This window comes from Arvicanthis niloticus, chromosome 15 (assembly GCF_011762505.2).
Source record: "Arvicanthis niloticus isolate mArvNil1 chromosome 15, mArvNil1.pat.X, whole genome shotgun sequence".
Classification (NCBI taxonomy): Eukaryota; Metazoa; Chordata; class Mammalia; order Rodentia; family Muridae; genus Arvicanthis; species Arvicanthis niloticus.
This window is the reverse complement of record NC_047672.1, coordinates 48,075,113-48,219,291: the sequence shown is the minus strand read 5'-3', so window position 1 is coordinate 48,219,291 and position 144,179 is coordinate 48,075,113. Positions and strand designations below refer to the sequence as shown.

The window sequence follows — 144,179 nt, the reverse complement described above, 5'->3', positions numbered from 1 at the left end:
CACACAGATCTTTAAAAATCTGAAGTTAATTCTGTTCTGCCTGGATAAGTTTGAGGGCTTGCGTTGTTGTGTTTGAGAGAAGGATTTCTTTTTTTTTTTTTTCAGTTTATATAAGAAAAACTTAATTTTTTTATATTTTATTTTATATTTTATTTGCATTTCAGATGCCATCCCCTTTCCCCATTTCCCCTCCCTAGAAAACCCCTGTCCCATGCCCCCCCTTTCCTTTTTGCTTTTATACAATTTTTTAAAAATGTTAATCAAAGGATTTATAAGTTTGGTAATGCCCAATCAGAAGTGTAACCCAATACCCAACCTAGATATAAAAACTATCTTTGACTGGTGGAGACATGTGAACATCTGCCTCCATGCCCCCTCTCTCTCTTTCTCTCTCTTATCACCTAGCTTCTCCTCTCCTTCATGAGAGAAGGAATTCTTAAAGTCAAATTTTTTGAATATTATTTGTTACAAATATAAAGATAATTAAAAATATCTTTCAAAATATTAAAGTAGTGACTATTGGGTAAGTTTATATCGAGTTTAAAAATAAACCTGAACATAGATGTGCACACTCATTATTCCACACTCAGGAGACCAAGTCCAGAGGAGCACTGAAACTCAGGGGTTTGAGACCTGACTGAGCAATGTAGTACGGACCCCCTGTCCGATATATCAGAAGATATGTGCTTTTACAACCCTGAGACTATGGATTTTATTTTTTATAGGACTCAGCCCTATGTTAAATGCTGTTAATTTATTTGTCTTTTCTTGGCCTATTGATACTCTACACAGTAATTGTCTCCGGGTTACTATTGCTGTGATGAAACATCCTGGCCAAGGCCACGCTTATAAAAGAAAGCATTTAACTGGAGGCTGTGCTTACAAGTTCCTTGTCATCATGGTACAGAGCACTGAGGCATACAGGCAGGCATGGTGCTAGAGAATTTGGATGAGGGCTTTACATCCTGATCTGCAGGCAGTAGACAGAGAGGGTCACAGGGCCTGCTGTAGGCCTTTAAAACCTCAATGCCTCCACCCCTGATTTGGAAAACATTCAAATGTAGCATCTGCAATGTGATCCAAAGACAGCAAGGCACAACATTACAGAGAAGTTACTCAAAGCCTGCGACATGAGTAGTATCAATCCACTCATCTTAGTGTCTGAAGAAACTCAGATGAAAGATCGTATTGTATTTGTGTCCTGTATATTGATACTATTTGAGTTCTGAAGAAAATGTTAGTAGTTATACTAAACATAAAACTGGGAAAAGTATCTTGTGCTACTTAAACCAGGAAAAGTTTCTTCAGCTTATCTGCAAAGCCACACTTGCACTAATTTTTTTTTTTTTTTTAATAGTGGCACTTTGTCAGTTCATTACTGTTGCTTTTTTGGTTTTAATTTTAACTTGCTAACAATGAAAATGACCTGTTGCTTTAGATGCAGACTAGCTAGGTTTGCACTTACGTCTGCTCCCACCACTACAGTATTGATTAACAGCGAAGGTATTTTGTAAGAAGTACCAGAATCTTCCCCTATATCAGTGATACTTAGAACTGCAAGAATTTCAGCTTCCAGAATTTCAGGTGCCAGAGTTTTGAACCAATGAACTTTGAGCATCGGCTAAACTACAAGGCAAACTATCAGATGATAGTAATATAAAAAGTATATACATTCTGTTAAAGCAAGATTAAAATGTAACTGGGAGCTTAAAAAAAAAAACAAAAAAAACAAAAAAAACAAGTCCTAACAAATATTTGTCCTACAAATAGTCTTCAGGCTGGAGAGGAACTTGGTGGCTCTGAATTCAAGCCCTCATACCACAAAAGTTGTGGAGAACTCTAACTTAAATTGAAATTATTAAAAAAAAAAAATCTCTTCTGGTAATGACTGCAAATAAAATATTAAAACCACAGCCAATAATAAGTAGCCAACTAGAATGATTATGTAACTGGGGACCTTCCAATTAGATAGAGGTTTTTTTTTGTCTTGCTTATTATTTTTGCAGAGCTAAACATTAAACCTGTCGCTTTCTGTATGCTAGATAAGCATTCTACTGAGTTCCATCTTCAGTCCTAAATATTTTTCTTTCTCATTTTTCTAGTAGATAACTCTGACCTTTTGCCATTGGGCCTATATTCTCACTCATACTACACAATTCATGAAAGAATTCTTAGTCAAACTCTAATGTTACTTGAACTTTCTCTAAAAACAACAATCAACCTTGAGGGCAGTGGAGAGGGAGAGGGAGAGAGGCTGGAGCAATTTAGTACACAAAAATAAAGTGGCCCACTATTTTTAATCTTGGGGAGAGGGGAGGATGGAGTGGTGGGAGGAAGGTGGGGTTGTGAGGATGGTATTTCACCTCTTCTATTCACCCTTATTCAGTTTAGTTTTGTGATGAGCAGAGCCTAAGTATAAACAATGTTTTAAAGACATAGAAGGCAAAGAAGGTGTTCTTCAAGCAGCCAGCCTTCTGTGGGATTAGTGTGCCAGCCTCCTGTTGTCCATGTGCTCTCTACAGTGGCCAGGCATCTCCGAGCATTCTCATTGATCTGTCTTCATAAGTTAAACAGATACACTCTGTGAAAGCTATAGTTGACAATATTGAGTAGCTTCGTACATTAAGGAATGGTGAAAATAGTTTTTTTTTTTTTTATTAATCCTTCTAAATTTGATATAAGCTATATAGTGTATTTTCCATCTTTTATTAGAATAGATTATACTATTTTCTTATTTCTTCCTTCTGTCAACTGTGGGTCTTAGATCTGCCACAGGGAGCCACTGACAGGGAGCCCAGAAAGACTGCCTCTCTGCTATTGAACTACTTAAAATGGTCTATGCATCACCAATTCTTTTAAGTTCTAGAAAACACTCAACGTCTTGTACTTTCCAATTGAAGATATGCTTAAGGCATTTTTTTTCTCCACAGTAAGCATTTTTATTTAGTTTATCTAGAAGTATAGACAAAAGTACTGGCAGCAGGCTGCTTCTCTGCTTTCTACACTGCCTGTTTAAAGTTTTAGACCACTCACTCTAATAGGATTCCAGTTGAGCTGCAGAGTCATTTAGCTAGGTCAGTTGGCTGTATCCAGAATTAATTGGAACTCAGACTAGTGCAAATAACAGATGCATTCAACTGTAATTATTTTGCAAGGCTAAGTTACTTTGTGGCTTAAGGGTTGTTATATGAAGGCAGCCTAGAACCAAGCATAACTGTTCTTACTGTGAGAAATACTTTTCATTTCAGGAAATAGGTAATATAATTATGTGATTATTTGGGTTATAGTTTTAGCCCAAATTAAAGACCGAATTTCCAAGAGCAAACTGATTAAGATCCATTTATTTCAAGTAGGATAGGATGTTAGAGGTGGAACTGAGGCCTCCCTGTGTGTCATTCAAGTCTCTTCCCACTAAGCTGCACCCCAGCTCTCCATTTTGAAGCAGGGACTGGCCACAGAACACAGGTTTCAGATTCGTTGACTGGTTCTTGCTTGCTCAGACCACTTTCTTAAAACTCAGGTCCATCTGCCTAAGAATGGTCCCACCCACATTGGGCTGGACTATCCCCACATCATTCAACAATAAAGAAAGTGCCTCACAGATATAACCGTATTCCAGTTTGATAGAAACAATTTCCCCGGTGACATTCCTTCTACCTGTGTGACTCTACCTGTTGTGAAACAAAGACTAATGAGCACACCATAGAAAAACACTTCTGAGAATCTTTCTATTCTAGGAATGCTTGCCTGAGAATAGAAGGTTTAACCTAAACGTCGGTGGGTGGCACCATTCCATTGACTGGCATCGGGGGGGTGAATACAAGGAACAAAAAAACTATACACTAGAATTTATTTTTCTCTGTGTCCTGCCTGTGGACATAATGTGACCAATCACGTCATACTCCTGTTACCATGCCTCCTCTGTCAGAGGGGACTGACATCAAACTATGACCCAAAAGAGTCTCTTCTCCATTAAGCTGCTTTTGACCAGATAATTCATCACAGCAGCAAGGAAAATAACTAATGCACAGACCAAGAGAACCTCAATGTAATCATCCTGGGACAACACATGAGTTATACCAAACCTAATTCTACTATAGAGAAGGCAAAATGATGTGGCAGATGGAGAAATGGACCAGTAAGCTGTGTTCGTGGACACTACGTGTAGTGATGAACACCAGTAACCCAACACTCAAGAAATTGCACCTAATCAAAAAGTGCATATTCTTTTCAAACACATTCCTGTCTGAACTTTATACTATTATGCTACTGTAACATCTACATTATGCTACTGTAACATATAATGCTAGTGTAACTATGCTACAGTAACCAATACAAACCTGTGTAACTTATGATGCTACAGTACTATTGCATGGTGACTTCTGCTCACTTGAATGCAGCACTGTTGGGGCCTAGGCTGCCCTACTTTGGGAGGCCTAAAATGTTGAGGCCTTCTCTACTCCACGCTTGGCGGCCACTGTATCCCGGCCCAAGCTACCGCTCTGGTACACAAGTCGGGGGTTCAACAAGAGAGAGAGTGAGGATGGACTCGAAGAATGGAGACCAGACAGTGTGATTCAATCCCGTTTATTCTTCAGTCTCTCTTCCTAGTCCAAGTCCCAAGTCTAGCTGTAATCTCGAAAGAGTATCCCTAAAGAGTATATCTCTCTGCGGTCTGCCTCTGCCTTTTATATGTCTCACTTCTAAGCCATGCCTCTACGTTCTCTAAGTTACACCTTTAATCATGCCCTTAGGTCTTGTCTCTAAATCTGATCTTTAGGTCACACTCTTAAGTCACACACCTTTAATCTCACACACCCTTAATCTCACACACCCAAGGAAAGTCCTGGGTATCTAAAGCAAGATGTTATCAGAGTGTGCTCAGCTGTTGTAGGCTATTGTAATCCAAGTCTCATGTCAGGGTATATGGCTCAAGATGGCTGCAAAGCTGATAGCTGCTTTCTGCTAAAAGTCGGCCCCCAACACAGCGCAACTAAAAATTATTATAACAATAGATTACTCAATAATAAAATGACGATGGAGATCATTTATACTAGAACACCCCTGAAACCGCTACATTCTAAACACTCATGTAGCTGTTAGAGTTGTGTTTCGGTATAAAGTGTCCCCAAGACCCATGTGACCTCAGTTGTGGCGTTGTTTTGAGAGGTCATTGCCTAACTGGAGGAAGTTGGTTTTGAAGTTTGGGGGTTTTGTTTGTTTGCTTGTGTCCCTGGCCCCTTTTTGCTTGCCATGAAGTGGGCAGCTCTCTTTCATCACAGGGCCCAGCCTCTGTGATACTCTTCCCAAGCTCATGGGGCCAAAAGACCATGGATTGAAAGCCTGGAAGCCATGGCACAAGTAATTCACTCCTCCCTCGACTTTCTTTCCTTGGGCATCTGGTCATAGAGACATGAAAATAACTAACACTATTCTTTAAAATTCCAATAAGTGACCAGGAAAAATATAAGCAGTTCTACTTTTTTTTTTTTTTTTTTAAAAAGGATTCTCTTCATTATCAAACTCTTACAACATTTAATGAAAACATAAATCTCATTTTGATTCAAAACTGCTCCTAATGTATCTCAGTTTAGGCCTTATTTCTTCAATCCGAAATGATCAAAGTGTAGGACCGGTGTTCACCCACTCATATTCTTGATCTCCAGTTTTGGGTTGGGAGGTGTGAGGACTCAAGACAGAGTAATTCATGGAAAAGGAACAAATGACTTCCTTGTTTTGCTTTGCTTTGCTTTGCTTTGCTTTGCTTTGCTTTGCTTTGCTTTGCTTTGCTTTGCTTTGCTTTGCTTTGCATGTAGGTAACTATGTGTTTAATTCCCTTTAAGTTGGTAGAGATTAGCCATCCATTCCACTTTGGCAGGGACATATCCACCAGTTCCCCCTTGGAAACAGGGATGAGGACCCATGAACTTTTCGAAGTAGTTCTATTCCAGAGTCTGTATCTTAGAGTCTTTTTACCCTACTAGGAATCTCACCTTGGAAAAAGTACAATGGAAGCCATAACCCTGTGGCCTGGAGGAAATTTGTGGATACAAAAATACCTAAGTATATATACCTATTAAGAACAGTGGATATCTTAAGAAAGGTGGTTATATATCATTCAAATTTTACTTTATTGCCCTTCATAGTTCATATTTTTATGTGGGTATATATATTCTTCAAAGTAATAAGTTCAAATAATACAAATCTGAAATGTTTCAGAGAAAGATATTTGAATGTGTTTGGGAAAGTGTATAAGCTCAATCTAGCATATATAAGACTCTAGAATCTATATTTAACACTTCTACATACACTTCGACACACACATATAAAATGTTAATTCCTGTGTGTGTGTGTATGTGTGTGTATGTGTGTGTGTAATCATTTAGTTCCATCCAGTGTAAGCAACATAGTCACTAAAGCTTACTTTTATCATTGCTCATAATTACAATCAAAACCGATCCAAATTGGCTATATTGGCAGATTTTATTTTTTATGGAAACATTTACTAAGTCATTTAAGCAGGTTTTACAACCAATATTATTCAAAGCAATGTACTACATAGAAATGTAGTGCATAAAACATTTCAGTCATAAAATCAATTTTCTTGTTGAAGATGCTGTAATGTTTGTCCTCCATTTAGGAAGTGATTTCTCAGAGAATATGAGCATGACATGCACTGGCCCGACAACTGAAGATTATGGAAAACCAATTTGATTTTGCATGAAGTATGCTTGTGGAAATTAATATGTCATTTATGAATTACATACGAGCAAGATAATATAGGTGCATTATGCTGGCACTGTAAAGGTGATTAAGTATTTGGAGTGATGTGAGCTCAAAGAACTAAGTAGTTGAAGACTAGTAAATAAGCTGCCCTTTGTAGGAAATGCACTTTCAGCACACCAGTCACCTACTCACTGGGACTGTTCTAGGATTCTAAGGGTGCAGCTCCTCACAGAGGCAATGAGGGTGAAGATTCAAACCCTTAGCAGAGAGTGTGCATTGCAGAGGATAATCCAGGGTCTGAGAGTCCTTTAAGCTTTGCATCTCACCTTTAAACAAGCATTAGAATTCCCTGCAGTCTTTACAAAACTCAGACCCTCAATACATCTCTAATGGACCTGAGATTCCACATGGTCACAAAGTTCACTGAAAATGAGAAGGTTGACTGAGTCAGGAAGAAATGCCTGGTTGCACAAAACACTTGCTCCATTAACTAAAATTAAAACTAATTAACATACATTGTCTTCTAGCTGTATCCAGTGGTTCTCCCCAATTACATATACAGGCCCCAGGTAATTGGAGAAAAGGTTTTAACTATAAATTTGGTTTCTCAATAGAAAATGACAGAAGGAGAGAGATACAAAAGTCAAGAAGAGACTATGATCATTACACTCAAGATGTGTTAAGAAAGGGATGATGGTAGTGATGAAGACCATGCATAAATAAGAAATGTGGGGCCAGAAAATCCCCATGGGTAGTGTTCAAATTTTGTGCTGGGGAGATTAGATAACTGACACTATATGGGGTGTCGTGCCAGAGACTGATAATGACAAGGTCTAGTGTGTGAGCCTGGGACTGAATGGGAATTAAGGTGGAAAAGAAACAGTATTGAAAAGAGACAACTTAAAGCAACATGGAAGTCTATACCTTATATTGAATATTTATGTTTTCAGGAGAGAATAGACTAGATGAGTGTGTGTGTGTGTGTGTGTGTATGTATGTATGTATGTATGTATGTATGTATGTATGTATGCTTTCACAGTGATAAGAACTACAGCCAAGGCCTTCCGAACTTCCCTCCCAGCCTCATGGTCTATTATTCAATAAATCACAGCAAATATATCAATAATTCTCATTTCAAGCACCAAGAACTTTCAATGACTAAATCATTTTGCCTCATCTCTGTCATTCTGAGATGGGAAGAAATGGCATTTCTACTAAAAGTTTCCTAAGAGCCGAGCAGGCACTATTTCTGCCACACTACCTGAAGCAGATGAAGCCTGGTGTCTCACTAAAGACAATCCTAGGAAAAATGCGTTAATTTTAACAACCTGAATTGTGACTCTCTGATGCAGGATGTTAAAAACCGAACACTTTCTGCAAGAGTCGCTCCAGACTCCAGGGGAAACTTGGTCTGCCTGACTAATAATAAACCATAATGGTAATAGCAAGTGCAGCTCACAGGGGCACTAAGCTTTAATGACTCAATATTTGTGGAACCTTGTGAGCACCTCTGAAGTTATGTAAGCATAAATGAATAAGTAGAGACGTCGTATACCTTTGTTATTTCTGCCTTAAATCTTTCTGACAATTTCCTTTACTACCGTGTAAGATGGGTATTATATGAAAAGCTTTGGGAGAAATAAAATACGAAATAATATATAGTAGTAGTTCCAGGAGAAATAATTATACTATCATATTAGGGAAAGAGAATAAGGTCATTAATTGCCCCTCTAAGAAGTAATTTCTATGCTGTTAAAAAAATGAAATTTATTTTTATATAAATGTCTGTAAGACCTTGAAAACCCACTTGCTCTATTTTTCTTATGAAGGAGACAGAAGGGATCCTTGGCTGTTGTTTGTGTTGAAGAAATTTTGTTTTCACTGTTTAATTGATCGCTTGATATAAATTTTTTGTATTGTCCTTATCTGCCTTCCACGATGCCTCTATGTCCATCCTCCATCACCAAAACTGTCCATGTGATACCATAGTACTTTTAATCAACTAGTGTGAAATATATCCACAGCCCTATATATAGAAAACATCGGCATGTTTTCTAAAATATACTATGGAATCTTTTCAGCAAGCATTATGGAACACTTAGATTTTCACCTTACAAAGACTTTCACATAGCTGGAAAAACCATTCTTCCACATGAAAAGTCTAAAGGAAGTACTTTCTCATTTTCTGCAGCTAATACCATTTACCTCTGGATAAAAGAAGCGTCTAGGAGTGAAAAGGGAATGGCCTAACAATTGGGTCATCGCATTGTGACGAGAAGAATTCTATTCATATTAACTGCATACAAAGTTTAGAGACATTTTTACTTCCTGAAAGAAGGCAGTTGTACAATACTGTCATCCAAACATCATAACTATTACCAAATTCATCAGAGCTGCTAACACTACATGAGAGATTGTTGGGGGCAGACTTTTAGCAGAAAGTGGCTATCAGCTTTGCAGCCATCTTGAGCCATATACCCTGACATGAGATTTAAATTACAATAGCCTACAACAGCTGAGAACACTCAGATAATCTTGGTTTAGATACCTTGAGATTAAAGGTGTGTGACTTAATAGTATACTTAGAAGTATAGAGATCAGAGTTAGAGACAAGACCTAAGGGCATGATTAAAGGTGTAACTTAGAGGCGTGGCTTAGAAGTGAGACATATAAAAGGCAGAGACAGAACAGATCAGAATTGAGACGATAGAAGACAGAACCAGAGATCAGAGAATATAGACGGAGATCAGAGACTATAGAGGGATCATCAGAGACGAATCTCAGACATTAGGTAGAATCTGCCATCACCCTTGCTCTTGCTGAACCCCCGACCTGAAGACCGGAGCGGCAGCTTGGGCCGGGATACAGTGGCCACCCAAACGTGGGTCGGCCCGGGCCTCAACATTTTGCTCAGGCCGAGACATTTTTTGGCCACCCCAACGTGGGACTAGTGCGGTCCCCAACAAGAGATACTCATCATTGTGCCTGTAGACTGTTCCTCTTAGAAGAAAGGGCTGGATTCCAATCACTGCCTGTTACTTTCTCCTAAGTTCTGCCCCAACAGCACATAGTGTTATGATCTAGAGGGATGCTAGAATTTACAGAGGGTTGAGAGTTAGCTAAAGTAGGGGGACTTTTATCTATATAGCTATGGGAGAGACATTGTCCATGGTGGGGTGAGAATTTTTTTGGTGATGTGTTTAGGTCTGCAAATGCATTCATGCTTTGCATGCATAATAAGCCTAATAAACTTTTTGCTCACCAAGTTGGACTGGGATGGAATTGTTCTTGAGTCTGCCCATTGGTACCTTATCAGCAGTGAATAGGTACTTGTTTGTATCTCTCCAGGAAAATGTCACACAAAAGAGGACACAGGAGGACATTTTCAATCCAAAGGCCTGTACAGCCCTCCACACATGTGTTCTGCTTTCTGAACCATGCCATCAGTGCTTAGGACTAAAAAAAAAATACCTATTCCACAATCCCCAAACCCATTTCCTTCCCCCACCCCTTGGGGCCCTTTCCTGGAGTTTCTTGACTGGCTTACATGCAGGCGTGGTCTTCATACATAAATCTTCATACATACATCAAGAAAGCTGTTAGCTTAGGTGGCCACTGATCTTCGCATTGAGGATGTCCTACAGGTAAGAGACCAAAGTTCATCTAGGGTTCTTCTGTGATGGGAAAGAAGACAGATGAATATATGATGATTGTAGAGATTAGATGTGTGGTCCAGCTTTGGCCAGTGCCAGATTCAGTTGCAGAGCAAAGAACCTAGCAAATCAGAACTAGAACCTGATTCCTAGATTCATGCTCCTCCGTGATTTTGAAGTCCAATCCAAGAATGTGTTTTAAAGTGGAATTTCCGAGTGAGTAAAGTATTCCACATGTGGACAAGGTCAGTATAGACACACCATAAAGCCATGGGAAAAAGTTTTTCCTCACCTCTACCTATAGCCTTGTCCCACAGTATTTTTGGACAACCAATAAAATTAACTTTTGAATTGTACTATTTGTTACTGATCCTATGTTTTTATAAAACTGTGTTTGTTCATATGAAGATAAAAGACAAATTCTTTTATTTAATGGTTTGTTGGGTTGAGACAGGTTCTCACACAACCCAAGGCTGCTAATCCTAATCCTAATCCTAATCCTAATCCTCCTGCCTCCATTTCCCAAGTGTTAAGATTATAGATCTACACAACCCAGCATGGTAGCTATTTCACATTCTGTCTTACTGTGGTATTGCTTGTTTGTTTGTGTAGTAGTGAGGATTGAAGCAAGTCTCCCACATGATACTTTACCACCCAGCTGTATCTCAGCCTTCCTTTTTCTTTTTATTTTGAGACAAGGTCTCACTATGTTGTCACACTGGCTTTGAACTCACTATGAAATAAAAGCAGACCTTGACCTTGTAATCTGCTCATTCCACCACCAACCCCCTCCCACCCCAGTAGCTGTGATGCAAGTCTGCACCACCAGACTCAGTACATTAGTTTATATTCTGAAGGGCTGGGCCTGATTGTGTAGCCAGTACTCATAATTTTTCTTAGTGCAAGGCTTAGCAGCAGATGAGAGGAAATGATTAAGTGTGTTAATAATATCCCACACTACACTATAAAAGAAGAAAGAGGGAGAGGCATGTTATGCAACCTTTGAAGTGTCTCTAAACTCTTACTTTAAAGTATCAAAGTGTGTCTTACTTGCTGCTGTGAGCAAAGCACTAATCTATATATAAAATGAAAAGTGATTAAAATTACAATGAGCCTGCATAGATGATTGCTTATTATGTAGATGTTTATGATACAATACATTGAAAGATCCTTGTGGAACTATGTTTTAGGCAATAGAACTTTACGAAGAACCCTTCATTTTATATGTATAAGGAAGGTGAGAATCAGCACTCCAAATCTTCTGAGTGAGTCTACATTCGTGTTTATCCTTACTGGCTTTGGTCTTTTTCAATTTAGTCATTTTTATAGCAAAAGCAGAATTTGATTTGCATGTCACAAAAGTATACTGTGTAAAGAACTATATGTATAATATAATGCAATAATATAATATAGTTAACATATATATGTGTGTATATGTGTGCTGTTTTGTTGTTCTTTCATGAGAAATATTATTTAAATCACTGATTTATAAGTGAATTTTCTCTTATTTAATAGTAGAGTTTCTTTATACATTATGATATAAATCTGGTTTGAGTATGTATATACTGTAAATACTTCCCGTGTTTTGCTTACCTATCCTTTGCTAAACAATTTAATGAATAAGAATTCTTAATTTAATAATTTCAACATGTCTGTGGTTGCTGCATGCATATATTTTCTTGTTTTCTAACAAAAGGTTGGTCTTCTCACGATTATAACTCTAATCTTTAAATAATTTTTTATAGACTATGAAGGACCCAGGTTTTTATTTTTCGATACTATGTGTGATGCAAGTGACCTGATACTACTACCAAAAAAAGCTGTACTGCCTCCAATAAAGTGCAAGCCACCATGGGTGTCCTGCTTTGTTTTTTTCATTTGTTCACTTGACAGGTCTTATAGAGAGAGTTTATGTAATAAACCCTTGACATTAGAATCCCATTCATCTGGTAATAACATAAAACCCAGCCTCTGAAGTTTAACAAATAAAATTAAACCTTCATCCTTCACATTTCCAGAGGGATAAAGTTAAAGTGTGCTTCGGGGATGCCATGATAAAGCCTACCAACTGTCCTCCTTCTCTTTGTGTCACCTAAGCACTTGTTGTGCCTTCTTAGGCTTGCCAACTCATGACCGGAAGGTCATTGCTCACATCCATGTTGCAGGCAAGATGAAAACTAATGGACCATACAGTGGTATCTCCTTCACGAAGAAGGAAAAGTGTTCCAGAAAACCTTGTTGTTCACAAGACAACTCTAATACCCTGTGCTTGGAGAGACTGCTATGGGAACAAAGCCATGGCTTTGTGTGAAGGCAAAAAGAATGGAAATTGGGTAGAAACTAACAGTGCATGCTTAAAAGTGTATTAGCATAGATTAGATAGACACTACTTTCAGCACAAAATAACATCAGTTACTTATCAAAAGTTCCACTATGAAATAGCAATGGATTACAGCAAAATTCGTGATGTATCTATATAATTGCATAACGTAGAAAATAAAAAAATCTATGGGCTACAATAATATAAACAGCATAGCACGTACTAATAACAATGATGTGACTAACTCACCATGTTATGCTATATAGGTCAAAGTTAAACTGTCCTAATAACAGATAACCCAAAACCAGCTATCAAATGGGTAGTGAAAACACTCTGCACAGATACAGAATTTTGAGATCCTGAATAAAACAGAAGTTTTTAACTACATCTGAAATGTAAAGGAACGTAATTGTTATCATTATTTTTCAATCTCCATTATCACCCTGGAATATGATTTTTTAATTAGAAAGTGTGTTCTGGGTAATGTACAATTAACAAGACACACTGCCGCATATACAAAATCGACTTTTCTTTAATACCATGATTTCCATGGAAAGCTGCTGGGCAGTAAGACTTTAAGAGAAAATTGAGGTTAAGCCATTCGTCAGAGAACATCTATTTCTAATTTCAGAGGTTATTAAAATCATTTGAGAAGTTCTCTTTGCCACACTCTCTCATTCCACTTCATAGCTCTCTTATTGAGCTCCATGGGGCTTGGGAACACACGCCAAGCCAGTCCCTGTGCAGGGACATTTTAGTCTGTTGGCTTATTGCATAATCATCAAGAAGACTGGTAATTTTCATATTTCTGATTAAACCTTCCACTAACTTATTTAAAAAGTTGCGGGGCACATTAAAGATGTGTGATAGAGTAAATTAATTCTAAGTTGAAACCTCATTTCAGCCACTAGTATATATTTTATTTCAATTCAGTTAATTCATTAATTTAAAAAAATTCATTAGACTTCTCACTCTAAAGGTGATTTTTTTAAATGCTGTTCTCTTTCCAAGGCTGGTATCAAACTTCCTTCTTGAGCCCCTAATTGCTCTGAGTACAGGTATTAACTATTCTTCAATAAGAGGTAACACACACGGGCTTGTGGGATCATTCCATAAGAAAAAGGCCCAAACTAGAGAGACAGAAGAAGGTATCCTTAATATATTCATTCATTCATTCATCCATCCATTCATTCATTCATTCATTCATATTTACAATGCTTACTCATGTCTTTTTGTTTGTTGCCTCAGTTGCCTCAGTTCAATTGTAGTTTTCTTTTTGTAGGTCTTCAAGTTAGAGCTAGTAAGAGTTCACTCTCTTTTTTTTTGAAATTAATTTTTTTATTGAACATTTTATTTACATTTCAGTTGTTATCCCTTTTCCCCATTCCCTCCACCCCCAGGAACTCCCTATCCAGTCCCCTCTCCCAATGCTTCTATGAGGGTGTGTCCCACCCATCCACCCACTTCCCCCTCCCTGCCCTCGAATTCCCCTGGGGCATCCAACCTTTACTGAACCAAGGATCTCCTTTCACACCTATGCCTGACAAGGCCACTCTCCCCTTCTTATAGAGCTGGAGCCATGGGTCCCTTCCTATGTGCTCCCAGGCTGGTGATTTATACCCTGAGAGCTCTGGCTGGTAGAATTCACTCTTATTTTGGGATGAGCAGTGTGAATTACTTCTTGATGGTTTCTCTCTAAAGCTTTTGTAGCAATGCAAAGGCAGTAATTGTCCTCAGCTTCACAGCCAAACTTTAGTATACACTTGCTCCTTTACCAGGACCCTGCATCATAGTTTCTCTACAAGGATGTTTGGTTTTTCTTATCTTCTCTGATGAAACCTGAAGTTCTTCATTTACAGAAAGAACACTCTCTGACCAGTTTTCTTAAATCACCTTACACACACACACACACACACACACACACACACACACAACACACACACAACACACTCATTACTATTACTACTATTATTATTACATGAGTTGATCCATTTTGTGTGTCTGTATCTGCATACATGTACATGTATGTGCATGTGTATATGGATCAAAGGACAGCTTTCTGGAGTTGGTTCTCCCCTTTCATCATGTGGACCTTATGGATCAAATTCAGGTCTTCAAGTTCCGCACAAGCTCCTTTAATGGATGAGCCATCTCACTGGCCCCTTTTCGCTATTTTAACACCTTTCTGTTGACAGCATCTTTAGTAATAGGTAACTCTTTCATACTATAGTCTGTATTTTGTCATTTAGAAAACACAAAAAAAACTGGCCTAGCAAATTCACATAAAGCCTTGAAACTTCATTATTTTTTAATGACTTATAAAGACATTTCTTACTCTAATTTAAACATGTCTTGATGCCTAAATAAAAATAAAGTAAGCATTTCTCATGCAGTGAATTTTCATATCACTTTATTAGCGTGATAAATAATGTTAAATTTTGTAGCCAACAGCCTGTTAGCTTTTGTGCTTGCCCATAAAACTTTAGCTGTAATGAAAACATGTAAAGATTACTTTGGAAGATAATCAAGTCTATTAAAATTATTTAAGACTTTTTAAAATACAAAGCAATCAATATTTTATCAAGCTAAACAGCAATTCAGTTATGACATAGACTGCTAAACTTCAAAAACTTTTTAAACAATGGATCAAAAAGCCCTTATCAGTTAGCCAAACATCAAAAATGCTGTTTTAACAGTTTTATCTACCTAGTAAGATCTAAACTGCTATAGAAAGATTCATTAATTTTTATGTATGTGTAATGTGTGTGTACTTGTGTTCTTATGTGTATGCAAGCGCATGTGCCACAGCCTAAGTGTGAAGGTCAGAGAACACCTCACAATGAGGAAGTCTGGACTTCCTCTTTGTTTGAGACAGGTTCTCTTTTGCTCACTGTTGTATCTACCAGGTTATCTGGCCTGCAAGTTTCTGATAATTTTTCTTTTTGTGCTTTCCTTCTCCTGGTAGGGAGGGATGTGGCAGAATTACAAATGCATTTCAGCTACCAAATCTAGCTTGTTGTATGGGATCTGGGAATCCCAGGATCAAAGGTTAGGTTGTCAGGTTTAGCCACTGAGTTATATCCTCAGCCCCAGTTAATTAATGAAGAACAGAAATCTATGATTTCATGGTTCTGGAGGATAAGAAGTTCATAAAGGGAACAGGTTAAATGACTGGAGAGGATGTTCTCTGAATTTCCAAAAAGTTACTTTGAAAGTTGTTTTCATCTAGACGGACAAAGAAAATAGTCACCATCTCTGTCAAATTAGCCTTTTAACAGATAAGACTCCACTCAAGAGGACTGGTCACTCCTGAATTCATAGCTCACTCCCTCAAAGCCCCTCAATGTTAATACTTTTACATTGAGTACTAAGACTCAACATTACTTTTAGAAAGAAAAGAAACATTCAAATCACCGAGAGGCAGAATTTTAAAGATAAGCAGTGTACATTCTAGATCATGTAATGTCCAGCCACTTGGCTACACAAACGATTCTGTCTGCTAAAGCTTGAGGGCATCTCTTCAAAAGCTTTCATATTTGTGGCTATGTTTTAAATTCCTGTTAACAAATTTAACCAAAAAGAAGGAGTTCATTTCCATATTGGCTAGTGTAAGCACAGCAAAAGGATAGGCAAGAATCATAACAGTGAAATAAAACAAAGCAAATAAACAACAGCAACAATAACAAAGGAACACTGGTTTCTCTTCAGGGAAGTTGGATTCTCAGCAACTACATGGTGACTTACAACTGTCTAAAACTCCAGTATCAGGAAATCTGAAGTCCTATTCTGGTCTCTCCAGGCATAAGGAATGCATGTGGTACATAGACATACACGTGGGCAAAATGCTGTCACATAAAATATAAAATAAAAAGAAATTTATGCCTTAATACTGGAGATTTATATGATTGAAATGCAAAAGTGTTTAATTTCTCATAATAATCAGTGTTAAAGCTGCACACCATTGATCTATATTATTTAAAAATACACATTACAAAATATCAAGATCATAGATTAGTGTTACAGGACTTTTAGAATTGGATCAGCCTTTTAAAAATTATATCAGCCTTAAGTGAAAATTAATTAATTGCTTTAGGCTACTCATCCTACTGCTGAAATCTTTAGTATTTGTTTTGAAAATAAATAATGTGGTATTTCCATAGCTATGTAACTGTGACATTCAGCTCTTCTGTACACTTAAATGAAGATGAATAGTAGTTATCAAATTAATTGAAGGAATTTTATTAATTTTTCCTTCCTTCAGAAAAAAAGAGGAACTAATTAAGTGTTAATTATCCAACAAATTTCCCCCATGACTACTCAAGCTCTATCTTGCTGGGAAACTCACACATTCCAGAGTTATTTTCCACTGGGTCTAAGGGCACATCTAAATGTGTTAATTCCCTGGTACTTTTAGTCTACTATATACAGAAGACAGGACTTCCGCTGCCAGGAGAAATCATTAGGAGAAAAAAAAAACCTAAAATTTAAAGCAGATGGATCACACTTTTTAAAACAATGCTGAACCCGTAGTTAATGTCAAAGTAAATGGAAAAATTGGAACATTTCCTCTGTAATTTGGCATAAGACAAGGGTGTTCACTAATCTCTTGTTTGATATTGTGCCAAAATTCTTAGCCATAATAGTAACATATGAAAAACATATTAAAAGGACAAATATAGGAAATGAAGAAGTGAAACTACTCCTTTTCGAAGATTAAAGAGTTTTATACTTAAGAGAACATGTAAACTTTCTACTTGACTCAATGAATACTTTCAGCAATGATGTAGGACCCAAAGTCAACACACAAAATCAATAGTATTCATTTATACCAATAACAAAGATGGGATCTGTCAGCTTCTGCTCCTACTATCATGCCTTTGCTCTGCAATCATCAATCATAAACCCAAATAAACTCTTTTCTGTAACTTGCCTTGGTCATAGTGTTTTATCAATAGGAAAGTCTAATACAGCAGAACACAGACACAGACACAGACACAGACACACACACACACACACATGCATATACACATGCATATATACATACATATACACATACACTTGCATATGCATATAATAATCTTTATCATCAGGAAAATTAAATTTTAAACTACTTTGAGGGTTCATGTTGTACATTCAGAATGGCTAAGATCAAAAAACTAAAAGTCAATGAATGTTAATAAGGATATATACAAAGATGAACCTTCAACTACTCCTGCTAAGAGGATAGCCACTATGAAAATCATTATGGAAGCCCCTAAAAAACCTTAAAACTATAACTCATATAGCCTATTGTTTGCTGTAAATCTCCAACCCAAATAAGACTGGTCAAAGAAAACACAACTCAATAATTATGAATATAAGCTGCACGCCTAGATTGGGCAGATTCACTACTACACTACTCTATTCCCCAGCTATGAGATCCTTTATAACTTGTGGTTTTTCCAGGCCACATGCTTCTTCTCCATTGTCCTTCCACCTCCTGCTTCTCCTTCATCTTCTCCTCCATTGTCTTCCTCTTCCATTGTCCTCTCTCTATCTCTCTCTGTCTTCCCACCAACCTTTATCTTTCCACCTCCCCTTCTCTGTCCAATCACTGGCTGTAGCCTTTATTTTACAAATTAAGGTGGGCAGAAGATTCAATAGAAGTCACCTGTTTATGAATTCACTCCTCATCTGCAGCCCCTCCCAGGAAAGGGGAATTAGCATCAAAATACAAGGCTGGGGCTATTCACAACAGCCTATTATAACATTCCTGGATATATGCCTAAAAGACTCCATATCCTACCACAGTAGTGTTTCTTGTTAGGTTATTCTTAATAGCAAGAAGATGAAATCACCTAGATGCACAAGAACAGAAAAAGTAGATATGAAATTTTTCTCATATCTACAATGGAATTTTATGCAGCTCTTCAGAAAAAAAAGTATGATAGTTGTAAAAAAGAAAATGAATGAAACTGGAAAATATTGTATTAGATAGGATGATCTACTCTCAGAAAGACAAAAATTGCTTGTTCTCTCTCATGTAGACCCTAACTTTTTTGTTTGCATGTATGTAATACACAGTGGGGTATAGACTATGAAACTAGACAGGAGATCATTTAGAGGGAAGAAGAGGAGTTGAGAATGGAAGAAACAAGGTCACACAAAAAGTCCATGTGACATGATGTTGTAAAGGGAACTACTGGGACTAGGAAGTCAAGAGGGAGAGCGTGAAGTTAGGGAGAAAGATGAAAAAGAGAAACAATGAAAAATTTTTGTTTGAAAAATATAATAAAAATAATACACAAAACAAAATTAATTTAAAACAGTTGAAATCTGGAAGCAGCAAAGATTCCCTTTGAAAGCTGATTGCATAAATCTGTGCTGCATTCATGCCATGGACTATTACTCAGTATTTAAAAGGATATCAGCTCTCAAGTCAAGAGAAGACATGGGGAAACCTTAACAGTATTTTGCTCAAGCAAAGAAAGTGTAGAGTGAAAAATTATAAAGATCATTTTATAAAATATATACAGGCTTTTTCTTTACCCCTAGACCTGAGCAAAAGAATGCAGGTTCACTAGTTCCAGAAAGTGGAAATGAATGTAAGATTTCATGCCTTCACTGCCCCGGGATACATTCTGAGAAGAGTGCATTATCCTTGAGTCAGAGGACTCTTGCTGGATTAACATTCCTCAAGCCTCAGGGAAGAGAACCCACCTGTGGGTGGGGAAGGCCCAAAGTAGGAAGATACATTCCTAACCACAAAGAGAAATGCAAGTCATCTAGGTGAGACTGAGAAACAGTTGAGCAAGTGACAGGGCAAGACCACATTTTGAGAATACAGAGTGTTTTCCACATGGCCCTGATTCACTTAGGTTGCGTTCCTCTGGAATTCTCCGCTATTTGCTATTTTTATGTTGTATTTCCTTAGCAACCCTTCACCCCCTCCTCACTCTCCAGGTTTGTGGTTTCCCCCTTTAAAAAACCCTTCTCAGCCTGACTGGCTTTGTCAATTCAACTCCTGCATAAGGGAACAAATTGACCTTGGCCAGTCAACTCTTCCTAATAAACCTCTGCTGATTGCATCCAGGTACGTGTCTTTTGATTTTTGGGTGGTCATGATTTCCCGAGACTTGAGTAAGAGTTTTCCGAGTTTGGGGGTGTTCCAAAGCAGAGAAAAAAGCTTGCATTTTAAAAGTCTGAGCTATATGACAGCTTTTGGAAGACAAAACCAAAGATATAGGGAAACATCATGTGGGTGGTAAAGTAAGAGAAATGATAAATAAATGAATCATAGGAATATTTGAGCAAATAAACTACTTTATATGATTCTACAATGATGTCATGCATGCCATTTTGCCTCTGTCAGACATCTATGTAATACAAAGAAAGACCTTGATCTAAACCAAAGACTCTGGTTTACAATAATGGGTATTAATTGTACAACATATGCTACATCAATTGGGAAGTGGCTGTGACTTATATAATGGGAAGACCCCAAACCCTCCAATTTTGGAGAAATCACAGCCTTCATCACTCTGTTGAGAATTGTTCTAGAGTAAGAAGGCATTGGACACGTTTTTCACCAAATAATATTGGGGGGATTGAACAACAGAAAACCTATCAGCCAACTTAAGGTAACTCAAGTCACTCAAGGAGTTCATAAATCACCTGCTGGGTTTCTGGGAGAACTCTGTGAAACAGATAGGGTATTTACCCCCATAGTTCGAGATGCCCCCCTAAACCAGCAAGCACTAACATTGCCTTTGTCATGTAGTTGGCCCCAGACATAAAAAGAAAGCTCCAGAAATTAGCATGGTTTTGAAGGAATAAATAGATCTCAACTACTGGAAACTGTTCAGGAAGTTTGTCACAGCTGAAATCCAGCTGAAGTCGGACATAGAAACACTCTGCCGCTATCTCTGCCCTTGGCAGAAAAGACAAGAGAGTTAATGGGGAAAACATAGAAGAGATTCAAGGATTCTACAGCACAGGTTGATGGAGTCCTGAGTGCACATCTGCTGGAGTTTAGACAAAAATAGTCATTGAGCACCCTGGTCCAGTGTATAGATGGCCTCCTCATAGCTCCTACCACTGAGCAGGAATATAGACAGTAAACAGAAGGACTTTTTACAGGTCCAAAGCCCTGAAGTACAGAGTCTCAGCTAAGAAGGCTCAACATTGTATCCCACAGGCTACATACCTAGGCTAGGAACTAAAAGAATGAATGCAAAAGCTTTCCCATGACTTCATCTATTGAGAGGAGTTGGGATGGATGGTTAGGGGAAGAAGGTCAGCTGTATATTGGATGCACTGTAGCCAGGAGAGGGAGGCTTGGAATACCTTCTCAGTTTGATCCTCCTGTTGAAGAATGTCTGCATAGGTAAAGACTGACTAGAAGGCAGGCACAAGCTGGCAGGAAATGTGTAAATCTGCTGTAGGGTATTTGGTATAGCCATTAGGGTAGAGCTTACCCAGTACTCTGAATTCCCATCATTTATCCCAGGTATTCCTAATGGAAAGGAGTTTTGTGTTTGGCAACCATGGTGCTATCATGACTGGTGGATTCAATTCAGCATCTTCAGTGTTTGCAACCTCCATATATGGAGACCATCTGGAAACAGTCACCTGTCATGCAGTAGAGAAAGCAGAGGAAAGGATGGTGGATAGTGGAGGTAGAATCAGGGTATAGGACAATCACAGTCTTGGTCCAGCATCCTTGAAGTGGACAGTCCTAGGTTCCCATGATTTTGTTGTGTCTTGTTATAAGTCTCGCTAGTAAAGAATCTCCAGTGGTGGGTATTGTGAGGATTAGGAGGTGCCTGGGCAGTAGCAGAGTTAGAATGAAGATTAACCAAAACAGAGGAGAGAGAAAAAGTGATCTGGTAGAGGCCACATGGCCTGGGCTTCAGTCATTAGTACTGAATGTCCTTCCAGAAGATCTTGTTATTCCATTGGGGGATGGTGTCTTCTCTGTCTCCTTGGTCCTCTATCATTTAGTGAGAAGCAGGCCATCTTCTTGGTTAGTGGAGTGGTGTCAGAAATTTCTGGAAAGGACCCAAATAGGACTAGGCTAGTCCTGTGGAAAGACACAAGCAAAGCTTTTTCCAGTTGTCTGGTCCCTTCCAAATCCTGTCTAAGAGATCACACCATTGAACTAAGATGGGTAGAGTTTTTCCTGGTGTGTGCCAATGGAGGAAGATATGTGGGGTAGTTACAGCCATCATTAATTGTATGTTATTTGCTTTTTGTTTTATAAGTCTTTAGGGATCGATGTGTTCTTTCTATTATCACTTGGCCCTGGGGGGTTGTCAAAAATCCCTGTGTGGTGGGCAATTTCCCATTGTGAGCAGAAAGTTTTGAATTAGGAGCTAGTAAAGGCAGGGCCATTTTCAGTTGTTATTTGTTGAGGAATGCCCAAGATGGCAAAGGTGGAGAGCATATGGCATGTTAACCTTTTTGAGTTTCCTCTCACTTGTGCTTTAGCCCATATAAAATGGAAGCATGTGTCAATAGTAACAAAGATGTATTTTTGTCTGCCGAATTGGGGGACGTGGGTGACATCAATTTTTCCATAGGCATTGAATTTGAGACCTCAGGGTTTAGTGCCCATAGTTTGTAAAGGTTGAGTAGAAATAAGAGATGCACAAGAGGAACATGTTTTTATAATTCTTTGAAGCTGAGTAAGAGGGATGTAGGAGAATCAGGCATGAAGAGCCTTTATATTTGTGTGTATGTATGAATGAAATTGATCTACATGCTTGACAGAGGCTGTGAATGCTCTTGTAGAATCAGTCTAATAATTGAGATGATGTTTTCCTCAGATATTGGACCTGGCAGAGGACTGTGAGATCTGACATGTTGGATATAGAAAAGAGTGGCTCTTAACTGTAAAAGGGTGGAGACCTATATGAGTAGGGGGAAAAGTGGATTGACATCTGATTTGACCAAAGATCTTAATAACCAGGAAAGCAAATTAACAGTGAATATACTGTCAGAGATTAAGAAACACATTGACTTCTTTTAGGGCTAAATATATAATATAAGTCCTTATATTGAGAAGAGCAGTGAGCAACTCTTTGAATCAGATAATGGGGTGCTAACCTCTAGAGGAATAGTATATTATTGCTGCAGCTCCCACTCCCATCTTTCTTCCATCAGCAAGTATTGAGGGGCCCTGGTGATGAGCTTCTTTGTAAGGCACCTGGGGTCACAGGGAGACAGCCACCACAACAGAGTGAGGGCAGAGACCCATTTTTCATTAGAATGGTGGTTATCAATTTGCCCTGGGAATCCTAGTAAGCTAATAACAAAGTGGGAATGATTTCTGAGTAGCCATTGACTATCAAGAGAGAAAAGAGGGTTCTTTCCCTGAGGTGTGTAGGGCTCTATCCCTGCGATTTCTAATCATAATGAGAGTGCACCAACCTCAATTAGAATTCTAGGTGCACAGCCCACCAACTGTGAAGAACTCCCTGGGCCTCTATAGGGTTCCCACAGGTATACAGGAGGAATTGAAGATAAAATAAGAGGCTTTTATTTCATTTTGTGAGGCTGAAGAGGGGTCAGAGAGTGCTTGCAGAAATGAGGAGCCATGGTCAAAGCCAGCTAAGATTACCTAAAATGCTCTAGATGAAGGTATGAGTTAAGTTTTGGGAGAAAGAAAGGGTGGGTTTAAGGAGGTGAATTGAGGTAGGGGAAATTTCTGTTCCCAAGAATGCAATGGGCAGAGTAAGTTGTGTTTTGTGAGGGGCTATTTTGAACCCTAGAGAGGATGTGATGGTTTAAATACAATTGTCTTATGGAAAGTGATGGATTAAATACAATTGTCCTATGGGAAGTGACACTATTTGGAGGTGTGCCCTTGTTAAAATAGGTGTGGCCTTTTAGGAAGTGTGTCTCTGTGTAAGCAGGCTTAGAGAGTCTCTTCCTGGCTGCCTTCAGATCAGCTGTAGAACTCTCAGCTCCTTATCTATCCTCATGTCTGCCTAGACACTACCATGCTTCCTGCCATGATGATAATGGATGGAACTGTAAGCCAGCCACAGTTAAATTCCCTTATAAGAGCTTCCTTGGTCAAGGTGTGTCTTGAGAACAATGGAAATCCTAAGACAGAAGTTGGTACCAGGGACTGGGGCATTACTGTGATAAACCTGACCATGATTTTCTTTGGAGGAATGTGGATTTTGGAACTTTGGACTTGGTAGGTGTTGTCTGATCTAATGTTGCTTGTATTGTATTAATCTGGTCCCTCAAATTGCATGAAAATCTACATGTCTGCATATAAGACACTGTGGGAATCCTGTACCCAGTTGGTTTTGATTGGTAAATAAAGTTTCTGGTGGCTAATGGCTGGGCAGGGAGACAGAGTTGGGACTTTTAGGATTCCTGGGCAAGTGACAGAGGAAGGTTGAAGAGAGATATCTACCACAATGGGAGCAGAGGAGAGCTATCACACCTGAAATGTGCAGGACAGAGACTTGTAAGACACAGAGAGGAGAAGCCCCAAGAGCCTGCCTTCCCAACTGGGTCTAGGGCAGCAAAAATGGCATGTAGATTCTAGTAAGTAATAACTCAGGAATATCAAGGAGGGTACATCAGCTACTTGGAGGTTAGGAAGTGGCCCAACCATTGAGCTGTTTAAGGCATTAAAATATAAAGGCTTTGTGTGTGTGTGTGTGTGTGTGTGTGTGTGTGTGTGTGTGTGTGTGTGTTTCGTTTGGGAACCCAGAACACTGGGGTGAGGAGCAAGGAGCATGCTGCCACCTCCAGGGTCGATTTGAGTAATAATAATTACGTACTACTACAGATGGCTTCCAATGTGTAAGTGAGAACTCACTCTTAAATATTAATTGGAAATTCCTGAATCGAATACACATACCATCCATTTGGAATTAGGAGGTGGGGAGAATTAGTTTCTTAGCAGAGCTGTGCATGGTTTGCCCAAACTGTGTGGGTTTGGGACTAGTACAAAAGATGTGCTAGTTTGGCACACATGATTCTGGGGTTGTGGCTTAAGGCTGGGGCATACCCAGGCCAAACCAGGGACATGGGCAGCAGACTAATGATTCAGGTAGAAGCTCTCTCAGGCTCTGCAAGAGCTTAAACCATGAATAGTAACAGCCCCTTCTCAGAGAAGACAGGCAACAAAGAGCAGGCAGCTCCTGATGAGGAAAAGGCAGGTTGCTGAGAGCAAGTCTAAATAAAATATAGAAATGGAAGAATTGATGGATATTTAAGAAGTCTATCCTATAGCAAGCAACTGAGTTCTTTGAACATGGGCTCCACAGGAATTCTGGGATTGCTTAGACTGGCATATGACACTGTCAGGCTAAGGATAGGCTTATATAGTAAATAAAAAGGATTTGATTGAAGTCAAATAGGAAAGGATATTAACTCAAGTCACATAAAAAGAAAGGTGATATATAGATATAGATATAGATATAGATATAGATATAGATATAGATATAGATATAGATATAGATATAGATCTATCCACAGAGATATTAATCCACAGAATGTAGAATAAATGAAAATTGCTTAATGATTTTTAAGTATGTATGGATGATAAATAGTTTTAGGACTTCGCTCTCAAAAAGGGGGGGGGGAACAAAGGCAAGAGATTGGGAGAAGCCCTTTCTCAATGATAATAATTGTTTAAGACTGCTTTAATTGCTTTAAATTGTTTTAATTACCAAAATGCAGATGGTTATAAGGTTAGTGGTTATGGATTTATATTATAAATCCTCTTTGAGAAGGAGGCTATCTGATTTGAATCAATCTTTACTTTTGATGATTTAGGGTTGCTGGACCCAGGACATGTTATTTTGAGAGAGAGGCTCTGCATTTGTTTTAACTGAAAAGAAGAAAAGGCTTTGGACCTTTTTGAAAGTGATGTGGATTTGATATGATAGGAGAAGACCCCTCCCCCCAAAGATCTTGGCTACAGACAAGAAAAAAAAATTCAAGAAGACCAAACAGGACAGGCAACATGATTTGCTGATTCCACGAAACAGCCCAGAAACTGGCTTAGAAATAAAAATGTCTCTAGCCCAAACTTCAGCTAAAATTAGCCAATAAATCTTGTTGGTCACAGATTCCTGAAGATTCCTCATGCCATCTTTCATAAGGCATAAATGAAGATTTATTACATTTGGTTATTGATCAAATTACTTCATAAAAATACAGTTGTCTTTACCTGTTAAAATGAGAAACAAAAATTCATCCTTAACTGATCTGTGCACCTTACACAATCCATACAAATATCTTTATAGAACTAATAATTGAGTTGTAAGATTCTTATATTGTAGAATGAAACACCAAGATGCAGCTCTGGAAAGATTCATTCTTGGGGATGCTGAAAAGACCTTCTATTCCAGCCTCCTGCCTGATTCTGCCTCACCTGATGCTGTTTCCGGAGACTTGCTTCCAGAACCGCTATAGGAATAGCTGCTGATTCCCAATGAACTCAGTTCATCCAGCCTTTCAGACAGATCCAGTCAAAACTTCAACCAAATCTCAAGCTTTCTAAGCATACAGAGGCTAGATAACAAACACTAAAGCTAGCATTCGTTAGCCCAACCGGTTTTTTCCAACTTTCCTACCTTTCCCACCCCATAAAAATAATCATCGCCCCTATTTAGCAGGAAGAAGCCAAGGAGATTCGTCATCTCTATTCCTTGGTTTTGGGTGTCTAGTTAGGGTTGATTTATGTTATAGATAGATTGTCATTTTAAGGAATAATTTAGAAATGATCATAATTTTGAGCAGGGAGGAAACTAAATAGAGAGCTTAGATGGGGATTTTTTGTCTTTCCTATCCACTTCTCTATCCTTTCATTCTTAGGTAAAGGGAAGGAAAAAGGGGGGTAGGGTAATATTATAAGAAATTAGCTATATGGGAATGGATTACTAAATCTATTTGTAAACAAAGCATTGTATAGCCATACTCTTACATTGGTAGAAGTCTTTAGATCTGATAAAAAAATTGAAGTTGTAATTTTTTACATTGGTACAGAATTTACATATTGATACAGGTTTAAAGTTTTCATTGATATAAATTTTTGTATATTAAAACAAAATATAAAATTATTTTTTTTTACTCTTAGATAGTCATTGTGCCTATGCAACTCATTTAAGGATACAAGCTTTAGACCCAGTCCTTCTAATAGCTGCTCTTACAAATTGTTTACAATGATTAAGTAGTGCATGTTAGGGGCCAGATAGTAAAATGGTAATATTCGATTCTGATTTAATTATAATAAAGTGTCTTCATTATTATGCAAATAGAAACAGAGAGAAGTATTCAAGGATTAACAACTCAGATATACTATATGCAGATAAATATAGTCTCCAAAAGCATCAGAGATCCACAGAATATGGTATTTAAAATCATTTCATTATTAATAGATCATTTGACTAGGAAACATGTCTGTTCCTGACAGTACTTCACACTTCAAAGAAGATATTGAGCAACATTACCTCCATATGGAGTTGCTCCGATTTTGGCAAGGTAGCCACTGCACAAGTATTGCCCTAATTCATTTGCAGACAAAATGTACTGTCCAAAAAAGGACACACAGTGTGGGATACTCCACAGCTTAGCTCTGCAAAGACAGGATAAGTTTCATAATTCCTGCTTCACTTAAGGGCTTCCGATGGTTTGGGATCAGAAGGTTGAAGATAGATGCTCTAATGTTAAGAGGGGTATAGGGGACTGTCCAGGCATTCAGCTGTCTCTACAAATTGTTTAAGTTCTCGGAGCTATGTTTTTGTGATTTTTTGTTGGGGGCCGACTTTTAGTAGAAAGCGGCTATCAGCTTTGCAGCCATCTTGAGCCATATACTCTGACTTGAGACTTGGATTACAATAGCCTACAATAGCTGAGCACATTCTGATAATCTTGGTTTAGATACCTTGGGTCTGTGAGATTAAAGGTATGTGAGATTAAAGGTGTATAACTTAGAGATCAGAGTTTGAGACAAGACCTAAGGGCATGATTATAGGTGTGACTTAGAGGCATGGCTTAGAAGTGAGACATATAAAAGGCAGAGACAGAGATCAGAGAATCAGACACAGCAGACTAAGAAGACACTTGGATGAGAGAATCAGACACTTTAGACAGAACGATTTGAAGTAACAGAGATTCAGACACTAGGAGTAGGAATAGACATTAGACACTTCAGAGAGTACAACTTGGAGTACAACTTGGAGTAGGAATTAGGCATTAGGTAGCAGGCACTTGGAAGAGAACTTGGAACTTGGAGGCACTAGGAACTAGGAACTAGGAACTAGGAACTCAAGACTTAGGACTTAAGACACTTAGAGGAAGAGAGACTGAAGAATAAACGGGATTGAAACACACTCTGTCTGGTCTCCATTCCTCGCAACCACCCTCAACTCTCTCTCTTGCTGAACCCCGACCCTCAGACCGGAGCAGCAGCTTGGGCCAGGATACAGTGGCCGCCCAAACGCGGGGCAGCCCGGGGCCTCAACATTTTGCTCGGGCCGCAACATTTTTGGCCTCCCGAACAGGGACTAGTGCAGTTCCCAACAATTTTTATATATTCAGATAATATTTAATGTGTTCTCAGATGTCTGGCTGGGTTGAAGACTAGTTATAATCTCCTAATCAAATTTAAGTTGTTCAGCATTAAGGAGGATGATCTAAACTTGAAAGGATGGTTTTCAGATGGAAATACAAGTTAAAATCAGCAAAATTCAGGCACAGGCATTTTGGCAAGCCTGTTCCCTCTTGGTTTTGATTGGTAAATAAAGTTGCTGGTGGCTAATAGCTGGGCAGGGAGACAGAGGCAGGACTTTTAGGATTCCTGGGCAAGTGACTGAGGAAGAAGGAAAAGAGAGATCAGCCATGATGGGAGCAGAGGAGAGACATCATGCCTGAGAGGTGCCAGACTGAGAGACAGATGACATGTAAAAGCAGAGGAAGAGCAACCCCAAGAGGCCCCCACCCCCGACTGAGTCTAGGGCAGCCAAAATGGAATATAGATTCTAGTAATAACTCAGGAAAATCGGAGAAGGGTACACCAGCCACATGGAGGTTAGAAAGTGGCCCAACCATTGAGCTGTTTAAGGCATATTAGAATATAAAGGCTCTGTGTGTGTGTGTGTGTGTGTGTGTGTGTGTGTGTGTGTGTGTCTCATTCAGGAACCCAGAACATTGGAGTAGGTAGAGAGGAACATGCTGCTGTTTCCAGGGTTGGTTTGAGTAGGGATAATTGAGTACTACTACAGGGAAGAGGTAGAATGCTTTAAGTGGGGCTTAATAGACTATCTTAGAAGAAATATGGAAGACACTGGTGATGAGAGTGACTTGATGTAAGGAGCCGCAATATAATCTGCCACCCCAAGTTGGCGCTAGCCTCGTGTCTTCTCCAGATGTAAACAATTATCTGCGAAGCTGCTAGGCAGAAAGGCGTGCCAAAGTCACTGAATGTTGGGTGGTGAGCGAACAGCCAATCAGAAGTGAATATGTCACTCTAGACTGTATTTAAGCCAGACCCCTTCCACAGCTCAACCCTTCCGAGTTTTTCCACGTGTGTGATACAGAAAGTAAAAAGCCTGGTTTTTGCAGTAACTACCCGATCTCTGTGTCTCATGCTTTCTCTCACACGGATGCAAGGCTCGGGAGTGTGCGTTAGAACTTGAACTATGGGAGCCTGGCTTAAGTTACAGAGAAGAAGTATAGTATGTTAACTGGAGACTGTTTTTGTGATGTATCAGTGAAGAATGTAGCTGCTTTTTGCCTTTTTCTGGAGAGTCTTCCTGAGGCTAGAGTAAAGAGATTCAGATGGGTTGCACTGAGGAAGGAAGTCTCAAAAAACCCTAGCATAGACCCTAACTTCTGCTTCACTCTCATGAAAACTGTTGATCAAGGATAGCAAGCTAGAAAGAAAAAATACAAAATGTATACTTCAAGTAATAAAAGTGCACCAGGAAGTGCAATGGAGTTACATAGTTTTTCTGAGGAGATAAACAGATTAAGGGAGTGGTGACTTTGGGGCAAGATCCCAGTCACCTAACTTTATTGTTTATATGCTGTCATTGAACAAGAATAGTTATGTCATCTTAGGTGCCAAGCCCTACCTGACCCTGGTGGGGACAGAGTGACATGGTTCCTGCCTCCATGAGTGTGGATGGCTGCTGTGGGTACAAGGCTTGTTTGTGTAATAATGGACATATTTTCACTTTCCTCCAAGGAATGTCCTTCCTGTTTATATTAATGACTCCATGAGAATTAAAAACAGCACTAGTCCAGGAGTCCAGGGTTTGTCTATGTCTCCTCAAAATAGTAAACACTGGTACATTTAGGACAGCCCTTAAGGCTATGGGAAGGAGCTCTAAATACATGAGTTTGAAAATATATAATTTCTCAATTATGCAAAATATAAGGATGCAATATGAATTATGAGTGTCTTCAGGAGTCTAAAGGAACAAAGGCAGCTGCATTAATGAACCAGCTTGTCATAAAGATATAAAGGCAGGATTTCTTAGTTCAAGGTCAACTTGGAACACAGCAAGGTTAGACCCAGGTGTGGTAAAAATGGTAATCTCAGGGCAGGGTCACAGCCAACTAGCTTATCATTTGTGTTACCGTGGTACAGAACAAGTTCCACGTAGAGAAAAGCTTAGGTCCAGGCATGGTGATACACAGCTTCAATCATAACATTCAGGAGCCATGCAAATCTCTGAGTTAAAGGTCAGTCTACAGAGTAAGTTCCAAGACAACCAAGCTTAGGCAGTCCAGGAGTTGAAAAACAAAAAGCTGGTAATAATGTAATAGAACAAGGGGCCATGTTACAGCTCCAGCAAGCAGCAGAACTTGGCAGTTTGGGCCATGTGGCTCTGGCCTTAGAGTCAAAAATAGAAAAGTTTACTAGGCAGTTGATGCTTATTAGCTTGAGCTAAGAAATTAGTGGTGATTAAGAAGAGACCAGAAAATGCAAGTTAATCTGTTGAACATTTTTTTTAAAAAATGAATTCCTTTTTGAGAATTTCATATATGAGCACTGTATTTACATAAATTTTTTCTTTCTCTCCTTCCTCCTACTCTTCCCAACCCCCAATACTTTTCAAATATATCTTATTTAATTATTTTTCATATATGTATGTATATATGTATACATGTATAAGTATGTATGTATATACAAATACTGATAAATAAAGTGTTTTGGGAAAAAAAAGAAGTCCACAGAATTGACATTACAAACATTTCTGTATTAATGTTCATTTTGATTAAAGACCTGTCTGCTTCAAAAAAAAAAGAAAGAAAGAAAGAAAGAAAGAAAGAAAGAAAGAAAGAAAGAAAGATACCAGCATCACTGAGAAGTATTTTCTGAGAACAGAAAACACTGTGTTCCAGAGATAGCCAAAGTTGTACTTCATGCTACATCTGGACTTGGTAATGTGTAAGAATCACTTGATGGTATTCCTTTTGAAGGTGTGAAGGGGTCATGGAGAGCAGCTGAGGCTGGGCACTGTGAAAGGCCAGGGAAGGCCACTGGTGAAGGTGCAGCTTCAGTTGTAGTTGACATCCTAGGACTGAAGGGGTCATGCAAAAAAGTTGATGTTTGACTCCAGGAAGGGAGCTTCTGAGGAGAATATTGGTGAAGCCTCATTGCAGTGGAAGACTCCAGCAAATTGAAGATGTCAGTACCATGAGATGACCACTAAGAACAACAGCTGCAGTGGAGTGAAGTCAACCCAAGTCTCGAGTGCTACAGAGAGCAGAGCTGGAGAAGTGACCCAAGCTCTTTGGAGAATACCAATGATCATAAGTGGATTCTAGACATTGTAACAAGAAGCTTTAAACTTAAGTTGCCTTGAAGACCCCAAGATGTTAGAAATGCTGGACCCTTGGATATTTGTTGAGGAAAGCTGCTAAGAAGCAGTAGAAGCAGCCCAAGAGAATGAAGTTTATTGATGTCAACAAAGATGAAAGGAGTTGAAAATAAGATCTCTTTTACTTCTGACATGGAGATACAGAGTTTGGCATTCTCCCAGCTGGTGTTTGGTCTTGCTTTGGTCTAGTATTTCCTCACTATGACATTTTGGAATGGTGAAATGTATGAGGTATGTAATCTGTTTTTTTATTTTGATTTTATAGGGGATTACAGTTAAGTGAATGAATGAATCTTGGAAGAGACTTTGAACTTCGGACTTTTAACATTGTTGAGACTGTTACTGACTATGGGCCTCTTAAAATTGGAGTAAATATATTTTGCATTATTCCATTGTTAGGTATAACCCTCATAGATTCATATATTTGGACAAGGCTATGGGGCCCACAGAGTGGAATGTGGTGGTTCGAACGTTTGTCCTATGGGAAGTGGCACTATTAGGAGGTATGGTTTTGAAATAGATGTTCCCTTGTTAGAGTGTGTGTCACTCTGTTTAGGGAGCCTTAGAGAGTCTCTTTCTGGCTGCCTTCAGTTCAAGATATAGAACTTTTAGCTCCTTCTCCAGCACCATGTCTACCTGGATGCTGCCATGGTGGTACTGGACTGAACCTCAGAAACTGGAAATCAGCCCCAATTAAATGTTGTCCCTTATAAGAGTTGACTTAGTCCTGGTGTCTCTTCACAGCGATGGAAATTCTAAGAGGATAAGCAAGGTATTAATTGATCTTTAACTTGGGAGCAGGAAGTGGAAGAATCTCCCCAGACCAAGATGTCATCTATGTAATGGTATATATTGAGTCCTTAGGTACTTAAGTATGGTTTAAATGCAGTGGCCACAGCCTCCTGGCAGATGGTGTGGTTGTTAGCTATCCCCTGAGGGTGAATTGTCCACGAATATTGCAAGATCTTCCCAGAGTTGCTAATGAGGAAGGGATACTGAAAACACAAAGCATTCACAGTCTCAACGATGGGGAGGAATAGAAAAGAAGCAGTTTTTGATGTCTACTGCCAGTAAAGGAAATGGGCAGGGATGGCTGAGACATGGAGTCACCTCCTTTGGGAAGAATCCCAGACTCACAAGATTTTATTAATTTCCCTTAAACGTTGTAGCAGTTTTCATTTCCCTGATCTCTTTTTTATAGTGAACACAGGGGTGTTCCATGGACTGGAGGCACAAATTAGTTGTAATAGAAGCTCCTCTTCTACTAGTTATGTGAAGGCTTTAAGTTTCTCCCTAGATAGAGGCCATTGTTCAACTCAAATGGCTTCATCTGAAAGCCAATCAAGGCAAGGAGTATTCAATTTAACAGTGACCCTTAGAATTGGGGTGATTTGTTGGGAAGTTTTTTAAGGCTTCTTTGGGTATAGTTTTCTTTATAAGTATGATCATTTATCTTGACACAATTTCTTTCTGATTGGGTCAAAAGCACTACCTCTAGGGATTGTAAAATAACTCTTCCTAGAAGATTGGTGGTGATGCTAGCTATTAGAGGGCATATTAGACTGGTAGCTCCATCAGGGTCTTCTGGGCTGTAGGCCTGCTTAGTGACAAATCCATGAGACCAGCCCCCTGTGCCTAGAAGCTGGGACCCAGAGATTAGCTGCCAATCTTGTGGACTCTCTTGTTATCTCAAAATTGTCTTATCTGCAACCCCCCACACCTAATTGTCTCTATAGAACCAGTTTTTTCTCTTACTGTAGGGACCGATGGCTACCTTGTTTTAAGTTGAAGGGCTCTAGTTGTTTGCCATCTTTATCATAAAAGGGGAGACAAGCTTTTTTCCAATGGAAACCTTTTCAACACCATGGGCAGACCATCATAGAGGCATTGGAGTCCTTTGTGGGGGAGGGTCTCTTCTGGGCATTTGTTTTTCCAGTGTCCTTTCTTATCACTTTTAAAGTAGATTCCTTTTGTTTATATTGCTGCTATAGCCCGAGCCTCAGAGGTAACCTGATGTAACTTTGTTCCTATGTTTTGAGTGGCCACAACCCACCTATCATAGTGTTCATTTTTAAGATGTTGGCAGGCTACTCTGGACTTGGAAGTCATACCTTCCCAGATGATGTTTTTAAGAAGGAGGTGTCTGGCTGAAGGGTCAGTAATTTTTCTCTCTAAGCTTGTTTTAGTTCTAAAAATAAAATCAGATAGGGCATTTTCTTGAGTTTTGATGGAGAAATACCAGGAAGGAGGCAGGGTTTTATGATTGGGAAGGTGAGGTGAGCTATCAGACTCACCTACTCTTGATTTAGGGGATTACATAAGTCAAGAAGCAACCTCAGGGGCATCTTCTGAGTCTTGCTCAATGAAGTCACACAGCATAATAACCTGACTTTCAGCCATCGGCATATATACTTTCTTGCTGCCCTACTATGTCTATACAAACTAAACTGCTGGTGAATAAATGCCTTCTGTTTCCCCAAAACATCCCTGAGTGATTAATGGGAATTTCTAAATAAATTCCATTGTTACTTCCTGTTCTAAGTAAATTTAAGGTACACATACAACCCCTTGAGCCAAAGCATCAGAAATTGAACAGTAGTAAATTTCTTAACAAATTTTTGGTTATCTTTAGGGTGCTTCCCAGAATGTCCTTATTATCATCTATTAGTGTCCAAATTTTTATTTTGGGGGATACATAGAGTAGGAACAATTGAAATTTAATTTATTGGCACCCAAAGTAAGAGCCAGATAATGGTAGTGTACACTTGTAGTGCAACTGCTACATAGGAGAGTGAAACAGAAGGACCACTGGAGCCTTGGAAATATGAACTTTGCATTTTCATGGAAAAAATAATGACCATGGATACCTAAGGTACATTCTTATGATAAGGTAGCAGAATCGAACAACTCACCGTCTTAAGGCCGTCAAAGTCCACTCAGAGTTGTCACATAAGATTGGATAATCCCTTAGGATTCTGTAGCATCAAGATCTTTATCTATGTTAAGTCAGAATAGCACATTGGTCAGAAGTGATGGATAAGTCTATGTAAGGCTGCAACTAGAGGGATACATAGTATCACATTAAAATTTATTAGAATCAACTACCTTAAGTTCTACAGAGAAAAATAGAAAAAAAAAAAAAAAAAAGGTCTTTGGTTGTTCATTTCACCAGTCAGTGCACAGAAAAACACCACAAGATATTTATAAAGATTTTATCTCTATAAATTCACTGTGAGCTTTTTTTCCCCTTATCTTGGAATGGCAAAACATTAGCAGACACCAGTGTATGCCCAGACTAAGCATAATAGTCATAAAGATGCCCATGCATAATTCAAAATGTTTGAGTGCTTAATGTTGGTTTGGACTAAGTTTATGTGTGCACCCCCAAAGAACTCAGGGGCAATTACTGGCATGAAGACTAGCAGAGTTATGAAGAAAAGTCTGAAACTATTTTCTATTTGTTCTACAATTCAGAAGACATTTTACATTGATTCTTACTGAATACTATAACTTATTAACTTTCTTAAGGTAATTATTATGTTCTCATATTCTGAAGTTAAAAATGAATAAATAGTCAGCCAAGGTAGCTTATGTCTGTAATCCAGCACTTGAAAGACTGAGGCTAGAAGATGTCCGTGGGTTTTACAGAAAAACTTGCAGTGTTCAATGAAAAAAAAAGCTAACTGGTACCTGACATATGGGTTCCATTCACATCAGAAATCATAATACAGATCTGTGAGTGAAATGCTCTCTGAAGAAGTCACACTGGTGTTGAAGATTCTGCAGATTGACTGATGAATTAGAACTTCCTGATTGTGGAGGCTGGGTTTTTGAAGACTGAGAGCCCAGGTTTCTTTAGATTGTCTTTTGGTTAGCTTATTATTATCATTTCTGAAATATAGGTTTACTTTCTAGCTCAGATTGACCAAGAATTCACTACATAGGCCAGGCTGGCCTGGAAATTGAAGTATCTCAATATTCTGCATACGTGTTGGGATCATAATTGTGAACAACCACATCTGGTTGGGGTATAGTGATACATCTGTAAATCATTTCTGTATCAAATCTCATGTTCCCTTTGAGCATCAGGTAAAAGATTTTCAATGTATTCTTAGAAGACCATTAGTTTCCACTAAACAAAAATCCAATAGCCTCTGAAGCCCATTGCAGTGTTCCCTAATTTGCTTTAACATGCTGTCTTCACCAGTGTTTCTTTGTGCATGCATTTATGCACAGGTGCCTTTCATTCTGAGACTACAGGAGTTCATGCAACCACTTCCATGGTGTAGCATGTCACTCTGGTGACCGGAATCCATAGACCATGTCAGGGTTGATCACATTTGACTCAAAACAAACTACATCTTTCTTATTTTTTTTTTCTGTGTGAGAGTAGTGCTTGATGTTGACACATTTACAATTTTCAAAGAAGTTTCAGAAAACTTTTTAAAGGCTTTAAAACCTAATGGCACAGATGGGGCTGATGCACAAAGAGCTTTGTATGGGAAGTAGAAACTTACCCTGTAAATGTCGGGAACATCTGGGGAGACTCAGTTGGGAACAGAATGGCACCGTCAGCTTATAACACAAGCCAGTGCAAATGGAAAGAAGCGAATCTCAAAACAGAAACCCATTTTGAGAATAAAAGAGCACTAAAAACCTACAATTTATTCCTAATGGTGCTTCATTTTTCATTTTCTTCATGGCTGCATTCCAGCCATGGGCAAATACTGACAGAGTCTTCCTTAGTCCCTTAATTTTAGCTGCCCCTTAACGATGACTCTGGGGCTAGAAAGCACAAACAGAACAATAAATCATACTTAACATAGAGGGGACATGCTGAAACAGTGTGCTGAACAGAGTCCCTTTCCATGCCTCCTTAATAATTAATAAAATGCATCTCATTTGCTGAATCCTGTAACATATTTTTCAAAGCACATACATTTGCCCATGGCTTTCCATGCTTCGCTTTCAGAAAAGCCAGCAGTTATGCTCCAGAGTATTTATTTAGAATGAGAATGAACTGGATTTGGTTTTAGAAATATCTCTGCTTGCTGTGTCCTCTGCACTTAGGAAGCAACACATGACTTGGAAGACTTGAAGCAAGTCCTACACTGCTGCATTAGACAATAAGGTCTTGAATTTAGGGATCCTGCCAGGATAAATCTATAATTTCTAGGATAAGCTTCACTCATCAACTCTGACATGTAGGTCTTATCATTCTTCAGCTTCTTGGATTTCTTTGGGACAGATCTCACTAGATTTTCCTATATCTAAAGGAAAATTATAGCTTATTTTGTTTAAAGATATTGGTTAGCTAATATTCAGAATTATAGAATAGAGAAGTCTTCAGCACTTGTAAAGATCCAAATCCATCAGAGACAAAGTGATCACATGACATTTTAGACAGTAAATGTAAGCAACATGTTGTCAGCACAGTCACCTGCACATGGTTGGGCGTTTACCCTGTTGAAATCAATCTGAAGTTGGCCCAAGTTCAATTCCTATGACTAAAATGCAACTATTTGTATTATTATTTTTAGTCTGGTCTGTGTCTGTGCAATATATATACAATATATACATATATACACATATAGATGTGATATATATATATATATATATATATATATATATATATATACAGCGAACTTGAGGTTTAAACCTAATTATAAGTCCTATAGTCCTATAAATGCTCAATATTTTTGACTGATGAATCACATCTTATATTTGCTGAAAAAATGTAGACAGTCTGTTTCACATAAGTTGCAAGTGACCTTTGAACCTGATATTAGACCGCTGTTTATATAAGGTAGACTCAAGGCATAAAGGCTTCATTTACTGTTTTATTTCTGGTCATTTTACTTATTTAAAAGTGCAGTTAAGTCAGAAAGAACCCACCAATATGGGGCTATCTGACAAGGTTTGGGTTCACAAATTGTCCTGGTTTCTTTTAGTTTCTTTTCTAATGTATCAGTAACATTTATAGAGTTTTGGTTCAAATTAAGCTTTTGTCCAACAGACAGAAGCAGAATGAATTTCCTTGCTGAGGGCTTCTCTACAAAGTGATATCCTTTTGTTGGAGTTTCTAAAATATTAGGAGAGGGAAGGCACATGTAAGCATGTGTTTCCATGTGGTGATTTACAAGCTCTGAGATTTCACTCACCTCAATCAGAATAGCCAATATCAATGTAACAACTGACATCAAGCTCTGGTGAGGTTGTGGAAAAGTGTTTCCTTCACTTACTACTGGGAGGATGCAAACTGGTGCAGATGCTCTAGAAATCAGGATGGGGAACCTCAAAAAACTAAACATAAATCCACTATATGACCCAGCTATTCCACTCCTTGGCATATGTGCAAAGGACTCAACATCCTGCTCTACAGATACTTCTTCAGCTATGTTCATTATTGCCTTATTCACAATGACTAGGAAATGGAAACATCCTAAATGCCCTTTAACTGGTGAATGGACAATGGAAATGTGTATATATTCATAATGGGAGATGATTGCTCTCTAAAGAAGATAAAATTATAAAAATTTCAGGTAAATGGATGGACCTAGAAAAGATTATATTTAATGAACTGACCCAGACTCTGAAAGACAAACAGAGCATCCTCTCTCTTATCCATTGATATGAGTATATGACATTGAGTAGCTTTTGCTTTTTCTTAATTCTATTAGAAGTTAACTCAGAATTTTTCAACCTTACTTATGTCTCCATTAATACTGTAGCAGATGCATCTAAATAAGCAACACAAGATTTCAGGAAGGAAGAAAGCATTTTTATTATCATCATCCATGTTTTATTTGAACAAAATGAAACAGAAGTTATTTCAGAAATTTCCCCTTCGTTTATCTGCATCATTTCCTCTCTGAAAGCTTTTGATCAGATTCTGCAGTTGCTAAACATTTTTCTTTTTCTGTAATCGGTTTCCCCATCTTCACTCAACAATGGTTATTCTGTTTCCAGATGTGGTGCAACTAAAGAGAATTGCTCTGCCTCTCATTCAGAGTGGAAAGGATTTATTCATCTTTAACATTCTTTGAGGCAATTTTACATAAAATACTTATGATGTGTATGGTAATAGTCAAGTGAAGCAAAAAAAAAAATGTTTTCTGTTTTCTCATTTATTTAGGAATTGGTCACAATTCTGCAGAATTTAACTTGGCCTTATTTGAGGTGAAGTACTCTTTGTACATTTCATATATTAAAAATAGATCACAACTTCACAATGAAGTATCCATTAACTCTTACAAACACAAATGCTTTATTAACACTGGATGAAGGAAAGGATGAAAGGGCCTGGCACCTCTCTTCCTGACCTGGTCTTTGGGGTCACTCTTACCTCATGCACCTGTTCTCACACTAGCAGGAAACATAGCCAAGGCACCCTATGAACAATCAGTCTGCAAGGCTAATGGGTAAGAAGAAGTATGTTCGCATGGCTAAGCACTAGCACAGATCAGTTAGACAACATAAGAGACACAGCCTACAAAGTAATGAAAGATCTGAAAAATAGACATAAAGAAATTGTTCAGCCAGTGTGCAGAGAGTGAGAAATTTTGGTGCACTTGGACTTTAGTGGAATGTCTTCATCAAAACCTTACCCTCTGGCCTCAAGATCTAAGATGAGAGCAGCCTGAAAGTATGGGAGAACATGAATATCAATACACACAAACTCAGAGAGGTCATGACAGTATGCCGAAGACCTGTTCAAGTTCAAACCAGATAAAATCCCAGTATTATGAAGAGTCAGTAAACATAAAGTCCAACCGCTGACCATGAAGCTCTTTGCAAGTGATACCTATTAGAAAAGGGTAAATCTCTTTTCTCCAATGGAATGTCACTGGGTATATAAACCCTACTTCAGGTCAGGCCCCATGTCCAGAAATTGTTGACCAATACAAAACAGACTCCATGTATTTTTTTTATTGTTGTTGGTGATATTTTGTATGTCTCTGCATGTGTATGTGTGTGTGTGTATGTGTGTATACTTTTTTGTTCATTGCTTCTCTTTTTATAGTAGCCAGAAATTGGAAACAGCCTAGATGTCCCTCATCAGAAGAATAGATAAAGAAAATGTGGTACATTTATACAATGGAGTATTACTCAGCTGTTTAAAAAATGACAACATGAAATTTGCAGGCAAATGGATGGATGTTTTAGTCAGAGTCTCTATTCCTGCACAAAATATCATGACCAAGAAGCAAGTTGGGGAGGAAAGGATTTATTCAGCTTACACTTCCACATTGTTGTTCATCTCCAAAGGAAATCAGGACAGGAACTCAGACAGGGCAGGAACTTGGAAGCAAGAGCTGATGTAGAAGCCATGGAGGGATACTGCTTACTGGATTGCTTCCCCTAGCTTGCTCAGCTTGCTTTCTTATAGAAACCAGGACTACCAGCCCAGGGATGGCACCACCCACAATAGGCTGCTCCTCCATTCCCATTACTAACTGAGAAAATGCCTTACATCTGGATCAAAGGAGGTTCCCTTCTCTGTGATACCTCCAGCTCAAACCAGCCAGTACAATGGAACCAGAGGGAAAATAATTATCCAGAGTAAGGTAACACAGACCCAGAAAAATAAATTTGGTATGTATTTATTTATATCTTGATACAACCATTAAATAAATAATAACCAATCTATAATCCACTAATCCAGAGAGATTAGGCATAGAGAAGGTACTATGGGGACACTTGAATCTCCTTTGAAGTGGGAAATAGATTTTATGGGTAGACTGGAACAGTGGTGATGGAGAGGAACAAGAATTAGAGGATCAGATGGGAAAGGAGATGGGAGATTGCACTGAGGGAGTAAATTAGGTGAGAGACAGCTAGATTTGAAGAGCATTTGAGAAGCAGTATGGAGCCCTAGTGCATTAAAAACTGCCTATTAGTAATATATGAAGGTAATCCTAATGAGGCCTCCATATAATGAGGGAGACAGAACCCCTATTGTCCAGGACCAGGTTTCATCCAACTGAGGTGATGACTGGAAGGGTCCAGTAGAAATCTCCAAATAACCCAGTCCATTTCCAAGACAATATTTTGTTCAACAGAAACTGACAAGTCACCATTTCCGAAGATAACACTTAAACAACTCATTGAACATGGAGAGATAGAGCTGGCACCTATATAAACCATTCTAATGTCAATGACAAGGAGAGATACTCTGCAGGCTATCAAAAGAGAAAAGTAAGTGCTAATTCAACCACAAAGCCTTTGATATGCAATCTGTCCTCCTGAAGAATACTTGAGGGCAAGAATAGAACACATCTTGTGGGAGTAATTAATTGATGTTTGATTTGACTCAGTTCCACTCCATGCGATGGAGCCCACACTTGACACTGCTTGAATGAATGAGAACCAGAGACTAGATAGTCCAGAGACCTAGGGTATCAATAAAATGACCCCTATTGACATTCTGCTACAGTCATAGATCTGTGCCCTATTCATGAGCAGAGAAGCTTCCTTCTGCAGCAGATGGAACTAAATATAGAGACCCACAGCAAGACACACACACACACACACACACACACACACACACACAGAGAGAGAGAGAGAGAGAGAGAGAGACAGACAGACAGAGAGAGAGAGACAGACAGACAGAGAGAGAGAGACAGAACGAGAGAGAGACAGAGACAGACAGAGACAGAGACAGCCCTTGGAACACACAACTCTAAATAAGATCTCTTCATCAAATCTCTCCTCTCAGAGTTCAGGGAATGCTGAGGAAGAGGAGGCAGAAGGAATTGGGGGATAGAGGGGACAGAGGACACCAGGAGAACCAGGGCTTCTAAAACAACTAGGCAAAGCTTATATGAACTCACAGAGACTGAAGCAGTAACCACAGGGCCTGCACAAGTCTGCAACAGGCACTCTGCAGATTGTTTTCACTTTAGAACTTTTGTGAGGCTCTGAAAGTATAAATGAGTGGCTCGTTGATTCTTGTGCTTTGGGCCTCCTTCATTTTTCTGTTGGCTTGCATTGCCCAACTTCAATATGACGGTTTTGTTTTATTTTATTGTGTTTTATATTTTTGCTTTCCTGTTATCACATAGAAGCCTGTTTTCTTCCAATGAAAGACAGGATAAGAGACAGGAGATGAGAAAGAACTGGGAAAAGTAGAAGGAGGGAAAACTGTTTTCAGAATATATTGTATAAGAAAAGAATCTAACAATAATTTAATAGGAGGGGGGGAAATGTCATTGAGTTCTGATGCCTTGTTCTTACTGTGAAGTGATGATCACACATCATCTGATTTGTTGGTCTCTGGAAAGGTTTTATTCCTGCATACTGCACTATGAGGATTTGAATGTGCCTGGCCCAGAGAATGGTACTATTAAGGGGTGAGGCCTTGTTGGAGTACTTGTGGCCTTACTGGAGGAAGTATGTCATTTTGGGGATGGGCAATGAGATCCTCCTCCTAGCTGCCTGGAAGACAGTTGTCCTGACAGCTTTCAGACCAAGATATAGAACTTTCAGCTCCTCTAGCACCATGCCTGCCTGGACACTACTATGCCTCCTGCCTTAATGATGACTAACTGCACCTCTGAACCTGTAAGATAGCTTCAATTAAATGTTGTCCTTTATAAGAAATGCCTTGGTCAATATTTTATTTATTTACATTTCAGATGCCACCCCCTTCCCCATTTCCCCCACCCAATAATCCCCTATCCCATTCCTCCTCCTCCTTTTTTAACCTTTATACTGGTTAAATTACAGGCAAGTATTAGGGTTAATTCTAGGGTGAGGAATATAATATAGCAATATAATAGATGTAAATAGTCCAGGGACAAGAAAGACAATAAACCCAGATAATCAAAGAACATGCACTACAATAAACAAAGTCCTGTGATCACTATTTCTAAGGGTTTATTAGGATGATCAAAATATATGAGCATACTTCCCTGTCCTAGCCCAAAGTCATTTTCATGTCTGAAGCCTAGAATAAAAAAAAAAAAAAAAAAAAAAAAAAGAACGAAAAAAAATGAAATGTCTTGGTCATAACACCTTTTCGCAGCAATGGAAACCCTAATTAAGGCACACACACATAGTTCAAATAAACATAATTGTGCATTTTAATTCTTCCTTTGAAATGAAAATATTTGTCAATTAATATTGACATATTAATGGCTCAGTTCTTTGAAGGCCTTAGAATTTTCAGTGAAAGATGCTCTTTAAGCTTAATAAAAAAATACTCGTTATAGTCTTATTTATGCCTATAAGTTTATGTAAATATGATCTTTCTGCTTGTTTAGCTATCAACTTAACTCTTTAAATGAGACCTTCAAACACTAAAATTGATGGAAACAAAGCCATATCATTTTGATATCAGAATTTCTGTATGTCTCTCCTACCAGTTCTCTGTTCTGACAATGTTGTTCAGCAGTTGTTATTCATTATAGAAATACCAGCCTGTAACTGTACCTCCTGTCCCATGTAGCCTTATTTGAAAACCAAGTAATTAATTAATGGGTTTGTAAGCAAGTTCTTCTCACTTAAACTGCACAGTTTCCAAGTTTATGACTTCTCAAAAACAGTATCTAATTGTTCAAGCATCATTTGCCCATCACACAATAAAATTTTACACAAATAACATTAAATTTTCATTTTTAAATTGTTTTCTTTAAGGTAAACAGTGCAATTTAGTGTTTTGGTGTGTGTGTGTGTATGTGTGTGTGTGTGTGTTTTACTTTGTTTGATTTGCTTCTAATTTCCATAAAAACACATTGTAAGTGTGCTGATTACTTTTATATCTGCTCTACCCAGGCTAGAGTCATTTAAAAGGGAGACTCTCAATTGTGAAAATGCTCTGACCATATTGGTCTGTGGACAAGCTTGCAATCCATTTTCTTCCGTGTTTGATTTGCATGAATGGGCACACACTACTCTTCTTTGCGTGGTCTTGGACGGTTTAAGACTCCTGAGCAATGCAGGAAGACCGAATTAGTGAACAACTCTCTTCAATGGCTTCTGCTTCAGTTCCTACCCTTAGCTGTCTACATTTTTTGAGTCCTGCTCCCCCAAATTCCTTTTGGTTATGTTGTTTTATTACAGCAATAAGAACAGCAACCAGGACTATAGCTAGCTGAAGATTCTGGAGAGAGAAAAAAGGAGTTGGGGTGGGCTGCAGCAATAATTTTTAATTAATAAAATTCAAGCCTCAGGTTTGGTACCTGTCTCAAGGTTTATGTTCTCAAATGAAAGACACACACACACAGCCTTTTTATTTTGATAACTTTCGTCAGCTCAATAGCTGGGCCATTGCCTATCCTCCACCCATTAATCCACCTCCTGCCAATAATCCCGAGTTATTACTTACTAAACTCTATATTCTAGCTTTACAGTTCCCGACCCAGAGAGCTGACCAACTGAGTTGCGCTCTGGACCGTGCTCCCCTGACCCTTTCATACAGTGGCCATGTCTTTCTGTCCTCCTCTCTTCTCAGACAAGGCATCTCTCCTCTCCTCCACACTCTCCCAGCAAGGCAGATCTCTCTTTCCTTCCCCTCTTGGTGCCAAGCCTGGGAATCCAAAAAGTCCTGCCTGTACTGTTCTGCCCAGCCATTGGCTGCCAGCATCTTTATTTACCAATCAGAACCAAGTGGGGGCGGGGTCACTCAATGTCTTACATAGCAAAGTGAGCTCTCTCATACAAACAATTTTGGGGACCCAAATTAACATTAAAATACAAGCGGCATTTGCCCGAACCCACTACAGTGAGGTAGAGAAAAAAAAATAGGGAAAAGAAATGAAAACGAAGTGAAATGAAAAACAAACAAACAAAACCCCAACATAAACCTTCAACCTAGAACTGATCTGAATACATGCATGTAATTAAAATGGTATAAAAGCAAAAAGTAGGAGGGGGATGGAATAGGGGGGTTCTAGGGAGGGGAATGGGGGAAGGGGATGACATTTGAAATGTAAATAAATAAAATATTAAAAACAAACAAACAAACCATGGTACAGCCAGAGCTGGAGCTCAGTGGTATCTCTCTTGCTAGGAACACATAGGCCCTGAGCTTGATCCTCTCTCTTCCCCTCCCTATATCAATATAATATAAAAATGTAAGCAATTGAGTTTGAAGAGAAGACTGTTCAGTGGTTAATCACAGAGAACTTGGATTTGGTTCACAGAATACACATATGTGTAGTTCACTGCGTCCTGACCTCCTCATATATCAGGCACCAACACAGGACACAGGCATACCTGCAGGCAAAATACCTACACCCTGAAATGAGATGAAATGAAATGAAATGAAATGAACTAGTAAGTGATATAGCTACATATAAAGTAGTAAGTGAAGTCTTCCCCACCCTCCCATTGTTTCTTGGTTCTACTCTCTTGAGATAGCGAGTTTAAAAGTTATCTATCTAGCAACTCATTGTGTAACTCAGGCTGACCTTGAACTTGTGATCTGTATGCCTCTCCCTAGTAGCAGCAGAGGTTGCATAGCTGGGCTACCAGGCTGGGTCCAAGCAACTTTCTTTTACTTTTTTTTTTTCCCCTTTGCTTTTTTTTTTTTTTTTTTTTTTTTTTTTTTTTTTCAAGTAACAGGGTTCTCCGTGTAGCCTTGGCTATACTGGAACTTGCTATGGAGACTAGGCTGGCCTTGAACTCAGGGAAATCTGCCTGCCTCTGCCTCTCCGGGGCTTAAAACACCACCAGTGAAGTACATTCTTAGTATGCACCAGTATGTGCATACTAAGTATGTGGTACTGGGTTTGATCCCAGTACCACAAAACCAAATCAAAGCCCAAATATACTAACACCTCTTCAATTCCCAAGAAACAGCATTTAGTGAACTAAAAAAGAAAAAAGGTGTAATTCAGAATGTGTATGTATAATAAATCATGAAGGTAAAGGAGGAAAATTAATAATTAAAAAAAAAGTTAGCTATCTGTCCTTTTAGACATTTACCATGCTTTTAAAATGTTGTATGTGGTTACATAAATGGAAATGTGTACTTTCATTTTGTGACAGGTTCTCATGTGGCCTGGGCTGAAATCATACTTGTAATGTAGCTAGGATAACATTGAATTTCTAATCCTCCTAACTCCCTAAGTGCTGGGATTGTGGGATTGTTAGTGAGTGTCTTCCCAACTGGCTAGACAGCTTGGTTAAAATTAAAGTGTATTTTTAATGTGTCTGGAAACTTTCCTTTACATCTATGATTGTTGATATAGATGATTTATATCTATATCACCTTGTCTAGCTTTGGAATCAACTAAGAGATACACCTTTGGGTGGGCATGACAGGGCATGTCTTGGATGAACTGAAAGGAGAAGACCCTTCCCTCATCACATATAACAACTGATAACTGCTGCTCCTATATAAAGTGGTCTGGGAAGAAATCAGTGCAGCTTTTGCCTACTGGCCTTCCTCCTTGCTGATGAGTGTATCTGTTTTGCTGTTACCATTGCTGCTGTTCTTCACTGACATTGGAACTCAGCTTCTTTCGCTTCCAATATAGGCAACATATTCTGCAGAAGACCTCCCAAACTTCATGTCAAACTGATACCCCAAGGCATGCAGCCTTGTGGATGGAGAAGTTATCAGATTTCCCAGCCTCTCCAGTGTGCAGATGGTCATGTTGGCCTACCCAAATCATATTGTTTAAACCTATCTAATAATGTTCGCAACATCTATTCATTGTCTCAGTTTTGTTAATCTGAAGAAATTCAGATTACTACCACATTCTTTTCACCAAGAGTGGGTTGGCCTGGGGGGGGGGTTGTGAGGGGGATTTTGGGGATTTTGATGGGGGAAGTGGAGATGTCATCCTCTTGAAGATCAGGAAGGGAGGAGGAAGAATGGAATGTGGAACTGTGTGAGGTCAGACTGGGAGGCAGTAATGACTAGACTGTAAAAAGATAAAAGTAATAATAAAAAAAATGTAACACAGACCTCTCAGTGTGATTAAGGCAGTTTTACTTTAGCTATTGTCGTATTAAATGCATAGAAATTCTATAAATATATAATTAGATAACTATTTTCCATTTGATAGTTATTTAAAATATTTGAATATTTGCTTGCCAATTTTCATTTTGTACATATATACTATGATGTATGATATTTTTTGTTTTATATTAAAATGGATATAATACATACTGTTGGCAATAAAATTATCATTAATATAATGATAATTATATTATAATATTTCAGAGGGTATTTGAATATAGTTATAGTTATAGTTATAACCCAACCATTTTGTTTTCAGTTGGTGGTAGTGGGGCACCACACCTAATTAAATTATTCTGTAAGTGGTAAAAGTTTCCGCTGATTGGTCCTTCTTCACAGCACTGAACCTGAAGTGGATGTGATCATTCTTCCTAAATTGGTCTGCAATAAAAGATGACAAATCTTGGATTTAAATTTCAGTTGTTAGTTCAAGTTCTGCTAAATATTAAGCAAAGGATTTATAATATTATGACAATTTAGACTCAAACTGACAGCTGAATAATGACATAAAATAGATCTTATAAATAGTCCAACACAGAAATTGTAATATGGCACCTTAAGTGTACACATACTAATGAATTTACTCTTTTTAAAGTAATGAGTGGCAATCATTTTAATTAATCACAGTGTGGCTTTTAAGAAGAACTTGGGGCCTAATTAGCTAGAAGCATACATGTATATTTTCAGCATGAATGTTCTGTGGGAAGCTACAAACTGGTTATTCATTTTTGCTTCGAGCATGCTTGTCATGTTAGCAGTCCCTGAGAGCAAACGTCTTTTTAACACATCCTCTCCCTGCTGCTTAGTAATAAAGCCTGGCAGAGCTGCTTCTGCATCATTCACAGGTTAAAAATGGAGTTGAACTCCTATGCTTTTCACTTGGAAAGCAGTGATGACCTGGAAAACATTTAGAAACAGCTTCAAGACTGGCTCAGTTGGGTAGGACTGATGGGAACAGCTCTTAGTCCTTCTTTTTCTTCTTCCCTCCCTCCCTCCCTCCCTCCCTCCCTCCCTCCCTCCCTCCCTCCCTCCTTCCCTCCCTTCCTCCCTCCCTTCCTTCCTCCCCCTCCCTCCCTCCCTTTCTCTCTCTCTTTTTCTTTTTTTTGAGACGTGGTTTCTTCATGTAACAGCCCTGTTCTGTCCTATAACTCTCTTTGTAGACCAGGCTGCCCTCAAACTCAAGAGACGCATGTTAGTATTCTGTCTAAACTCCACCTCCACAGTTACCTAGCAACAGCCAGGTAGGTCTGACCCACTATAAAAGAGGCTGCTTGCCCCCTCCTCGCTTCCTTAATCTCTTAATCTCTTACCCTCTCTCTTACCCTCTTGCCTCTCTGCTCCCTCCCCCCTCTTCCTCTCTTTCCACGTGGTCATGGCCGGCTAGTTCTCTACTCTTTCTCTCTCTCTCTCTCTCTCTCTCTCTCTCTCTCTCTCCCTACTACCCTCCTGGCTCTCCTCCCCATGCCCTCAATAAACTCTATTCTATACTATACCGGTGTGTGGCTGGTCCCTCACAGGAAGAGATGTCTCTGCATGGGCCCACTGAGACATCCCCTTCCCCATACCTCTCCACACACCCACAGAACATGCTCTCTTTATCTCTTTATCTTTTTATAAACACTTCAATCCACCTGCCTCTGCCCCCGGAATGCTGGAATTAAAGGTGTGCATCATCTGCATCATCACGCCCAGCTTGAACAGGTCCTCTTATTTCAGAGCAAAAATTATTGAAAGATTGGCTTGGCATCCCCTTCACTTCAGACCTGTGTGTGGAAGCTTTTGCCCCTGTACTGAGCATCAGCAGTGAACCGCAGTCCGTCTTCTGTTTTCTCTGGCTCTGACTTCTTAATGATGCTATCTTTTGCCTTTAGAAATTCCCACTCTCAGTGAACAGAGCCAAGCAGACATCTTATCTATGACCTCAACATAACCAGTTTAGGCTTTATATCTGGGTAATGCACCTTTTCCTCTCTTACAGTTATGCTTAATTTGTTGTTTACAGTGAGAAGCTGAAAATGAAACCATTTCAAGATGTTTGCCTGTAAGTCAAAATTCTCCCAGCAAGCTCTGTGGCTACCTTACATTTGTCTCCTAGCATTCAATCTCACCCTCAAACCCTCTGAAGGGACTGCTTCCTACCATAAAGAAAATGGTCAGACTGTAAACTCATGGATCATACCTATTTCATCTGGAATGGTAATATTTTGGTTCTGTACTGATGCTTTAATTTGGGGAGATGGGTTTCAGATAAAATCCAAAGAAATAATTGGCCTATCTCAAGAAAGTGTTTAAACATTTCTCATCTTGGATCCTATAGCCTTCAGATAATTTCAGTCATCACGGGATCAGAAGGGATGTTGACAAGCCACAGGGCAGTCGGAAAATGGAGTGGAGTATGTGTCACTCCTTTTCATTAACTGGGTCAACACGAAATCAGCCATCTGAATTAATCCACAGTTTTTGATCTCCAATGACCCAGCCTTGGTCCTGTAAGGTCCCCACGAAGGGAGGACATCACCCAAGCCTCAGGAATTTGCGGCCACCCATTAACTCACAAGACACCGAACTTGATGCAATCAGCAAGAAGTATATTTCAATCAGTATACTGAGGTCAAGACCCATGACCCATGCAGGGGCAGTGGGGTCTAACCCCGGGGCTTTGGAGACAGAGAGAGTTTAAAGCCAAAAACCACAATTCAGGGGGGAAACCACAACCCAGAAGGAGTGAAGGAGGGTTATTGGAGAGTACTTGTGGAAAGTCCCAGCCCATTATTCAGTTTGTGACAGGGTACAAGGAAGAGTCATGGGGAACATTTTGTATAGACTATTTTTTAAGAGCCTGTACATAATCAGCCATGTATCTTGTGGTCAGCCAAGTTCCTGAAACACAGAGCTCGCTACCAAGCTGACCTGCACTCTTAGTTCTGCTCTGCCTGTTAACCCTTTCAGTCTGAGGAATGTAAGGTAACCTGAGAAGCTGCTTTTAGTAGTCATGAGAGCTGTTATCCAGAAAAGAACCTCAGTTTGAATAACTTGGAGAGAAGTCAGCAGAAGGAAAAGCAGATATTATACTTGAGCTTCAAAAAAAAAAAAAAAAAAAGCAAACTGGGCAGTTAGGACAGCTTTGACCACACTAGGCAAGAGTTATCTCACTAATGCTTTGGTGAGGATAATTTAATTTGATGTCATAACTTTTCACATGTTTTATCTATTAGCTATCATAACTTAAGTCAGAAAATAATGGCTAAAGGTTTGGCTCAGTGGTCAAGCCCTTTTCTAGCAGCTGTGAGGCCATGGTTCGATCTCTATCATTCATTTAAAATAGTAGTAATTTTATTATTCCTTAAACTCATACTGTCTCAAATCAGACCCTCTAAATGATTAGATGCACAGTTAGCCAGGGAAATTGCATTTGCTTTTGATGGAAATCAAGTGACAAAATCTAAGAACATGTCTTTAGTATCAGTATACCTGAAGCTGAGGCAGGAGCCTCACCTTGAGTTCAAGGCCAGTTTCTGGACTACATTGTAAAAACCGTGCCTTAAAAAGAAATAAACAAACTACAGTGGAGAGAAGGAGCACATCCAGGCAAGTATTCTGCCTTATAGAGATTCTTTTTAGGATGTCATTTATATGATTTTATTATATTCTTATTTCTCAATGGCACCATGATATATACTCTCAACTACCTGGAACTCTGTCTCTTTTAATTGATCAACATTTTCCAATTCACAGAATAAAGGGGGAAATTCTGTCTAACCAAATACTACTCACGACAATGTAAACCTCTGATGAATTCAGTACATCACTAAATTTTTACATGGATGTAATATCCCTTACTAGCACAATGGGAACTGTGAACGGCCCAGGCAAGTGCCTACAATTACTAGGCAATCACCCGGTGTAATGGAGATGTCTAGGCTCATGAATGATTTTCTTATTGAAAGTGTCATGTTTGCATTAAATGCTTCCTATGCTTTTATCAAAGTGGTTGCCTTGTACCTAAGGCACATAAGATGAACTGAGGCTCTAGCACCATCTGCAGGTCAAGTCTGCTAATTTCACCTCGATGTAGAAACTACAGGAAATTACAGTAGACTTAAACTGAAGAATGACAGGTATGGCCCTTTCTCCCTCTCCCTCTCCTTCTCCTCCTCCCTCACCCTTTCCTCCTCCCTCTTCTCCTTCCCTACCCCCCACCCCCCCACACACACACAATGGAAGGACACGTAGTTTGCTCTTGTTTTTTTTTTTTTTTTAAACTTCAGTGGAGGTTTAAGGAGTACTATGCAAAACAGGAGGCCAGCCTAAACTGTAATACTCTTCCCACAAAACAGCAAAACACATCACCAAACAAAAGCCTACCTCAGTCTTGCAGCAGAACCCTTCTGATTTAGCAGAGAGGTACAGCAGCAGTGGCACCCGATGCTTTGGACTGCCATGAAAATGAAAGGAATGGAGTTTCAGGTGTGGTCTTTTAACTTAAGACTGATGCACCCATCTTTATACCAACATGGCTATAATACACGATTTTGTTTATTTGGGCAGCTGGGGATTACAACTACAACTCTTCTGAATGCCAAGTATCTACACTTCCTTTGGGCATCATGCCCAGGTTTTTTAAGTATTGCCCACAAATTTTATCTTGATTAACTCACACATTGCTGATTTGGTGCTTTTAATAAGTAAATACTTAAACTTGGCAACAAACCATACCTACAAAATACAGAAATTGCTGCAAAATATAAAACCAAATACAGACGTCTATCGGTCACTGGTGTTCCAGCTTGTCTAACTGCTATACATTAGCAATAATATTATTAATAAGAAGAATAAGATCCATGTGCTAGGCTTTCTTTTTTCCTTTTTAGTACTGATGATTGGACCCAGAGCTTCAGGTATGATAGACCTGTAGATATATTTAATCCAGCTACGTGGCTGCTCTGATCACATCCAAAGACCTAAGTCTGTGAGATCTGGCTGGAATGTGTACACACCTTTAATCCCAAACAATGACTTCAAATTGAAATGCAAAGTGATGAATCAGAGAAAGATTTGAGAGAATGAGTCGGGGATAGGATGTGCCTTGCTTTCTCAGGAGAAAAGCTATTTAGGGGCAGCTCAGGGAGAGAGAGTTCAGTTATTGGTCAGTTAGAGTTGGGTGTCAGTGCAGTGAGTGCAGTGGAGTTGAGTTCCTTTGTCAGTTCATGCAGTTCAGTGCAGGTCAGCAGAGACAGTTGAAGCCAGAGAATTACAAGGAGCCAGAACAAATGGCTAGAGTAAGTTTGAGGCCAACCAGAGCAATTTAGTCAGAAACCGAGAGAAGCCCGATTGAATCAGTCAGTTTGGAAAGGAGTTTGAGCCCAGACAGGCTGAGTTGAACCAGTCAGACAAAGTTCAGAAAGAACTAGAAAGAATAAGCTTATTCAGCAGTAATCAAATAAAAGATAGATTCATATAGACTGTATAAGTTCCCTACTGAACTATACTCTACCTAGTACCATGCTTGACCTTTGTTCAACTGCTGTGTGCCACTCACTGTAAAAATTTACAATAACCTCATTTTAATTTTGAAATCACCCAGTAGCCCTCTGAAATAAGTATGTTCACCATTATTTTGCAAATGAATGGATTCAAGAATAGAGGAAGGTAAAGGTTCCTTCACAAGTCCACATGCTTGGGATGAGGAAGAGCTAGGATTTGAAGCTCAAATGTATCCAAGGTGTGTCTGTCACAGGCCCCACCTGGGTGTGTCCTCTAGTGATCTCCTGCCCTGTTCTGGCACTGTGCTCTTAGTAATACCTCTCCAGGTGTGAAAATGTATTCAGCATCTGTTCCCATGTACCAGTTCCAACTCTCAGCTTTCTTCCCAAAGGATCCTTTATTAACTATACATCTTTTTGTTTCTTTTACATAGCCCAGTCTAGTTTGTAGTGCTCATGTGTGCTTGGGTCTGGAAACATTCACTGGAGCATGAGAAGTCTACCAGTATTTATAGCCTCAGAAAGGAATGATTGTCTAGCAACTATCAACTGCCGATAGATAGGCATGGGTGGGGCAAGAAAACATCAATGCAATTCATGCTGGAATTATGGCTGACTTGTTCTTTCATAACCTGTGTGCAATAACTCCAGTTGTTGTGTGTTTACAATTGTGATACCAATGTCACATCCAGAAGCCAGTATTTCAAAACACTTGGTCCCTACCCTACCACTTCTATGTTCTTCCCACAACCTCTTCTTTGGTATCCCCTAAACCAAGGTATTTTTTTTCACTGATATCTATACCTGGGTGCTGGGATAGTTGAAAGACTCATAGCAACTTTGTAATATGTGCTTCAGAGTAGCCTACTGTGTTTGAGACTTGGTGCTGGAGTTTGAAGATTCCCACAGACTGCAGTAGCAACAGCAAAGCTTTTAGAGAAGTTCTCCACCTTCTTAATGCTGCTATCATTTAATACAGTTCCTCTTGTTGTAGTGACCTCCAACCATAAAATTATTTTATTGCTACTTTATAAATGTAATTTAATGACTGGCAACTTGCATGATTCATAATTTTAATTAATATTAATATAAATATGCCAGATATCAGATATGCAACCCTGTGAAAGGTTCTTACTCACAGTTTAAGAAGTACTGTTCTAGAAAGGATTAGGTTGGTGCTCTAGGTTGGAATCTGCAGTATCTATCTTTCAGACCTTTTGCAGCTACTTTCCCAACCTCTAGGTCTCCATCTCCATTCCCAGTTCTTATGAAAACAGTCTATACTTATGCATTACGTATTATGTATCTAGGAGACATTAAGTACCATGTCATTTCAATTGACCTCTGATACAGACATAGTCACAGCTGCAACTGATAAAACCACAAACTTACAAATATCACCATATTTGTATCAGGAATATGAACTTAATATCAAATATCAAACTATACTTCCAAGTCAAATTCAAATTACTTGGAGCTTTTATTTTGTTTTTCTTTGATATTGACAGCTTAGATCATTCCACATTTTCTTAGTTTATTTACTCTTTATAATACTTTCAGCAATATTCAAATAAGCTTCAAAAATTATCTTCAACTCTTCCTGAATCAAATTGCATTTCTAATGCTAGAGGCTTGTAAATAGGACATGCTTCTCAGCGATGTTTCATCTGTAATAGAAAGAGAAAGTCACGTTCCAATAAGCAGTAGAAATTCTTCTTATTATCTGTTTATTTTCCCTTCCTCTGGCATGGCACACAAAGCCCTTCAGTTCTGTCAACTTGAAAGTCAAATTTACTACACTCTGCACTGTTTTCATAAAACAGATCCAAGCGAGGGTAAACAAGCCCACTTGTACCTGGTGCTTGCATGCCAATGTGATGCACACTGAGGAATTGTAACATTAATATGCTCAGTATCCAATAAAACCGACTTTTATATCTTTTGGGAAGGACTACATATTCAGAATAGTTCACACATTTCTCTCCGCCTCATTTCCCAATCTTTTCTTCCCTCACCACTCCTCAGTCCTGCTCTCAATCCAATACACGAGAGCAGATTTGGAGAGGGCTTGCTCAGATCTGACCAGCTCAGCACTGAACAACTTGACATCGTGAATTTCACACCATGACTCTGTTATGTCCCCACTATTCTCAGGTTGTGGCCATATTTTTCCTGGATGAACAACAGTGCAGGAAAAAAAAAAAAAAAACATACAGAAATTGACTTTGCACCCAAAACAGACTGATCCAGTTTCGAACTTCAAAAAGAATTTTTTAAAAAAAATATTTTAAGCATTATACTGTTTCAATATATTTAGATTTGCACGATGTTTGAGCTATTTTGTTTTATTTTGACACAGCGTCTCAAGTCACGACATAGCTAAAGTTGAACTTAAACCCCAGATCCTCCAGCCCTCAAGTCTTGAGTGTTGGCCCTTGGGCCATTTGAAGTACTGAGTAATGCATGGTGGCTTTTCTATTAAAACTCATAGAGTAAGACATTTTTGAAGGGACTTCTGCACGTGCACACATAAGTGTACTTGTATGATCACCACTATACACCTTCAATATGTATAGAAATCAAAACCAAACAACATGTCACGAGTCTGGAATTTGAGTAGTGACTGAGCTGGTATAGTGCAAACTTTTATACAGAAGCTTTGGAATAAATGTATTACAACAGTTGTCTTATGAGTCAAAGCGAGAACATGTCTCCTACAGCAAGAAATCCTCTTCTTCCCCTGTTTCTTTGGTTTCTGAAACACAAAGAATCCCCAGTTCTGGTGATAGGCATATTTCTTTTCCTAGAAATGGATTTTAATAGACAACAAATATAGCAAGAAAATTTGGGGGTGGGGGTGGGGGGTGAGTATGAGAACAGTGTACTCATATGCATAAAATAAGTAAATCTTTAAAAAATATCTATCAATAAAGGACATTTAAAAAATAAATGTTTTAAGAACAGGTAGTATGTTTTTCAATAATTTTGAGTAAAAATAAACATAACAAAAATTTTATATATATAGTTACTTTTCATAGGAGTCACACTGTTGCAAAATGTAATTGTAAAAGTTTACATAATTCAAGAGTTGACAAGCTGTTTTCATCCCAGTTGCTCTATGTGGTTGGGGAGGAATGTAACACTGAAGGATTCCACACTAACAAAGCTCCATCCTCTAGATATAGTTTTAAATGGGCATTACCACCATTTCCCAGAAGATGGCAGTAACATTTATGTTCAGTTAGAACTGTCAATACATTTCGATTCACATAAAGGTCCTGCAGTGTGGAGAATTCACAGTTCCAGCTTCAGACTGTGCTTACAAATATCAGTCTATACTTCTAATAGAAGCTTCCATGTTCACGGAGGAGCATGAGGAACAGAGAGAGGTCACGGGAGGGAAATGGAAATGAATATGATTAACAGACATTATACACATGTATGAAAAGGTCCCAATGAAACCCATTCTTTGTATGATTAATATGCTGCTATAAAACTTTAAACGAAAATAAGACAAATGGAAATAAATCAAATAAACTCTTCTTTCAAATGGATATAAAATTGGACTACAGTTATTTTTAGTTCTAAATTTTTATTTTTATTTTGTTTATGTGACAGGTAGCTTTAAATGTCAATTTGACATAGCCTAGGACCACCTGGGAAGAAAGTCAAAATGAAAATTTGCTTTGATTAGGTTGGCCTATGGACATTTTTATGGGGAATTATCTTGATTATGTCTTAAATAATGTGGGAATGCCCAACCTGAAAATGGATGGCCCCATTCCCAGGTTTAGGGCCCTAGAGTGTGTAAGAGAGAAAAGAAAGCTATCCAAGCATGGAGCACCGACTTCTCTCTCTTTTCTCTTCTCATCTCTGTGGATATGATGTGACTAGTTGCTTTAAGCTCCTGTCACTGTGACCTCCCTGCAGCAATACAATGTAACTTGTAATTGTAAGCTAAAATAAACGCTTTCTACCTTAAGCTGCTTTTTGTCAGAATATTTTATCAGAATGATATAATAGAATTAGGATAGTATGGGAAGAGGGCACACTCATGCCGTGGCACATATGTGGAAGTCGGAAAACAGTATGTGGGATCTGTTCTCTCCAGACTTGGTGAAAAACACATTTATCACTGAGCCATCAACAAAGAATTCAGTAATCTAAAATTTTGTCTCTACTGTGGCCTTCTCCTTAAGCTACAGATTAATTATTCCAATGGGTTCATATACAGAAAATGAAGTAGAGAATGCTGCTTACATTTCTCACACTGCATCCCTTCCCAGGTGGAGGGGCAATGACACATGTTGGGAGCTATGCATTCACCCCCATTTTTACATTTTTGAAGGCAGATTGCTGAAAATACGAAGGTAAAGAAATTATAAATTTAAACTACTAGTCAAATTGTAATATGAACTACAAAAAACTTCAATTTTTTTAAAAAGAAAAGTTTACAAGTCAAAAATTAAAAGATCTTTCCTCAGCCAGGAGTGATGGAACAGGCCCATAATCCTACCACTTTGGAGTCTAAGGGAGTAATATCTGGAGTTGAAGTTCAGTCTGAGCTACACAGCAAGTTCAGGGCTCGACTAAATGATATAAGAACCTGTCTCCAAAGTAAAATAAAATGAAACAAAAAAAAAAACTAAAATAGAAAACACTTTTATCAATATCATTTCCCAATATCAGGCATAGTCTTGAAAAAAGTCTTACCAACATGTCAACCTAAACAAAACCTGAACAAGGACAAGAATAAACATGCCAAAGAAGTTTTGGGAAAGACCACAGGTATTAACTCTACATAAAGAACCACAGGCAACCGAGTAATCCCAACATGGGAAGAAAGTTTTCCCCAGAGAGGAGAACATCAAGTCATTTCCAATATCAAATGTCAGCCCTGAGAACCTGTAAAAGAAACATGATTCAGACTGAGTAGGCTTTTTCTCCTTCTTTCTTTCTTCCTTCCTTTCTTCCTTTCCTTTATCTTTTCTATTTATCTATATATTTTCACACTTGTACAATCAGATATGCACAAAAACCCAGTTCTCCCATCAAAGCAAATCCTGGACACACTATCACACTGGAAAAGCAAGATTCAAATCTAAAATCACTTCTCATGATGATGATGATAGAGGACTTTAAGAACAACATAAATAACTCCCTAAAAAAATACAAGAGAACACAGGTAAACAGGTAGAAGCTCTCTTAAAGAGGAAACACAATGAGAAGACCAAACATAAGGATAATAGGTATAGAAGAGAGCAAAGATTCCCAACTTAAAGGGCCAGTAAATATCTTCAACAAAATTATAGAAGAATACTTCCCTAGCCGAGAGAGAGAGAGAGAGAGAGAGAGAGAGAGAGAGAGAGAGAGAGAGAGAGGCACATGAATATACAAGAAGCCTACAGAACTTGAAATAGACTGGACAAAAGGGAAATTCCTCCTATCACATAATAATCAAAACACCAAAATGCACAAAACAAAGAAAGAATATTAAAAGCACTAAGGGAAAAAGGTCAAGTAACATACAAAGGCAGACCTATCAGAATCACACCAGACTTCTCACCAGAGATTTAAAAGCCATAAGATCCCGGGTAGATGTCATATAGATGCTAAGACAACAAAAATGCCAGCCCAGACTACTATACCCAGCAAAACTCTCAATTACCATAGATGGAGAAACCAAGATATTCCATGACAAAACCAAATTTACACAATATCTTTCCTCAAATACAGCCCTACAAAGGATAATAGATGGAAAACTCAAATATAAGGAGGAAAACTACAACCTAGAAAAAGCAAGAAATTAATCTTCTTTCAACAAACCCCAAAGAGGATAGCCACACTAGCATAATTCCATCTCTAACAACAAAAATAACAGAAAACAACAATCACTTTTCTTTTATATCTCTTAACATTAATGGACTCAATTCCCCAATAAAAAGATATTGACAGACTAGATACATAAACAGGACCCAGCATTTTGCTGCATAAAGGAAACACACCTCAGTGACTAAGACAGACACTACCTCAGAGTAAAGGGATAGAAAACAATTTTCCAATCAAATGACCCCAAGAAACAAGCTGAAGTCGACATTCTAATATCGAATAAAATTGACTTTGAACCAAAAGTTATCAAAAAAGATAAGGAAGGAGAGTTTATGCTTGTCAAAGAAAAAATATCTACCAAGATGAATTCTCAGTTCTGAACATCTATGCTCCAAATGCAAGAGCACCCACATTCATAAAAAAATAAACTTTACTAAAGCTCAAAACACACATTGCACCTCACAAATAATAGTGGGAGACTTCAATATCCCACTCTCATCAATGGACAGATCATGGAAACAGAAACTAAACAGAAACACAGTGAAACTAAAAAAAGAGACATGAACCAAATGGATTTAACAGATATCTATAGAACATTTCATCCTAAAACAAAAGAATATACCTTCTCATCAGCACCTCATGGCACCTTCTCCAAAATTGACAACAGATACAGTAAGAAGACTGAAATAATCCCTTGCATCCTATCAGATCTGCAGAAAGTGGCTATCAGCTTTGCAGCCATCTCAAGCCATATACCCTGACATAAGACTTGTTTTTCAACAGCCTACAACAGCTGAAGCACACTCTGATATCCCACATATTTTGTTTTGCTGTTTACTGCCCCCAGCTGTAAGGCGTACGTGGTATCCATGCCTGCAAGGCATGCAGTTCATATAAACATCTGCAAGGCACGTGGTATCCACACGCCTACAAGGCACGTGGCAAAAGCGTATAAATCCCAGATTTCCCTTCAATAAACGAGACTTGATCAGAACCTCTGTCTTGTCTCCGTTCTTCAAGTCTCTTCCCCTTTATTCTCTCTCTCTCTCTCTCTCTCTCTCTCTCTCTCTCTCTCTCTCTCTCTCTCTCGACCTTGACCTGCAGACTGGAGTGGCAGCTTGAGCCAGGAAACAGTGGCAGCCAAGTGTGGAGTGGAGAGGAACATTTTAGGCCCACAACGAGAGGCAGCGGAAACGAGAGACCCAGTGAGGGACATTACAGGAAGAAGGACCTGTTGATTGTTGCAGGAATCTGCCTCTTGAGAAAGGTATAATGAAAATGGGGCAAGAAATAAGTCAGCCTGAACTTAACTCTCTGTTTTTGTTTTGTTGTTTACTGCTCATGTGTGTTAATTACCTGCTTTTGTTTTGCTGTTTGAATGCTGTCTTTCAGGTTCAAAATAAAAAGAAACATATATATCTGAAATTAGAATCCAAAAAACAACCAAAGGTTGATGACAATTTGTCAGAGCCAGATTGTGCCGACATAGAGGAAGAGGCAGTTAAATATTATGACCATGAAAGGCCCTCTCCCAGAGCATCTCCACTTCCAGAGGCTCCCATTGTGGAGACAGTGGTTGTAGATCCCAGAAAGGAGTTACAAGATAAACTTTCTTTTCTTAAACAACAAATAGAGTTAGAAAAAGAGTATCAGGACTTAATTAATCAGCTACAAAAATTAAGGACAGGGAAGAGGTCTCTAGAGGCCAACTGCAAAAATCCCCCAGATTTTCACGTTCTTCAACCTGGTGTCCAAAGGCAGTCCCTATCCTCTAGCTTTAGTTCAGCTACAGATCAGCCAGAGGAGGGAGACGCTAAGGCTTTCCCTGTATCAGAGACCAGAGACGCTCAAGGGGTTTCTTGGAGACATCACACAGGGTTTAATTTTTAAATTATTAAGGAATTAAAAAATGCCGTATCTCAATACAGTGCCACCGCTCACTTTACTCTTGCAATTTTAGAGTCTGCTGCAGAGGAGTGGCTGACTCCTAATGATTGGAATACGTTAGTGAGAGCAGTTCTTAGTGGTGGAGACTATCTTATTTGATCTTATTGATGGAGAGTATCATGAGAATTGTAAAGAGACAGCTAGGAGAAACATTCAGGCAGGCAATGGTTGGTCCTTTGATGCCTTAGTAGAAGGGCAATTTGCTTCTAGTGATAACCAGATGCAATATGACCCAGGTTTATATGCTCAAATTCAAAATGCAGCCATGAAGGCTTGGCATAAACTTCCGGTAAAGGGGGACCCTGGTGCATCTTTAATAACAGTCAGGCAAGGGCCTGATGAACGATTTTCTGACTTTGTTCACCGATTACTGACAACAGCAGGGAGGATTTTTGGTAATGCAGAGGCAGGTGTAGACTATGTGAAACAACTTGCATATGAAAATGCCAATTTTGCCTGCCAAACGGCCATTAGACCCTACAGGAAAAAGACAGATCTTACAGGGTATATCAGACTCTGTTCTGACATAGGTCCCTCATACCAACAGGGCTTAGCTATGGCAGCTGCCATGCAAGGACAATCAGTAAGAGATTTTTTGGCAAGTAAAGACAGAAAGGTATGTTTTAAATGTGGTAAGCCTGGACAATTTGGAAGAGATTGCAGGGTAGAAAATGAGTTAATCCAGAGACAGCCCAGAAAATATCCTGGGCTCTGCCCACGTTGCAAACGTGGAAGGCATTGGGCTAGTGATTATAGGTCTAAAAGAGACGCACAAGGTAACACCCTTTCCCATAATCAGGGAAACGGAAACAGGGCCAGCTCCAGGCCTCGAACCAACACAAGCCAAAACAGGCTTATGGAACAATCAGTTTCTTACCAGCGAACACCAATCCCTTTCTGAACTTAGTCGAGCAACACCAGGAAGTGCAGGACTGGACCTCAGTTCTGCCACCCACACAGTATTAACCCCAGAAATGGGACCTCAGGCCTTACCCACTGGAGTGTTTGGACTGCTCTGTCCAAATGTGTTTGGCCTGATAGTGGGAAGAAGCAGTGCTACTATGCAGGGACTACAAATTTTTCCTGGAGTTATAGACAATGATTATCAAGGTGAGATTAAGGTAATGGCCCAGGCAATTCAGAATATAGTCACCATTCCTACAGGAAGGAGGATAGCTCAACTATTGTGGAGAGGGCCACAACAAGTAGCCTCTCACGGCCTCTCTTCATAGTGCCAAGCCTGAAATCCTTTTCATGACCCTTTCAGTCCTGGGCTGTTAACCACAACTGAGGCTTCATCTTCACTAATGGCCTTCCATGGCTTCTCACAGTGCCAAGCCTCAGCTGCTCTCCATGTCCCCTCGGGCATTCTGTTTAATTTCTCCATAGCCTCGAGGCTATGTCTTGAGTATTATTGTCTCATGGTATTCCTTGTATAGTGAGTGGATAAACTAAGGTTGCTTTTCTAACAGTCTTGGGTCACCTACTTGAAGTTTTATTATGCAGTGTGGCATCTTAGGCTCTAGGCAAAACACTTTCGCCTGTGTCTGCACATATGTGTTGAGGTTTTTCTAATGCCTGTCTACATTTCTCTGTGTCTGAGGATTTTTATTCTTGTTTATAAGTTTCTCTTCTCTTGACTGGGGCAGACACCTAGCTGGTTTATTCCATGAAGAAATCATATCCGGATTCATTCTAGAGAAACCATTGCACTCAGAGAAATGGATAAGAACCCTCTCCCACTACCTTATGCTAAAGACTTACAACTGGGAGCCTGGGGAACTCAGGGCCCATCAGCTACCCAAACGCTGCCCATCCTGAATACCATCCCACCCTTAGAACCCATCCTTGGTCCTTTTGGCTGGGGCAGACACCTAGCTGGTCTGCTCCCTAGAGGCTACCATATCCTGAGCCATCATAGAGGACTCAGTGCACTCAGAGCAGCATGATTTCAGGATCCCAGAGGAGGCCTGAATCCTAGCAGTTCTTCCACTCAGGAACTCAGGATCACAGAGACATCTGGGTTCTGAAGAGTTCTGACACAAGCAAGATAACTGAAAAGACAGGCTTCAGTCAGAGACAGTGAGTACAGGTTGCACTAGAGTTAACCAGATGACAAAAGACAAGCACAAGAACATAAGCAACAGAAAACCAAAGTTACCTGGCATCATCAGAACACAGTACTCCCACCATAGCAAGCCCCGAACACCCCATCACACTGGAAAAGCAGGATTCAGAATTAAATTCACTTCTCATGAGGAGGATAGAGGACTTTAAGAAGGACATAAATAACTCCCTTAAAGAAGTACAGGAGAACACAGGTAAACAGGTAGAAGCCATTAAAGAGGAAACACAATTTTTTCTTAAAGAACTCAAGAAAACACAACCAAATAGGTGAAGGAATTAAGCAAAACCAACCAGGATCTAAAAGTGGAAGTAGAAACAATAAAGAAATCTCAACGGGAGACTACCCTGGAGATAGAAAACCTAGGAAAGAAATCAGGAGTCTTAGACACAAGCATCACCAACAGAGTACAAGAGAGAGAAGAGAGATTCTCATGTGCAGAAGATACCATGGAAAACATTGATAAAACTTTCAAAGAAAAGGCAAAAAGCTCCTAACCCGAAACATCCAGAAAATCCACAACAGAATTAGAAGACTAAACCTCAGTATGATACTTATAGATGAGAGTGAAGATTCCCAACTTACACGGCAAGTAAACATCTTCAACAAAATTATAGAGGAAAACTTCCATAACCTTAAAAAAAAATGTCCATGAACATACAAGAAGCCTACAGATCCTCAAATAGACTAGACCAGAAATGAAATTCCTCCAGTCTCATAAGAATCAAAACATCAAATGCACAGAACAATGAAAAAAACTAAAAGCAGTAAGGGAAAAAGGTAAATTAAGATATAAATGCAGACCTGTGAGAATCACACCAGACTTCTCAACAGAGACTATGAAAGTCAGATGATCCTGCACAGATATCATGATCATCCTAAGGGAACATAAATGTGAGCCCAGACTACTATACTCAGCAAAACTCTCAATCACTATGAATGGAGAAACCAAGATATTCCGTGACAAAACCAAATTTACACAGTATCTGCCCACAAATCCAGCACTTCAAAGGATAATTGATGGAAAACTCCAACACAAAAAGGGAAGCTAAAACCTAGAAAAAGCAAGGAAGTAATCTTCCAAAAACCCCAAAAGAAGATAGCTACACAAACACAATTTTACCTCTAATCACAAAAAATCAGGAAGCAACAATCATGTTTTCTTAATATCTCTTAACAACAATGGACTCAATTCTCCAATAAAAAGATGTAGACTATCAGACTGGATACAGAAACAGGACCTAGAATTTTGCTGCATACAGGAAATGCACCTCAGTGACAAAGACAGACACTACATCAGAGAATGAGGGTGGAAAACAATTTTCCAAGCAAATGGTCCCATGAAACAAGCTGGAGTAGCCATTCTAATATCAAATAAAATCAACTTCCAACCAAAAGTAATCAAAAAGAATAAGGAAGGACACTTCATACTTATCAACGGAAAAAACTACTAAGATGAACCCTCAATTCTGAACATCTATGCTCCAAATGCAAGGGCACTCACATACATTAAAGAAACTTTACTAAACCTCAAAGCACACATTGGGCCTCACACAATAATAGTGGAGGATTTCAACACCCCACTCTCAACAATAGACAGATCATGGAAACAGAAACTAAACAGAGACACAATGACATTAACAGAAGTTATGAACCAAATGGATTTCACAGATATCTATGGAGCATTTCATGCTAAAACAAAAGAATATACCTTCTTCTCAGCACCTCATGGTACCTTCTCCGTAACAGACCATATGATTGGTCACAAAACAGGCCTCAAAAAATATGAAAAGATTGAAATAATCCCTTGCATCCTATCAGATCACAATGGACTAAGGCTGGTCTTCAATAATGACAAAAACAATGAAAAGCCCACATACATGTGGAAACTGAACAACACTCTACACTATGATGACTTGGTCAAAGGAGAAATAAAGAAAGAAAATAAAGACGTTTTTAAAATTTAATGAAAATGAGGACACGTTATACGAAAACTTGGGAGACTCCTTGAAAGCAGTTCTAAGAGGAAAACTCACAGCTCTAAGTTCCTACAAAAAGAAATTGGAGAGAGCATACACTAACAACTTGACAGCACACCTGAAAGCTCTAGAACAAATAGAGGCAAATACACACAAGAGGACTAGACAGCAGAAAATAATCAAACTCAGGGCTGAAATCAACCAAGTAGAAACAAACAACAACAACAAAAAACCTATACAAATATGAACAAAAGCAGGAGCTGGTTCTTTGAGAAAATCAACAAGATAGATAAACCCTTAGCCAGACTACACAGAAGGCACAGAGATGGTATCCACATCAATAAAATCAGAACTGAAAAAGAAGACATAACAACAGAAACTGAGGAAATTAAAAAAAGTCATTAGATCCTACTACAAAAGCTTATATTCAACAAAACTGGAAAATCTGGATGAAATGGACAACTTTCTAGACAGATACCAGGCACCAAAGTTAAATCAGGTGTAGATAAACCATCTAAACAGTCCCATTACCCCTTAAAAGAAATATCAGCAGTCATTAAAAGTCTCCCCACCAAATTAAGCCCAGGACTAGGTGGTTTTGATGCAGAATTCTATCAGGACTTCAAGAAGACCTAATACCAATTTTCTTCAAGCTATTCCACAAAATAGAAAAAGAAGGAACACTACCCAATTTGTTCTATGAAGCCACAATCATGCGCATAACTAAATCTCACAAAGACCCAACAAAGAAAGAGAACTTCAGACCAATCTCCCTTATGAATATTGATGTAAAAATACTCAATAAAATTCTCACAAACTAAACCCAAGAACACATCAAATCAATCATTCACCATGATCAAGTAGGCTTTATCCCAGGAATGCAGGGATGGTTCAATATACAGAAATCCACCAATGTAATCCATTATATAAACAAACTCAAAGAAAAAAACCACATGATCATCTCACTAGATGCTGAGAATGCATTTGACAAAATTCAACATCCCTTCATGTTAAAAGTCTTGGAAAGATCAGGAATTCAAGACACATACCTAAACATATTAAAAGCAATATACAGCAAGCCAGTAGCCAACATCAAACTAAATGGAGAGAAACTTGAAGCAATCCCACTAAAATCAGGAACTAGAACTAGACAAGGTTGCCCACTCTCTCCCTACCTATTCAATGTTGTACTAGAAGTCCTAGCCAGAGCAATTAGGCAACAAAAAGAAGTCCAAGGGATACAAATAGGAAAGGAAGAAGTCAAAATATCACTATTTGCAGCTGATATCTTAGTATACTTAAGTGACTCCAAAACTTCCACCAGGGAACTTCTAAACTTGATTTAAAAAAAAAAAAACTTCAGCAAAAACCCTGGTTATAAAATCAACTCAAACAAATCAGTAGCCTTCCTCTACTTGAAAGATAAACAGGATGAGAAATAAACAGGGTGAGAATGAAATTAGGGTAATGACACCATTCACAATAGTCACAAATAATATAAAATACATTGGTGCAAATCTAACCAAGCAAGTGAAAGATGTGTATGACAAGAACTTCAAGTCTCTGAAGAAAGAAATCCAAGAAGATCTCAGAAGATGGAAAGTGTTCGGAGCCGACTTTAAGCAGAAAGCAGCTAGAAAGCAGCTATCAACTTTGCAGCCATCTGGAACCATATACCCTGATAGAGACTTGTTTTTCAATAGCCTACAACAGCTGAAGCACACTCTGATAAATATATTGTTTATCCCACATAGCTTGTTTTGCTGTTTAGTGACCCCAGCTGCATGGTGCACATGGTAAAATGTTTTCACCTGTGTTCTCCTGCTTGTGCTTATAAATACCCAGGATTTCCTTGTAAGTGTGTGGTGTAGTAGTAGTAGTAGGTGTGGTGTGTGTGTGGTGGTCAGTTACAGTTGTGAATATAGTCTGTGGGAGACAGTAAAGGTGACTTGACCACAGATCCTCTGGCTTGTCTCTATTCTTCGAATTTCTTCCCCTTCTTCCCCCCACTCTCTCTCTTGCTAGACCCTGACCTGTGGAACAGATCGGGAAAGATCTCCCATGCTCGTGGATTGGCAGGATTAATATAGTAAATATGGCCATCTTGCCAAAAGCAATCTACAGATTCAATGCAATCCCTATCAAAATGTCAACTCAATTCTTCATAGAGACAGAAAGAGCATTTCTCAAATTCATTTGGAATAACAAAAAACCAGGATAGGGAGAACTATTCTAAACAATAAAAGAACTTCTGGGGGAATCACCATCCCTGTCCTCAAGCTGTACTACAGAGCAATACTGATTAAAAAAAAACCTGCATGGTCTTGGTACAGAGACAGGCAGGAAGATCAATGGAACAAAATTGAAGATCCAGAAATGAACCCATACACCTATGGTCACTTGATCTTTGACAAAGGAGATAAAACTGTCCAATGGGGGGGAAAACAGCATTTTCAACAAATGGGGCTGGTTCAAATGGAGGTCAGCAAGTAGACAAAGGCAAATCAATCCATTTATATCTCCTTGTACAAAGTTCAAGTCCAAGTGGATAAAGGACCTTCACATAAAACCAGATACACTGAAAATAATAGAAGAGAAAGTGGGAAAGACCCTCGAATACCTAGGCACAGGGGAAAAGTTCCTGAACAGAACACCAATGGCTTATGCACTAAGATCAAGAATTGACAAATGGGACCTCATAAAATTGCAAAGCTTCTGTAAGTCAAGGGATAAAGTGGCAAGGAACAGATTGGGAAAGTCAATAGGATAAAGTGGCAAGGAACAGATTGGGAAAAGATCTTTACCAATCTTACATTCAATACAGGGCTAATATCCAATATATACAAAGAACTCAAGAAATTAGATTCCAGACAACCAAATAACCCTATTAAAAATGGGGTAAAGAGCTAAACAAACAATTCTCAACTGAGGAAACTCAAATGGCCTAGAAGCACCTAAAGAAATGTTCAATATCCTTAGTCAATAGGGAAATGCAAATCAAAACAACCTTGAGATTCCACCTCACACCAGTGAGAAAGGCCAAGATCAAAAACTCAGGTGATAGCAGATGCTGGTGAGGATGTGGAGAAAGAGGAACACTCCTCCATTGTTGGTGGGATTGCAAGCTGGTACAACCACTCTGGAAATCAATCTGGTGGTTCCTCAGAAAATTGGACATAGTATTACCTGAGGACCCAGCTATACCACTCCTGGGCATATACCCAGAAGATTCTCCAACATGTAACAAGGACACATGCTCCACTATGTTCAAAGGAGCTTTACTTAAAATAGCCAGGAGCTAGAAAGAATCTAGATGTCCTTCAACAGAGGAATGGATTTGGAAAATGTGGTACATTTACACAATGGTGTATTACTCAGCTATAAAAAAAACAATGAATTTGAGAAATTCTTAGGTAAATGGATGGAACTAGAAACTATCATCCTGAGTGAGGTAACCCAATCACAAAAGAACAAACATGGTATGCACTCACTGATAAGTGGATATTACCCCCCAAAGCTTGCAATATCCAAGATACAATTCACAGAACACATGAAGCTCATGAACAAGGAAGACCAAAGTGTGGATGCTTCAGTCCTTCTTAGAAATGGTAACAAAATACTCATGGGAGCAAATATGGAGGCAAAGCATGGGGCAGAAACTCAAGGAGGGACTGTCCAGAGACTGCTCCACCTGGGTATCCATCTCTTATGCAGTCATCAAAGGTAGACTCTGATGCAGATGCCAGGAAGTGCATGCTGACAGGAGCATTATATAGCTGTCTCCTTAGAGGCCTGACAGAGCCTAAAATATACAGAGGCAGATGCTCACAGCTAACCATTGAACTGATCATAGGGTTCCTAATGGCGGAGTAAGAGAGAAGACTGAAGGAGCTGAAAGACTTTACAGCCCCATGGAGAGTGCAACAATACCAACAAACCAGAGCTCCCAGGATCTAAACCACCAACCTTGGAGCACATAGGGAGAAACCCATGTCCACAGCTCTATATGTAGGGGAGGATGACATTGTCAGGCATAGGTGGGTGAGGAATTCCTTGGCCCAGTGAAGACTGGATGCCCCAGTGTGGGGGAAATCCTGAGTGGGTAGGTGGGAGTGGGAGGGGTCTGGGGGGCATATCCTCATAGAAGCAATAAGAGGGTGGATTGAATCGGTGGTTCCCGGGGAAGGGAGTGAGAAGGGGAAAAGTGGATTACATCTGAGATGTAAATAAAATATCCAATAAAATTTTTTTAAATTAAAAAAGAAAAGCTAAAAACTAAATAAATCTTTACAAATAAAAACAATAAGATAATAAATAAAAATTAAAACTGTTTTAATTAATTAAAAATAAGTTTCTCTTGTTTTCCTTGTAAGGCTTGTATATTACCAATCCACTTATTGTCTCATGGTACTTATTGTCTCATGGTATTGCTTGTATAGTAAGTGGATAAACTAAGGTTGAGTTTCTAACAACCTTGGGTCACCTACTTGAAGATTTATTATGCAGTGGCTTCTTCGGCTCTAGGAGAAACACTTTCACCTATGTCTGCATATATGTGTTGAGGTTTTTCTAATGCTTGTCTACATTTCTCTGTGTCTGAGTATTTTTATTTTTATTCTTGTTTCTAAGTCTCTCTTATTTTCCTTGTAAGGCTTGTCTCTTACCAATCCACTCTTCCTTTGGGATTTTAAAGAAAATGATTATGGCGATTAAGAATAAAGTACAAAATATGAAGATGATAAAAACCATGACCTGTATTGAGCCAATTGTAGTGCAGTCGTTCAGCTTTTCATTTTCTGTTAGGATTTTCAAGCCATCTAGAGTAGCACTATTCAAGGTCCTCAGACCTTCCAATAGGATGCTTCCCTACCTTAACTCTCCCATTGAAGACCTCCCAGGTGACTTGCTAAAATGTGCTGACTTCTCAGTTTTACCTCAGCAGGAATGATCTCTCTCTATGTCCATGAGTCTTGGCAGAAATAAGGAACATCAAAATGTTGTTTTAACAGACAAAAATCCCAGGCATTTACCTTTACTAAGGAAGACACATGAGCCAGATGCTGGGATGAGAGACTGCTGTTTCAGAGACACAGGCAAACACTCAGCTTACCTCCCTACTCCACTGACATCTAGAAAGGATACTTTCTTTCTCCTTCTGTATGCTGTCTTAAATGTCCTTTGTTCAAAGAACCCACTTTCTGTTTACTTCTGTTCTTTCTCTGTCAGCTGGTTACTTGCTCTGCCTCTTGAGTAGTGGTGGACATTGTTTAGCTTTGGAATAAAGGTGTGTGCTGGGCTGAGCCACAACAGAAGACAGATACAGCTCTTGTTTACAGTAAACAGACAGTTCTTGGGTTAATGGTCTGCACTAGGGTTGAGCAACACCACAGCAAGGGGTTTTCAGTAAGAAACACAATCCTGGGTTTCAAGTGTGATCAAACATCCTGCAGCATTAACCAGTAATGTTCTCTTCATTATATAAATGGAGCTTTCTGGGCACTCTTCTGGCCATTCCTGGGCACATCTGAGGACATCATCACGGGACTCCCAAGGATCATCAGAACTGGGCTCTTCAAGCTGGTGCATATGGCCAACAGGGACTCAACCCCCCTCTGACTCCCCCCCACTCCCACCCCCAGAAGACCCCTGATCTATTTAAAAGATTTCTGCCTGCAGGTCAGAAGAGGGCACCAGATTTCATGCTTAGTTCTCTAGATGCTTATCAGCCATCAGGTGGTTGCTGACAGTGGAACTCAGGACCTCTGGAAGGGCAGTCAGTGCTCTTAACATCTCAGCCATCTCTCCAGCCCGGAAATCCCTGATTTTTTTTTTTTTTTTTTTTTTTTTTGACACAAATGAATTTCCCGTCCCTCTTGTCACATAATTTATGGCAAGATGTCACCATTTCTGACTTTGGCTTATTGTCCTATGTGCTGCTGAATAGCAATGTGGGGGTCTAGGAGTCACCCCACAAACAACATGAACACTGATCTCACTTGTGCAGGCATGCTTTCTTGAATGCACATCCCACGAATAAATAATCAGGGCAAAAGCTCAAAGCTGGTTTTCGGACATTTCTTAGGGCCAGCTCAGTATAACAACCACAATGAGCTCTCTCACAGGTTCTGGAAACGTTGCCTTCTGAGGGCCTTCATTCAAGTCATTTTAGACAGAGCAGTTCATGTTGATCTTCAATTGGGTGGATCCTAGGTGAAGGTACAGTTGTGCACTGTCTTAAGATGAACAAATCCCATAACATACAGAACATAACAGGGATTGTGGTCAGCACGACTCTGCTCAGAGTCCTTTTGTTTCCATACATGACTGGCAGTCATATACAGTGACAATAAGAAATAGCTCCCAGCCCTAGAGCAAAATGGCTACAGCTATGTAAGCAGGATAAGCCTCAACAGGAACAATTCTGTATCATTAGGAAAGATGTCTTCATGACCTTACCATGGTCAGACAAGGTCCATGGCTTCTACAGGAGCTCACTGGATGGGGAACAGAGAATGTGTTTGTTACCTGAAGTGGGGGCCTCAGCAGTGCTGTTCAGCCTGCTCAGTGCTCATTCCAGCTCACTCTGTCCCTGCAGAGGATCCCAAGGTGAGCTCCCATCTGCCTGTGAGGCAGGGCCAGGCCCACAAAGGACAGGACACAGTGCTGGCTTCCCACTCCTCAGTATGCTAGATTCTCCACTAATGTACTCATGTAAAGAAATAAGTTACTGTCACCTCATTACTGATGTATGGGTGAGTCACACCCAGTAAACAGCTGTTGCTTGACTACACACAAGCCTCTAACAAATCTGTGCCCTGGGAAGGAAACCCAGATAAAAGTGGGATGGAGGTGCTTGAACTCTGCCCTGTACTGAGCTCAGAAATTTAGAGGCTGGGAGAAAGATGAATGGTTAAATAACCCACTGGGTTCACACTGGGTCAGCTTCATTTCATCTCAGGACAAAGAAGTGGAGCAACTCTGATGGTTTCTGTCTAGGTTCCTGAAGTGATCAGTGGGGTTTCCCTCAGCACTTGACACTTCCTGCTGTGACAGCATCCTTTAGGGAAAGCAGAGTTTCTCATAGGCATAGTCCTGTGCTAGGAGCAGTGGCTATGACTCAGGAGTTAAGATGGTGATGACCACTCGCATTTGGTCTTACTGTGGACCTAATCAATGACAAGAGAAAGGTCCTCAGAATTGAATGATTATTGCTAATTCCTTTCCATCTTCCCACAACGAAAGGCTGGTAGGGAGATCATGGTAAGGTCTTTGTAACAGACAAGGATTGGTAGATGAGGCCTCGGATGTAGGGTGTGTCTCAGTGTTGTTTTCTGAAACAGGGTCTCCTGTATCCCATGTTAACCTTGAGATCAGATAATCCTGCTTTCACTTTCCAAGAGCTAGGCTTACAACAGGATCCTCCAAGGACTGTGGGGACAGCACTAGTCACTGAGAGAGACCTGTGTTTCTTAATGGTGAGGTCTACACCCCAACCCCACTATACATGTAAACATTTAGTTCCATGCCCACCAGCTATTCCATATTGTTGCTGTAACATGCCTGCAAATCATTGATACAGAGACAAACTCTGACTCCAGGAAAAGTTGTGCTGACCACATATTCTCTTAAGTTCTGTGACCTGTATGACATCTGCTAATCTTAAGAAATTCCACAAAGCTTTGCATAGGACCCATCAAATTAATGATCAGTATGCTCACTTGTATCTAAAATGACCTGAGTCAGAGCTAACCACCAGGCGACATGACACTTCCTGCATCTTCATATGAGCTACTTGTGCTTTTGTGGGGTTTTCCCCCTTTATACGTTGACAAAGAAAGATATTTGGGGCCTTGGCTTTGCTACTAATTTGGAGCTATGGTTCTGATCAGTGAGTAGTTGGGGATGCATACAATAAACCATTCCTGTTGGACCTAGATAGGCATTTGTGTGGTTTGTGGGGAGACTTGTGATACTGACATACACTTTGTCCCTCACTCTGACACCGAAATATGTCTTTAGTATTGTCCTACACTCTCTGCCTGCACCTCTTTCTCAACCTTGGTTCACTATAATCATTTTTCAGACACAATCTCATGGTGTGTCTCACAGAGCCCTGTAAGCAATCCTGTTTGTGTGTCCTGGGTGCATATAGGAGCACCCCACACTCAGCCCAGAACCTTTTTCATTTCTGGCTCCACTAATTCACTTTCCTGTGTCAAGAGATCTCCACACTGTTGCAAGCACCATTGTGGATGCACATGTCTCTCCCAGGACATCTGGGGGGGGGGGGCAACTTTGGAATGCTAAGCACATGGCTTCTATGACTCTACCCTCCTATCACACAGCCACATTGCAACCTGCCCTGCAGGCTCTTCCTAGATGTGCTTTCAAACAACTGTAAATGATGAGGCAGGACATCTGTCCTCTTCCACATTCATCCTGGTGTGATTTCTCAGCAGTCTTTAATGGTTCATATTGCAGAATAAGGACAACTGGAGGTAGGAATGAGACAAGGACTATCTGGACAAGGCTTGGAAAGGAAACACTCAGTTGCACACATAGGAATTACTTTGGTGTTTCCAGTCAAACCTTGAGCAAATTCTGGCTTTGTAAGGAGGACGTGCTTGATGGCTATGATCCAGGAGAGTCTCCAGGAAAGGGTACCTTAGCTTCCTGTCAGTGCAGGGAGAACATTAGCAGGGAGCCAAAGGCAGTAGCCCACGACATCAGCAGTTCCTTCTTGAACATTCTATTGTCTCCCAGAGAGTCCTGGGCATCCCCTGTGATGTCACCATTGTTGTAGTGACGACAAGTGCAGCAACGTGTCTCATTCAATGTCTGCAGGATACTGTAGAAACATGTTTTCTCGAGTGAGAAGATTTTTTCGGAGAGCAGAGGTGGACATGACAGAGATGAGGGAAAAGAGGAAGGAGGCTGGCCTTTCAGCTGAGAGCAATGAAGGACGAAGGAGGTGGTCTTGGCGAATGTGGAGTAAGTCCTGGGCAGTGCATGTTGAGAATCAGGGCAGGGCTGGGCTTGAGCTGGCCTTTTGAGCAATGGGGCACAGGAACTGGAGTCTCTAGGAAGCAAAAGGATTTCCATGATTATCACAGTTCTTGAACATGAAGGATTTCAGAACATTACTTTCTCCATCCCTTAAGGCAAGAGATGGCAAGTCCAAAGCTGTTATTATGCACACTACAAGTCTTTACTTTTACTGGGTATTATGGGCATTTCAAGGGGGAAAATTATATCATCAGGAGTCACAGAGAGTCTAACCTTTGACAATTTAGGGCAGGACATCACTGCACTTCACTTTATAGCTTCAGTGGTTACATGACGTTGAACTCTGTACAGTTGATAATAATCCTGGAGAAGTCATCTCTCCCGTCACTATAAGCATGTGTAGGGAAACTGAGGAGACACCTGGCTGCTAACATCTCCTGGTCTCTGTTGAGTGATGGGAGAGCTGAGATCCACTGAGGTGGCACCTCAAGCCTGAGCCAAACTCTTTGTTGTGTTGTTCGGCTCCAGACATGTTGTCCTTGTGTTTTGGCCTCAGGGTGGTTGTTGGTAACCACACACTACCCCTAGCTCTGGGCCACTATGTTGTGGCCCACACTGCCCCACACTTGGGGCTAAGTGATCTGGTCAAGAGAGAGAGTAGAGATGGAGGGGCAAGAGATGGGAAGAATGGAGACAAGACTGAGGGTGTGACCAAATCTCATTTACTGTCTCTTGTCTCCTATATTGCCTCCCTCTTATCATCTCCTCTTATTGTCTCCTTCTTATTGTCTCCTGTCTCTTGCCTCCCTCTTCTTGTCTCCTCATTGTCTCCTTATTGTCTCCTGTCTCTTACCTCCCTCTTATTGTCTCCTCATTGTCTCCTTATTGTCTCCTGCCTCTTGCCTCCCTCTTACTGTCTCCTCCTACTGCCAGGAAATCCTGGGTATTTATAAGCACAAGCAGGGGTACACAGCTGAAGACTCTTTATCATGTGCACCATGCAGCTGGGGTCACTAAACAGCAAATCAAGATATGTGGACAAAACTAGATGTTTACCAGAGTGGGCTCAGCTGTTGTAGGCTGTTGAAAACCAAGTCTGCTATCAGGGTAATATGGTTCGAGGTGGCTGCAAAGTTGATAGTCACTTTCTGCTAAAAGTCGGCTCCCAACAGGTGGTCTGTATACACTATATGCATTCTCACTATGCAAGTTCATTGGGTTTCCTCTACCTGCAGTGGTTGGCAGAAGGACATCATCCCCTGCAAGTGTCCTCATGAAGAAGCTGGCCAAGGAGGAGGAGGAGAGGCTGACAGAAGAGCTGCAGCTCATTACCCAGAAGAGAAAGGAAGAGAGAGATCATATTATCTTTCTCACGGAGGAGGGATCCTTTAAAAAGAGGTGTACATTGCTCCAAACCCTGTGGTGTCAGTATGGAATCTGTAGTGTCACTCTCATCTTATCCATTTAAGGTGGTGGGTTCTAGAAAGCTGTACCTCCAGAACATCCCTGTGCCCTACCTCCTGTCCCTAAATACTTCTTAGAGGAAAGGCAGAACGTGAAGCTTGGTCAGGAGGGAGTTGGGAAATGCACTCTTCTGCTTCCTCCAATGAAAAGTTGAATTGTGGTCAGAGGAAAGAAGTCAGGGATGGAGGTAGTGGAGAGTGAGTTCCCAGCATGCATTTGGAAAGCCCTTACCAAGCTGTGGCTTTGTGAGGTTCTAGGTGCTGTTTATGGTGAGTCTTTGTGCTTGGATGTCAGGTGACTGAGTGCTGGATGCTCCTGGCAGCAGCTGGAGGGGCCTGGTCCCACATTGTTCATCTCAGTGCTTGAGTAGAAGGCCTGAGGCTCACGACTGTTCCTCTATGTCTGTGTGCCTTATACTCTGAGACAGCAATGTTGCATGCATTTCTTCTGCATCTCATTGTGCTCTCTCTTTTGCTGTCTCTATTCCTCTTTCTCATCCTCTGACTCTGTTCTCTTTTCTCATTCTTGTGGGTTTGTCCAATTTTGTGAGTCCAGGTATGTGTGTGCACATGTACATCCATGTGCATACATTTTATATGTTTCCATTTCTCTCCACACTTTGGAATCTAGGGTTCTGTGATTTGGCCTGGGGATTGACCTGTATAACAGTTTCAGGGTGATGTGAGTGCTGAGGTCTGGGAGGCCTCACTATACATTGCACTGCTCTTTGCCTATGTCATCACAATTGTCCATACATTTTTATTCCTTGGGCAGATTATAAAGCTGTGGAGATATCTGGTCTCATCTCCAGAATTATGTGTAATGTCTGTCTCTACACTGTAATTATCCAAGATGTAGAATCCCTTTTATGAAAACAGGCTGGACAAATACTTGTGGCCTAGGCTCTTGAGACCATACCTGTCTAGACTGCCCTCCAACCCTACAGAGTGAACATAGGGCACCCTCCATCTGGAATCCTAACATTTGATGTGCTGGGGCCAGGATAAAAAGTTTTCAAAGGTGAAGAACATGCCAGTACATAGAATCAAGAATGTGGCCTTCCCAGGCTGGGGCAGTACAGAATCCAGGCTGAGTTCATATGTTCCTGAAAGCCCATGTTCATGGAATCCAATCTTCCTGGGGCCAGGTCCTTCCCCAGGCTAAATCCACAGTATGAAGTACTGAAGTGCAAAGAGAAGAAGGCCATGTCTTTTTGACACAACTTAGAGATGGACACCTTCAAGGCCTATGAAACCCAACAGCAGCTCAAGAAAGAGACTCACTTCTATAGGTAAGTACTGGTCAGGGAGACCTGCATTTGTGGAATGGCCATTTCTACATTCCTTTGAGTCTGGACTAGAGAGTCTGAAGGTCTGTCTCTCCCTTCTGCTTTTTAGCCATGAGTGTGCCTTGGGCCTTTTGGACTGCATCTTCATAAGTCTGAAAGAGACTGTCACACCTCCCAGCGTTGGTCAGGCATCCTCAGGAGCCTCTCGATAGAACAATGGTTCAGATCCTGAGAGGTTTATTATGCAGTACTCTGCCTCTGGGACTAAGGCAGGGTGTTACAGAGCTGAGTGGGATGGAACGTGTAGATCCTATGCCCTCTCCTTGGTTCTACTGACCTACGTTGATGGTATTTGCCCCCTACTACTTGATGTTGCCCCAGTGCATTGGGCTGTCATGGATAGATGGAGATCCCTCTTCCTTTTTTTTTTTGAGAGACATGGGCCTTATTGTTATTTGGGCTGCAGCCACCATTTTTTTTTCTTCCCTGAATTGGCTGTTTGCTGTTTGTGCAGCTGTGATGGATGTAGGAGATATATTGTGTTAGATCTTCATGGGAACCTAGGTCCTGGTGGAGTTAATGGCACTTGGAAGTAGTAATGGGAGGAAGTAGGAGGCTGCAGGATCTTACTATGCAGATGTTGTTTTCAGCAAGCTGCAGAAGAGGATAATGCTTGAGAAGGATCTTCTACATGAGCATTTGGACACACTGAACCAGGCAGTGTACATTGACTTTCGTGTAATCCAAAAATATTTGGTTGGCTTTAACCTAAATGATGAAGAGGAACAGGAGAAGACCAGCAACCTCCAGACCCAACACCATCAGGTAGGGACAAACATCTGAGTTTGACTAATACTGTCTGATGACATTTGCACATTGGATCCATGTTTGCTTTAGCCCAGCACCTTTCTAATCCATACTCCCAACCAGCCACCCACCTCATGCAATGTAGTTGTTCATTGTTCTGTCTATGCACAAGTATTCTGGGATGTTAGTCTTTTGTGAGACACTGAATTATGGGCAAGTGTACCTTGTTGCTCTGCTTGAAGCTGCAGTCCAATAAATTTAACAGATAAATAACCTGTCACATTCCTGCATTTTGTCATGATAGGAGGGTTGCTGTGCAGAGCTTTGAGTGAGTTCTGGGTCCTGAGACAGAGTCATGCAGAGGTTCATGTGACATGATAGGTCCAAGCACCTTGGAGGGATTATAGCCAAGTACAAATGTCAAATGAGTGTTCTCGTTGTCCTTGACCTGGGTGGCATGTGGCCTTCTCCTTTCTTCCTGTAACCCAATGAGGTCTTTTCCACTGCCCTGTTCTTGGTTTGCACTGATAGAAGTCTGAGAGGCAGCTTCTTAGCCCATGTTTTTGTGAGTGTTGCTGGATATTTTGCCCTGCCTGCAGATTTAGCAGCAATGGTTCCAGTTAAAAGATCAATGTTGACTGTCTTGTGGTGGTGGGAGGCAGCAGCCTGAGAGCTGACATGCAGGTCTTTACGGAGAAGCCTATGTCTTAATAACTGCCTTCCTCTCCCAGGTCTCAGAAACTGCAAGAGGGCTGAAATTGGCCACATCCCAGAAAGAGCACCCCCTACAGGATGAGTTGCCACCTTCTCAAGAGAATGAGATCCCGACTGAGCAGGAAGAGATTGAGATCCTGACTGAGCAGAATGAGATCCTGACTGAGCAGGAGGAGATTGAGATCCTGACTGAGCAGGAGAATGAGATCCTGAGTGAGCAGGAGGAGCGCCTGGCCATGACGCAGTTTCTATGTAGTCAGATTGCCTCGGAGAAAGAAAAGATCAACTGCCTCCGAGCTGAGATTTCAGAGATCCAGAGCCGCCAGCAGCATGGACACAGTGAGACGGAGGAATACTCCTCTGACAGCGAGAGCGACAGCAAGGATGAGGAGGAGCTACAGGTCATTCTGGAAGACCTACAGAGGCAGAATGAAGAGTTAGTAATCAAGAACGATCACTTGAACCAAGCAGTTCACGAGGAACGGAAGGCCATGATTGAGCTTTGAGTGCAGCTCCCGCTGCTCCAGATGCAGGGAGCTAAGTCTGAGCAGCAGCTACAGGAGGAGGAGGAGCCTGAGAGGCGAGGTGGCACAGCCCTCCCCCCCAACGGTGTCCTCGAGGTGAGAGCAGCCAAGGAGCAGGCGAAGCCCTCGCCCAGCAAAGACCAAAAGGAGACACCCATCTGAACTGCTGGCTGGGCCCTGTGCATTATATTGTAAGCAAGAGTCAGCTGCCTTTCCTTTCCTGCTGGACATTCTGTAAAGGTTCTCAGAGAAGCTCCCTCTTGCACACGTCTGACTCCGAGTCAGGCTCAGGTCCTGGGAAGATGAAGTGGTGGACACATGGGGGGCTTGCAGGGAACACAGGCATTTCCAGATAGTGTCAGCTTATTTGAAAATTAACTTTCTTTGTTAAAAAATAACTATTTTTTAAAAAGCTGCTAAGCTCCATCCTCAACAGACAGAGAATTCCTTGGATAAATCTTCTTCCACATAGTTCCTTCATCAGTGTCAATAAGCCCTAAGTGAGGCAGCCTGGCTGATTTGGGCTCTGATTCCCTTTCCTGTCCTTTCAAGACCAATTGAGAGAGAATTGAGGTGACTGTTGCCACCAACTGTCCAAGAGGAGAAACAGCTGTAGTCTGTGCTGCTAAGTGTGCAGTGAGAGAAAGCTGCTCAACAATGTTTTCTTTAGGGTTTGTTTCAAGTTTCGTTTTCCAATGTTTGCATTTTTATTATGGCATAGGGAAGTTATATGTTCTTGTTATCGTTTTTCATTTTGGTGTTTGCTTTTAATTCTTTATATTAACTGTTCTTTTTTAAGCATGTTTTTTTTTTAAATTTTCATTTATTTATGAATAAAAATTGATTTGCAACTCTTGACTCTTAAGACCATCTTCCTTATTCATGTGTTCTGTCCCCTCCTGTAGACCTAGAACACACAGGCAGAGTTGGATCTCTGTAAGTTCCAGGCAGACTGCCCAACACAAAAATTCAAGCCACCAAGGGTACACAGGTGATGATGTCTTTTGAGTGGATAATGTAGCTTCCACCATGGATACACACTTTATGATGTATTTCCTACTCCTAAGTTATAGCTCTCTATAGCAGACATTCTCTACTGACCAGGTGAACCAGATATTATGTAATATACTGGCATTGCTCTACAGCTGCTGAGGAAATAACAACATTCACAAAGGAGGATACAATAAATCAGGAGTCCCAGAAGTATGTGCCTCAGCTTTTCTTGCAAAACATCATCAGTGATGTCCACACAACAGATAAAATGACCTTCCAAGTCATGCTCTGAAATAACTGTTGATAGATGCTATTGTTCTTGAACATACATTTGCTGTGTTTGTTAGTATCATTTAGATTTACTTTTATTATCTCTGTGAATGGTTCTTTTTCCTACTGTATGTCTGCAGTCCCTCCTGAGTCTAGTTCCCTCAGAGGCCAGAAGAAGGTATAATAGCCATGTTGTAGATGATTGTTAGGCACCATGTGAGTCTTCTGAGAGAACAGCAGATGCTCTAAGCTGTGGGTCATCCTCATACCTCCTGCAGTTGGCTCCTTTCCTTCTAGGGCATGTGGTGTGTTAGGTGGACTGGATCACACCCAGTCAATGGAGAAATGTGTCCTGTCCAGCAGGACATTAAATAGGGGTCCAGGGAGATCACCTGAAAGAGAGCAGGGGCTGGGGAGGTAGCAGGCAAAGACGCAAAGAACAGCGACCTGTCTATAGGCTGATCAGATCGCAATTTTTACTTTTTCACACACAGGTTAGATACACAAAAATGCAGGATGTGGGGAAGGGGACGATGCAGAAGCATAGGTGTTCAGGGGGAGTACAGATATCTTCCAGAACAGTGTGTCAGCTGGGTGAAGGTTCAGGGGACAGGCCACTATGACTCCGCCTATGATTCACTTGTCCTAATCTAAGTTGGTACTATCTACCCAAGGTCACCTATCTACAAGGTCTATGACTAGAGCCTGGCAACTATCTGTTTGTTTACAATAGCTTCTAGCCATCTGTTCTAGTGTTTTTCCACAGAGACCAAGACTTTGTGCTAGCAGGCATGCATGTTAAGCGTACTGCTGTCTTCAGGCCTATGGCTGAGTCTAGGCCTTTAGTGTATAGACAGAGATGCCCCTGACAGAAATGTAGGTAGATGTGTAGGTACAGGTGCTTGAGCTGCTCATGGTCATTGTTGAGGCTGCCAGGCATCGATGCAGGTGTCTGGTGGGCCCACTGCTCTTCGTGTGTTCAGGATCATGCTCCAGCATCCCTTATTTTCAATTTTAGAGCAGATCTCTCACCTCTAATGTACGGAGATGATGGAGATTAGGCATACACTTAAAACTCGTAACTGAGTGTAGCCTCATGTAGGAAGTACCGGGACAATGAATCCATCTTGATAACAAGAAAAGTGTCTTAATCTAAGCAATTTGGGGAGGAAGCTCAAGAGCAGCCACTGTGAATGGAGTGTGCAGCTGTGACCACATGTTTCTGATGGGGATCAACATGTGCAAGGGTGGAGCCTTGGAGGGACAGTTGAAGCTGCTCTTTTGTCATAGCAGACAGATCTGGGAGTCCATTGAAGAAGTGCTCCTTCCAGGTGACTGTTATGTGATATATGGAATGGAAGTGACTGATGGACACTGGAGATCAGTCAGAGAGTTAAAGTGTTAAGGAAGTATTCCACAGTCACTGCAAAGCAGAACATGTAAAAGCTCAGCAGCCAGAGCATCAGGGAAGCAGCTTTGGTTCCTCTCTCCCATAGGTCTTTGGCTTCTTATGAGCTGATTCTGACATCAAAGCCTTCATCAGTAGAACGCTAGAGGAAAGGTGAGACGAGATGTAGACCACTCCCATTTTACAGTTGTATTTGTGGGGTCCCCTTGAATATCCTAGTACCTTGAGGGAACTTGGTACTCACATCTGGGTCCTCACAACAGTGAATGATGTGTTTGGTAAATCCTACCAGATGCATATATTAACCTGGAGTTTTCTACTGGCACACATGACATGAGTCAATAGCTAATGTCAGCCTTTATCAGACTAACCTGTCCTTAAGGTACCATGTGGACTGAGGTTTGTTATATTCTCTTCCACCTAGCTAAACATTCCCAATCTTGAAAGCATTCAGTAAGCCATTCTCATGAAGCAGTCTTGAGATGGCAACAGTGTCAGCTGAGTGTCTTCATCCAGCCTACCCTGTAATTGTTATAGAAGATGAATTGGGTTCCAGACCTGGAATGTGATTTAGAGGTGGAGTATTTACCTAGCTTTCACAATGTAGTAGGTTGACCCCTAGTCTGGGGGCTACAGGAGAAAAACAATAAAATAAAGAACCCAATTGTATTTGAGGTGTAACCTACAACAAAAGGAGAATCCCCATACATGCTTTCAAGTCTCTCTAACCTCTTGGCTACCCCACAAACCCAGCATCCTCCATGGATTCCAATTTTGGTGTATTTTTATTAATGCACACATAATTCTAAGTGTGCAAACAAAGTGCACAATGTCAGGAATGCACCTCCCCCCACACACAAACACACACACACACACACACACACACACACACACACACACATCACCAAGATCATCAATGCAGATAAAGAGCTCATGAAATACCTTGGCTGAGATGATCAGCTGATGACATGGATCAACTGGTATCCATCTGTGGTGCCAAACTTAGAAACATAAGTTCCTTCCTTGAAAACAGCATGGAAAAAATGTATCTCCCACAGACTTTCTCTGACTTGTGTGTGTGTGTGTGCATTCATGAACCCATTATAACATTTTCCAATATGACTCAGAAGACCAACTACTGTGGAGGTGTGTACAGACCTCTGTTAATGTGATATGGCATCTTGCAGGTAACACTGACATAGTGGGCTTCTCCAATTCACCCTGCAACAGGACTATGGAAGGTTTTCAGTGTGGCTGTCTTTTGCATCACCCACCACAGAGAACAGCAAGAGCTTCATTTATTACGTGCTGCAGTTCCATAGGTGAGGCAAAGCCTCATCCCAATGAGAGGGTGGTAGGATTTGATGGCAGGAAAGAAATCAAAGATCAAATCAATCAATTAATAAACAAAGAGAATAATATAAACAGTTATGGAAACCAAGAGGTTTTTTTTGAGAAAATCAACAAGATATATAACCCCTTCCTGACATGAAATAAAAGCCAGAGAAACACTACCCAAATTAACAAAATCAGAAATAAAAAAGGGACATAACAACAGACACAGAGCAAATTAAAAAAAAAAAAATTAGGTGTAACTTCAGAAGCCTGTGCTCCAAAAAATTGGAAGATCTTCAGGAAATGTGAAATATTCTAGATAGATACGAATTACTAAAGTTAAATCCAGATCTAGTAACATAACTAAATGATCCTATAAACCCTAAGAAAATAGAAACAGTCATCAAAAGCCTTCCATATCCTCCTCCCCCAAATAAAAGGCCTGAACCACATAGGTTTAGGGCAGAATTGGACCAGATTTTTAATGAAGACCTAAGATCAATAGTCCTCCAACTATTCCACTAAATATAAATAAAACGAATATTGCCAAACTCCTTTTCTAAGGCCACAATCAAACTGGTAACTAAATCACACAAAGATACAACATGAAAAGGGAATTAGAGAGAAACTTCCACCATGAACACTGAAGGAAAATCACTCACAGAATCCAAGAACACATGAAAGACAGCATCAAAAATGGCCAAGTTGATTCATCGTAGAGATACAGGGGTGGTTCAATATAGGAACATCTATAAGTCAACCCAGAAAAATAACCCCACTGGAAAAAAACTACATTGTCATCTTATTAGATGCTGGAAAGCCTACACACCTTCTTGTTAAAAGTCCTGCGGAGTAGGGGAATACAAGATGCATACCTAAATATAATATAAAATAATATATAAAATAATTATTACATATAATATAAATATAATATAAAAGCAATAAACTGAAGCCAATAAAAACATCAAATCAATGAAGAGAAACTTAAAGCAATTTCACTAAATTCATGGCCAAGACAAGGCTACTAACTCCCTATCTCTTCAACAGAGTTCTTGAATTTTTAGCTAGAGCAATAAGACATCAAAAATACATCAAAGGGATGCACATAGGAAAGAAAATCGCACAGGAGGTGAAAGTATCAGTAAGTGAGTGCAGAGGGTTTACCAGAAAACACCTTCACTATCTCTGGAACAGTTTCTGTGTTCTCTTTGAACACATTCCCCAGATTTCACCCCAGTGGTGCTAGTTTCTTCTTAACAACTGCTAATTTCCAAGCTCCTGCAAGGCAGCATCAATTGTCCCAGTAACCCCATGTACTCTTGACCCTAACAGCAGAGCCATGGGCCTGAACCTGCCAAGTTCTACTTCTTGCTGGGCCTGGAACATGCAACCTTGTGCTATTACATCCTCACCAGATTTCAGTTTTAATGATCTCATTCACTGCCTAAGCTTCACAGACATGGAACTTGTTCTCTAGACTCACCTTGAACTCAGACATCTGATGGCTCTGTCTCCTCAGTGATGGGACTAAGGGCATAATCTACCATGCCTGGACCTAAGCTTTTGTCTGCCTGGATCTCTCTCTCTCTCTCTCTCTCTCTCTCTCTCTCTCTCTCTCTCTCTCTCTCTCTCTCTCTCTCTCCTAGACTGGCCTTGAATTTGGAGATCTCCTTAAGGTTTCCATGGTCACTATTCTTCAAGGTCTAGATCAAAAGCCTCTGCTTCCAGCCTAAAGTTCTGGACCACAGTGTGCTCTTAATTTTGGAATAGAAGTTTGTAACAGATATAAAAAAGACAAATTAAAACAATAAGCAGTTAATAACACTAAATGTGACATAACTATTGCTAGATCATATTCAAACACAATTACTTTAGCTGGTCGGGATCTTTCTGTGAGATCATTATTCCCTAAATCTGGTGATTTCCTTCAACCTAGGATCCAGCTCGATTTAACTTCCTAGTGCTCCGTTATGTATTGCACCTCATAGTTTGTTCTTTTCTTTATCAGCTTGTAAGAGTCATCAAAATACTTTTCCTGAAAGTGAACCAGAGGACAGTGTATGTTGGGTTTTTGTTAGACTTCCTTTTTCAGACAATCATTCTGACTCTCTTCATGTTAGCCTGTGCCTCCTCAATCTCTTCAAACAAGGACAAAACCCAGCCAGATTCTTCACCAAAATACCACAAAAACAGTTTCTAGGCCACATACTGACATCTTTGTCCTCTGAAACCTCTTGAGCCAGTGTAAATCAGCGTCAGCACCAATTTCTTCCACATTTTTTTGTAGAATGGGACAAAAGCACCACTTAATGCATTGAACCATTTCAATTTTTCCAAATCAAAAATCCCCAAATTCACATTCCTCCAACAAACACATGGTCAGGCCTAATCTACCAATATCCCATTTTTGGTATCAAAGTCTGACTTTGGGTTTATACTGCTGTTAAGAGACAGCATGACCAAAGAAATATGTATAAATACAACTTGTAATGGGCTAGCTTACTGGTTCTTAGGTCCCGATAGTTATAGCATTTGAGGAGCAAAGAGTTTACGTCCTCTTCTGAATTTGAACAGGAGAAGGCTTTGTCACCTGTAGCCAGGAGATGGGTCTCAATTCCCATCCCCTCAGTGACACACTTTCCCCACTAAGGGCACATCTACTTCAACAAGGCCTCGTAACTTAAGAGTGACACTCACAGAGCCAATCATATTCAAGCAACCACACCCAGTGTCTTAGTTAGGGTTTCACTGCTGTGAACAGACTCCATGACCAAGAGAAGTCTCACGAATGACATTTGGGACTGGTTTACAGCTTCAGAGTGAAGTTCAGTCTAGTACCATCAAGTCTGCAACATGTCAACATCCTTTCAGGCATGGTATAGGAGGAGCTCAGAGTTCTTCATCTTCATCTGAAGGCTGCTAATAGAATACTCTCTTCCAGGTAGGTAGGACTAGGGTATTAAAGTGTGGGGAGCCGACAGAAGGCGGCTATCATCCTTGCAGCCATCTTGAGCCATGTACCTTGACAAGAGACTTGATTACAATAGCCTACAACAGCCAAGCACACTCTGATAACATCTTGTTTTAGATACCCAGGATTTTCCCGTAGGTGTGTGAGACTTAAAGGTTTGTGACTTAGAGATCAGATTTAGAGACAAGACCTAAAGGCATGACTTAAAGTTGTGACTTAAAGGTGTGTCTTAGAAGTGAGACATATAAAAAGGCAGACAGAAGAGATTATTAGGTATTAGGCACTTAGCACTTGAAAGAAGTAACCTGTACCTTGGAGGCACTAGGGACTAGGAACTCAAGACTTGGGACTTGGACTAGGAAGAGAGACTGAAGAATAAACAGGATTGAATCACACACACTCTGTCTGGTCTCCGTTCTTCTAGTTTGTCCTTACTCTCTCTCTTGCTGAACCCCGACCCCTGGACTGGAGCTGCCTGGGGCAGTGCGGGCTCTAACAATTTAGCCCCCAAGGCTTTTGGCAGTGCAGGTTCCAACATTGATAGAGCAGTTCCTGACATTTTGGTCCCCAAGCGCAGGGCAGAGCAGCTCTCAACATTAAAGCCTGAGCACACAGTGACACACCTACTCCAACAAGGCCACACCTCCAAATAGTGCCACTCCCTGGGCTTAGTATATACAAACCATCACATTCCACTCCCTAGCCCCCATAGGCTTGTTCTACCACATGAGTCTCTGGGGGCCATACCTAGCCATACTATTATAAAAACATATATTTAGACAATCTTCCAAATTGCCCACTTTCTATAGCAGTATCCACAATGTTAAAAGTCCAAAGTTCAAAGTCTCTTCTGAGATTCATCCAATCACTTAAGTATAATCCCCAAAGCAAGACAGGAAACCAGCTGGCCAAACAGCAAACCTCTCCTTGTCTGATATAAGAGTTGTCTTCGACTCTCTCTTTCCATTGTAATCTTTGTTGACTGCAAACTTTTTTTCTTGGCTGGTTCCACTTTCTGTTAGCAGCTTTCCTCATCGGGTATTCTATGGCTCTGGCATCTCAAAAATCTTAGGGTCTCCAAGGCTCTTTAAATGTTACAGCTTCTTGTTTCAATGGGATCCACACGTGACCTTTTGGGCTTCTCCAAGGGCTGGTGGCACATCTCCAGCTCTGCCCTCTGTAGTACTCTAAGTTCAGGTTGATCCACTCCATTGCTACTGCCTTTCTTAATGATCATCCCAAGGTACTGGCATCTCCAACATACTGTGGACTTCAGCTACAACGAGGCTTCACCAGTAGATGTTGGGAGTCGACTTGTAGCGGAAAGCGGCTAGCAGCTTTGCAGCCATCTCAAGCCATATACCCTGACATGAGACTTGTTTTTCAACAGCCTATAACAGCTGAAGCACACTCTGATATCCCACATATCTTTTGCCCCCAGCTGCAAGTTGCACATGGTAGCCACACCTGCAAGGCATGCAGTTCACATGCTGTCCACACGATATCCACGCCATACATGCCTGTAAGGTGCATGTGGTATCCATGCCTGTAAGGCTTATGTCATATCCACACCTGCAAGGCACGTGGTATCCACGCGCCTACAAGGCACGTGGCAAAAGCATATAAATACCCCAGATTTCCTTTCAATAAAGGAGACTTGAGACTTGATCAGAACCTCTGTCTTGTCTCCGTTCTTCGAATCTCTTCCCCTTTATCCCCACTCTCTCTCGATAGACCCTGACCCGTAGACCGGAGTGGCAGCTTAGACCTGGAAACCGTGGCCACCAAGCGTGGAGTGGAGAGGGCTGCAACACAGATCACTGTGGACTAAGGCTGGTGTTCAATAACAACAAAAACTACATAAAGCCACACACACAGAAGCTAAACAACACCCTACTCAATGATAATTTGGTCAAGAAAGAAATAAAAAAAACAAATTAAAGGCTTTTTAGAATTTAATGAAAATGAAGGCACATCATACCAAAACTTATGGGACACAATGAAAGCAGTGCTTAGAGGAAAACTCATAGCTCTAAGTGCTTTCTAAAAGAAACTGGAGAAATCATACACTCGCAGCTTGATAGCACAAATGAAAGCTCTAGAACAACAACAACAACAAAAGCAAATACACCCAAAAGGAGTAGACATCAGGAAATAACCAAACTCAGAGCTGAAATCAACCAAGTAGAAACAAAAAGAACTATACAAAGTATCAACGTAACCAGGAGCTGGTTCTTTGAGAAAATCAGCAAGATAGATAAACCCTTAGCCAGACTAACAAGAGGGCACAGAGACAGTATCCAAATTAATAAAATCAGAAATGAAAAGAGAGACATAACAACAGAAACTGAGGAAATTCAAAAATCATCAGATCCTGCTACAAAAGCCTATATTTAACCAAATTGGAAAATCTGGATGAAATGGACAATTTTCTAGACAGATACAAGGTGCCAAAGCTAAATCAGGAACAAATAAACCATCTAAACAGTCCCATAACCCCTAAAGAAATAGCAGCAGTCATTAAAAGTCTCCCTACCAAAAAAGCCCAAGACCAGATGGTTTTAGTGCAGAATTCTATCAGACCTTCCAAGAAGACCTAATACCAATACTCTTTAAACTGTTCCACAAAATAGAAACAGAAGTAACACTAAACAATTTGTTCTATGAAGCCACAATTATGCTCATACCTAAACCACACAAAGACCCAACAAAGAAAGAGAATTTCAGAACAATTTCCCTTATGAAAATTGATGCAAAAATACTCAATAAAATTCTTGCAAACCAAATCCAAGAACATATCGAAACGATCATTTACCACCATCAAATAGGCTTCATCCCAGGGATGCAGGGATGGTTCAATATAGCTAAATCCATCAACATTATCCACTACATAAACAAACTCAAAGAAAAAAAAACTACATGATCATTTCATTAGATACTAAAAAACATTTGACAAAATTCAACATCACTTCATGTTAAAAGTCTTGGAAAAATCAGGAATTCAAGACTCATACCTAAACACAGAAAAAGCAATATACAGTAAGCCAGTAGTCAACATCAAACTAAATGGAAAGAAACTTGAAGAAATCCCATTAAAATCAAGGACTAGACAAGGATGCCTACTCTCTCTCTATGTATTTAATACGGTACTTAAAGTTCTAGCTAGAACAATTAGACAACAAAAGGAGGTCAAATGGGATACAAATGGAAAGAAAGAAGTCAAAATTTCACTATTTGCAGATGATATGGTAGTATACTTAAGGGATCCCAAACATTCTACCAGAGAACTCCTAAACCTGATAAACAACTTCAGCAAAATGGCTGCATATAACATAAACTCAAACAAATCAGTAGCTTTCATATACTCAAAGGATAAACAGGCTGAGAAAGAAATTAGGGAAATGACATGATTTACAATAGTCACAAATCATATAAAATATCTTGGTTTGACTGTAACAAAGCAAGTGAAAGATCAGGGACTAGACAAGGATGCCCACTCTATCTCTATTCAAAACAGTACTTAAGGTTCTAGCTAGAACAATTAGACAGCAAAAGGAGGTCAAAGGCATACAAATTGGAAAGGAAGAAGTCAAAATAAGAATTTCAAATCCCTGAAGAAATAGATGATCTCAAAAGATGGAAACACCTCCTATGCTCATGAATTGGCAAGATTAACACAGAAAAAATGGTTATGTTGCCAAAAGCCATCTACAGATTCAATGTAATCCCCATCAAAATTCCAACTTAATTCTTCAGAGTTAGAAAGAGCAATTTTCAAATTCATTTGGAATAACAAAAAAACAAGGATAGCAAAAACTATTCTCAACAATAAAAGAACTTCTGGGGGAATCATCATCCCTGACCTCAAGCTGTACTACAGAGCAATAGTGATAAAAACTGCATGGTATTGGAATAGAGTCAGTCGGGATGATCAATGGAATAGAACTGAAGACCCAGAAATGAACCCACACACGTGTAGTCACTTGATCGTTGACAAAGGAGCTAAAACCATCCAGTGTAAATAAGACAGCATTTTCAACAAATGGTGTTGGTTCAACTGGAGGTCAGCATGTAGAAGAATGCAAATCAATCCATTCTTATCTCCTTGTACAAAGTCAAGTCCAAGTGGATCAAGGATCTCCACATAAAACCAGATACACTGAAACTAATAGAGGAGAAAATGGGGAAGAGCCTCAAACACATGAGCACAGGGGAAAATTTCCTGAACAGAACACCAATGGCTCATGCTCTAAGATCAACTATTGACAAATGGTACCTCATAAAATTGAAAAGCTTCTGTAAGGCAAAGGACACTGTCAATAGGACAATATGGCAAATCCATAGATTGGGAAAAGATCTTTACCAATCCTACGTCTGATAGAGGGTGAATATTCAGTATATTCAAAGAACTCAAAAAGTTAGACTCCAGAGAATCAAATACTCTTATTCAAAAATTGGGTACAGAGCTAAACAAAGAATTCTCAACTGAGGCATACTGAATGGCAGAGAAGCACCTAAGGAAATGCTGGACATCCTTAGTCATTAGAGAAATGCAAATCAAGACAGCCCCAAGATTCCACCTCACACCAGCCAGAATGGCTAATATAAAAAACTCAGATACCATCAAATTCTGGCCAAGATGTGGACAAAGAGAAACACTTTTCCATTTCTGGTGGGATTGCAAGCTGGTACAACCACTCTGGAAATCAGTGTGGTGGTTCCTCAGAAAATTGGACATAGTATTACCTGAGCATACCACTCCTGGGCATATACCCAAAAGATTCTCCAACATATAACAAAGACATATGCTCCACTATGTTCATAGTAGCCTTATACATAATAGCCAGAAGCTGAAAATAATCCAGATGTCCTTCAACAGAGGAATGGATACAGAATATGTGTGCATTCACACAATGGAGTACTTCTCAGCTATTAAAAAATAATGAATTCATAAAATTCACAGGCAAATGGATGGAGCTATAAAATATCATCCTGAATGAGGTAACCTAATCACTAAAGAACACACATGGTATGCCTTCACTGATAAGTGGATATTAGCCTAAAAGCTCACAATGCCCAAAATACAATTCACAGACCACAGGAAGCTCAAGAAGAAGGAAGACTGAAGTATGGGTGCTTCGGTCCTTCTTAGAAGAAGTAACAAAATACTCACGGGAGCAACTATGGATAAAAAGTGTGGAGCAGAGATTGAAGGAAAGGCCATCTAAAGACTGCCCCACCTGGGGATTCAACCCATATACAGTCACAAAACACAGAAACTACTGTGGATGCCAAGAAGGGCATGCTGGCAGGAGCCTGATCTGACTGCCTCCTGAGATGCTCTGCCAGAGCCTGACAAATTCAGAAGCAGGTGCTCACAGTCAACCACTGGACTGAGAAAGGGGTCCCCAATGGGGTCCCCAGTGGAAGAGTTAGAGAAAGGACTGAAGGAGCTGAAGTGGTTTGCAACCCTATAGGAACAACAATAATATCAACCATGTAGACCCCTGCCCCCAGCTCCCAGGGACTAAACCACCAATCAAGAAGTCCACATGCAGGAACCCATGGCTCCAGCCACATATGTAGCAGAGGATGGCCTTGTCAGGCATCAATAGTAGGAGAGGCCCTTGGTCCTGTGAAGGCTGGATGCCTCAGTGTAGGGGAATTTGAGGGCGGGGAGGCAGGAGTAAGTAGTTGGGTGGGGGAGCACTCACATAGGAGCAGGAGAGGGGGTATATGAGGTATATGAGGCTTGGGGGGAACAGGAAAAGGGGATATTTAAAATGTAATATCCAATAAAATAGAAAGAAGTGTTTTCTTAGAAAAAAAAAAGAAAAAGAAAATGAAACACTAGAAAACACTGGACACTGTCTTCAGATGACTCTTTCTTTCACTATTTCAAAGTGATATCTCCCAGAGCAGGAATAAAAGAGCAAGAATGAAAACACACAGATGAAAGCAGAAAGACTTTGTCTTACATTCTGCTGTACGCTGCCTTCATGAAGGTCTGCATTGACACTTTGAGAGTCTTCTTTGTTTTACTTACGTGTGTTGCACCGTTTCCCACTCCAACCATAAGCACAGGAACAAATATTCGGTCTCACACATTTTCCACCATTCATGCACAAAGGCTCACAAATGCCTTAGGTTAAAAAAACAAAACCACCAACAACAACAAAAAAAAACACGTCAAAAAACAAAGATTCATTTTTACCTGTGGTATGCAAATATTTTAGTGGTATCTTACTTGTCTGGCATCTCTTTCCGGTGTATCCACCACGACAGGTGCACACATTATTTCTCATGCAGAGGCCACCATTTTTACAGGGAGGGTGACAGACAGCTAAAAGAACAGAGGGCAGCAATGTGTGAACAGTACATATTGAATTATTATATATTGCACATTGGTTCAGAGGCTTGTTATCTACGGAGCCATAAGATAGGAAAATGTGCTATAAAAATAGAGGATCACAACTACAAGCCATTGCAACTGTCCTTCCTAAATAATAAAATGCAGAACTCAGAGCCATTGGCTGCCAGGAGGTTAACATCGTTAAAACACTTTAGTGCTGGAGTCTGCAATGGAATCCTGAGTGCCTTGTGAAATATAACTTATACCTCATCAGTGTGGAAAGCCAACTGTGAAATGATAATAAAGAAATAATGATAATGATAATAAATAATGATAATGATAAGAAATAATGATAATAAAGAGAATAAAGAAAGTGATCTGATGCTCAACTCAAAGTTAGGTTATATTTCCTCCTGTGCAAACTAGGAAGACCCTTAACCATTTGTTACACTACTTTGTACAATTAATAGGAAACACTTTAAGCGAGCTTTAATCTAGTCATGTCACAGTGCAAGTTTATATAACTGGTTCCTCTGAATGCCGAGTAAAAATCTTTTAAATAATAAAATAAGATTCTTTTGTTGGGAATATTTGTTAGCTGTTTAATGTAACTTTCCTCATATTGACCATACAGGAGAAGCCAGATTAGGAAACAAACCTGAATGTTTGTCATTTCTCTGAGATGATTATTATTGCTTTGTGTTTCTCCCAAACATTAAGATTTAATGTTACTTGATTTTCTATGCAGTGTTGAGAATCGAGCCAGAGTTCTGCATGTGCTAAACAAGTGCTCTGACAGCCAGCTATACTATAGACCATGAATATTGAATTTTCTTGTGTGGTTTACTTATTTTTTTGTTTAATTTAAATTTAATTCTCCTTTATTGATAGATTGTTATGTGGATTTTAGTTTGTTTTAAAAATTAATGTGTTTTAGTAAAAGAGCTGTTCAAACTGCCAGGTTGGATTAGATCCCCTTAATAACTGCTTCTGTAATTTCCACTCCCTCTAAAGAACACAATTGATTTTTAGAAGATTAACAAATGAAATAATACTTCCAATACAAAATATGCAATTGGATATTTTAATGAATACATGTAGCTGCGTGTATTACAAATGGTAATTATGTTCCCCAAAAACTATTTGCATGAGAGGGTCTCAATAAAGCTTCTGGGAACCTTTCCCAGTTGGTTCTGACTGGTAAATAAAAATTCCAGCAGCCAATAGATGGGGACACAGACAGAGGTGGGATTTTAGTATTTCCCAGGCTTCTAACAGGGAAAAGGATATCCTCCATGCTTTAGGAGAGAGGGGAGAGAGGGAAACAGAGAGGTCACCATGGGGAAGAGAAGCAAAAAGAGCACCCTGGGCTCTGGGTCAAGAAAACATGGCCTAGATGGTTGACCAAGAGAAGCCAAGATGGAACACAGAATTATTAAGTGTTAACTCAGAATTATAGGTTGGAGGTAGATTCTAGCAGCACAGAGGCTACACAGCTGCCCAGCAATTGGGCTGCTTAAAACATATTAATATATAAAGACTGTGTGACTCTTTCTCTCTCTCTCTCTCTCTCTCTCTCTCTCTCTCTCTCTCTCTCTCTCTCTCTCTCTCTTTCTCTCTCTCTCTCTCTCTGTGTGTGTGTGTGTGTTTCATTCAGGAACATCAACCATTGAGGTGGGTATTGACCCTACCGCTGATATTTATTAATTAATAATTCAGCAAGTAGATAGATTGTACTGATTTAGGTTACACCTCTGCAGGTACATACTGAGTCTATTTGTATGTGTGTGTGGGGGTGGGCAGCATGCAGATCAGAGAAGACAAATTTTAGAAGACAGCTCTCTCCTAACCCTGTGTAGATTCTGCAGACTGAACTCTGCTTTGAGGCTTCATAGCAACCATCTGTACCTAGGGAAACATCTCCTCAGCTTTGCAGATATTTTTTCCTAAATATGTATCCAATATAATTTTTTAATCATGGAAAAGAAAATTACAAGTTTTTTAATGTATCTGTGATGGTTTGAATAAGAATGGCTTCCATAGATTCCTATTTTTAAATGCTTAGTCACCAGGGACTAGGACTCTTTAATGGATTAGAAGAAATAGAAGTTGTGGCCTTGTTGGAGGAGGTGTGTCACTAGGGGTGGGAGTGGGGATGGGGTGGGGATGAGTTTTAAGCTTCTAAAGCCCATGCCAGGCAGTCTCGCTCTTGCTCTCTCTCTCTCTCTCTCTCTCTCTCTCTCTCTCTCTCTCTCTCTCTCTCTCTCTCTTTCTTTTTTTTTTTGAAACAAGTTTTCTCTTCATAGCCTTGGCTATCCTAAAACTCATTGTGGTGGGCAGGTTGGCCTTGAACTCACAGATCTGCCTGCCCCTGCCTCCTGAGCACTGAGATATGTACCACCACCAGATGGCTCTCTCTCTCTCTTTTAACTTTACAGGTCTTTGGCATATATGTTATTGTTTCCACTTTATTGCTGTTACTTTTTAAAAAATTCTTGTTGCTCTTTTTATTCGATTTCTCTGTGTGTAAACGAATGTATGTTTTTCTGCATTTATGTGTTTCTTGTGCTTTTTCTTTAGCTCTTTTCTTTCTGTATCCTTGCTTGTTTTTTCCTATTCGGATTTGTCTTTATTTTATTATAATTTTTAGATCCCTGGGTTTTTTTCTAGTGAAAAAGAAAAGAAAGAGTGTCAATTTAGGTGAGAGGTGAAGTGGGGAGAATCATAAAGGAGTTGGGGGAGAGGAAACTCTAACCAGAATACCATGCATAAAAAATATTTTCAATAAAAACGATCAAATTATATCACATAACTTTTAATTTTAGGAATTTAATTACAAAGATGTTCAAACATGTTCTAAAGCTATGTTTGATGTAATTCTAAGAATAAAGATACAGGAAGTGTTGTGTGCATTTAATTTACTGAGAATAGTTCCTACTTCCTGCCCATATGCTCATGCCTGAGATATTACTATTAATCTGGAGGAAAAAAAAAAAAAAAAAAACCTCTATAGTTTTAACTGCATGGGAAAACATATGAAAACATGGTGCAGAAAAGAAAATGATCCTGGGCTGGAGATATGGCTCACATGTGTACCCCAGCTGACCACTCAGACACACATAGAAACAGACTCACATCTAAGACTCTCACCCTCGCTCTCAACCTTGCCCTCGCCCGCCCTTGTCCTCATCCCCTTCCCCTCTCCCTTCCCCTCCCCTCCCCTCCCCCTCCCCCTCTCTCTTTCTCTTTCTCCCTGCCCACCCCTCCAGTTCTCACTACTTTAACGCTTAGGCCTCTGCTCCTGGCTCCCCGTCCCTTTGACTGTTAGCTACACTCTCCAGACCTTATTCTGGACTTAACCTGCTCCCTAAAGCTTTATCAATTAGCCTTGCTCTCCACTTTCCACTCCTCCCACAGCCTCACAGCACGCTACTGCCTCTCACCCTCCCTCCTGGCCCTGCCTATATGGTGCCACTAAGTTCCTATCCCTCTAATAAGCTCTCTAAGTTCAATTCCCAGAAACCACATGATGGCTCACAACCATCTGTGACGGGATCGGATGCCCTCTTCTGGTGTGTTAGCAACAGCATACTCATATACATAAAATAAATAAATAAATCTTAAACAATAAAAATAAATAAAACAAAGAAAAAGAAAGAAATATGTCATTTTGCATAGAGTTATACATAGATGAATTTCACAAATGTTTAATGAATCTAAAATCGAGAGTGGTCACAGGAAAACGGTTAGACATTAGATAAAATATATGTCAAAAATTATTGGATTAAAACCAATGGAGACAGTCCTATTAATTATGAACTGTACTAGGATATACATTTGTTGCACGTCTTGGCTTGACAAAACTTCCCAGATCATGCCCAGGTTGTTAACCTAACGTATGTTGAATAATTGACAATTCTGATACATCTGTACTAGCTGGTTTACATGGCCATATCTACGTAATAAGAAACAGAGAGGGAACATAGTCTCTCTTTTTCCATCTGAAATTTGACATATGTTTCTGAAACACTCACTTTTCCATTTTGTATTCCTAGTTTTCCACTTGCCTTTTGTACTTACACACAGGGAATGCTTACCATTCTGGCACTGTGAACCAAAGAATCCACCAGGGCAAAGGCACGTGTTTGGCTTATAACAGGAACCCCCGTTGAGACAAATGGGATCACATAGAGCTAATGAACACCAGGAGAGAAAGAGATCATCACAAGCGCTGTTATTTTAAGACTGAATGTGACGGAAGGAAGCATGAAGCATGATGGTTTATTTTAACTACAAGTAAAAAGAACCAATAATGTTCTAGACTTCACCAAATGAACAGAAGAAAAATAACCTTGTAATTCCTTGTAAGTGGTTTTTTTTTTGTTTTTTTTTGTTTTGCTTTTTGTTTTTTTTGTTTGTTTTGTTTTTTGGTGTGCTAATGATGTTAACAATAAAACTAAGAATGTAGAGTGACTGTGATTAAGGTGATTAAGATCTAGAATGCTTTTGGATCGTAGGCTAAGAAAGGCCAACTCAACTCCACAGCCCCAGTATAAGGGTATGGCTATGCACACATCTTTATCTCTTTGCAAATAAAACAGGGGCACATCACTCAAGCCCTTCCATGCTCTCATGGCTGATGCTTGATCACCTATGTTTTGCTTTGAGAGCACTTCTTTTTTGTTTGTTTGTTTTTTGGTGTTTTGTTTTGTTTTTCGAGACAGGGTTTCTCTGTGTAGCCCTGGCTGTCCTGGAACTCACTCTCTAGACCAGGCTGGGCTCGAACTCAGAAATCCGCCTGCCTCTGCCTCCCAAGTGCTGGGATTAAAGGCGTGTGCCACCACAGCCTGGCTTGAGAGCACTTCTAATTCTTCTTTCAGATTTTAGATTTTATCCAGTCTCCAAGGCGTACAAACTCCATTTGCTGGCATTAAGGTTTTCACTTGTGATATGTAGTTTGCTTATATTTCCTATCATAAACCAACTTGCTTCACAGTCATATTAAAAAAAAAACATAAGTGCATCTCTCGTCTCTCAGTCATGGTCTGAGGCTTGATATAAGGGCGAGAATCATCTTGCCTTTGTTTTCCTCTGCCACAGGCTTCACATGTAGCCACACATTATAAATGGTGGGTTAGATTTTTGGTGAGAAAAGTAATTAGATAGGGATTACAGATGAAATTATTGAGTTAGACTTTAAAGTGGATATTGAAGTTGTAATAAATACGAAAAGTATTGTGCCTTCTAAGCATAGGAGGATAGATATTACATGGGACAGTAAGTTAGAGTAAACTGACCAACCTCAAACTTTCTGCTAAGGAAGCACATCTGATACGGATTGATAAATGGATTTTTGTGATGTCTGGCCCTGACATCCAGAATTGAACAATGTTAAGTAAAGTAGGATGTCTATATCCTGGTTAGAAAAGGAGAAAAAAACCTTAAATGGAGAAATTGCCACAAACACAAGTTTCTGTGTCCATACCATGTAACACATACCATAGAAACACAACAGCAAGAAGGTACTGATTAGGTAACGTAACATGTAAGGTTCAAGATAACAGAAAAATGTGAGGAGGAAAGGTACGAATTTTAAAATATGTTATACATAACCACCTCCTATCTCGCCTGTCAGCTCAGTTTTGTTTCTTAGATGTGACTCTATGGGACATTTGAAGTTTATTTTTATTGATAATTTTATTGTACATAATTCTGATTTTACCTGTACTACAGGTGGGTCCATACCAGCCAGACTTGCACCGGCAAATATCTGGTGCAACACATTCGCCTCCATTTTCACAGTGTCTGTTACAGACCACTAAGATCACAGAACAAGGACAAGAGAAAGACAAATTTAGATTGTAACTGTCAAATACTTTTTAGTAATTGATTTTGACCATAAAGAAAGACCAGGATAATTCATTCATATGAACTCAGGTTCTTATGTTCAGCTATTTTGTTGCTGATAAAGATGGAGGAATTAGAAAACTATTAGCACCAAACAAGAATTAGTTATTTAGGAAAATTATTAGTAACTGGTGAACATAATCAGAGATAAATTAATATAAACTTAAAAGCAAATTAATATGTCTGATTTCCACTTATTTCAAAGAAATTATTAGTAACTAGTAGCTATTAGAATATTATTAGTTAATAATATTATTAGATATTCTAATAATATTATTAGAATATAATTAGAAATTATTAGTAATTAGTAACTATTAGAACCTATTAATAGCAAACCTCTTTATTTTTTCTTGAGACACGTTTTCACTATGTACAGCTCAGACTACCCCTCAACTCATGACTGTCAGCCTCCCAAATACCAGGATTACAGCCACACCCATCTAAACATCTTTACCTCCATTCTGGGAGCCCCTGGCTCCTTTAGTGCATCCATGTTATTTAGGGATGGGCTTCTTTTATTTAGCACAAAAGCTATCAACTCACGGAGGAAGATGCTTATTATAGCAGATTGTAAAAGAGCTTTACTTACATGTTTCACACCTGGGTCCTACAAAGCCATATGCACAAGTGCATCGATTGCCAGACGAGCACGTGCCCCCATGTTGGCAAGGAGGACTACAATGTTCTGCAGACACAGATAGTATTAAGTCAGATTTCAATAATCAGTATATATGCATGTCTAAAGCTTGCCTGCAATAAAGCACTCCATTATAAGAACAATTTAGGCTAAACTTAGTTCCCTTTACTGTGTAGTTACTCTTCTGTGGGGATCTACTATGTGAATTTACAATTCCGAAGCTTAGTAATCAGCACCATGTTTTGGGTTATACGTGAAAATTACAAAACACAATGCTGATGTGTGAATGATTTATGAGGACTTTGATTAATTGGATACAAATACCTGATCTTCGGCTTCTAAAGTGTGAACTTGGACTTATGAATTTCTGTTCAAAAATAGATTTATATACTCTATAGTTATTTTCATTTGCTATTAGTTTTGAAGACTTAGGCTAGTTCCAAAATTATTTTGTCCCTTTGTAGTTTTCTTTGTCATTAAAGCATTTACCAGCGTTCTAAGATCATTCACAATTATATATATCACCTACTAGAATTCAGTCTCAAAAACTGTTTTAAAAATAGCAAATTAATTTTTGTTTGTTTGTTTTTCGAGACAAGGTTTCTCTGTGTAGCCCTGGCTATCCTGGAACTCACTCTGTAGACCAGGCTGGCCTCGAACTCAGAAATCTGCCTGCTTCTGCCTCCCAAGTGCTAGAATTAAAGGCATGCGCCACCACTGCCCGGCAAATTAATTTTTTAAAAGCACCCACCTCCTTTTATCAATTCTATTCTGTAGATTCCCTACTTAATAATTCATTCTAAACCATGCAGTGTGTATATAAATAACAACAGATGTATTTTTAGGGTCATCTTTTATGTTTCTTCTTACTGTCTTAAAACTTTGAGATTCGCAATTAATACACAAGTCATTTAAATAAGTATTTTCTTCAAATGCCTAAATCTCAAAAAGCAAAGATTTTGGAAGAGAAACAACTACTCTTTGGATCTATGACTTCTGAAGTTTGAGTGTTTAAAAGTCTAAAGTTAAGGGCTGGAGAAATGGCTCAATGGTTAAAAGACACTGACTGCTTTCTAGATAAACCAGGTTCCAGATACTCCACTGAACCCATGGCAGTTCACAACCTTCTGTAAATGTCTTTCCAAGGAATGCAGCACTTGTTCTGGAGACGTTGTATACACATGGCATCCAGACAAAACACCTGTACAGTTAATAATTCTGTCAAATTAAAAACAAAAATCCCTCTAAAAAGAATTATGAATATTTTTCAAACTGTGAGCTTTATTCGAGCACTGATGAGTACTCATTAACAAGAACACGGCAAGACAACCATTCTTCAAAAAAAATATTTCCAAGGAAATAACACTGTACTTAGTTCTGGATTTGAGACTGTGGACAGAATTCTCACCTTCATCGCAGGTCGCTCCACCATGCCCCGGAGGACATTCACAGATGTTAGGCTTAATGCATTTCCCATGCTTTTTGCAAACAGGGTGACAGATGGCTACATAAAAATAAAGCCCGTGGCTTAGAAACATTGATTATAAAATAAAATTTATTATACAAGCTAATGAATCAGGTACCTACCAGTTTGGCAGTTGGAACCAGTATAACCTGGTTTACATTTGCATATGTTTGGGGCAACACATTCCCTGTGTCTTCCACAGGAGTGTCTACAAAATGCTGCAAAAAAAAAAAAAAAAGGAAGAATGGCTGACTTGTAGCATGTGTGTATATGTGTGTGCTACCTGTCGATTTAAAGAGTCTCTCTGTCTCTGTCTCTCTCTGTCTCTCTCTTTCTTCAAGACAAGGTTTCTTTTTTTCACATTTATTTTTTTATTGGATATTTTATTTACATTTTAGATGTTATCCTCTTACCCCATTTCCCACCAGGAACCCCCTATCCTATCCCTCCTCCTCTTGCTTCTATGAGGATGTGCCCCCCCACCCCATCTTCTACCTCACCACCCTCGAATTCCCTCACACTGGGTGTTCAGCCTTCATGGGACCAAGGATCTCTTCTCACACCTATGCCAGACAAGGCCATCCTCCCCTACATATACAGCTGGAGCCATGGGTCCCTCCCTATGTGCTCCCAGGCTGGTGGTTTAGACCCTGGGAGCTTTCTTTATGTAGCCTTGACAATCCTGGAGCTTGGATCAGGTTGGCCTCAAACTTAAAGAGATTCACCTCCCTTCCAAATGCTGGCATTAAAGGCATGAACTACCACAGCCCAGCCAAAATTACTTTCTCTCTCTCTCTTTTTCTTTCTTTTTTCTTTTTCTTTTTTTCTTTCTTTCTTTCTTTTTTTTGGTTTTACAAATTTTTTTTTTGTGGATGTTGGGCAACATGCAGTGTTCCTGGAGCACAACAGAGGGCATAGAATCTCCTGAAACTGGAGTTATAATGGCTGTGAGTCACCATGTTGATTACTGAATTCCAATCCCTAGTCTGAAGTTTTCTAATGTGAACATTTTAATGATATATTAAAGCATAGCTACTACATTTACCCATAATTCTTTTCTTTATAATGGTTTCATGGTTAGAATGATTAATATAAATACTTACTAGACTAAGAAAGAAGTCCCTTTTATGGCAATTACTCTGATAACCCTAGCTTGGGTAGAGAAAGCAGCCAGCCATACACTTGTGTTGCAGAGTGCAATAGAGTTTCAGATGTAATACAGCTAAATATCGGACAGTGATGCTCAACCAAAAAGCAAGGTTCCAGGGAGCCAATAGCTAATGGGATTAGATTCCCTTGAGCACCTTGAGCTACTTGACATATTCTACGGGGCCTTTAACACTTTTCATATAACTATAATATATGAGATAGCTTTGCTCTATTTGTTAACCATGAAAGATGCAGTTAATCTTAACATAGCAATAGTAGAAGCAATAGCAAAACACCTAAGAAACAATTTCTTCATGGCCAAAGCCAATATTTGTATTTGTATTAAACAAAAACAATGACCGTACAGAGCAAACATATAAACAATGCTTGTAAAATTGAAATGACAGAAAATTGTTTGAATGTCAAAAGTGTTGGCGGCAACACAGAAAAATCCCAGTTTATGAAAATAAGCAAGTATGTCAGAATTAGTAATTTGAACTGTTACATTCCAACTGTGGACTGACAAGAATCTGGGCCACAATACTGATCAGGTTTGTATTCGAAAGTGTGTCTTATCTCTTTAGCTGCTTGATACTGGATAACTAGACTCACAAAGACCTGCTCTGTCAGCCATATAATTGGAAAATTGCACTCAAAATGTGAGGTTATTGTAGATTATATGGTGATTAAAACAGAATGTTACTATAGAACTTAGAATAAAGCAGGTATAACTGTTTTGCTAATACTTATGTAGTAATTATATTTTAATAGTAATTTTTAAAAAGTAGTTCAGAAAACCCACTTTTCCCAAAATGTTTTAAACTAAGCAGAGTGAATAGAAATCAGCAATCGAAGAAGTACAACTTCCTAGTTACTTAAATGAAAGTGAGTTAGATTTCATTATGTATGTATGTGAAAAATTCTCACAGTACCTCTGCAAGTGATACCGTCTCCGTAATACCCAAAGGGACAGCGTCCACACTTGAAGTAACTACCTGTGGTTGGCACACAGGAAACACCCAGGAAACAAGATGATTCTGTGCAGTTTGATACTTTGGTTGATCCAATCTTTTCTGGCAAAATAGTGATTGCTGCTTTAGTAGTCAATGTAAACTCTTGACCAGAGAAATTTTGGAAAGGTTTGCTAATTTGAGCATTATGCCCCTCTGTTTCTGTTGGAATAGTGCTCCAGACCAGATCTACCTGGCCCAAAGAACTGTTAGGATTGATGCTTAAAAGACTACCGTTGTGTGTTGGAACTTCAAGCTCATCGACAGTAAGGTCTGAACTGAGAACATGATCCATATACTCATAAGCTGGTGTCTGATGAGAAACACCCCTCTTCGTATTATCCATTTGAGTTGTAACTGGTTTTATTGGCAAGTGAGATGTACCTATTGAGTTTAAAAACTCATTAAAAGTTGTCGCAGGACTTCGAGTAAAGCTTGAATTCAGTAAAGGCTCCTTTGATGGTGGTTGAAAGCTCAAATCTAGAGAGCAAAGAAATAAGGAGAAACGTTCATCAAAATGTTTATTAATGTTCTATCCTATCCATGTTTGGCGTCAAGTAACTCATTCATTTATGTGTGGTTTAGAACATTTATGAGTAAGAACCATATAGTAATAAAAAAGTCATCATAGTGTTCCAGCCTTCAATGAACGTGTAACATACTTGGATACACAAGATAACACAGAAAGTTAACAGGTTTGAAAGTTATGGAATATCCACTAATAAGCTTCCCTGAAGTTCACTTTGCTCACTTTTCTGTAATATGTACCTGAGCACTCAGAAAATTAGCACGTGAAAAATGTATTTCAAGTTACCTTATATAACCCTCAGGTTATCTTTCTAAAAGTAAAAATAACTGAGGTACAACTCGTTAGTTGTAGGAAAAACAATTGGAAACTTTTCTGTGTTAGACTTGATCCAAGATCATGAAGTATTGGGGACATTTTCATCTATTGGCCTAATATGAGTTTTATGTTTTTGCCAGTTTTACCATCCTCTTCTTCAATAATAAAATAATAAAATAATAAAAAGTCCGTTTCAACTGTAAATCAAACATATCACAGTTCAACTAACACAAACAAAATCTGATGAGTCATAATCTGAGATTTACTAGTCTCTTGGACTTAACTGTTGGAAATTCAACCAAGTCAAGGTTTTTTTTTCCCACAAATCCTTTGATTTTGAATGAATTTATGAATGAATTGAATTGCCTGAAAACTCATCTGTGAAATCTGTGAATCCTAACCATGGCTGTGTTTGGAGAGAGGACCTTTGTAAAGGGGATTCTGGTTGCATAAGGTGAGAAAGTGCATGTCTTTTATAAGCAGATAATTGTCCTAAGAAGAGGCAGGGGTACCTGGAAAGCACACATAGAAGAAAGGCCTGTAGGCACTATTGCCTGATGGGCAAGAAGACAATATTCCTGGAGACAGCTAACCTACACTCTTGCTCTTGAATTTACACACTCCAGAATTAGGAAAAATGATTTTTCCAATGTTTTTCTGTAATATAAGATTTAAGATTGAAGAGGGAAAGAAAAGAAAATACAATTCTTGTCTTTCCCAATTACTTTAGTCTTATGGAAAACAAATAGGAGGTTTCACAGGCTTTCTTACTTGTTATCTCAACATATAAGCCCACCATGGTATAAAGATTGGGTGATCGGTAAATATTTCATAAAAAGAGGATCTTTATTCACTTAACTATAACACATACATAGTTCCTTAATGTCTTCTGGAAATCACTTTTAAAATATTGATGTTCTTCAGTTTCTTGTGTCCCCCTTCCTCTAAAATTTCTCTCCTTGGGTAAAATATCCATAAGAGTTCATCTTTCACTCAGTCCTCTTCTCTTGACCTTCATATAGTTAGTCTTCTCAGTCCCCACTTCTCTCTTCTTACTCAATTCATGCCTCTTTTCAGGTCCTCTATTATCCTTCCTGGTAGGAATGGTGCCTCTTGTCTGCCCCTCATTCAAAATATACAAAACATGTTTTTGGCACCATGGAGCTACTAATCACATCTCTTGCTAACACATGCTAATTAAATGTGAGGACATATAAGATACACTTCTGTGTCCTGTGCAACTAGTTCTACATGTAGCACAATGCATATATACTGAAGAAGCATGTGAGTGCAAGAAAATGCTGTTGAATGACCTGAAGTTGAAAAACATAGCAGCAAACAAGGGCTATTACCATGACACGTGTTCCCATCACCATGAAACCCTTCTGGACATGGACCACAATGATAGGAACCAAAGACATTGATGCACTCCACACCTGGGAAACAAGGCCAAGATTCACATTCATCTACATCCTTCTCACAGTTTTTGCCTATAGGAAAGAGAGCAATAATGCAAATTATTTAATGTCTAACATTCCATTGTTCACTTACTTATACTTTTCTGGTACTAGTTATGTAGCTCAGGTTAAACTAAAATGTGTCATCCTGCTGCCTCTTGAGTTCTGGATTACAAGCATGTTCCTGCCTGGCAGGTTCTCCTGCTCCTTTATTTAGCACTTCCACATCTCCACTGAGAAAATATATTTACTATTTATTTAAAAACTACTATACAGTCGAATATAAAATCATTTAGACTTCTTTTAATAGTAAACACAACTCTTCACACATGTAAATCTATTTTTTCTATAAATATGGTGAGTAGTCTTATCACCAGGGAAGGTGAGTTAAGAAGACTTTCAGTTGGTCAGGATAAGTAACACAACAAGATATGTCTCAAGAAACAAGTCGATTAATATATGAGTATATGATACATAATTATAAAATATAATAATAAAATTTATACTTTTCTTTAAAAACTCAAATTTTTTGAATGATTGTTTAGAATGTTTCTCACTAATGTTAAGAATGATTTATTCAGTTCAGTTCACACAAGATTTCCTTAGTTAATTTAGAGAGCCTTGTTCTCCTGGTATTCTCCACCCTCTCTGACTGTGGCGCTCCTTCTGTCTCCTCTTCCACAGGGTTCCCTGATCTATGTTTCAATATCAATATGCTGAAATGTACTTTTTCTTGCCAAAAAGATGTAGAAATGCCTATAAACATGCAATTGAGTTTCCTAGATTGCTGTCAGAATCATAAATGGACAAAATCAAAAGAATATATGAAAGCAAAAGTACTGAAGTGTTTGAAAAATTATCAGAGGATATATGCAGTGTTTATGTCTATGTTACTTTTTGCTCGACTTTAAAAAATATGGTTTAAAATATTAAGAACATAGATTTGCATGGTTTCCCAAAAGAATATTCCAAGGAAATTTTCTGTCTAATTCATTCACGTTTTCTTTTAGTTCCTGAGGAACCCAAACTGACCTGTGAGCTCAGGAGGACAGTCACAGGAGTAACTGTGAAAGCCATTAATGCATTTGCCAAGGCCACAAGGGTTTGACTGGCACTCACTGGCTTCAGCCTCACAAAGATCACCATAAAAACCAGGCAAGCAGTCACAAATGTAGGCTCCACTTCCTGGAGGGAATTTTCTATCAGACACACATGACCCACCGTTCAAACAGTCACAAGACTTCACAATCACCTACAAAAGAAAAGTACTGAATATGTTATTTTGAATAAAAAACTATTTTTGTTGTCACTCCATGAAATCAAGATAAGCATGAGGGCTTATGGACATGGATAATCAAGTCATGTTTTTCTGCAAAATTCTTGTTTAAAAAATTATGTCCCCTCTCAAGAGTGAAGCTAAAATATAGCTGCTATGTGGAATACTTTTTAAAAATGTTCTGAGTAGAACAATTTGTTTTTATTTTATAATTTTAAAAATAGATTCAATAATAGTTCAGAGTGGCCTTGAACTTATATTCCTCCTTCCTCATCTTCCCAGGGACATATTTTTTAGGTAAGTAACACCATACCCCCTGGATAGAATCATCAGTTTCTAAATGCAAACAGAGCATTAGGAAACAAAATCAGTAGTGTGGAAGGCAGTCAGCCACCCATGTTATTGTAGTTTAAAAGCAGACAATAATGTCACTTGCTAGGCTAATGTGGTCAAACACAGTTACCTTTCATTACATGTGTCTTTGTGAAAATGTACACACAAAACTTCAAACCCATCACAAGGAGTTTATAAGAATTTAAGCCCTGTGACAAACATGCTGCATATATCAATAGAAAAATTATCAGTTATTTCTTTCATGCCTTCTTTCTGTATTTGTGGTTTCTAATTCAACATTCAAGACTCTCATTTGAAGGAAAATGATATAGGTATCAATCTTATTTTTAGTCAGGAACTTCCTTGGAGTGGAAATGAGTGACAGACTCATCCTTGACTGCAAGTACAGAGCATGATGTCAGGTATCAATTTAGATCCATGCTTCAGGGCTTATTAAGAGTGTCCCTAAGGTGCTATGCTATTATAAGCAACATTTAAAACAAACACGCAAAGTTTAATGTCTCCGATGCTCCTTAACATTAAGACTATGTCTTGTGCTCAGATTAAAAATAAACTAGCTGTATTTGTAAAAGATCCAGTGACATTTATGTAATTATAACTATGACCTCCACTGTGACTGTAGTTTCAGCCTCACATTCATCCTTAAGATGGACAGTGAATCTCTGAGGAGTCTGTGACTCTGTTTTCCATGTTAGAAGTCCTTCAGAGGAAACACTTGCTCCATCAGGACCTGAGTCCAGTGTAAAATGTATCTCAGAGCCTTCTGGATCCCAGGCTACAAACTGGTATTCAAACTCTTCACCATAAAATGCCTGTAATTTGTCTTGCAGTGCTTGAATCACAGGGGGCTGGTTATCTGTAACAGAGAAAGTGTTTAACCTTGTACCTGTGTAGAAAAAGAAAGAAGCATAATCCTAATAGTTCCCCACAGGGACAAATGACTAATAAGGACTTAATTCTGCTTAAAAGTTCCATTAGCTGCTATTTCTCTTCTTTCATGAATGGCATTTCCACTCTGTGTAAATGTAAAGTAACTGTCAGGTTCAGGTGGAGTTTTGTGAGGCAAGTCTATAAACATTTTAGACACTGCATACTATATGCAGACAGTTTGTACTCTGTAGGTTGGAGGCACTCCTCTTTGGTCTAAATAACTTGATGTTGACCATTCCACTGCTTGGGCATCCTGGGTATCTTGGACTCTGTTATTCTATCAGTGTGTGCGTTCTCAGCCTCATTTTCCCCCCTTTGCATCTCCCATTACGTTCTATGATTACACTCCTCATCCAAATCCTAATGTGTCTTTCACTCCGCCTACTTCCCCATATTATGACACTTGGAAAGTGAACAGTGAGACCAAACTCACAACTCCTTTGAGCTCTTTCCAGTGTCCAAGCTCATGTTATCGCATAGTGAAGCTGTTGTCAGAAATAATGTTAATGTTTTCTTATATTCAGAATAATTCTAAAATATACTTTATACTGTTTTAAATTTAATAATATTTACTTTCCTAGTTTGCTAGATAAACACAAATAAGACATTCAACTATACTATGGCATTGAGACTACAGGGCATTATCTGCACACATATGCACTGGTGTCAAGGAGACCCCAGGTCCAGCTCACAATATGTCCCTGTATAATTTTAAAGCTGCTTCATTCTTGATTTTAGTTCCCTTATCCTTCATATGAGGCCTATTTATAAGAGTATTCATTACCACTGAACATGATAGATATTCACAAATCAGACATCCCATAGTCATTAAAAGAAAGACTCAGCAGACGGTGGTGACACATCTTAATCCTAGCATTCATATGGCAGAGGCAGGTAGATCTCTGAGTTTCAAGCCTGTTCTACCAGAGTGAGTTCTAGGCTACATAGAGAAACCCGGTCTCAAACAAACAAAGAAACAACCAACCAAACAAGAAAGACTCCAAGTTGAAGGTAGTCTCCATTTTCTTTATCACTCTTGCAATTTTCCCTTAAATTTTCATTGGGTTTGGTTAATGTTTTGTAGATCTTGTTACTAGGCAGTAAATATGAAAATAAAATATCTAAGAAAGTAATGGAATTTGCATAAATAATAACATGTAAACATAAAGTGATATTAATTATAGATAAAGTTATATAGGTTCCAAGAGTCATGTCTTTAAAAATTTATTTTTTTTTATTTATATGAGTACACACTGCAGCTATCTTCAGACACATTCTAGAAGAGTGCATTGAATCACATTACAGATGTTTATGAGCCACCATATGATTGCTGGGAATTGAACTCAGGACCTCTGGCAGAGCAGTCAGTGCTCTTAACCACTGAGCCATCTCCAGCCCTTTACTTATTTATTTTTATTTATTTTTTGGTGAGTTCCAGGACAGTCAGGGTTTCTCTGTATAGCCCTGACTGTCCTGGAACTCACTCAGTATACCAGGCTGACCTCAAACTCAGAAATCCGCCTACCTCTGCCTCTCAAGTGCTGGGATTAAAGGCGTGCACCACTACTGCCTGGCCCAAGAGTCATGTCTTGCTGCATCTTACTTCCTATTCCATGTAGCTAATAACACAGAAGGAAAGAACTCGGATATACACATGAAATTACCATAGGCTCAGGAAAGTGACCACTATTTGTGGTACATTTTGGACAGAAGAGTGGATTCTGAATTTATCTGTACACATATTTATATAATCACAGAAGAAGGGTGTTGAAAAGCACTTTATAGAGTACGGAGTCTAAATATCTTAAATATCAAAAGACAGATTCATGTCCATTGGAGCTGAACTAGCTGATTTTTTTTTCCATAAAACTGAACAAAATAAAGTTAGATATAGGAAATTGTGTATATCTGAATTCCAGGTTTTCATTTCATTCTTCTATGAATTATTCAAATATTATTTCATGATTAACTATTAAAATAAATATCTTATAACCTATTAAAGTATGGTGATATCAAGTACATATAGTACTATATCACTTCATATTAGAGTAAGTTCTAAGATCTATATAATTAATTAGTTTTATCATTGTATCACCATGGACAGTATAATCACAAGTTAAGAGAGCTATGAAATTGCTTGATTATAAACACATATGAAGCCTATTATTAACAAAAGTGTTATTTGGTGTTCAAGACCACATATAAAAACATACTCCTGTCTCTTGATTTCTTAAAGCAAAGGAATTTATGAAGTAATGAGCGATTCTAAATTAAATACATTGTTCATCTAACTGAAATACATTAATATCAATTATGGCTTAAAATCACTTTAAGACTTCTGTATAAGAAATAATTGAATTAATAAAAAAGAACTTACCATCTAAAAATGACCAAGTAGAATTTGAAGTTTGAGGTCTACAAATCAAACAAGAGCTGGTAGGATTTTTATACCCATCAGTATAGCAGAGATAATCAATAATACAAACATTATCCTAGTGGAATTAAAAAAATCAATAAGATATCCTATGCTTAATACATAGAAACTAGAAACAGAAAAACAGCAGCATATATATTTGTATTTGGAGATAGTTTTCATAAACTCAGCACAAGTACATCTTTGAAAACATATTATTCATAGAATTAAAAAGCAATAAAACTGATTAATTTGGAAGAATAAGAAAATGTACTACAGCATAGCTTATGAGTAACAGGAAATACAGCCCCAATGCCAGCTCCACCTGGAAGTGCTTTATTAATAAAAATGGCATTTTCCTGTACAGTTGAAAGAATGATGTCAATTTATAGCTGACTTTTTTCCTTTGTAGCCTACTCTGTCCTTTAAATTCTACCACCAGCCCAGCCTCGCGTCTTAATCACTCCACCTTATATATATAGTAAAAGGCTCCCGTGAAGGCAAGGCTGCCTCATGGAGAAAGCAGCGGAGTAACTTCTTCAAAAGACTCACATTTGTTTACCATTTCTGCTCAGGAGTTGCTCAAACAACTCCTTTGCCAGCACTTAGAGTGCTCTACGAAACATTAGCCTGAGAGGACAAGACAGCTTTGAAAACATCATTGAAAATATTTTTAAATAGGCAAAGACAAAATATTCCAGATAAAATGAAATCCAAATAAGTTTGCAGCACTAACTAATTTCTTCTTGACATATTCTTAATGCTTATTTCAAGAAGAAAAGTATACACATTGTTTTCTTAGGTGTGTACACTAGTTTTTATGTTCTTTTGTTTGAAGGGTTGGCTGATATTAAGTCCATGGTTTTATCAAGTCATCAGTTTCCATGTAGGAAGCGTTCTAGATAACCAAAGGAAAAATACAACCAGAAAACAGACAAAAACAATAAAAGCATTAGACACATATTATAAATACTTTTTGAATACAAATCATTGGTACAACAAGAGCTAGTTAACCACAAAGACAAATTTTACTGAAAAAAATATGTATGTAGGACTTCTTGAGTGAATAATTGAATGAGAAATCCCTTTTCTGATTCTTTTGGGAGGAGTATAGAGAAGAGGGGCAAGGTCTCACGTAGCCCAGGCTGTTATCCAGGATGGGATAACTTCATACTTCTGGTCCTCCTGCCTCAACCTCTTAAATGCTAGAACTACAGATATTTGCTGCTTTAACATAGCTCCTCCTTCAAAGTTTCAGGGAGAAACATTTTGCCACTTTAAGACATTAAAAGAAGAAACACTGTCCTTATTCAGTCAACAAGAGTTACAGGGAGTTCATTAATTTTAACTAGACTAGCATCCATGTCATTTCAGCATTAGTTTGCGAAAAGCACAAAATTATGCAAAAGACAAGTGGATATATGTATTGTGTTCTATGAGAACATAAAAATACATACCTTCATAGTGCATGAATCATTTTCATAGGGACCACAAACTTGACAAGCACCGTCATATATGATCATTATCTTGGGATTACTGAATGCATAACCACCATTAGATACCTATGAGATATAGTTTTAAAGTAAGATTATTTTTTCTAAATGTTGTCTAATCAATTCACTATAAAATTTTATTTATGCATAGGATGATATCTTTTATTTGTTACCTTTATTTGCAACTTTGCTAAGGGTTTCTCTGCTGTTAAATCCATGGTATCAGAATACTGGCCATCTGGGAACAGCTGACAGACAATCACTCTGCTATTTTGAAAGATTGCCTGTGTGTAGATACTTGCTCCGAGCACCCAATTACTGCCATTATACTGAAGGAGTAATGAAAAGTCAGTTGACTGTTTCTAAATTGTGGAAGCACTTTTGTACATTTTATAATTACTAAATTATATATAGTCAATGTAGAAGTTTTAAAATACATATCACATAAATCAGATATATAATTAGAAAAATACATTGAAAGTAAATTTTATTCAAAATAATAGAAAAGTATACACCGTGGTTTGATAATTAAAAGACAAAATCAACCCTTCTCCCAAAGCATACATTATTGACAGATTCAATCCAAAAAAGTTGTCATATATACTCACCACAGAATGTATTTCAGAGCAAGAGGAAAGCAATGGAGTACATACTTGTCACATGGTAAATGGGTTTTCTATGTAAAAGCTTCTGCCCCCACGCCCCACTTTCACCTCCCTGGAAAAACCTTCCAGTATGTTGGCAGCCGCTGGCTTTCCTGCTGCTATCTGACCCTCGACTGGTCCAGAAAAACAACTAAGATGGGTCAATGATTCAACTATTTGAACATTTGTAACTGTATGCCAGAGGAATTGGGGTCAGACTACTCATAATGGGCTATATTTCAAAACATAAAACTATAAAGTGGTGGGCATGTTTTTTTCAATAAAGTTAAATATAAAATTGAAGTGTACAAAGAATAATGGGACTAAAACAGATATGCACATGTATAATTGGACACATACTAATTTTTCATGGTGTCCAAGTGCCAAGTAAGTAAAAGATTTTCTCTCCACGAGAACTCAACTTCATCTTTTTTGATTTATAATAAAATATACTATCCTCCGTAAAATGTGTCGTTTTACTTAAGCTAGTTTGTGTCATCTGAGTAGAATTCTAGCCCGTTACCCTACTCAGTGCCAATAGAATGGCATGCTTAAGCTATACTTTGCATACTAGTTAGTAGTGTTGTAAAATGACCTAGTGTGTGAAAAGAAAAGGGCAGAATGATTTTCTGAGTACTGACAACTATATTAAAAAACTACAAGGGCACATTGGTTGATATATGAATTCATGTGTATAGTCAAACATACAAAAACGCATTTTGATTGCACAATGGTTTTCAAACAGCATTGGTCATACAACTTGATCGTGCCTCAGCACTGAAGGTTAGAAGGGAAGGACAAGGACAGAGACATCACTCCAGTTTATGTGGAATAAAGTGTAACTTCATTTTGAAGACTTTCTGATTGACACCTTGCAGTTGTGCAGGTAACTATAGTTATGGAGGAGCACTCTGCTATAGCAGATCTGTCAGTTTTTCTAACTGAGAAGAAATGACAAAAAATATCATGACAAGATTGTCATGATAGCTATGTTTAAGGCATGTTTGATATCTTCTTTTTCTCTGTGAAATCAGACTGCGGCTAATGACTGGTCCTTTAGATATGAGTTCAAGCCCTCTCTGAAAAGGTTAACCCAAAGTGACAAAAATTATGATTCTATGTTCTTTACATTCAACATTTTGTGAGTGTCTATTATATGTTGAGGATATTCGTTTTAGTTGAAATATTTTAATCATTGAGAATTTCATACATGTATCCTGTATTAAACCATGCCCATCCAATCCCAAGTAGTCAAGCCCTGTGCACATACACATACTAGCTACTGGTATTCTGCTGAGGCAAAAAGTAACAGAAAATATATGGAGTATATAACTTTGCTGCGATAACTGAGATTGAAATAAGATATAATATAGAGGAAGCCCCAAATCAAATCTAGTCAAGGAAGGCTTCAGAAGAGGGGGGTCATATGTTTTCTTCTTGGGGGATAAAGGGTGTTTCTGTTTGGATGCTAAAAACTGAAACAGAGAGAGGGAAATTCAACATGGCTGGGGAAACCATCATTTGAAAATGAAGGAAGCACAAAACATTATGATCTATGGTAGAGCAGAATGAAGATGGGAGGCATGTTTAATTTAACCACAAAAGGATCTAGGTCAGAAAGAGCCCTCTGCCTACATGATTATTTTCTGGATTTAATAACTATGGATCAGGAGCTTAAAAGCTGGACTTGACTTTTAGAGGAAAGAATAAAAGAAATGAGTGGGTAGCTTGATTTCTAGACCAAGACTTCTTTATGAGTGTTACTGTAATACTAGAAAAGAACTACTATTAAGTAAGCTGTGATAGTCTGTTCTTTATAGAATATAGAAGATATGTATGTGTGTCCTTCTACAAAAGAAATATAATGAGGATTAACTAGAAAATAATGATCATAGACACATATGTCAGTATATGGAAAGAATACTATAAAAATATGGGATAATGAGAACTCATTACTCAGGAGAATAAAAGAGATAATGGAAGAGATTGATGATATAGAAGAGAAGATATAAACAATTCTCTGTAAATACCTTTCATACAAATCAAAATTTTTAGAATTATGATAATATTCCAGATACTCTTTAAATAATTTTATTATAAATCAACTAGAAAGTATAGGAAACTCAAAAAGAAACAGAAACATTTCAACTAATTATATTTCAATGAAATACATAACTGCAATGAATAGGAAATCAAAAATAGTGTAAATCAATCATATTAAAAACACCATTTGCTGTTCTATCATTATATCATTTTATAAATTTAATTTTCAAGGTAGAGGGTAAAGTATCTGAAAATATATGTATATGCAAATGATAACAAAATAGATTTATACATTGGAAATGATGAGAACTGTTTTTCACTTGTGAAGAAAAGAGAAACAAATAAGAAGAGGAGAATAGAGTGAACCCTTTGCCATTTTATTAGAATCAGAGATATTGCTATCAATGTATTGAACATGGTAGACTAGAAAGACGCTAAGTAAATTTGCTTTCTGCAAATCCTAAAAAGACTTGCATTGCATGATTTGAAAATTGTGTTAAATTATGCTTAATGAAGAGTGAGTTAAGAAAGCCTTAAAATCCACATTGGACATGTTTTGTGTTTAGATTTTAAGTTTATGCCCAGATAAGTTGTTTTTCTAATAGCAAGTGCACAGCCTTATAAAAAATATACATACAAGCATACTACTATATATAAATAAATATACTAAAAATAAATAAAATAGAATTTTATGGGATAGCAGAATAGGGATAGCAGAGATGATTCAATTCAAATAACATAAATATTTGCTATATAGGACATCTTGGGATTTGGCAACTAAATGCCGTTCTTTTCTTTTACAATTAAGCATTGTATTTAGGGATTTCTAAAATTCTGAGTCAAATGTTTGAAGGGAGAGAAGTAAATCACAACACATTAGATAGATCTAAAAGTAAGTCCAAGATGTACTTTCTAAGAAAATACAAATTTGCAAACTTCTGTTCAATCATTTACTAGTAGAATGATCTAATATTAACAAATTTGCCAAAGCCACATACCTCTCTCTTATGATATTGAGATCTTAAGTATAACATGATTCAATGAACATACTTGTGTATAATTACACAAGGAAATATTTCCAAAATTATTTTCTTCAGCAAAGTCTCAGTACCAGATTCACACTTCATTGACTTAGAGATAAAGTAAGAATGCAAAAACATGTTTTAATTTTTCAACTTGTCCAAATGAGCATCTAAATTAAAAAACATGTCCTTATACTATTTTTTTTGCTTGAATAAAGAAAAGAAAAATTGCATAATTCACAAAATAATGCATATTAAATGTGCTCTCATTCAAGCTGAATGGCTCTTCTGCTTTAATAATCTTGAGAGACGAATAACTGATGGGGAGGGATGGCCTATTTCAGAGTCAGAGCAAAGGAGGTGTGATCTATGAGCACAGTTATCCCGTTTGTGCTTTGGAAGGGCATATTCAGGCATCTCCATCACCTACACTCCCTGTCAGATTATCTTGGCTGAAAACCATTGCCATTCATTGTGATTTACAGCTCAAGAAAGATAGATGCTTCTATCTAACAAGCTTGACGTTCTTTTAGCTTTTATTAATCATGACTAAAAACCATGGCCCAACACCTCAATAAAAATGACATAAAATACTTAGTAACAATCAGAGGGCAGCTTATACAGTGAAGCAGTGTGGCCATTTTCCTGTAACTCTCAGTGGGTTGAACAGCCTGAGATCATGTTGCTCTCTGATAGACAAAGTTAACCTGAAAAATGGCACGAACTCAATCATTTTAAACACGGCACCCAAAGCCTGTGTTTATCATACCTCCAGTTTAGTAACTTCACACTTGATGGACAATGACTCTTTGAAGCCTTGACCAAAAACTTTCACTGTGACACAGTTCTGCTTCTGAATATCACAGAATCCAGCGTTCTCAAGTGCAGTAATTTCAGGAGCTATGTCTTTAGAAAAAAAATTATAATAAACATCACCTGCCTTGTGAATTACAGAAAAATTATTTTTAGTGTCTAAATTATAGTTCAAACAACATTTCAAAATGCACTCAAAACATTATTTATAGTAATTAACTAATTAAAACATTTAATAATGTTTTGTTTTAATACATAATGCTAACCATCAAAACAAAAGCATTGTCATAACTGATAACACTTAAAAACACATTTTTCTAATGTTTCAGTAATGTTTGTTATTAATTAAGAGCAGATGTTAATAAATTATACCTAAAATTACATCTTGGTTTTGCCATACCAGTTTGTGGCAAACAGATGAATTAAATGTTTCTGTAAAAATGGTAAAATATGTTTCTGCAATAAGATATTTTACTTAACAGTGTAATATTCACATTTCAAAAATCATTTCAGTACTACGAAAAATTTTTATCAAAATGTAAGATATATATATATCTTTGTATATACACACACATATTGGAGTATAGTTTATACTCTATTACAGTTTTGTCTATATTTTTTGTTATCCCATAAGGATAAGTGTGAGTGTATTAATCACTGACAGGAAATATCTCTCTTAGAACTCATAGCTAACTGAATTTCCTATGGCTCTTATTCTGGTTGTGGCTTTGGTGAACACATCTTACCTGCATCGGTGAGATCTGCTTGTTAAAATAGATGTATCCCTGTGAACAGTATTTCTCTGCTCTAGTCCTGTCAAAGTCTAAGAGAACTTACCAGTTAACCTTGAGAAAAAATCATAAGCCTCTGACCTTAGGATTCTCAAACATCTCACAATAATTTCTATTAGCTTATTATGTCACGTTTGTTGCATGTGTCTATTTACTGATGTATTTGTGTGTAGTGTCATTACCCAAGGCATAGGAATAAAACAAATGAAACCTTTATATAACTTAAATTCTACCATAGGATGACAAAGATTGTTTTAAAAGTGAAAAAGCATAAAATGTAGAAAGATATGTTTTCAGTTATGTGCAAAAATTTTATATTAATTATGTCACAGAAGATTAAAAAATATGAGGTTCTGTGAGATAAACTACTAGGACATTTTTTAAGTTAATACTCAGACAAAAGGGCTGTCAAAAATAGGCTTAAAAACAATTTAAGAAAATTACTGTAATTAACATATGTAAATGTAAAATAACATAAAGTAGTGCTTAAAATAAACTGGATATGAGATCTAGGCAAAAGGTTACTCTGAAGACAGAGGTACCATTTGTGTGCAAAGGCTTTGTGTCTGGGTGGCCCGGGCATTTCCAAGGAGTAACAATAGAGATGAAATCAGATGGAAAGGATCAAGAGCTGCCACAAAGAGGCCATCAAGTGGTATGGTACCAGACAGGCAAGGCAGTTACGCAGAATTTAGCTTTGACATTTCAGTAAGATGAAACATTTGGAGGAAATCTAATATATCTCTCACTGCAGACTTAATAAACACTAAGGACATGTCCATAATCACATGCCATCCCCAATATCAATGTTTCAGAGCATTTGCATACCGTATGAATGACTGCAATCATGGGAACTGTAGCCTGAAAAACATGCACAACCCCAGTCCGTACACTGTCCATGTCCACTGCATAAATTGGGACATTTTAACACTTCTAGAATGCCTTCTATTGACTTCCTGTGTTCTTCTATGTTGTGCTTTCCTGCTTCTAAAATACGTCTCTCGCATTCATTTTCTAACAAGGCCACTCCTGCCTCTGCCCAGCTCCCGTCGTCCTTTAGCAGAACATCCTTCACACACATTTCCATAACATGGTTTAGTGTCCTGCCAAGAAAGGGAAGACAGAGCCTTCCAATGCTGGAGTTGGCTAAAGTCTGCTGACAGATTGCCAATACACTGACTTCAGTGAGGCCTGATGCTGTGGGCCACGAGGGGACAGACTCCTGTTGCCTGTCCTCAGTGTGGTCCTCAGGGAAAAAATAAGAAAACTCTTCCAGGTTGCCTTGTCCAAGACTCTGGAAAGTAAATACGGGAAGAGAGTCCTTCAATTTTTGTTGTTTCCATCTGTTTTGTAGATTCTTCCTCATTTCCTGGTCCTGTGTATGCCTCTCATTACTCGAATACGTAGGAGGATTTTGTGTCTTATTCCCAGAATGCTGTAAATTTAAGTCCAGTTTAGGTAGGTTTGGGTGGGTATTTTCCTGTAGTAAGAAATTCAAATTATTTTCTTCCCTAGGTACATGAGGGTTTATTTTTCCAACAAGAACTTCTGAATTGATATATTCAGAGGTAATATCTAGGTCTGGAATCAAGGAAGAGAATTGGATGTGTTTGATGTCTTTACAGCTGGGAGCCATTTCTAAGTGAGATCTGCTGTCCAGATGGTGAGAAGGCAGATGGTGCATGGTGGTACCCAACCAGCAGCTGCAGTAGGATGGTTTTGCAGGAAACTGTGGGGAAGCTGGTATTTTGTCAAACATGCTTCTTCCTGGTAAAAGCCTTCCAGATGAAAGATAGGATAGTTATTTGAACAAGAACATTTTTTCCACTAATCTATTGTGAAATGGCAGAGCATTGAATACCCATTGCTTAAGCTTCATAGTAACACAAAAACAACTGAATAATAGCTTAATTCTCACCTCCATTCACTGATAAAAGCAATATAACTGTTGACGACGTGATCAATTTTCATCACCTCTTGTCATGAAAATCATTTCTGGGTTTTCATCGAAGGTGCCACAAAGCCCCAATGTGCTTCTGTAGTCTAAACTAGAGATTCTGAGTGTTATACTCATACCCCACTCACTGAGGTCAGCACGGATGAAGGCTCCAGAGGAAAACCAAATCTGAAAGCAGACAAGCCCACACTGAGATACAAGATGCTGAATTCATTGGGTTAAGAAAAGGATGCCATGGAAGATATAAGAAAGTTATTTTTCTATGCATACAAAGAATAAAATACTTATTTTTTTGCATGAAAACTTTCATTTAAAATTGTATTTCAAAAAAAATCCCTTTTCACTTTATACTGACTTGAAATTTGGTTATGATTTCAGATCTTTTAATTTTTAATTTTATGTGCATGGATGTTTGGCCAGTGTGTATGTCTGTTCACCATTTGTGTGCCTGGTTCCTGCAGAGGCCAAAATAGGGAGTCAGATCCTCTGAGATTGTTACAGACAGTTGTGACCTACCACATGGGTGCTCGGAACTGAACCCCTGAAAGAGAAGCCAGTCCTCTTAACTGTCATTTCAACTATTTACTGAAACCAATGGTTCTTGACTTCATTAATAACTAAAATTTTATATTTTATAAGATTGAAGCAGTTAAAACTAGTGATGGCAATGTTAACAAAGTCACATTCTGATAGAAGTAATGCAGTATAGAATTGCACACCAATAAACATAATTTGGAAGGAATACAAGTCCTTGAAGCTAATCACTATATTTTTATTGCTGGTAGACAAATAGAATCAATAGGCAAGTTATTTTAGTTGCTTGGGAAAGTGGCAAACAGAGCAAGCAGAAATTACATGACCTTAATGGCCTGTGCCATCTGACAATGAGCCACTCACTGCCCCGGTCCCAATAATGTCCTGAAGCAAATCATCTGGACGTATAACTGGAAAAAAAAAAAAAAAAAAAAAAAAGACTTTTCCTAAAAGCACCAAAGACACATCACTAGTGTTTGTTTTCAGTTTAAATATAATCCTTTTTGTCTCCTTATTTAAAAAAAAAATGATGTGTACTCATTATGGGGATTTTTTTAATGTATAAAAACCTTACATTCCTAGTCATTAAGCTAGTTAAAATTATTTCAAAGTCTGCATTTTGTATTTCTGCCTAGCAATCAACAAATGCCCATTCATTTTCTTGACCATAATGTCTTCTACTATGTATTTAATTTTATTTACCTTTTATTAAACTCTCCTATGGCAACTTATAACTTTCCCCCTTACAGGGAGAGATGCAAGGGACATCACTGGTGTTGCCCACATCCTTAATTATTTCATTAGAACAAACTTCCAGTTAAAACTTTTGCTGAAGTGACATTTAGAATCCCCTAGAAAGATTATCTTTTCCATTAGTTTTATTTTTGGCAATATTATAGGAAAGGTATTGCTTTTTATTTATTTGATTACTGATGAGGTATTTCAATATTTTGTCAATTATTTGTACACTTGGACATAGTTTTCAGTGTTATTCCCCTGTGAATTGTCTTTTTGTTTTTGCTTAATTTTTTGTTTTTTATGTCTTGTTTTTTTATGTATGTTATTTATGTATGTTATTTATGTATTTTATGTCTTGTTTTTTATGTATTTTATGTATTGTTTTTTATGTCTTGTTATGGAAACCAGGCTTGTCTTATGCTCACCATTCTCCTTCTTGCCTTGGCTTCTAAAGTGTTGGGATAGCAGTCATGTGGCAAAACACCTTGTGCCTTCTGATGTTATTCACACTTACAGTTGTCTACTAATTCTATATATAACATATATACATATATACATATGTATCCAATCTATAAATGTTTATATATTTATTGTTTTTATAAAAAGATTTTGATTCATATTATGGCTTTGGGTGACAGAATTCAGATAATGTTTTGTTTGTACATTACTATTCAGTAAATGTTATAAAAATAACATACTAAAAATTATTTAAATATTTGAACATATTTACCATGAATTCCTTTTTAAAAGATGAAAAGGTGAACATGACCTTAAGATATAAATATTTTGCTTACTGATATGAAATAATATTTTTCAAAAATATTAATAATAAAAATATTTGTAAAATATAATGTGGGGCCTTTTGCCTAATTTTTAATCTTTTTTCATTTAGCTTCCATGCTTCTTCCTGAAGTAGTAGCAGACTGTATTCACTTAAAAACTGTTAGTTATTCCTGAATATTGATGTTTGTCATTTTACTTAATATACATTCATTAGACATTGTCAAATAGTTTTATGAATAATCCATAAAACTGTAATATTAAAATGTTTTGAAGGAACAATTTAGATGTAAGGATATGTTCCATTTTGAATAATAGGTTAAAATATAAGCTTTTGTCAAATATCTGAGTGAATCTAAAGCAATTTTCTTTCTTTTTTACATTCTCACACATGAATATAATGTATTTTGATTATATTTATTCATTATTTTCTAAGTGCTAATTTCTTTAGCAAACTAATATCAAAATATAATAGTGCCTAATTTATAGGGATGAATAGAAGTTCATCCAAAATTACGAAAAGCAAAATTTCTTCTAATGTTAAATTTTTTACTTCCGTTCACATACCGTGATTTTTCTTCCTAAATAAGATTCAGTTATTCTGATATTGCTTGATGATGACTCTTGGCTCTTTACGAATAAATATGGTGGAGATTGGTGTAACTGGCCACTACACATATCAAAAGTAACGATGTCACCTTCTTCTTTTGCAACAAAGCCGCAGTTACATGCCACAGGATAGTGAAGGCTCCCACAGTCCCGCTGACGTACATGAACTTCAAAATCACGTGACATACTCTTATAAAGCACAAATGTTCCAGTCTTGAAGTTGTCATATACTCTGGTATGAACAAAGGTCAACTACATTAAGAATAAGGATACAATATTATAACGATATAACTGTAATATTACAAAGTTCTTTAATGCATGCATCAGCAGGCAATGTATATGCTCTCAGAATAAGGAATTTGTATTTTCAGCACATTTATGGGTCTGAAGATATGTGTCTGTGATATGTGTCTGTGAATGATTCAAAGTGGCCACAAACAGTTCAACTCTTTCCCACATCTCTGTCTGTCTCTTTACCCACCCAGCAGGCTTCACTCTTAAAGGAGAATATGTTTGCTGAGTGCACAGGCCCTTGGTTGTCTTCATTAGAGAAAGCATTTTCCAACGTGGGTATTACTTACTGGCTTTCAGTAACCAGTCTCTGTTAATAAAATCGTGAACTCTAGTTCCTTCTCTTATTTTCTATCTTAATTTTCTTCCACACTGTTTTACTTCTAGTACTACTATTATTGGTGTGAATCGTGTGTCTCTATCTCTTCTCCTATCCAAAGCTCAGCACCATGGCAACGAACGTTCTTGACTTCATTCACTGCCTTACCTTCAGCACGTAGAACAAGGCTTGTCACCTGCATATTTTATAAGTAATCTCACTGAAAGAAGACAGATTAAGTACATCACCACTCTGCTTTCTTGAGGACTCCTCACTGAGGAGACTTCTAAATCTCCAAACTATGAAAGATTTCTGCATAACTGATTAGTCCTGACAACTTTTCAATACTCATCAAAACGTGTGAAGTGCTATTTATAGTGGAGGATTTTATCACGATGTCACTCAGGAATAATCTTACTGACAGCTATCACACTATGTTTAAAACACCTGTCAGGTATCATGAAGAAAGTTTTTACTAGACGATGAGTTGTCTCTCTTCTTAAGGATGTCTTAGCATGACAAGGCCCCCAGAACAGCGTGACTAAGCTTAACTATTCCTATGCAGACAGTAAAATCAATATCATTTTGATACCCTTCTCATTACTTGGGACATTTTACTTAATTCCAGAAACAATTATAAAGGATTTCATGGTAGAAAAAAATCGATTTTGAAAACTGGCATTCTTCTCTTTAATTAAAGTTAATTAGTATTAAAATAAATATAGTGAATTAGCTTAGTCATTTTACATAAACCTCATAGATTGTTTTGTAATTTTATAAACATACAACACAGTAAATACTCTTAGTTATAATAAATGACTTAATATAAAAATAAGTAGGTGGCCAAGCACAAGTGATTATGTACATTTGTAATATTCTTCAATAATGTCTTCACTTGTAATAATCCAAAATTTCAGGTCCACTAGTTATCTGCATTATTTACTAAGGACTGGAATTAAGGCAAAAATATTCTACACAAATACACTAATGTCTAGAGACAAACCAGTAAAAGTGCAAACATTGAAAAGATAAGGAAATGATAAAAGAGTGTTTTAAAACAAAACATGGCAAAAAAAAAAAACAAAGAAAACAAAAGCCACTGATAAAAGAAAAGATCAGGACATTACCTGCCATCAAAGGTAATTATGTGTAAGTCAGTAAATGAATAGCAATAAGCAGATGGGACATCTTTGACTTTGATCTGCAGAAGAAGCATATATTTAAAGGTTAACATTGATTGCTGGCTAGTAAATTAGTTAGCAATTAAAATTAATATTCAGTAAATTCTTATTTTATAGTTACTAAAATGGAATTGTTTAAAATAAAAAATATTAAGTAATTTTTAAAATGATTTATTTCTATAATGCATCTGTATGTGTTTATATGCTAAGTGTGAGCAGGTGACCACAAAGATGAGAGTGGATGTCAGGTCTCCTAGAGCAGAAGTTACAGTCAGTTGTTAGCTGCCTCCGATGGCACTAGAAACCAAACTTGAGTCCTCTAGAAGTCCAGAAAGTAAACTTAGACTTTTAGCCATCTCTCCAATTAATTTATAAATAAAAATATTGTTGGCACAAGTGTATATTTTAAATCTTAAGTTATAAAGGTTATTTTTCTGATTAGTCAACCTGGACGCTGTCTGGAGTGTATCTGTCCCACAAGAAAACATCATTAACTATAGGTTCCACAATGATGTCTGTAAGTCTGTCTCCATCCTGGGAAAAGTCTGTCACAGCAGTGTAGTATACTACAGCCTGGCTACATATTCCATCAGCACAAGAGTTCTGGTGAAGGTCCACGTGGCAGGAAGACAATGCCAAATTTAAACCGAGGTGTTCTTTACCTATTTAGGAAGAAAAAAATATCATCTTAAAAGTTTTTTTTAAGATACATACAAATCAAATGTAGTTACTTGATCAATATGAAACAGACTAAATATTATTATTAAATATTTTTCTTTAAAATTACTTTAATGTTTGTTTGAATTAAAATAAAGCTGCTGAATCTACTTTATAGATAAATATTAACTTTAAATATGTATACATATATACAAATACACTACTATTTTCAATAAAGTTAAAAATACATATTCATTTAGATAGAATTCAAAAGCAATAAATAACAGGTAGGAGAAGGTAATAAATATTTTAGTAGAGTAGTTCATCAACTTAAATATATACATGCTATTCAGCATAAATTTTGACATCCAGTAAGAAAATGATGTGGGTCTCTTGAATGTGATCATGAGTAATAAACTTATTTCCCCTCATAAGCATCAGAACTTCAAAATGATCTGTTTATGTAACAAAAAAAAGGGAAATAATCTTGAGAGGAAATAGTAAATAAAATGAAAACATAACTTTAAAAAGTGGCATAGCTCATTTGCATAATTTCTGTTCTTCCCATAAATGAAAGAACATGCCCCCAGATTGGGTATAAAGTAGCAGGTTTTCAAATTCAATTCAGGACCACAAAGCCTTCCTGAGACTCTAGAAGGAAGAACTTAATTCTAAAGACTGTCTTCTTTACACTCACAAGGATTTTACAGGTACAAAATTACAGTAGACACATAAAAGTATACTGTACTGGGTTCAAGATCCCAGGGAAAATGTTTTCCCTTCTTTCCTTCCTCCCTTCCTCCCCTCCTTCCTTCCTTTCCTCCCTTATTCCTTCCTCTTTCTTTCTTTCTTTCTTTCTTTCTTTCTTTCTTTCCTTCTTTCTTCTTTTTTTCATTTGTTCTTTCTTTCTTTCTTTCTCTTTCTTTCTTTCTTTCTTTCACTTGTTCTTTCTTTCTTTCTTTCTTTCTTTCTTTCTTTCTTTCTTTCTTTCTTTCTTTCAGATGGCATTTCTCTGAAACTAGGTCAGTAGACCAGGCTGGCCCCAAACTCAAAGATCCACCTGTCTCTGCCTCCCAAGCACTGAGACTAAAGGTGTGTGCCACTACTTCCTGGCCTATGATTCCCTTTTTATTTTCCTAGAAATACATTTTCTCACACACATAAAAAATAATGGAAACATCCAAATTCCTTAGATAGCTTCCTGAGGAGAGTGTGGAATATGCCTAGTTCGGGTACAGTCTATGACTTCATTTCTCACGTTTTCAGTATGAAGGCCAAGATTGTTTTCATGAAGCCTGTACATCAGCTGCACAGCTTCTGTAAAAACATATAAACATGTTCTTTGTCATGTAGATATTGGGTAGAAGAGAAGGGAAAGAATATCCAGAATGAAATCAGAAATTTCTCTCTGGAAATAGCAAGTTTTAATTGACAAATCGTACACATAAGCTATAAAAGCACATTTATGCTATTTTTATTATTATATCAATAATTGCCTTAATTAAAGAAACCAAGAGTGTGTAAATATATTTGACAGTATACTTCTAATAAAAAGAAATGTTTGCTTAGCATAATTTAGATAGTTTCAATCATGTGTGTCTCTATGCTTCCCAGAAGTGTAGATTGAACTGGAATTATGTCCAAGGTCTGAGCTGTAGTAAAATTCACAAGCTTGATGTACACAGGCCTCTAGATGTCTAAGTGCCCAGGTAGGCATCTTCTAAGCATATGCAATTGTCAAGGCCCCCAGCATGACATCTTTGAGTTCTTTTTTATGCCTTTTGATTCATCTTTTTAAATTTTAATCAATTTATTTGCATACATCAAACAGAAAACTAAACTGGGCCTGTTAATGTTTTCACCTCTCTGATTTAGGTGTTACAAGGCCATCAACACCTAGATACCCCGTGTTTGATGAGGTTCTACTGAAAATGCTTTATTCTATGAAGAATATACAATATACAAACAGAACTGTCATTTCTCTTTACATGTTCTGTTTTAATGAGAAAATCTTTTGTTCTGGTGAGAGGAATTTGAAAACTGGGAAAGAACTCAAGCAATCCAGCCACAGGTACACACATTTGCTCTCTTTGCTGTTCCATCTTGCTCTAGGGAGCAATTTCCCTCTATATATTGCCTTAGTCCTGATCTATAAATGGTCATGCATCATGGTATTCATGGGATTAGTCATTTATATGAAGAACATTAAGACAAAATATCCCCCTTGAAGCTTACACTGGGGAGAGAAGTATAAAGAACTCACTATGAGACCCGTGCTTTATAAGCTTCAACTCTGAGTATATCACAAAATTATTTTCAGCAAAGGCGATTTGGAAAAATAACGTTGTCTCCATCTCTGACAACAAAGCAAAGACAAGAAAGATATGAGGCAGAGGAGAAGGGGAATGATCAACTAGGAAAACATAGAAAAAAAAGGAAAGAGAACAAATGACAACATGGAGCAGATAGTTCACTAGTACGTTTCAGCAAGAAAAGGAAGAAAAAAAAACACCATGAATTGCTTTGCCAATCATCGATCAACCTTATATCAGATCATTATTATGATACACCTATTGTTTGATGTAAGCAAAGAACACATTTTTTTAATGTGAGCACATTTCAGGGACTCTCTATAAAAGAGAACAAGGATCAGTCATTGCCTGACATATAATAAACCAAAATGAACTTAGTGTGTTACCTTGTTCGATGGTTTTCAGTTTTAACGAGATTTTGCATCCTTGATCAAGCTCACTAAATTCAGAGCAAACAATAGGAACTGTACTCTCTATCCTCAGCTGGAATTCCTTTCCATCTTCTGATATAGTGTCCAGTTCGGGTTTTAACTAGCATGAGAAAATACTGCATTTTAAGTTCAAATATAATGTATTTCTAGGAGTTCATCTTGAAGACATGCTATTTTGTTTTGTTACCCCAGCAGACTATCTTTTGCTTAGTGAGCCATTAATAGCTTAATCATTCAGTTTTATTTAAGTAAACAAGGTCAGTTAACATCGAGCCAGTAAAAAATATAAGTCACTTTGCACTGATACGCAGAGAGTTCCACTACCAGCCCCACTTTGAGATTAGGCTCTGTAGTTTCCCCAATATAGGCTGGATAGGCATGTGACCAAGCTGCTTCATTGATTCTGGAGAATGAAGGATGAGAGATTGTGCCTTTTCTTCAATTGTTTGCTGTTGTTTATTGACACACCAGAGAAGAACCAAGTGATTCTCAAGGACTTATTGTCACCATTGAAATGTATGTATTACTTAATACATAAGCCGGAATGTCATCACCTTCACTACTCCGCTCCTCAGCTTGTTTCTGTCTGCTTTTTAAAACGTTAGACTTCCTGAGATGTACTACTACAACTTGAGACCACTCCAGTCCACGGGGCAGTCATATGTGGAAGCAGGGATCTTTCCTTTTTCCCATAGCTCAAGTCTTAACGGTCTCTCAGAAGACTTGCTTCTTTTTTTGTTTTTAATTTAATTTTTTTTTTTTTACTTATTCACTTTACATCCTGCTCAATGACCCTTCCCAGTAATTCCCTCCCACATTCCTTCCTCCATTCCCCTCAGCTTCTCCGCTGAGTGGGTGGGGCTGCCCTTGGTTATCCTTACCGCCCCAATTCCCACCTCTACCCTTCCAAGTACTTCAAGTCTCTATGAGGCTAGGCATTTCCTCTCCCACTGAGGCCAGACAAGGAAGCTCAGCTACAAGAATATATGCCACAGACAGGCAACAGCTTTTGCCAACAGCCCCCATTTCAGTTGTTAGGGACCCAGATGAAAACCAAGAGGCATATATACTATGTTTGAGCATGAGGCCTAGGTCCAGGCCGTGTATGTTCTTTGGTTGGTGGTTTAGACTCTGAGCATCCCCAGGGTCCAGGTTGGTTGGTCTTCCTGTGGACTTTCTATCCCCACTGGGATAGCAATCCTCCCTCCTATGTTTTTATAAGAGTTCCTAAGTTCCATTCACTATTTGGCTGTGGGTGTCTGTATCTTTCTGAATGAGCTGCTGAGTGGGGGCCTTTAAGAATTACTTGTGAGTGGGATTCCTCTGTTAGTCTAATAAGAAACAGTGACTCACCACTGACATTGTTTAGCTTTGACCCTATCAACGCAGATCCAAAGGTTACTGTGCTCCCAAGGTCAGCGCTCTCCTTGCTCTCCTACTGCTAGCTCTTCTGACAATGTAACTCAGTCTTCTTGACCTAAGGTCTGTCCTTAGTGTGCATGCTACACAAAGGTTTTTATCTTGTCCCTAAGTCCTGTCCTCACAATTGACCAATCTCCCACATTGTCTTTGAACAAGAAATGAACCCCATGCAATCTCCAATTCCATTAGTGAGACCCCCACACACACACACACACTTCCACCTTCTGCCTTTCTGTACAGCCTAGTACTTCCCACTGCTCTGATTCCCTGACACTGCTTACCTGCTGGAAGAACCCATCACTCTCTCGATCCAGTGTGACCAGCAGTAACCAAAAGAATTGGGTATAGTTAGCACAATCATGGCAATCCATAAGCCCAGAACTGTGAGTCCTTTCGGCTTAAGTCCCAGGTGCTAGCACTTTGTCTGGTACTTCTCTTCAAACATTTACAATAATCAAGTGGTGGCATTCCGATAATATATAATAGAATATTTAACAGAATGACTTATGAAAATAGAGCTTTTCACTTATTCAAATTTGAGCTTTAGTCTTTCCTTCTCCCAAGTCTATGAGTTTGATGCCTTGACTTGGGAGGCTTTACCTTATCATGGTGTACAATTTTACATTCAGTAGAAGTTATACTTTGAATTTTTGTCTTTCCTGAGACTGGCAATATTCTGCAACATACTTTCTCATGATGCTAGGTAGTGGTGGCTATCTATAGCTCCCAGTAAGCAGTGGGTCACAAAGAGTAAACATCTAATATTCCACAGCGTGCTTATTGCTAAGTTGCAATGCCAGACAAAACTTGATTTCAGTAAATAAATTTTTGACTTGCACTTTTTTTTCAATTTATGATGAGTTTGCTCGGATGTGTCCATCATAAGCAAAGGAGCACCCAAAGTCAGCTCATTCCCATGTGCCTTACAGCTTTTTTGTACGTGAGAGAGTCATCAGGTTGTTGTTCAAAATGCAAATTTAGTCTAGACTTTCTGATTCAGTCTACAATGAATGCCCAGGAACCGTCACGGGCAAACTAGAAAATAACCTTTCTGGTTCATCAATCTACACACCTACACCTTAATTCCAGCAAAAAATCCCTGGCTTTTAACAGCTATACTTTGCACATCTGTTCTTCCACGTAAAAGACAGCAGCACTGCAAAATATCTATGAATACAGTTAAGAAATAATCATCTGGTAATGACATTATAAAGAAGCATGCAAATTATCTTTAAGTCTTTAATTTAATTGTTAGTAAATGATAAAATTAAGGACCAAGAGGTTAGAGAGTTAAGAGCACTTGGTGCTCTTGCAGAGAATTTAGGTTCCGTTTTTAGCATACACATAGAGATTCAGAGCTACCCACAATTCCAGATTCAGCAGATCCTATACCCTTTCTGAACTTCATGGATATCCAGTGAGCACATAGTACATACACTTACAGTCAAAACACTCACATATAAGATAAATTAAATTAAATTTTAAAAAGGAATTAAACAGTTTACATACTTGCCTAAAATTTGAGAAAAATTCTATCACAAATATATTAGTTATTTGAACCTCAATATGAAGGATAGTGCACACACACATTAGAAATTATGCACACACACACTATAACTTATACACACACACACAAACACACACACTATAAATTATATACACACACTAGAACATTCAAAAAAGGCATTAGCAAAGAAAAATTAAGACACTGCTTTCCAATATATAAGACATATAATTTTATATATCTCATAAACATAAATATAGCTGTTTTTTTTGTCTGAAAGAGACATTAATTTTAAAGACTCATCAAAAATCAGCAGATTGTTAAAAGGAGATACTTAAACATAGTCACGGAACGTACATTACTGACATATCTAACTGTAATGAAAAGCCAAGACTCTACTGCTTTATATGTCGAGGACAAAAGCAGCTATCAGTTTTTGGTTTGAAAATCAATGTATTCATGAAAAAAATGCAAGGTTTTGTGTTGTTGTTGTTGTTGTTGTTGTTGCTGTTGTTGTTGTTTCGGTACATACCTTGTCTCCAAGTCTGAGATTTATGCCATCAAGCTCGAAAATGGAGAATGCCTGAAGAGTGCTCTCCTGTCTCAGCTCTTCTTTGATTTCTTGGGAAGAAAGCCTAGACCAGACTATCAGAAATCCTACAGACTTTTTTGTGGAGGGAACATCAAAAGTACACCTACAAAACACTTGGGAGCCCACCAGCTCCACAGTGACCTTGGGCCTTCCTGGAGGAGGGGGAGGCAGTACTGTGGAGAGCTGGCCTGAAAGAGAAAGTGCAGTTGGTAAATTGGGAAGAAGAAAAGAAAAGAGGAGAGAAAGAGAGAAGGGGAGGGGAGGGGAGGGGAGGGGAGGGGAGGGGAGGGGAGGGGAGGGGAGGGGAGGGGAGGAGAGGAGAGGAGAGAGAGGAGAGAGAGGAGAGGAGAGGAGAGGAGAGGAGAGGAGAGAAAGAAGAGAAGAGAGGAGAGGAGAGGAGAGGAGAGGAGGGAGGGGAGGAGAGGGGAGGGGAGGGGAGGGGAGAGGAGGGGAGGGGAGGGGAGGGGAGGGGAGGGAGGGAGGGAGGGGAGGAGAGGAGAGGAGAGGAGAGGAGAGGAGGAGGAGGGGAGAGGAGAAGAGAAGAGAAGAGAGAGGAGAAGAGAGAGGAAGAGAAGAGAGAGAAGAGAAGAGAAGAGAAGAGAAGAGAAGAGAAGAGGAGAAAAGAATCTTAGAGAAAAAGGACCCAAAGACTATCAATCCTGGACTTCCTTTAAGAAGACAGGGAAGCAATTTGGAAAAAAAATGATTATTTTCTGGCAGACAACATAGGAAACACTCCAGTCTAAACTATGGTGAATACTGACTGGCACCAGAGTAACACCTCAAGCTTGCATTAGTCATACAGAACCTTTGCAAAGCCTGGATTGTGAAAATGGACTCATATTCCTCAAGCAATCATCAGTTCCAAATTACGGAACAGACAAAATTTAGTCACTAACCTTTGTAATTTCTTGCTCTACATATAACGATTTACCATGCATCAACTCAAGTACGTATTTTGTAATTTGCTTTTAGTCCTACTCATTTGGGTTGACAGAGCTGTTCATGTGTCATGGTTATGCTGTCAGTGAACTGTACTCAGTGCTTGGCAACTGTCTTATTCTTTTCCTTTTCTCAGAGGCTACACATATGACTGAAGTTTCTTCTAGGACCCATGAAGAGTTTACACTTTGTTTGTTTGGTTTTTAGTTCCAAGCATTTGTAAAGTTAAATCTAAGAATCTGTTAAAGATTGTTTGTTTTAGAAATAGAAAAATATTTGACTGATAAAATTTAACAAAATGCTTTAGTATATTCTGAAATGTTCATCTTTTTATTACGTACATTATTATTTTGTGACAATCATAAAGTTAACTGGAAAATTTGAAAAACCTTGTCTTAAGGTCTTTTTTTAAAAAGTAACTTGCTTTCAGATTATTTAAGAATCATTTTATTAGACACCTATACCCCAAGGAGTACTTCAAATGGATTATTTTTTAGTTAACATAATAACAACAAACATGTTGGAGTTTCTGGAGGAAGGGTCTTGTTAGATAGGTTGTGCTGGCCTCAAACTCTTAATCTTTCTGCATCAGTCTTCAGTCTTCTCAACACTGAAATTAACGTATTCCCAGCTACAACTATCCTAGTAATTGTTAAGCAAGTGACCATAGTCACAATGAGATTTTTTTTTTTTTTTTTTGCTCAGGTTGCTTCAATTTGTGTACAGTTTTGTATATCTTAAATTCTAAGTAATTACACAAATATTTTAAAGGATCACAATTTGTTGAAATAAGCAAATAAGTAAGTAAGTTTGCCTATTGCTTTCTATGGTTCCCAGTTTGAACCCAGGGCTTGATACAGGACAGACAAGCTCTGTCCTACCCTCTAGACCCCAAGTACCAATTGAAATGTGTTATTTATTCAAGAAAGATAATAGATTTTTTTCTTTAAAACAGATCCCTAATTAGGAAAATCCATGTCTAGTACACATAATAGACCAATAATCATATCACATTCTTATTGTTATAATGTCTAAGGACTATTGTTTTATTTTTATATTATAATCTAATATACGAAAGAAACAATAAAAATTATTTGTCTTCACAGGATCTAATGAAGCTGCGTAATGTTTTGGTACCAGATATACTGCGTGAGATGCCTGCATCAATCTGCAACTGGAAGACTGCAGAGAAGTAACTTAGAGCTATTAATCATAGCAACCAGATGAAAAGTCTACCTCCTAATTTTCAAGAATTGTATTTGTTTATAGACACAATGAAATGACTAATGTTTGTTTGTATTGAGGGACAGTCATCCAATGAAGTGAAAAACTTACAACTATCTTCCAACTATGATCAAAGATACCTACCTCTGTGTCTGACTTATAGTTTTAAAACATTTTTCCCATATTATAAAAAATGTTGCTATGACTATTGTGCTTCATGCTTGCTTGGACAGTTCTAGAAGGAAGAGCTTTGAAAGTAAAATAATAGGTACAAATAGGTAAAGTTTTATGAAAATTAATTTCAACCATCAATTTTCTTGTGAATGATTCTGCCAGTATTTACAGGTTTTTCTTTCCCCAAAACTGTACTTCTACCAACCTCAGGGATATGTTCTACATACACATTACAAAAGTTATTGTTAATGATGATGTCTATCATACTGGTGATGCTTGCATTGTTCAACATTTAAAGCCATAGGACAAATATATTCACAAATATAACTACATCATATAAAACAATGTCATACACACCAACACAGCCACCTTCAATGTCCACCTCTCCAGGGCCACATGTGTGTAACTTCACATCAGAAATAGCTGTAAAAAGTTAAAGTTTGTATTTTTATTTCAATGACCATAAACATGGAAATTCACATATATCTAAGAACAGGTCTTTGGGAAAGTGCGTTTTGAACATGAGCTTAAGACTTAGTTCTCTTTGGGTTTTTTTTTTTTTAAATAAGAAATTTTTCCCCTTTAAGGATATGATCCAACAGAGATGATCGATGGTCAGGGACTACATTTTGAAGTACTTGTAGCTTCATACCTCCTTTGGGGTCTTCACTATTAAACATCAGAACACACTGATAATTCCAAATGTTTGGGCTAGGAGGAGTGCAAAGCAATACTGTCGCTTGGAAGAACAACCTGGCATTTTTGTAAGTTATACTCATAATTGTCCCATTTTATAGGGATTTTACGCACACATTAATTTTGCTCTTTTGGCTTAGAAGATTTTTGTGACTGGATCGTAATATTTTCATTCTTAATATAGGGTTTCTCTTATTAGCCCAGGCTGGCTGGGAAATTGCTATGTAACCTCAAACTGACCTCAAATTAATAACCTTTGTGTCACCTCAGTCTCCCAAGTGCTAGGTTTTCACCAGAAAGCTTCCAAAACTTTTTGGAATAATATCTTTCTCTTGTGTGTCTGTCTTTCATTGTTTTGAGCAACACTGGCTTTGCAGAGGCTTATCTCTAGTCCCTCAGAACTAGAGATTTCTCTTCATTTATCCATAAGATTTTGCATAAAATTGTTATTATTTCCATTTAATATGTTTGGAACATTCCCACTCAGAACGGTCTGAGTGACCTTTTGAAATAGTATTGAACTAGAAATATAACTTCTTGAATACAAATGGAGCCATTGCTTTTAAGTGATTGTGTCTGGATACATATTTTAAGTGACTTAAAATATTCATCGAGGATGTCAAAGTAATAATAAAATTGTTCTTAATTATACCATTGTTCTTCTTCTCATATTATCTGTGAAATCTTTTTTTTCTGGGTTCTTTACCTTTATTTCCTTTTTTCTTCTATTGAAAATGGATTTTTCTCACACAATATGTCCTGAGTACAGTTTCCCTTTTCTCTGCCTCTCCCGGTTCCACCCTCACATTGTCGCCCCTCCAGATCCACTCCCTTTCATCTCTCATTAAAAAGGAACAGTTTTCTGAGAGCTAACTACCAAACATTACAAAATAAAATATGGTAAAATTAAGCAAAAAGTTGGACACAGCAATCCAACAGATGAAAGAGTCGCAAGAGCAGGAACCTAAAAACACTCAGCTGAACACTATAGCATAAATACAGAGGACCTGGTGCAGACCCATGTAGACCCTGTGTTTGCTGCATCAGTCTCTGTAAGGTCATGTGTACCTTGTTTCAATTGTGTCCCCAATATTCTTTCTCTCTCCCACTCTCTCTTCCTCCCCAGCCCCCTTCCTATTTGTGTATTCCTAGAGAATGAACCTTTCAGCATGCTAAACATTCAGTCTACCACCTTCTCTACACAGCTGGTCCCAACGTGGTCTTTTCTAAACCATAGTTATGGATAAAGAATTACAGCTTTTGTTGAACTACTCAAAGAACTATATTTTAATTGAACAAATTGCCATTTATCTGAACTCCTGTTTATTGACTTCTGCTCATTTTTTCACTGTATTGTTCTGATTCTCATTTATATTTTAATCTCTAAATTTGTAAGTTGAGGTACTTAATTTGCAAATTTTTATTTTATAAAATAAGTGTTCAATCAACACTGATTTTAATTAGCTTCATTTAAAAACAATCTGGTTTTCTTGATTGGGCTCAAGATGACGTGAAGCTTGGTAAATATTGTACATCCGTTTACAAAGAAGGTTCATTCTGTTTCCCTGGTGTGGAGTTGCCTCAGAAATCACTTAGATCAAATTGGTTGACAGAGTTGCTTTGCTCTTTGCTTCTGCTGGCTTCATTTTATCAGTCAGAGTGGTTGGTGATGTGCAGTCTAATTTCATGCTTCTCTGTTTCTCCTTGAATATGTTTCGCCAGTTTTGCATCACACAGTGTGCATCTGGTTCTGATTCAGTCCCTTGAATTGCTATATCCTATTATGGAAGTGGTATTCTATCATAAGGAAAAAACCTTGGTTTTTTTTTTTTTTTTTTTTTTTTTTTGTCTTAATAGTATCTACCCTTTACTCTCTCCAATTGTACTGTTGTCACTATCAACTTTTTAATCGGTGTTACATAGTTAGAATTGCTATCCTGTGTTTCCTTGAACTCATTATATTTTTTATGTCATATGAATTTTCCCCAAGTGTTTTGCCAGTAGCTGTAGCTCTCCGAGTTTCAACCTAATCTCATTAAACAGTTCAGAGCTTCCTGAAGATGGCACTACTGCCATACCTTAGAAGCCTTCTGTGCTCTCCTTTGCTCATGGGCATCCAACATTTCTGCTGTGCTTTCACTCTAAGCACATCCCCTCGGGGTATGCTGCCTGCTGTTGTGACTAGCTGATGATGACCCACTTACTCTGATTATGGTCTGTGCACCCTCCAGCTCTCAGTGTCAATGCCATCTGATCTGAAGGGGCTTTCTCTAGGGACTCCAGAGTATAAACTACATCCTTTCCTTGCCTGCAGCATACTCTTTCATACCAACTTTTAATCTTTCCATTAATATGATTAATTGCAATTAGTAAATGCATAAATATCCTAAGGAATTATGGAAGAATTTAAAATTATCCTCTAACCTATACCAAAGACATGCTTTATTGGTTAGAAGATAAATATTACTCCAACAATATAAACTGATGAGGTATGTATGCATATTTTGTCTGAGAATTGCATCTAAGCTCAATGCTTCTTTTGCTTTGCCACTCGTACAAGTCATTTCTACCCCTTCCCTGTAAGCTCACTCATGCTTCACTATGGAACAAATGGGACATTCTACAGGAAACTTTCTCCAGGAATAATGCCTCCAATCCTCTGATTGTTTTATCAGTCTACTTGGAAATCCCTTAAGACTTCATACAATGGTTCTGATTGGACCTAAGTTCTTCAATGAACTGAAGATCCCACAGCTGTTACCACTGGTTCTCTTAAGTCATCTTCTGGTATGTCTCCTTACTCTGTTTTCATCATATTTTTTCATGTCTACCTAATTCTCCTCATCCAGATATCAATTCAGACTCGTCAACTGTTTCCAAAGATTTCCAGAACTAATTTTTAAATACAACGTCCTCCTATTAGTCCGTGCCTCTTGTAATGCCTGGCTTTTTTGTTTTTAAATTAAAAAGGTATTAATTTCAAATCAATTTGTTTTTTTATAAATATTTTAGCTTAAAATAATTTTAGATTCATACACACAAATATAACATAAAACATCCTCATATACACCTCTGAGCCATTTTCTAAAAATGTTGGCATATTATAAGGCCAGGATGTATTTGTCAAAATTAGGAAGCTGATCTTCCTACATCAAGATTAGATTAGACAAAAAAAAAAAAATACAATTTCACCCACTGGTGTCCTCTTTTGTCCCAATATCTATTCCTGAAAATCATAGTGAATCATTCAGAAAGTTTTTCTTCAGTCTACTGGACAATTTCTTATTCTTTCCTAAAGTTTTCTGGCTCTTCTTTCTTCTAAAACTTATTACTCTCATCTGTTCTCATCTGTGTTAATACAAACTTTTTCATTATTAAGCTAAGATACTGGCCTCTGGAGAAAACACATCCAGTTCCTTATTGTAAGTGTGCAGATGCTCATGTTGTCTTCGGTTCAGTCTTCAGGTTTGATTAAACATAGCATCAGCGAGTCGTCTTTCTATGAAATCACTGTTGTGCTCTCTTTCCCATACACTATTATTTGCAAGCTAATTTTGTGGTTCATATCAAAATTAAAATAAAGGGATTTATCTGGGTGGCACAGGAATTACAAACATGATTTGATATTGCTTTGTTTGTTTTTTCTGGTTTTACAGTTTTTGTAGCACTGGAGGTTAAAGCTATGCAGATTCTAGACAAGCATTCCATCATGAAAGTACATTACACTTACAATCGCAAACTCCTCTTTAGGGAATCTTTGCATGTGCAATGCAGAGATAGTCACTATCTTCTCTGTGAGTTCTATCCAGCTTACTTATGACTTGTTTGAGTATTCTTTTATGGGAGAGATCATACTTAATCTTGATTCTTACAGTAACCAACACCATGGCCTAAAGTAATTCTTGGCTCTGTATTTTGCTCAGAAAATTGCTAATAAAAAATTAAAATAATTCAGAGCTCCTAATTTTCGCATATTTGCTTGCTATCTATCACGTCTTAATTAGAAAGAGAAAGGACAAAAAGAAACCAAGATTCTTAAGCAATTCAGGTGTTATGTGTAGTAAGTTTGCTTTGATATCTTTACAGCAACATTGATTTTTTTTTTAGTATTTTAAGAGATTAATGCATATTCTAAACAAACCGGGCTAATTTAAGCCAGAAATTTGGCTTTAATTTATCAATAAAGATAGACCAAGTCTCCTTCTCCCATTAGCTTATGACAGCCTATTGAGAATACAAGTTCACTCACGTACATCTCTACAGTTAGGCGCTCGCAGTGTTATAAATGTCCCCTACCTTCAGCACAGTAGCCCATGCATCCCTGAGTGGGTTGCAGTAAGTACACGAAAAAGTCCCCGCAGTTTCGTACAGACACGGGGATTTGAAAGAGACAACAGTCTTTTTCAGTGCTAAACAAAAACTGCCAAGTGGCACACGCTGTCAGTTTCTTGATCTCGCCAGGAAGAGGCAGGGCTTCTGAATCCCTCAGGGACAGCCAAATGGGGGCCTGAGTTCCACAGTGGTTCATCTTTCATGTCAGAGGAAATAAAAGTTGAAGTCACTTAATTTCATACAAATAGGAAGAACTTTGTATTTTTTTCCGAATAATCTTCAAAATAGCAAATTATCAATTAGTTTGCAAATAAAATAACTTGGGGCTTGAGCTGTGGTTCAGCAGTTAAGAACACTTGCTGGTCTCCTAAAATACTGGGATTTAGATCCCAGAATTCTTATAGTGGCTCGTAACCATTCGTAACTTTGGATCCCTGGATATATTAATATATGTAATATATATATATATATATATATATATATATATATATATATATATATATATATATAAATTCTGTATACTAATCTAGTGTATTAATATGTAGCACAGATGCCAACTGATCTTGATTTTTTTTCATGATTGCTGGAGATAACACATATTTGATATTAATTCAGAGTCAAGATGAAACAAAAACCACAGAAAAGAAAAGTGTTATTTAGAATTTGATATAGAAAAATCATATAACAACATGGAAAAATGGAGTTAAAACATGTTTGAAGCCTGCTATCAATATTCTTTTCAGGTAGCAAAATATAACTCAATGACAAATTAAGCTGTAAAAAATAAGATAAAATTTTAAGAATAGTTGAAAGACTCATGACTTTGGACAAGGTACCAGTCATCATTCTCTGGTACTGAGCAGACAGCAGTACATGGTTAAAGAACTCAGCTAAAGCATGGATGTAAATGCAGCATCTAGGCAGGAATAACCAATAATCATTAGCCAAGTTAGCCATTTATCATGTTATCTCCACATTTAAAAGCAAAAGAAAATTATAAAGGAAAAGTTGATAGGTATGACTAATAATGATAAAATATAGAATATATAAGAATTGAATGAAGAAACTATTTGAAGTAGTTATTTTTTTAGCATACTGTTATTTATTGTTACATTATTGTATTTATTTTATTTTATTCAGGTCATTTTATTTATTTACAAATTCTAAGACCACAATTTCATAAGTCTCAAAAGATATACAAACATCTAATGAATGAATATGCAGTATCGAGAGATACCTTTTTATGTATTGCTATGGGAATTAAAATTATCATTATGTTTTATGTATTCCAACACCTTAAAAGATATTTCTTCATTAATTTTACTTATTAAAATTATAATTATACATATCATTTCTAAAACTTGCATGAAATAAATTATAATATATGAACATGCTAATGATGCAATAACTTACAAAATCATGCAAAAATTAAATAAGGGGAAATAGCGGAGCATGTTAATGACCTCTACAACCGAGGTGGGTTATGAAAAAAATCACTGCTATGTTCCCTGCCCTTTTTTTTTTACTGTTTTCTATTATTCATGTATATTACTTTAAACCCAACAAACAAGCAGAAGTGTATTTCAACAGGTTTGTATCATCCTGTGGAAAAAGGAAAAATATTTGATTGTTCACTTAACTGTTAAGGCCATGTATACAGTGGACACTTACTCACCACAAACAATATGAGGACATGTGACCATGTGCTGAATTTCAGGAACAAACAAGAGAAGCCATTTTATCCTCTCATTTCTATAAGGCTCTATGTTCAATTAATTTAGCCAAAGGAAGAGAATTCAAATATTAAGAACGTTGTGATTTCCCCCCGATTTTTTCTCAAGCTTTACTTTTACACTGAGCATTCCTTATGGCAGTTTTCTTATATACCTGGACTTACATCTAAAATTTGGCTTTTTGGCTGGCTAATGGGGTAACCAGGACACGTAAGCATAGAAATATATGTGTCCTGCATAGTTTAATGGAGAATGATTTCTGTTACATTGTGTTCCACAGCTGTGGAAATTATATAAGATATTGTAGTTTAAAACATTTTTGGAGCAAATGGAGGATACCATTACTATCATAGCCATTAAAGTAGGTATTAAGGAAATATTTCAAATTAAATTTATCTAATAAAATGAATATAACATGTCAGTAAGGGGAAAAGTACCTCCACACATTTGGTTGGCATCTCAGCAGGTCTGTCAAAGATGAGGAATCGGTACCATCCAGGGGTGAGAGAATGGTCACAGATCATGTCTTGAGCAGCTGAATACTGAAGATACACTGTGTCAAAGTGGACGCTCCGGTAAGGACTCTGAAGAAACTGGTGGCCCCCAGGAGAGCACTCGGGAGCTAGACAGAAAGGTGAGAATTTTTATGCCATGTGTTCTGTTCACCAGTTAAGTCTATGCTTAATATTTTATTCTCCCTCCCAAAGCAAGCAAATATACTCACTGTTGTACATACACAAAAGGCTCTCAGTCTATGAATATTTAAAACTATGTTAGTTTAAGAAAACTTTGTTTGAATACCCGGTAAATTTAACAAGCCTAAGAAGCCACAGATGAATGCCACCTGGTTAAGAAAATGTATTTCCAGAAATAAATCAAGTATTGACGATATTATTATTATTATTATTATTATTATTATTATTAATTATTCAAGTGAGAAATGCCTGTTTCTTTCGCACTCTTGCTTTTTCGGCCACACTTATGTTAATAAAACTGTTCAAGATTGACATGAAGGTACCAAGACAATTTATATCTTCAACCTTTAGAAATGATGCATGCAGCTTTTCTTCATGCTACAGATAATTATGAACATCATTTACTTTCTGAAAAAAAAAAACCTGACTTATAAGACTAAGTGACCTTTTGCTTAATATTCCTATCGGTAAGAGCACAAACACACTCAGAAAGGTAAAAAGAAGTGGCTCTTTTTTTGTGTCATTAACATCACTCTGCTAAACAGTTCTCTGTCATGTTTTCATGAAGTAGGAGAGGGTTTTTCCATCACGTTCCCTTTCGAGGCAGGAGACTGACTGCACTAAACCATGGAAAAGCTGTCATTGTGTGCAATACTAGCCCAGTGCTGTACTTGGCGACGACGCAACTTTCACCAATTGTTTCCAGAGGTGGCCTGAAGTGGCGATCATTAGTTTCTAACTAATTCAGATCCACTTTCCGGTATGGTATCCGGCAAATTCGGCAAAGGTTCTTGCAGTACATTAAAGGAGTTTAAAGATCAAGAGATCTGAAATGAACAAAAGAAACGAAAACAGGACCAAGGGATTCCAAAAAGAAGTTTGAACAACCTGAGCTTAAAGCAAATTCCAGGAGCAGCTGGCTGAGAAAGGCGCCGAGATGGTGGCAGGTCAGGGAAACGCCACTGATTCAGCTGCAAAGCTGGTCCTAACGCTCAGCTTCAGCCACCTACCTTGCTGGCCTTCTCCCGGGACCAGGAACATCAGCACGGTCACCAGCCGTGCCCAAGCTCGGCCCTGCATCACTGGGGTTGTGCGTGCGTCACAGCCTGTATCACAGATCTGGAGAACCTGGCCTCAGCCCTCCACTCCCTAGACTTTTTCAGAGTCTGTTCCAGCCCAGCCTTCATAGGAGCTATGAGACCTCTATACCAAATCAGTCCTTCTAAGGGAGACTTCTAGTTCTTAGCGCCAGCCCTAGACTCCTCCCAACCCTGGTTACCCACCTCTCTGAAAGCCACGCCCAAGCTGTCCATGGGAACCCAGAGCACACAGCAGGTCTTGGGTATCCCAATCACCCAGGATGTCATCTGCATTAGCATAGCCTGCCAGGAGATCTGGGATTTAGCTCAGACTGTGGCTGTGGTAACAAATAGTGAGAGACTGCTGGAATGCAAGCTCTCCAAGAAATCTTGACTGTTTTGGTGGGATTTGGAAAGGAGGGTTTTGTTTTTTTGTTTGGTGTTTGTTTGTTTGTTGTTATTCTTTGGCTGTAGGGTGCCACATCTTAGATCAGGCTGACTTTGAACTTACAATTCTTCTTTGGCTTCTTAAATTCTGGTACAGGCCACACCAGTCAGAAAAAGTAAGTGACCTACCTGTCAGCTAAACTGCCCTATTCCCTAGATTCAGCCCCAAATACAAATTCCACTGCCCTTTCATACCTCAATGCCTTCCCAAATGCTAGGCCACTAATCCCCAACTCTGGAAGACTTCAGCTGTTCAAGTGCCAGTTATACCAGTCAGAAGAACAGAGACAACCCCACACACCAGCCCCCAGCCCTCAGCTGCACCAAAGGCTAGGATAACCCTCAGAAGTCCAGCTCCAACATGGTCAGAGACTCCATACTGATTATGGGGTCATGCTGGCCACCAGATATCCAGGCTTAAAAGAAAAAAAAAAAAAAAAAAAAAGCCCAAAACAGAAACAGAAACCAATGGTCCAAACACCCATCCAACAACAACAAACTCAAAATCAGCACCTAAAGCTCATTAATTATCTCAAAGCCAAATAGCAATATTAGAACACAATGGACAACAGTCAGGGCCATATGGCACAACCAGACCACAGCTATTCAATGATAGCAAGACCTGAATATCTCAATACAGCTGAAGCACAAGAAAATGACCTGAAAATAAGCTTCATGAAAATGATGAAGGAACTTAAAGAGGAAATTTTAAAAATCTCTTAAAAAATAAAGGAAAAGACAAATTATAAAAGGAAGAAGTCAATATATCCCTTAAAGAATACAAAAAAAAAGGAGAAAAAAACAGAAAAAGAAAAGAAAAAAAAAAAAAAAAACAGATGAACAAAACTGTTCAAGACCTGAAAATGAAAATGGAAGCAATTAAGAAAACACAAAGGAGGAAATTAGGAAATTCTGGAAATGGAAAACCCAATGAAGTGAGCAAGAACTACAGATGCAATCATCACCAACAGACTATAAAAGATAGAAGATACTCTCAAGGGTTGTAAATGAAATAGAAGAAATAAAATTCATCTCATAGGTCAAAAAAATGTTAAATCTAAAAAATGTCTAATACCAGACACCCAGGAAATTTGGAATTCTATAAAAAGACCAAATCTAAAAATAATAGGAAAAGAAGAAGAAGAAAAATCCCAGCTCAAAAACTCAGAAAATATATGTAACAAAATTATAGAAGAATTTTCCTAACCTAAAGAAACAGATGCCTATAAAGGTACAAGAAGCTTATAGAACACCAAAGAGATTGGACCAGGAAATAAAATTCTCGTGCCACATAATAAAACACTAAAGACAACAAAGAAAGAATATTAAAAATTACAAGGGGAAAATGCAAAGTAACCTACTAAACCACAGACAATAAATAATATTATACTAGCAAATCCAAAATAAAGGGATCACACACACACACACACCCTACCATCACCAACAAAACAACAGGAATTCATAATCACGGGTCATTAATGTCTTTCAATATCAATAGACTCAATTCCCCAATAAAAAGACACAGGCTAACAAAATGGATACAGAGAAAGGATCCTTCTGATGCATACAAGAAATGCACCTCAACATCAAAGATAGACATTACCTTAGAATAAAGGGTTTGAAAAGATTTGTTAAAGCAAATGAACCCAAGAAGCATGTTGGCTTATCTATTCTACTGGTATAAATATTCTAGTATCTATCAAAATAGACACGAAACTAAAATGAATTGAAAGATAAGGACATTTCATACTCATCAAATGAAAACCTCAAACAGATGACATCTCAATTCTTTTATAATCTATGCCCCAAATCTAAGAGCATCTACATTTGTGAAAGAAACATTTCTTAAATTACTCATCAAACCTCATACATAGTGGAAGACTTCAGTACCCCATTCTCACCAATGGGCAGGTCATCCAGACAAAATCTAAAGAGAGAAATAATGGTGCTAACAGACATTGTGACTCAAATGGACCTAGCAGATATCTACAGAACATTTCACTCAAACAAAAGAAGTTACCCTCTTCTCAGCACCTCATAGAATGTTCTCAAAGATTAAACACAAACTGGTCACAAAGCAAGTCTCAAGAGATACAAGAAGATTAAAATAGTCACATATATCTTATCAGACCACCAGAGACTATCATAAAGATAGAGATCAAGAAGAACAGAAAAAACAGAAAGCCTACAAACATAGGAAAATTGAACAATTACTTGGTGAGTAACTTCCAGTTCCAGGCAGGAATAAAGAAAGAAGTTAAAGACTTTCTAGAGTTCTATACTAAAGAATATACAACACTTACCACACACTGAAAGCAGCATTATTAAGAGGAAAGGTCACAGTACTAAGTGCATTTACAAAGAAATTGGAGAGAATTCATACTAGGAATTTAACAGCACATCTGAAAACTCTGGAAAAAAAAAAGAAGCAAGCACTGAAGAGGAGTAGAGGGCAGGAAATAGTCAAACTGAAACCAATTAAGTAGAAACAAAGAGAAAAATAATAAGAATCAATGAAACAAAGAGGTGGTTCTTTGAGAAAAATCAAAAAGATAGACAGATGCTTATCCAGTCTAACTAGAGACATAGAGAGACTATCCAAATTGACAAAATTAGAAATGAAAAGGTGGATATAACAATAGACACGGAGGGAAATCAAGGATCATTAGATCATACTATAAAAACCTGTACTTCACAAAATAAAAAAAATCTGAAGAAAATGGACAATTTTTTTTAATAAATACTACTTATCAAATTTAAATCAAGATTAGATAGACAATTTAAATAAAGTTGTAACCACTAAGGAAGTAGAAGCAGGAAGCAATCATAAAAATTCTCCCAACCAACCAACCAAAAAGAAAAAAAAAATCCCCAGACCCACATGGGTTTAGTGCAGAATTCTACAAGACTTTCAAAGAAGACCTAGTACCAATATTCCTTAAATTATTCCACAAAGTAAAATAGAAGGAACACTGCTAAATTCATGAGGTCACAGTCACCTTGATACCTAATCCACACAAAGTCTCAACAAAAAAAGAATTTCAAACCACTTTCTATCATGAACATTGATTAAAAAAATAATTAATAAAATACTTGAAAACTGAATCCAAGATAACATAAAAAAGATCAGGTAGGCTTCATCTCAGAGACACAGGGATGGCTCAACATATAAAACCCTGTCAATGTAATCTACCACATAAACAAACTGAAAGAAAACACCTCACATGATCATTTTAAACTAGAAAAAGGAAATTATACCCCACAAGGTCACCAAAATCACACCTTGCTTTTGTCTTATTTGTTTTAAATTTTCTGCAAACTGATGCTAAAGGTCAGTCTACACCAGATTACTACTGGCATCCAGTTACTTCCAACTCATTTGCCAGGGTCTTGTGGAGAGACCCCTTAACTAATACTTGGTGTGGTCCCAATCCTGTTTTAATTTGGGGTCGTGGGTCAGTCAACATTTTTTCAGAAAAAGAAAATGGAGCCTGATAGCTGCCTAAAAGACTGGTCCTCACGTGGACACACATCCTGAGCCTAATAATTATGATTCTAATGATGAAAATGGCTCAAAGTCAGCCAGCTGATTTAACAGTCTCCACTCTTACTGGAGAGTAAGTAATTTTTACTAAGCCACCCACCTGGTGGCCAGACTTTGTGTCTGACCCCTGCTAATTAGCAGTTGGATTAGATACTGGAACATATCCGCTCTCAACCTTATTTTCTACATTGCTTAGATAATCATGTTACTTTTAACCTTTGAACCTTATGTTTTAAACAGATTGATTGCCCTCACACAAGATCACTCTCAGCAAGCTCAGCTATTCATCCTGACAATTACACATTGCTGTGAAGAACTGCATCTAGTGCATGCCCATAGGTCCTTTGGTCTGAATGTGGTCTGGGTCTAAAGAGTGTGCCAATGATGGCCAGTTAGTCAATGATGGGTAAGAGTGTTTTGAGCTCCTATAAACCTAAGACAGAGGCATACATCATTATGCTATGTATGTTTTCCTCAATGATGGGTAATTATAAAAGTAATTTTTGGCTCCTATTAAAACTAAGGCAGAGGCATACATCAATATGCTATGTATGATTTCCTCAATGATGGGTCACATAGGAGTAATGTAAACGCCAACCTAAGCCAGGCATGGTCACCCAGCCACTCTAGACCCTAGACGAGATGATATATTTTGCCCCGTCCAGATGTTGGCACTGCCATCTTAAAAAATTAAGGGGGAACTGTGCCCTTCTCCCAGGCCCAAGCAGGCC

At 38.4% G+C, this 144,179-nt stretch overlaps 2 protein-coding genes across 2 annotated transcripts; one reads left to right on the top strand and one right to left on the bottom strand.

Annotated features, from left to right (window-relative positions):
• Positions 1 to 56,205: 56,205 nt before the first annotated feature.
• On the bottom strand, positions 56,206 to 139,458 carry Vwde (von Willebrand factor D and EGF domains). Its single transcript, XM_034518934.3, is given in 31 exon segments — positions 56,206 to 56,351; positions 90,702 to 90,797; positions 90,903 to 90,998; positions 95,105 to 95,200; positions 96,730 to 96,825; positions 97,504 to 97,599; positions 98,960 to 99,055; positions 99,139 to 99,234; positions 101,098 to 101,655; positions 103,372 to 103,509; positions 104,509 to 104,728; positions 105,712 to 105,962; positions 108,414 to 108,528; positions 109,907 to 110,011; positions 110,116 to 110,271; positions 114,421 to 114,557; positions 116,084 to 117,033; positions 117,174 to 117,228; positions 117,231 to 117,251; positions 117,254 to 117,380; positions 119,832 to 120,105; positions 121,611 to 121,684; positions 122,112 to 122,326; positions 125,020 to 125,164; positions 127,565 to 127,617; positions 127,620 to 127,653; positions 128,523 to 128,770; positions 131,280 to 131,345; positions 135,915 to 136,146; positions 138,121 to 138,305; positions 139,389 to 139,458. Coding segments are annotated over 31 exon segments (5,247 nt in total).
• On the top strand, positions 72,666 to 78,541 carry LOC143434468 (uncharacterized). The gene is made up of 4 exons (XM_076913200.1): positions 72,666 to 72,866; positions 74,117 to 75,636; positions 76,284 to 76,458; positions 77,172 to 78,541. Exons 2-4 carry the CDS (start codon positions 75,575 to 75,577, stop codon positions 77,658 to 77,660), a joined length of 726 nt encoding a protein of 241 aa, XP_076769315.1. The 5' UTR covers positions 72,666 to 72,866; positions 74,117 to 75,574; the 3' UTR covers positions 77,661 to 78,541.
• Positions 139,459 to 144,179: the final 4,721 nt, after the last annotated feature.

Coding starts and splice junctions, on each gene's coding strand:
- LOC143434468 (XM_076913200.1), top strand. CDS start 75,575: ATGGACACCTTCAAGGCCTATGAAACCCAACAGCAGCTCAAGAAAGAG. Junction 75,637..76,283: donor AAAGAGACTCACTTCTATAG/GTAAGTACTGGT, acceptor TGTTGTTTTCAG/CAAGCTGCAGAAGAGGATAA. Junction 76,459..77,171: donor TCCAGACCCAACACCATCAG/GTAGGGACAAAC, acceptor TTCCTCTCCCAG/GTCTCAGAAACTGCAAGAGG.